This window comes from Protopterus annectens, chromosome 9.part0, assembly GCF_019279795.1.
Source record: "Protopterus annectens isolate FY-2018-M chromosome 9.part0, PAN1.0, whole genome shotgun sequence".
NCBI lineage: Eukaryota > Metazoa > Chordata > Ceratodontiformes > Protopteridae > Protopterus > Protopterus annectens.
The window spans coordinates 351,202,165-351,346,343 of record NC_056743.1 but is presented as its reverse complement, the minus strand read 5'-3'; positions in this window follow the sequence as shown (position 1 = coordinate 351,346,343).

Below are 144,179 nucleotides of genomic sequence, written 5' to 3'. Positions count from 1 at the left end.
AATGAGTACGTGGTGGGTAACCATATCATGAGAATATTAATGAGTAAGTGGTGGGTAACCATGTCGTGAGAATATTAATGAGTAAGTGGTGGGTAACCATATCTTGAGAATATTAATGAGTAAGTGGTGGGTAACCATATCGTGAGAATATTGAGTAAGTGGTGGGTAACCATATCTTGAGAATATTATTGAGTAAGTGGTGGGTAACCATATCGTGAGAATATTGAGTAAGTGGTGGTTAACCATATCATGAGAATATTAATGATAAGTGGTTTGTAACCATATCGTGAGAATATTAATGAGTAAGTGGTGGTTAACCATATAGTGATAATATTAATGAGTAAGTGATGGGTAACCATATTGTGAGAATATTAATGAGTAAGTGGTGGTTAACCATATCATGAGAATACTAATGAGTAAGTGGTGGTTAACCATATCGTGAGAATATTATTGAGTAAGTGGAGGGTAATCATATCATGAGAATATTAATGAGTAAGTGGTGGGTAACCATGTCGCGAGAATATTAATGAGTAAGTGGTGGGTAACCATATCATGAGAATATTAATGAGTAAGTGGTGGGTAACCATATCGAAAGCTTTCAAAAGATCAATAAAGAGGGCTGATGTTAAAGTTTCGTTGTTACGATTCTTATTAATACAGCTTGTGAAAGATAAAAGAGCAGAGGTGGTGCTATGAAATGGTCTAAAACCATGTTGCAGTTGGCTAGTAAGTTGTTTAACAGCTGCTTATGAATGCATTTCTCCATGATCTTTGACAGTGGGGATAATATGGCTATAGGTCTATAATTTGATAATTCGTTGGAGTTACCACCCTTATGCAAGGGGATAATGTGTGATATTTTCCAGATTGATGGGATAGTTCCTTCAGTAATAGTTCTATTAATCAGGATGGAAATTGTGAAGGCTATGGCTTTTACAGCTTTTTGCAGGCATTGTGCAGGTAATAAGTCTGCAGTGAAGGTGGTAGGTTTAAGCTTATGTGAAAGGGTGCAGACAAGTTATGTAGGAAAAGGTTGAAAATGAAATGATGGGGGGGGTACATTACTGATGGAGGTGGCTGATGATGATGTATCAGGGATAGCCGATTGGCAAGAGATTAAATGGTTTCTGTGAAAAAAAGTGTTAAAGGTATTGGCTATTTGCTTGAGATTATCGTGATCAGAGCCTAAAGGGATTGGTGTGACTGAATGACTTGGGTGTAAGAGTTTATTAATGCCTGACCAGATTTTTTGTGGTTTATTTTGGTGGGATTGTTGGAGCTCAAAGTAAAAATTCCTTTTGTCTAACAATATGGCTTTTTTTGTTTCATTTCTTAGCTGTCTAAACTTTAAATGATCTGCAGGGTTTTTAGTAGAATGCCAGTTGGCCCACAGGATTTTTTGTTTGGTAGCTTTTGAGAGCCATGGGGCTGGTTTAGTCCTGGCTCTAATTGTACGTATTGGAGTGTGGTAGTCTAAAATAGCTAGGAATTTTGAATTAAAGTATTTTACTGCTTCCTCTAGAGGTAGGTATTTTAGGGGTGACCAATCACATTGGCCCAGACCCATCTGATCTCTACCCTTTTCTATGCCTCTGCTATATATACAAACTTATCTAAATCCAACCTTACCAAACTATCCACCTGTTACAATAGTATAACTAGATTCATTACTGCTAACCCCTTCAGAACTCATCACTGTCACAACCTCAAGCAACTAGACTGGTTAGAGCTAAATAACCACATACTCTATCAACAGCTACTTATCACTCATAAGTCTCTTTTCTACCCTGATGCTACCCCTAGCCTCAAAAAACTAATTTCACCATATAAAAACCTATCCACACTACGCTCTGCTAATAAACTCCTGGTGGCCTTAAATAAATCATATAATAAAGCTGGGGATGCATTATTCTCTAACTCTGTCGGGAAATTCTGGAATCAACTCCCTTATGAAATAACTAATCTTGACTCTACATCCCACTTCAAAAGACACATCAAAGAATATCTAAAATCCCAGTGGTTATGCCCTTGTGCTAACCCTGACTGAAATGATTTCATTATTTCCCAAGTTCTCCCCTTACGGGTCCTCGAATAATAGGTTTAATTATTGACTGTTTTATCCTTGATACTGACTCTACCTTAGCATTCTAGTTTATTGTCACATATGTTTTTCCGACCTGTGTACTGCGTATCTATCTTTTATTTAATCTAACTTCAGAATATTCGATATCACGTATTTTACTTTTATCTGACTTTTTCTCTACTGACATACTTTTATCAGTGTTAGTTTTTCTATATAAGTCTACACTGGTACTTTTGTATTATGTTTATTTTGGTCTTTTGTAATAATTGTATTACTTCGTGTATTTGGAGCTTTTCTCCCCGGGCCTCTACTGAAAATGGATATATGTCCAGTAAGACTAGCCCGGTCAACAAATGTAAAATAAAATAAATAAATAAAATAAAATGCCAGAAGTTCTTTTTGAAAGCTGCCGGGGTTAAAATTCTTGTTGGTCCTTATTGTCCTGTAGGTCACTGGGTTTGGAATTTCACTCTTATATGTGATTATGAAGGTCATTGAATGGTCGCTTATATCTTTAGGGAGGGCTCCTACTTTGTAAGTTTGGTGGTGATCGTTTATGATAATCCAATCTAAGGTGCTTTCCTTGCCATTAAGTTTATTGGTCCTTGTAGGGGACGTAATGGTTTGGGTAAAACCATATAGGTTAATATGAGTAGGAGGCTGTTCTGAGGAACAGCTCCTCCAGTTGATATTAAAGTCGCCGAGCACTATGGTTTCTTGGGGGCAGATATTAGATAGCCAACTAAGGGTATTACCTGGGGGAAGATAATAAACGTAAATCCAGCTACATCATCTGTGTTTAAGTTGTAATTTTTAAATACGGATTTCAGCCTTATTAGTGGAGGTTGAAAATCTATAGGGGTTACCTGTAAGACAGATTTATATAGAATAGCTACTCCCCCACCCTTCTTAGCTTTACAGTCTAGCCTCAGGATATTCTAACTGGGTGGAATAATCTCATTATCTTGTGCTGCATTTTTGAGCCATGTTTCAGTAAGACATAGGATGTCAAATGAATGTACATCCATGAGTGCATGTAGGTGGGCAACTTTATTATTTATGCTCCGTATATTGAGATGAGCTATCAAGACTGAGTTAGAGGGTCTTGCTAGCAAGTGTGTTAGCAGGAACTGGGGTGTGGGGCAATGAAGTTGTGGAAGAGGTTGGTCCAAGGTTTGGGTGGATATCACCATCTATTAAGGGGTGGAATTGTACTCTCATTGTAAGTTTTAAGAGTCTACGTGTTAGATTATGGAATTTCCTAGTTCTTGGACTATAGAATGTAATGTGAGTCAAGCTATGATACTTAGCTGGTAGGTAGTTTGTTGTGCTAGGTGAATATGTATTGCTAATAGGGACTTCAAGTATTGATGTAGAGGTTTGCCTTACGGAGTAATGAAATCCTAGGCAGTTAAGGTATTCATAGAATGTAAGCAGGTAATTTAATAATTAAATGGATGGCAGTAGATTCTGATAATAAATCTCGACAGCTGATCTAACAAAAAGGAAGGAACTGCATTTCAAAGTAGCAGACATATGTTACATAGTTCTTTAAAGAACCTTACCTTCTCCTCTGTTTCTAACAAGCACATTTATAGAGATTAGCACCATCTCCGAATGAGCAGAATATATGTCAATACAAATAAGTACCAGCATTGGGGTCTGGATGACAAATTAACCAGCTATTTTATGGGTACCATCAGGATTACCAAGTGCTTCCTACCAAAAGGTCAGTTGTTGTCTTTATGGAACAGGAAACCCTGTAATTCCAGTCAGCATCCGTAGGAGATATGAATAATTATGGTCTGATCTTAACTTTGATCAGTAATCACTCACTGCCAATCAAAAGAAATGAGGTATACAACAGAAAGTAACAAAAGACAGGATAAAACCAAAAAAACAGCAGCTATGAAATAAGCTCCTGTATAAATGCAACTGTGCCCTAAAGCCATGAAATGCAGCCAGCCTCTCTTCTGCTCATACACCACTTAAGAACATATTGTAAGAAGTTAAACTATGACAAGATGTTAAAATGTATTAAATGCTCAAAGAAAAATTAAGCCATGTTCTTGCATATCTCAGAAGGTACAAGAAGATAGAAAAATATGATGTTTCCTAAATTATTTATTTTTTTAGGCTCTCTAAACCAGTCACCCCCTGGGTGATCATCACAATCTCGCCACTCATTCCCTATCCAGGTGAGGACTGTTTAGGGATATGGATATCATCCAGGCAGTATTTAAAGGATGGCATCCTTATATACAACCTCCTGCTTTCCTGTCCATGCTTGATTTGTTCCATACTTGGGTAAACACAAGTTTAGCTAACAAAGTTACTAAAAGTGTGTCTAGTGCAACGTGTACTGTATGAATCCATACTAACCTAACTAGTGCTGTCCTGTGATGGTACCTGTATTATATAAAAGTATACTGCCTGATCTTATGAAATCACAATGCTGTCCTGTGATGGTACCTGTATTATATAAAAGTATACTGCCTGATCTTATGAAATTACAACACTGTCCTGTGACTGTACCTGTATGATATAAAAGTATACAGTCTGATCTTATGAAATCACAATGCTGTCCTGTGATGGTACCTGTATTATATAAAAGTATACGGCTTGATTTTATAAAATCAAAACGCTGTCTTGTGACGGTACCTGTATTATATAAAAGTATACTGCCTGATCTTATGAAATTACAACACTGTCCTGTGACTGTACCTGTATGATATAAAAGTATACAGTCTGATCTTATGAAATCACAATGCTGTCCTGTGATGGTACCTGTATTATATAAAAGTATACGGCTTGATTTTATAAAATCAAAACGCTGTCTTGTGACGGTACCTGTATTATATAAAAGTATACTGCCTGATCTTATGAAATCACAATGCTGTCCTGTGATGGTACCTGTATTATATAAAAGTATACGGCTTGATTTTATAAAATCAAAATGTTGTCCTGTGACGGTACCTGTATCAGATAAAAGTATACTGCCTGATCTTATGAAATCACAATGCTGTCCTGTGACGGTACCTGCATTATATAAAACTATACAGCCTGATCTTATGAATTCACAATGCTGTCCTATGATGGTACCTGTATTATATAAAAGTATACGGCCTGATCTTATGAAATCACAATCCTGTCCTGTGACGGTATCTGTATTATATAAAAGTATACTGCCTGATCTCATGAAATCACAAAAAACCTAATTAATTCACTGATTATGTGACAGAGTGAATAATGAAATACTGTATGCCACTAACCCAAACCTTTCCTAGAAACAACTATCTACTATATATCTATATATACTTGCCTGTGTGCATGTTTCAGGCTGGTACATGGGTGCAAGCAATTGTATTTACAGATACATACCAAGAAAAAGAAAATTGATAACACCATAACAGCAGGTGGGAAATCATGCAACCACAATATTGATAAGATTCTTCCATCAAGACTTTATAAACCCTGTGCCATGAGAGCTTCAAGAAACATATACAATGTGTGAAAGCTAACTTATCCTGTCTGATAGGATGGGAGTCCTGGGTATCATGGGGAGCTCAAAACTCCAATTCAATGCTAAGGGGCTGCTAATGACTTTCAGGATGCAACTTGATATTATTGTTTATTTTATTCTTTCCTACATGGTTCTCTTCTCATGGAGTTCACACCTTTGGCAGTTCTAGTGTGCACAGCTTTAAGGGGGGTGGGGTCATTCAAACTCATCTCGTACCTTTAAGATGATGCACTCCACCTTAATTAACCGTGTTTTCATATGACTTTCTATTAATGCCACCTCATCCCACTCTGAACCTTCAGCATTAAACAATCCTCCACTATAAAGCCCCATCACCTTAATTAGTATAACTGTACATAGGACACCACCTTTTTCTGTTCCTTAGTGTGACCATATCTAGGACACCACCTTTTTGTCCTTACTGTGCCCATACATAGGACACCACCTTTTTCTTTTCCTTAGCGTGACCGTACATAGGACACCACCTTCTTTTCCTTAGTGTGACCGTACATAGGACACCACCTTCTATTCCTTAGTGTGACCATACATAGGACACCACCTTCTATTCCTTAGTGCGACCGTACATAGGACACCACCTTTTTTTTCTGTAGTGTGACTGTACATAGGACACCACCTTTTTCTTTTCCTTAGTATGACCATACATAGGACACCACCTTTTTCTTTTCCTTAGCGTGGCCGTACATAAGACATCACCTTTTGTTTATTAGTGTGACTGTACATAGGACACCACCTTTTTCTTTTCCTTAGCATGACTGTACATAGGACATCAACTTTTTCTTTTTCTTAGTGTGATCGTACATAAGACACCACCTTCTTTTCCTTCACGTGCCCGTACATAGGACACCACCTTTTTCTTTTCCTTAGCGTGACTGTACATAGGACACCACCTTCTTTTCCTTAGTGTGACCATACATAGGATACCACCTTTTTTTTTTCCTTAGTGTGACCGTACATAGGATACCACCTTTTTTCTTTTCCTTAGTATGACTGTACATAGGACACCATCTTCTTTTCCTTAGTGTGACCATACTTAGGGCACCACCTTTTTCTTTTCTGTAGTGTGACTGTACATAGGACACCATCTTCTTTTCCTTACTGTGAACATACATAGGACACCACCTTTTTCTTTTCCTAAGCGTGACCGTACATAGGACACCACCTTTTTCTTTTCCTTAGTGTGACCGTACATAGGACACCACCTTTTCCTTAGCGTAACTGTACATAGGACACCACCTTTTTCTTTTCCTAAGCGTGACTGTATATAGGACACCACCTTTTTCTTTTCCTTATTGTGACTGTACATAGGACACCACCTTCTATTCCTTAGTGTGACCGTACATAGGACACCACCTTTTTCTTTTCCTTAGTGTGACCGTACATAGGACACCACCTTCTATTCCTTAGTGTGACCGTACATAGGGCACCACCCTTTTCTTTTTCTTTGTATGACCGTACATTGGACACCACCTTTTTCTTTTCCTTAGCGTGACCATACATAAGACACCACCTTTTTTTATTTTCTTAGTGTGACCGTACATAGGACACCACCTTCTTTTCATTAATGTGACCGTACATAGAACAGCCGCTTTTTCTTTTCCTTAGTGTGACCGTACATAGGACACCACCTTCTATTCCTTAGTGTGACCGTACATAGGACACAACCTTTTTCTTTTCCTTAGTGTGACCATACATAGGACACCACCTTCTATTCCTTAGTGTGACCGTACATAGGACACCACCTTTTTCTTTTCCTTAGTGTGACCGTACATAGGACACCACCTTCTATTCCTTAGTGTGACCGTACATAGGACACCACCTTTTTCTTTTCCTTAGTGTGACCGCATAGGACACCACCTTCTATTCCTTAGTGTGACCGCATAGGACACCACCTTTTTTCTTTTCCTTAGTGTGACCGTACATAGGACACCACCTTCTATTCCTTAGTGTGACCGTACATAGGACACCACCTTTTTCTTTTCCTTAGTGTGACCGTACATAGGACACCACCTTCTATTCCTTAGTGTGACCGTACATAGGACACCACCTTTTTCTTTTCCTTAGTGTGACCGTACATAGGACACCACCTTCTATTCCTTAGTGTGACTGTACATAGGACACCACCTTTTTTTTCCGTAGTGTGACTGTAGCATGACTGTACATAGGACACCACCTTTTTCTTTTCCTTAGTGTGACCGAACATAGGACACCACCTTTTTTTTCCGTAGTGTGACTGTAGCATGACTGTACATAGGACACCACCTTTTTCTTTTCCTTAGTGTGACCATACATAAGACACCACCTTTTTTATTTTCTTAGCGTGACCATACATAGGACACCACCTTCTTTTCTTTAGTGTGACTGTACATAGGACACCACCTTTTTCTTTTCCTTAGCATGACTGTACATAGGACACCACCTTCTTTTCCTTAGTGTGACTGTACATAGGACACCACCTTTTTCTTTTCCTTAGCATGACTGTACATAGGACACCACCTTCTTTTCCTTAGTGTGACTGTACATAGGACACCACCTTTTTCTTTTCCTTAGCGTGACTGTACACAGGACACCACCTTCTTTTCTTTAGTGTGACTGTACATAGAACAACCCCTTTTTCTTTTCCTTAGTGTGACCGTACATAGGACACCACCTTTTTCTTTTCCTTAGCATGACTGTACATAGGACACCACCTTCTTTTCCTTAGTGTGACTGTACATAGGACACCACCTTTTTCTTTTCCTTAGCGTGACTGTACATAGGACACCACCTTCTTTTCTTTAGTGTGACTGTACATAGAACAACCCCTTTTTCTTTTCCTTAGTGTGACTGTACATAGGACACCACCTTTTCTTTAGTGTGACCGTACATAAGACACCACCTTTTTTATTTTCTTAGTGTGACCGTACATAGGATACTACCTTCTTTTCATTAGTGTGGCTGTACATAGGACACCACCTTTTTCTGTTTCTTAGTATGACTGTACATAGGACACCACCTTCTTTTCCTTAGTGTGACCGTACATAGGACACCACCTTTTTCTGTTTCTTAGAGTGACCGTACATAGGACACCACCTTCATTTCCTTAGTGTGACCGTACATAGGACACCACCTTTTTCTGTTTCTTTGTATGACCGTACATAGGACACCACCTTTTACTTTTCCTTAGTGTGACCATACATAAGACACCACCTTTTTTATTTTCTTAGTGTGACCGTACATAGGACACTACCTTCTTTTCATTAGTGTGGCTGTACATAGGACACCACCTTTTTCTTTTCTTTAGTGTGACTGTACATAGGACACCTGCCATATTATTTCCCTAATCCAAAAATTTAAACCATGCTCTCCTTCAGCAGACCAAATACCTGCAGAAATCTGCCAAATTAATTGCTTTCCCCATCTCTATTCTTATCAATAGAACTATTAGTGAAGGCCACATCCCTAGTATCTGGAATGTCTCCCATATTATCCCCCTCCACAAAGGTGGCAACTCAACCAAATTCTCCAATTATTGCCCCATAGTTCTTCATGATCTTTGCCAAAGGGGAAAGAAGAAATGCATACATACACAGTTACTGCACCACATAATCCACAATAACTTGCTCTCTAGCTATCAACATGGTTTCAGACCTTCCCATAGCACTACCACTGCCCTCCTTTCCTTTACAGATTGTATCAACAAAAACTAACTGCAATTTGCTCTCCACAGCACTATTCATCGGTGTCCAAAGCATTCAATATGGTAAATCATCAAATTCTGATAGATATCCTCAAATCCCTGTCCTTACATGCAGTCTCTATCAAATGGTTCCAATCCTAAGTAAATAAAAGACAACAGGCTGTACTTTGGCATAACACTATCTACCCCCCTACCAGTTAACCTTGGTGTACCTCAAGGGTCCATATTAGGACCTCTCCTTTTCTCCATATTCATCAATGACCTTCAAGCAATTCCCCAAGCTACTTCCATACAATATGCTGATGACTCCACACTTATTTGCTCCACTAAAACCTCCTCTGACCTTCACTCCATTACCCAAAATGTCTTTAACACTGTGGAACAATGGTTCACTCATTGTTGCCTACTCTTAAACCCTCAAAAAACTAAACTCCTCCTTTTCAGTTGTAATCTGAAATCCTCCCCCTTAGATTTTTCTGTTTCTTCCACTAATGGCACCATTATATCGCATGACCTAACTACCAAGCTTGGTGTCATCATAGACAACAATCTTTCCATTGACATACACCTCAACAACACTATTAAATCTGTCAACAAAAAACTTGGCTCTCTGTACAGAATAAAACCCTTCCTATCACCCACAGCTAGAACTACTATTGCACATACTCATCTAATCTCTACACTCCTCTATGACTCTTCCATTTTCACCAACTTATCTAAGAACAACCTCAGTAAGATTGAAAACTCTACAATAATATAGCCAGATTTGTTACTGGTAACCCATTTAAAACTCACCACTGTGTTAACTTAAAGCAGCTTGAATGGTTGGAACTACAGAATCTGATCAAGTACCACCAACTAATTAATGCACATAAACCTCTCTACCAACCTTCCAGTGCTCCCAGTCTCTCTACCATCATCACCCCCTATAATAATCTGAAGTCCTTACGTTCATCTCAGAAACTTCTAGTTAAAACATCTAAATCTAACAGGGCTGGGGATTCTCTCTTCTCCAATACTGTGGGAAAATTCTGGAATCTTTCCCCCTGTGACCTTTCCTCGATTTCCTCTATCACTCTTCAAAAAGACTGAAACTTCTCCTCAAAGCACACTGGTCATGCCACTGTACTAAACCTGCCTAAACCTCTCCTCTACCCAATTTATGCTCCATCTCCCCTTTTTACTTTTAATTAATTCTTCTGTCATTTCCTGTTTAACAATATATTCCTTAGTGTGACTGTACACAGGACCCCCACCTTTTTCTTTTCTTTAGTGTAACTGTATATAGGACACTATCTTTTTCATTTCTGTAGTGTGACCGTATATAGGACACCATCTCTTTCTTTTCTTTAGCATGACCGTACAAAGGACATCACCTTTTTCTTTGCCTTAGTGTGACTGTACATCGGACACCACCTTTTTCTTTTCCTTAGCGTGACTGTACATAAGACACTACCTTTTCTTTTCCTTAGTGTAACTGTACATAGGACACCATCTTTTTCATTTCTGTAGTGTGACTGTACATAGGACACCACCATCTTATCCTTAGTGTGACTGTACATAGGACACCACCTTTTTCTTTGCCTTAGTATGACTGTACATCGGACACCACCTTTTTCTTTTCCTTAGCGTGACTGTATATAGGACACCACCTTTTTCTTTTCCGTAGTGTGACTGTACATAGGACACCACCTTTTTCTTTTCCTTAGCATGACTGTACATAGGAAACCACCTTCTTTTCCTTAGTATGATCATACATAGGACACCACCTTTTTCTTTTCCTTAGCGTGACCGTACATAGGACACTACCTTTTTCTTTTGCTTAGTGTGACCGTACATAGGACACCACCTTCTTTTCCTTAGTGTGACCATACATAAGACACCACCTTTTTCTTTTCCGTAGCATGACTGTACATAGGACACCACCTTTTTCTTTTGCTTAGTGTGACCGTACATAGGACACCACCTTTTTCTGTTTCTTAGTATGACCGTACATAGGACACCACCTTTTTCTTTTCCTTAGTGTGACCATACATAGGACACCACCTTTTTCTTTTGCTTAGTATGACCGTACATAGGACACCACCTTTTTCTTGTCCTTAGTGTGACCGTACATAGGACACCACCTTTTTCTTGTCCTTAGTGTGACCATACATAAGACATCACCTTATTTTCCTTAGTATGGCCGTACCTAGGACATCTTCTTTGTTTTCCTTAGTATGATTGTACGTAGGACACCATGTTCTTCTTTTCTACATAGGGTTTCTAGCTTTTATATACTGTTGTGATGTAATAGAATTGCATCTGGTCTACACATATGTGAACTATCTTCTCACTGTAAATACTGAAACATTGGGTACAGCCTTAGTCATTACTCAAGGATTCTACCCATGCATTAGTTGAACTGTTAACATGCTCTTTCCATATTTTCCTAACTGGTTACCTCTTGGTAAATGTGCAGATGGTCATTTATGCCAGTAACAGATATAAATAAATAAATCCATAAATAGAACTTGTTTGCTTTATGCAGTGTCAGTGGCCCAACAGCTAACTCATCCCCCTTTCATGCAGAAGGCAGTGAGTTCTATTCCCTCACCATGTGACTGGAGTTATTTTCAGACTTCTGGCACTGCACTACTGATTATGCCTCCTTTTGGATAACTTGCTAGAGATCCCATCTGCTTGAGTCCATGTGTGCCTAGGTGGATGCTGGCCAAACAGCTAGCTCATCCTCCTTTCATGCAGACGGCTGTGAGTTATGCTCCCTCACCATGTGACTGGAGCCATTTTCAGACTGCTGGCACTGCACTGCTGAGTATGCCTTCTTTTGGATGACATGCTAGAGATCCCATCTGCTTGAGTCCATGTGTGCTCAGGTGGATGCAAAGAAATCTACAGCACTTATCTAAGAGTATGGCAAGTTACCTCTATTCTGGCCAAGGTTCTCCTATTAGTAAAAATACAATCTCTGCTCTCCACTAAACATTGGTCACTAGCCTAGTGAGACTAACGCATTCAACAAAAAGATACATTTAAAAAATACAGCATTCTTCACTCTTAATTTATTCAGCCTGCTCTGGTATTTTTGTTTGTTTATTTTTTAGTTAACTAAGTTTAAAATCACTTATGTTTAAAGGATATGCTTGTTGATAACTTTATTAACACCTTTGAATTTTACTGCTCTGTGTGTTACAAGGAGGAGACAGTCATTTATGTCTGTGTGCTTGTGTTTTTGTGTGTGTTTGTGTGTATGTGCATTAGCTAAGCCAAATTAATGTTAACCATGCTGGACATACATTTTTATTCTGTGTACATTGTCATTTTACTTCTATCCCATATTCTGTATTATCTTTACTGTGTCAAGGCCTGATTAACTAATAGTCTTTGCAGCATTTTGATGCAGGACTGAAGAAAAATGTGAAGTGGAACTCCCTTGCCCTTGGTTTTGTAGCTCCATAATAAATGACTGCTTTGTGAACACCTCGTCTGAATGCAGAATCACCTTCCAGAAATAACAGCATGTTACGCCACCACATATTCCCAACTATCACTTGCATTACTGAACACATTAAAAAAAACGTTGCTAGGAGAAGCAAATTAAACTGCCTTCAAGGTCACTGAACAGGTATAACTTATAATGGCATTTTTCATCTTAATCACTTTATCTTCAGTCAGCGTGATCAATATATTCATTTTAAGCTCCAAGTAAATAGTAAATAGTCAGTGTCAATAATTTCCATAAATGGTATTTAGAGCATGCTAAGAACCTGGATTCCAGATGAAAGTTTCAATAAGAAATAGACATTTCAATGACTTATGGTTGAATCACCCTATAATCTGAAGTAACTGCCTAGAACAAAGCAACAGTGTCCTTTTTTTAATTTTTAAGCTTTATTATGAAAGCCTTTAACAGTGGTATTATTCATAAAGCTTTACCGAGCTTGCTCTTAAGGGCCACAACTGGAATGTTAAACATATAAGAGGAGGTGGCAAATGATTGTCCAACATACTGTTATTGACAAAAATCACGTTTTCAATAACATATTGTTACATTTACTGTAATATTAAAGAAATTTGAACAGTGGAATTTTATTTGACTGGCTGTGGAACTGAAAGTCAAAATGCTAAAGGGTGCATTTTTCATCTCTCTGCCAGAACCCTTAGAAGCACAGGCAGAATTATTATTCTTTGGACAAATGAGCCATGGTGCAGGTCTTCCACTTTTATTGTCCACTATTAAAGTGCAGATCTGATAAACAAAACAAAGAAGCGCAATGGATTTTCTCCTTCCTGTGATTTTTTTCAGATCTGTTAACAAATGTTTTTCACTTCTAGCAAATCTAAGTTGCCAGAAAAGTAAATGTATGCTTCTGAAGACCTTTTGTTGGGAAAAAAAAACTTTGATTTCTCATTAACAAAAATAAATAAATAAATAAATAAATAAAAAGAAAGAAAAAGCTGAATTGCCACATCAGCAATGAAATATTTGGGCAAGTAGTGGTGTTCTAGGTTTGAGAAAGAGAGTTCCCTAATAAAGTAATAATTTTAACTCAGATTTCCCTCTTTTTTCATTCTTATGTCTTCAGAGGTTTATTTTGCTAATGTGCATCACATTAAAATAAATATCACCCTGCAGTTATGTGATATTTAGCAATATCTCCTTGAAGTTAGTGCTGACTTTAACAATATTTTAGGCTGCCATCTGTGTCAAATGGCTAGCTGTAATCCAATGGTTGCCCAAAGAAATGAATGAAAAATTATCCAAGGCCATAAAAACATGGAGATTCAGTTCATTCATATAGGTTCATACATAGGCATACGTCTCAACCTCTTACAACAAGAAATCTGGACACAGCTATAATTATTGGGGGGACAAAGGCCACAAAATAGGGATACTTTTTAAATATCTCTTACAAACTTAGAAAGTTGCTAGAATAATAGGTTTTGCATTAACATGGATTTTCTAAAGGGTATAAAGTCCAAAACCCAAATGTCTGTCATTATTTTCTGACTTAAACCCACAATGATTTGCCAGAAAACCACAGTTCTGTGAGAAGCAGACCAAAATATGAGGCAAAAATCTGGACATTCTGCGAAAATCTGAACAGTTGAGAGGTATGTAGGTAGGTACTAGGCTAGCTGCCCTTGTGGGCCATTTTAAGCCTAGCCAATTTCCTTTTTGAGCTTGAAATAACCTATCTTATCTGGTTAGAGATTGGCCTTGCCCATCCCATGGTTGATAATTACATATTACCCCTAATGAGAATAACTGGGATCATACAACAGACCTTTGCACGGGTTAAAGCATTTAGCTGCTGTGTCTATCTATTATTAGTACAAGGGAAGTCCTTTGGTATATTTTCTGTTTCTAATTCATAGTTCTACCTTGTTCTTGAATATGGACAGGGATGAACTTTGTTTTATGTGGATGAGGAATCTGTTCCAGAGCAGCAGTACCCTCGGTAAGATATACCTGCCCGTCCAAACCATTCTGTTGATGCTGCAGAAGATGTTTAGATCCCTAAGACTGAGTATTTCTGATGCAGTTTGACTTACTGATTTGAAATAAACCCATCAGTAATGTGTCAAAGGATGCCTTGTATGCCAAACCCAGGTCACATCTTAGCAGTCTGTAGGATACAGAGTATAGTGACAGGACCTTGAGTTGGTCCGTGTAAGGCATGTTGCTTAGGACTTGTATCCTTTTAGTAAGTTATCTCTGAGGGCATTCCACTTGTCTGGTGTCTGGACAGTAACATGCCAAAAAGGACATTATATTCCATGACTGGCCTTATGGGGGATGACAGACCCCTTCCCCCACACTACTGCAGAGATGTTAAAACTGTGCTGTCCTGTGACGGTACCTGTATTATATAAAAGAATACAGCCTGATCTTATGAAATCACAATGCTGTCCTGTGACGATACCTGTATTATATAAAATTATACGGCTTGATCTATAAAATCACAAGGCTGTCCTGTGACGATACCTGTATTATATAAAAGTATACTGCCTGATCTTATGAAATCACAATGCTGTCCTGTGACGGTACCTGTATTATTTAAAAGTATACAGCCTGATTTTATGAAATCGCAAGGCTGTCGTGTGATGGTACCTGTATTATATAAAAGTATACTGCCTGATCTTATGAAATCACAATGCTGTCCTGTGACGGTACCTGTATTATATAAAAGCATACGGCTTGATCTTATAAAATCACAATGCTGTCCTGTGACGGTATCTGTATTATATAAAAGTATACTGCCTGATCTCATGAAATCACAATGCTGACCTGTGATGGTACCTGTATGATATAAAAGTATACTGCCTGATCTTATGAAATCACAATGCTGTCCTGTGATGGTACCTGTATTATATAAAAGTATGCTACCTGATCTTATGAAATCACAAAAACCTAATTAATTCACTGATTATGTGACAGTGAATAATGAAATATCATGTGCCAGCAACCCAAACCTTTCCTAGAAACAAGCACAACATTCAAATTACTTATTATTACTAATATACTAACTCATTACAACAAAAATACTAATAGTCTGGTAAACTAAACCAGCTTGTACTGTAACAAACTTGATCTCCCCCCACACTGCTGCAGAGATGTTAAAACTTTCACTGCACTGAGAGACCTTTGTAGTATCAATTCCTCTTGGACTACAAAAGAAAACCCTGAACAAAGGCCTGCAATTTAGTTACTTTTCTGGCTTTAGCTGGATAACGTCTAAGTATAGTGTAAAACAAGGTCTGAGCCAAATATAAATGAGGGTGGTTAGAGACACAAAAGAAGCGGTCCTTTTACAGAGGTAAAGAAGATAACAGTGACTCTCACAAATCCCACTATATGTCAATAGCATGGAAATTCAGCTACTTCCTTTATGTCTGGCATAAATCATGCAAAGCATTATGGGAAAGGGAAAGGGTTGAGGGAGAACAATCACATTGGTACATCAAGCCCCATTGGCAGACATGTTGTTGAAAATAGGCTAAAATTACAAACAAATCACTTAGAGTGATTCTGAGGTGTTAAAATAGGTCAGGAAAAAAGAGTGAAAAACATCACTTTCGTTGTTCTGTAGTGCAGTTTTCCTTTAAGAATATCAGAAGGCAGGAAATACACAGCGAAAAAGACTTCACAGACCACCAGGCTGTAGTAAAAACACAGAACTTTTAATGCAAAATGTAAGCGCTTTCAGGATTAGCCATGTCATGAAAGTGCTTACATTTTGTATCAAAAGTTCTACATTTTTACTACAACCTGGTGTTCCGTGAAGTCTTTTTCGCTGTTCTTTTGTAAGGTTTTGCTTACAAGATCCTTTAGTATCTCTACTTGCAATTTTTGTTTCTTCAGAAGGCAGAAAATGTGAATACTTCAGTGGTGTAAGAAAAATGTAAAATCCAATGGTCTGAGTCCATTTATCCATGGAAAACACAAACTATTTAATCAAAACACAAAATATTTATTTATTTTATGTCTTTTGATTAAAGTGTGTTTTCCATGGATAAACGGACTCAGAACATTGGATTTTGCATTTTTTGTATATTTCTGTAGTATTCACATTTCCTGCCTTCTGGTCTAGTTTTCTTCAGTTTGTAGTTTTCTGGCCTACTGGTCTGGAATTTGTCTTAATGCCATGACTACTCCTGAAATAGCTTGACATACACTTGGGTAAGTAAGGATGAAACTAGGGTTTAATACCAACAGTTAGACCACTTAAACAGCAAAACGCAATGCAACTATGAACTGGAATTACTAATATAGGCTTATTGACCTTAGCTAAATTAAATACAAACTGTTCCAATGAATTAAAAAACAGATCAAGAAATGAAAAGACATCTTTCTTTCTTTCTCTATGTAATATCACAAAACGAATAAAATATAATTTTCTTAACTTTATTGAATATGAAAACACAAGTTTGGTGGATTTAAAATGTCTGCATAAAATAATCTGGTGATGTAAGAGGAAGCTCTTCTAAGCAAACACATCAGCAGCAACACCATTTTTCCCACTTTCTACATGGAGGCAGGACATCTTGTCAACAGTCTCCATCTCTTTTGAGTCAGTGCTACTCTCCTACATTCTTCAACAATCGTGCTTGCTTGTCGCAGGTCTTTTCACATACAAAGCCCACCCAGTTCTTTACTGGATGCCCTCTTTTCCTCTTGCCTACTTTCTGTCTATCTGTCCCAAGTTGTCTTCACCAGATTGCCTTCTGTTTTTCTGCACATGTGCCAAACCCTGTACTCTGTCTTCATTTCATCTGTCCCACAGTGTGCATCCTGTCACCCATCTCAGGCACTTCATCGCCATCACCTCTAGCTTCCTTATCTGCTCTGCCTTACTGCCCAATTTTCTGTACCATACAGGAGTACTGGTCACACCACTGTTTTGTTCACCTTACTTATCAACTTCTTTGGCATTCTTCTATTATACTCTACCCCTGACAATCAGTGACAGGTGGCTGCAGCCCTTCTGATTCCAGCTTTGATCTCCTCATTCAGACGTCTTCTCTTCAAGCACCCCTCCCAGATACTTAATGCTGTTAACCTTTCTGTCTCCGTTCTTCTGATTTCCCCCATTTCCTGGAATTACAACTGTTTTATCTATACTCAGTTTCATTCCACGTGCCTTCAGTTTTACATTCCATTTCCCTGTCCTTTGCTAGCTCTTGCTCAGAGTCTGCCTGTAATACCACATGGTTTGCATACAGCAACTTCTTTGATCTGTTACCTCCAACCTGTTTGCTAATGTAGTCCATCACCAGTATGAATAGCAGTGGGCTCAGCGTTAAACCCTTATGCACACCCACTGCCTTTGGAAACCCCTCTGTAGGACCAAACACTGAGTCACTGGGTCCTTGTACATAACCTGCAATAATTCTACTAATGTTTCTGGGACTTTGAACCACCACAGGACTGGCCAAATCAGCTTTCTTGCGACCTTGTCACGTGCTTTCTCCAAGTCTGGGAATGTTCAGTTGGACTCTCTCATCTCTAGCTTCTTCTCAACCATCTGTCTCACTGCAAACATCAGGATGAATGTGCTGAATCCTGTTCTGAATCTGAACTGCCCACCTCCCATCTTACTTTCCTCTACTCTGTGTATTAATTTATCAATCACCCTCTTCAGAACGTTCATGCATTGTGGCAGGTGTTTGATACCTCTGTACTACCTACAGTTGTGGATGCCCCCTTTGTAATTGAAAACTGCCACTAGTGTGCTTATTCTTCTGCGATATGCCTCTCTCCATACCGTTATCCTCAAGAGCTTTTCCTTCCCTGTCTCACAGCATCCTAATTCGATCTATGACCTCAGCCAAGCCTGCTGCGTTCCCTGACTACATTGTCCTTACTGCTATTCTTACTATTTCTTTGGTGGGCTCCTCTTCATTGTAGACTGTGTGGGGCAGTACAGCTGTGGACTTTGTGTCATTCAGAAGCTGCTGGAAGTGCTCCTTCCATCTGCCTTTGATGTCCTGTGGACTGGTGAGCAGGTTGCTGCTGGCATCCCTTATGAAGGGTGTTTGACTATCTTCTTTATCTTTCTGTCTTTGCCTTGCAGCCTGATATTGTATCTCTGTGGCATCTGCTGAGTAATTTTCCAGAAGCTGGCAGAGTGCTTCTGATGCCTTGTTCTTTGCTGTTGCAACTCCTTTCTTAGCCAGACAGTATTCCTTTTTAGCCTGGTCCATCTTTTTTATGTCCCACTTTTTCCTGCACTTCTTTCTTTTCATGATTTCTTGGACTTATGCTTTTCACCTCCACCTTCCCTTATATACATTGCTTCCATACGTGGTTTGGCCACATATCTGTTCTAAAGCCCTCACACATGCTGTTTTATCATGCTACCATTCTTCTTCAACTTTACCTACTTGGTCTTCTTCCAGAGGTGCTAGTGTCCTGAGTAATCCCTTGAACTCTTATACTTTCACTCGAGTCAGTTTCCAAGTCTTCATTCTTGTGACTGTTACCTTCTCTAACCACCGCTTGTAGGGTTCCTATTAGAAGACCGAGGACGCATTCTTTTCAATGCATCTTGGTTGAACTTAAAACACTGAAAAGCCAAAATAGCGAAGCTGCTTTTAAGCAATTTTTTTTCCGTGGGAAAGAATTTGCTTGGCCGCTTTGTTACTTTGCAGTTTTTGGCACTGTAGTGTGGTCTCAGAGTTGGTGCAGCCCCCCCCCACACACACACATCAGTGGGTATAGGGGGCAAAGCCCCCAACTTAACGTAATGTTTAAAGTGTTTTATTTTGTCTTTTTTTTTTTTTTGTTGGAACAGCGATTTTTTTTTTTCACTTGGAAAAAAATCGCTGTTCTGACAGTTTGACATTGTAAGCTTTCACTTACACAGGGTCGATTAATCACAGTTCACTTTTTTAAGCATTCAGTGATCTAATATAGACCCTGCTTGTAGCTGATTGTGTGGTACAACTGTTTCAATGGGGATGACTTTGCAGTCACTGATTCTACCCCAATGCCCTTTCCTTACCTAAGCTGAATCGTGGCACTCTAATATGTGATCCTGTGACCGTCTCTGCTGAGCCATGTGCTGGACACCATCAAGCCATTTGCCAGAGAGAAGTCTGGAATGGCCTGTCCTCCTCCTTTATTCCTGTTGCCCCACCAATGTGGACCCAGGTAGTCCTCATATCCTGTTCTGTCTGTGGCAATATATGCTTTCAGATTATCCATTATCAACACCAATTTGTGTTATGTTTTGTCTGGTAGGTCCTGCAACTGCTGTCTATATGCTGTGACCAGACAGAATGTGAAACCTCTCGTCCACTACTCCTCTGACTTCTAGATATGTCAGAATTCTTTCTTTCAGCACAAGCTCCATGACTTCATGAATATACGAGGTCAGACTGATAGGCTGAGAGCTGTTAGCCAATAGACTTCTTCCCTATTTGTGAAAAGAAACAACTGTCTAACTACCTCTGATATTCAGCTATACTTATATCAACAAATTCAAGTAAAGTGAAAATTCCAAAATAGGTAAGGATTCTTCTGTAAGAACACATCCCCAGTTATGTATCCTCCATCTACACATTGCTCTCTAAACAAAAGAAATGCACTTTAGATAAATCACATAGTTCTAGTAACAGTGGTGTTATGCAAATGGTACTCATAATTCCCAAATATAACCCTAATCACACTTCACAGTTTTCATGGTTGGTCTATTCTGAAATCATTCATTATCACATACAATTTCTGCCACTGGGACTGGACAACTGTGAATTAGATCAGCTTTTTTTTTAGTTGATCGCAGTAATGTATTTCTCACTGTTATTTTTTACCTTTCTAATACTTCAGTATCTGTTACATGCATCCATCCATCCACAACCCCTTTCTCCCATTTTTGCACATGGGGTCAGGGTGTCACCAACAGTGGCCATCATCTAGAGCCAAGGTTTACACCACTGGCTGGCCAGCCATTTTACCTTTATGCTTATTCCCCTAGAGGTGATGCAGAGCAACACCTGACTGATGAATAACATTTTTTTAGAGTACCTTAACAAATCCACTCTGGCTGTGGCTGGAAAGTCCTATACAAAAACAAAATGTATTTATTTCATTTATTTATTCATTGACATTTGATTACCAGGAAAGTTCAATGGGGTAGAACTCCATTTTCATCAGAGGCCTGGGGGAAAGCTCCAAATTATTACAAATCATTCTAAGAACAATATTTTTACAATCTTCAAAAATAAAACAAGAACATCTGCAGCTTAAATAATTATAACAAACTGAACATAATATAAAAACATTGGTTAAGACTCTATATAAGTTATATGACAATCATTTAATATTTAGTGAAAGTTTAGATAGTTTGTACAGACATTACCGACAGCCATTTTTGTCTTTTGCACAGAGTTGTAGTGATGAGGAAGAAGCAGACCTAGGCAAATATTGTAAAACCAAAATAAGTGGAGTCTTATGCCATTATAACCAGCTAAGGAACAGGTACATATGCACGGTCATTAGAAGCAAACAAAACTACTTTTAGTTATGCAGAAGCACCTAGGAGCCTAGTATAAGTTATAAAATTGAGCTAGCAATTAGTGAAGTAACTATTACCTCTTGCTGCAATCGGGGTGTCAGCTGTTTGGCACTACCAATGTTTGGCTAGTATTTAGACTCTCCCTTTTACCACAAAAAACACAAAACACCATAAAACTATAATAGTATTACCCCAAGCTATCTGTAATTTTCCCCTCTCCCCTATCTACTTCTACAAATTCCCTCTTTTATTTTGAATAGTCACTCTGCATTACCCTCGTAATATATTCCTTACCTAAAAACTAGTTTGCTGATTGTTTCTTGAGAAACAAGTTCCTTCCCACTCCGTTCTGCAGTCGCTTTGCTCGGGCTCCACTCTGCTCCCCTACCACACCCCCTTTCCCATCCAACCCTGCTTTCTCTAGGTTTTTACCCAAAACCCATAAATTTCCTCCAATCACACCTACCTTCCTATACAACCCCACCCACTCCACCTTACAGCTCCTCCCATACCACCACCTCAACTACCACAAATATTCTACCATAATACCTCCCCCCACTCCAACAAATATTCTACCATAATAAATAATTCCTACTCCTTGAGCTATGGACTGATGAACTTCCTTCTCTGTATCAAAACTATCTTACTATCACATCCATACTACTCCATTTACTAAAAGTAACAGTCCCACATTCTATTTTAAATGGACACCCCCAAACACCACTCTAAATCAGGCAAATCCATGCCTCACCTAGTACACAGTAAATCATTGTACCATTTACTCTTCCTAATGGCCGCACTAAATCTACTAATAATGACACTATAATTACTTCTTATCACTCGATAATTCCCAAACTCCTTTCCTTTCCATTCTGCACTTACTATACATTCTATCACCTTCATGCCAGCTAACATCTGTATTAGTAGCTCCATCTTTAATGATACAACCCTTATCCAAGCTAAATTGCCACAACCCCATTATTCAAACTTACCCACCATCTCCTTAAAATATGACAAAAACTTTACCAAATATCTTAAACATATTGTCCAAACAGCATCCAAATTAATCCTGTGTGGAGACATACATCCAAACCCTGGTCCAACCAGTAATCTCCCAACCTCAACCCCCCCCCCCCCAGCCAGCAAATAAACAGCTATCTGACAACAAGCATTACCAGTAGAGACAAAACAGACATTGTTATACTGAATATGAACATCAGAAGTATAAATAGCAAAATTCATGCGCTCCATGCTGACTTTGCCCTCTACTCACCAGGCATTGCTCTATTAACAGAAACCTGGTTAAATCACAACACCAATAGTAATGACATACTACCCCAGGATATAATATTATGTGTTCTGATAGAATAAATAAAAGTGGAGGCGGAGTAGCCCTACTCTACAAAAATCACCTCACCATAGAAACAGTATCTGAAACAACCTTAAAACTCAACAGTGCAGAAATATTGTACGCAAAACTAAAAATCAACCCCAATACAAATATATACATAATAGGTCTTTACATGCCACCAGGAGATAATATTCCAATGCTAGAAAAGTTATTATAGTGGTATTACAATAACCTACCTCAGAAAACACTTATAATAGGGGACATTAATATAGACTGGGCAGATTGCAATTCCACTCACCCCAAAAAACATATTAACCTAAATGGTTTCTCTCACCTCATCCAGGGGATCCACTAGAATGAATAAAACTTCAGACAAACACTCCACTCTAGACTGGATGTTAACTAATAGTCCAGCACTATACCCCCTTTCAGGCTGTCATCTTCCCACTTACTTGGTCAAAAAAGAAAACAATGCAATCTAAACAACCTATTTTACTACAATTAAGAAAGAAAAAGCAACTAAACCACTGTAAATGTATAGAAATACTCAAGCATTGTAACTGGGCACCTTTAAAACATTTGCCCCTACAAGGTGCAGTAAGGTATTTTAACACTACTTTCCTTTCCAGTCTAGACACACAGGTACCAACTAGATATGTACGTATAAAATCTAACTATGCCCCATGGTTAAAGAAGGAAACACTAAACCTCCTCAGGCTTAGAGATAAAGTTTGGACTTCCTGGAAAACAAATAAGTCCCAACTCACATATCAAACCTATCAGGAACTTAGAAATAAAGCTAAGAAACAAAAAAAAACCAGATAAAGTTAACTATACTGAAATACAAAACAAACAATACAATAACCCACAAAAATTCTGGACCACACTAAATAATATCCTACACCCGGGTAAAACAGGAACCCCTCCCCCCAACCTCCACCAATAACTCAGACAGCATAGCCACTCAGTTTAAAATATATTTCACAGAAACCATCCTAGAGCTAGCTAAAATCAAACCCCATCTACAAACATGCCCTCCTCCCCAAAACTCAACAACAAATCTACCTTGTCACTGCAATCAGTACCAGCTGACACCAGCAAAAGACTCCTAAAAAAACTAAAGCCCACTACGCTAGCAGCCAACAATTCAGCTGCAGAATACCAAAAGCGTACAGCTGACAGCTAGCCTACCCTATATCAATACTAATCAACAGATCAATAGCTGAACATCAGATCCTTTCCATCTAGAAAACTGCATACATCATTCCCCTTCATATGAGTGGCTTCATCTACAGATCTCAACAACTATAGACCAATAGCAATGCTGTCACCACTTTCTAAAATCCTAGAAAGAGTAATTCATAAGCAGGTCACAGACTACCTACTTACTAACAGACTTCTAACCAATACCCAACATGGTTTTAGGCCATTCAACAGTACAACTGCACTATTATCATTTACTAACATCAGTCTTCACAGAAGCAACAATCACTTTGCCTCCTCTATCTTCTTGGACCTGTCAGAAGTATTTGATATGGTTTCCCATACAACCTTCTTAGCACACTCTCATACCTTCACTTTTCTAATTCCACTCTTGCATGGTTCAAAGATTACCTCAATGGATGCCAACAAGCAGTCCCATGGCAACAGACCCTATCACCCCCCTACCAGTTGAACATGGAGTGACCCGAGGCTCTATTTTAGGCCCACTCCTATTCACTATATTTGCTAATAACCTCCATCTCTGCATCGCTCATTCAATATGCAGACGACTCAACTGTAATTTGCTCTGCACACTCCATACCTGAACTTCAGGCACTAACTCAGAAAGTCTTTCAAGAACTTGAATCCTGGCTAACAAATGCCAATCTAATCTTAAATCCCCCAAAAAACAAAGTACTAATATTCTCTCCTAATACAATTGCTCCCTCTCCTAACTCTTTCTACATTACCTCACATAACGAGACCTGCATAACCCCCTCACAGCACACTAAACTACTTTAAGTAGAAACTGACCACAAACTTAAATCTGATATTCATATTTCTCAAACAGTAAAAAAAGCACACAAAAAAATTGGTACCCTATATTGAACTAAACACTATTTTATAACAAACACCAAAATAGCCATTACACAAACCCTTCTATTCTCCACCTTACTATATGCAGCCCCCATTCTAACTAACCTTAAGAAATCTGAATTACAAAAACTTGAAACTTGCTACAATAAAATAACAAGATTTGCCACAAATTTACCAGCTAGAGCTCATTACTGCCTACCGCTCAAGCAACTCAACTGGTTAGAACTTCCCCTGCTCCTACATTACATTCAACTCTCAATGGCCTACAGAATCCTTTCACAGCCTGAAAAAGTACCCGCCCTACAAAATCTTCTCAAACCCTATACTACTGCTAGACCACTCTGATCCATCAACAGAAACCACATACAAACCCATATAGCTAAAAATCAAGCAGGAGATGGCCTCTTTTCAAACTACATTGGTAAACCCTGGAATGTCTTGCCAACAGATCTCACCTCCATATCATACCTAAATATATTTAAACGTGCCCTGAAAAACTATCTCCATAGTAAATGGATTTGTCCTTGCACCACACCCAGCTGATAACCAAGCTATTTTTTTACCACAACCAGCTTCCATTCTTATCTACCACACTCTTTCACTCAAATCACCTTCTACTGATAAAACATCACCTTGAGTATCTTTTACACTATTGCTGCTTGCCTTAATGATTTGTACATACTACATCTAAGTAATGGTATAGAATATTACTACCTACTACTTCCTGACTTGTATTATAATAATTTTTAACATTTATATACATTTGTTCTATTCTTCTTGTATACTATTGTAACTGGAGCTTTTCTCCCCGAGCCTCCACTGAAAAAGGACATGTGTCCAGTCAGACATTCCTGGTCAACAAATGTAAAATAAAATAAATAAATAAAATAAACTGTGGAACACAGCATACCCTGATAAACAGCATCCAACAAAGCAATGGGGCAGCAAAAAAGAAAATACAAGTTTTCTATTTTTGGCACTGAAGCTTGAAATACATTTTTTTGGAGATGTTCACCTCAGCCCTGCCCACTCAGAATGTCCTGATTAAGAAATGAAAATAAATGCATGAAGCAGAGTGTTGCCTTATTAGCTTGTTAATGAATAATGCAGCCCTGACAATATCAACATGGTGTACGTAGTGTTCATTTTTTGATCCAAACTAGGTCTCGTATATTCATGTCAATCAGACAATTTAATGAAAAACAGACTCTTACATAGCAAAGGAAAGAAAAAAAAGATAGTAAAATTGTTTCAGTGGCCTAGCTGATAAAGAACCAGAGTTGTATTCAGAATATATTATCAATACACTGCCAAATAATGACAACATAAATAAATACACCAAAGAACATTCAGCCGTCAGAAAGCCTTTACTTTACAAGTTAATATCCAGTACGTCAGCCATTCACCTTGAATGGATATATACAGTTCAGTCAGGCTCACAGTTTATACCCAGTGAGCATTCACACCCCCAATTACACATTAAGTTTCTTAAAGTGCACTGTGCAATAACTATTTTATCTAAATTTTACACAATTAAACTTAATAAATTAAATAAATAACAACACAACATTCACTACCTGTAATCATTCAAGAGCAAAAACAGAACAAAATGTCCCTGACATGCTGACATTTTAAACATTTAGCTTAAATTAACCTCTAGGTTGAAGTGTCCTAAAATTAAAAATCATTTCTCTATGTAACTCATTTAGTCTCTTCCTAAAATCCCCATCTACACAACATTGGTTGTGATAATACACTAAAAAAGAAAGTTTTTTCAGAACCTAAATGTACAGAGTTAAAATGTTCATTCACGTGACTTTTTTATGTTTACTTCTATCTTCTAGCTGTTTTAATATTTTAACTTTAACTGCCCTTTATGTCTGCCCTATGTGCCACCTAGCATCATTACATCCACACCCCACAACTTAAATCACCCCACATGATCTACAATTAAATTTTCCTCTAGATACAAACCTATCACCATTAAAAGAATTGCCAGCAATAGTTCTCATTCAGTTGCATACTTATGGCCACATGGGAATGATCCAATCACCCCCTGAGATACATTAGACAATGTGACATTCAATAATTCTTTTAAATTTAAATATCTACCATAAGAAAAAGTAACATATTTTAGAAATAAATGTCCCACAGTCTCACCCATAGAAATAATATGCCAAAACTCCAAAATCAAGTTTTTCTTATCACAGAGAAGGGAGAATATTTCATCACAAAACAAAGCTTTCCCACTACTCTCATTTGTCCATCCTCATTCCTTCTTTCCTTACTTCCACTCTCAACCACTTTTCTTCTTAAGCACCTCCTATTTTCCTAAACATTATCCAGGGCAAGATTTATTATTCCTCATCATAACTCCTCTCTCTCTCTCAATCTATTATTAACTTCCAATAAACATTTGTTCTTAAATATTCCTTCAGAAGTATTTCTGGAAATCAATTTGAACTCCCCGTATGGCAGTGATTTCAATACGTGGGGAGGGGGGTGCATACCATCAGCATGTAAAAAGTTATTAACTGGCTCACGAATGAGGATGGAAAGGTCAAATCTAAGTTACTATTCTGGACCATTATAAAACACTAAGGTCAAGTCTGAATTGCTACTGAAGACCTATATGTAACAATAGGGCAAAGTCCCAAGTTTCAGGGTATGACAGCAGGGTCTTGGCTCTCAGTGGCCTGTTATAAGCAGAGAAACCTGCTGCCTCGTTGGCCACTACGGAATGGCTAAGGTCATGGGCACCATTTTCTCCTCCATGCCTGCTCAAGACCTGCAAAATAATGAGTAGGAGAGGTAAGATATTTTAGAGACCAAAATATTGTGTAAAGGTATCAGTAGCCAGAAGTACTGAGATGTAATATATAGGGGATGATTTGAATCATCATGCTAGCTGGAGGAGCCCTCAGTCCAAGTGATTTATAGATGAAAGCACTTAACGGTTTCTCATTAAACCTTTTGTATGTATTTTACCATTTAGCAGTTGTGCAAATTTTTTCTAAGAAGATATTATGGTCAGTCTTTATCCTGGTGAGGAACAGTGCTGACCCTGCATTTGTTAGTTATTGGTTCTTCTATGTGTGACTATACTTCTATACTTGATTGGTTGCTGTGTTTAATGGGACAAAGGATCCCATATTGTTGCACAGGACCTGAACAGGTAGGTCCCAACAGTAATTCCCATCCCAAAAGAAATGTGCCTCTGACAAGGAAGAATTCTCATGGTCTGTTCATTGGAGTGAGAGAAAACAACAGTGCAGTTCTGCCGGAGGGTGTCCTGCTGACGTCCAACAATATGGAAGTGAGAATCAGTTCATTGCTGACATGCACTGGATGTCACACCCCCCAAGGCACTACTGAGCATGCAGAGGAGTGGGAGAAATAAGAAAAACATTCCCTTGGCAGCAGCATGATGGTGTATCAGAGTGCTGCAATGTTCTCACCTGCCCTTGGCAGCAGCACAATGCTGTGTCAAAATGCTGCAATGTTCTCACCTGCTCTTGGCAGCAGCGTGATGTGTGTCAGAATGCTACAAAGTTCTCCCGTGCCCTCAGCAGCAGTGTGATGCTGTGTCAGAGTGCTGCAATGTTTTCGCCTGCCCTTGACAGCAGCATGTTGTGTCAGAATGCTGCAATGTTCTCACCTGCCCTGGGTAGCAGCGTGATGCTGTGTCAGAGTGCTGCAATGTTCTCACCTGCCGTTGGCAACAGCATGTTGTGTCAGAATGCTGCAATGTTCTCACCTGCCCTTGGCAGCAGCAGGATGCTGTGTCAGAATGCTGCAATGTTCTCACCTGCCACTGGCAACAGCATGATGCTGTGTCAAAATGCTGCAATGTTCTTGCCTGCCCTTGACAGCAGCCTGACACTGTGTCAAAGTGCTGCAATGTTCTCACCGGCCTTGGCAGCAGCATGATGCAGAGTCAGAATGCTGCAATGTTCTCGCCTGCCATTGGCAGCAGCATAACTCTGTGTCAGAATGCTGCAATGTTCGTACCTGACACTGGCAACAGCATGATGCTGTGTCAGAATGCTGGAATGTTCTCACCTGCCCTGGGTAGCAGTGTAATGCTGTGTCAGAGTGCTACAATGTTCATGCCTCCCATTACCAGCAACATGATTCTGTGTCAGAGTGCTGCAATGTTCTTGCCTGCCCTTGGCAGCAGCACAATGCTGTGTCAGAATATTGCAATGTTCTCACCTGCCCTGGGCAGCAGCATGATGCTGTGTCAGAGTGCTGCAGTGTTCTCACCTGCCCTCAGCAGCAACATGATGCTGTGTCAGAGTGCTGCAGTTTTCTCACCTGCCCTCGGCAGCAACATGATGCTGTGTCAGAATGCTGCAATGTTCTCAACCTGGCCTTGGTAGCAGCAGGATGCTGTGTCAGAGTGCTGCAATGTTCTCACCTGCTTGTGTCAGCAGCACAATGCTGTATCAGAGTGTTGCAATGTTCTCACCTGCCCTTGGCAGCAGGGCAATGTGTCAGAATGATGCAATGTTCCCACCTGCCCTTGGCAGCAGCAGGATGCTGTGTCAGAGTGCTGCAATGTTCTGATCTGCCCATAGCAGCAGCATGACACTGGGTCAGAATGCTGTAATGTTCTTGGCTGCATTGGCAGCAGTGTGATGTTTTGTTTGAGTGCTGTAATGTTCATGCCTGCCATTGACAGCAGCCTGATGCTGTGTCAGAGCACGGCAATGTTCTTGCCTGCTCTCGGCAGCAGCATGATGCTGTCAGAATTCTGCAATGCTCTTGCCTGCCATTGGCAGCATCAGGATGCTGTGTCAGAGTGCTGCAATTTTTCACCTGCCCTCAGCAGCAGCATTATGCTGTTTCAGAATGCTGCAATGTTTTTACCTGCCCTCAGCAGCAGCACAATGCTGTGTCAGAATGCTGCAATGTACTTGCCTGCCCTTGGCAGAAGTATGATGCTGTGTCAGAATACTGAAATGTTCTCACCTGCCCTTGGCAGCAGCATGTTGTTGTGTCAGAGTGCTGCAATGTTCTTGCCTGCCCTTAGCAGCAGCGTGATGCTGTGTCAGAGAGCTGCAATGTTCACAACCTGTCCTTGACAGCAGCATGATGATGTATCAGAATGCTGCAATGTGCTCACCTACCCTACACAGCAGCACAATGTTGTGTCAGAATGCTGCAATGTTCTCACCTGCCCTCGCCAGCAGTATGACACTGTGTCAGAAAGCTACAATGTTCTCACATGCCCTTGGCAACAGTATGATGGTGTGTCAGAATGCTGCAATGTTCTCGCATGCCCTTGGCAAAAGTATGATGGTGTGTCAGAATGCTGGAATGTTCTCACCTTCCCCTGGTAGCATCATGATGCTGTGTGAGAATGCTATAATTTTTCACCTACCTTTGGCAGCAGCGTGATGCTATGTCAGAATTCTGCAATGTTCTCATCTGCTCCTGGCAGCAGCGTGATGCTATGTCAGAATTCTGCAATGTTCTCATCTGCGCCTGGCAGCAGCATGATGCTATGTCAGAATTCTGCAATGTTCTCACCTGCCCCTGGCAGCAGCATGATGCTGGGTCAGAATGCTGCAATGTTCTCATTTGCCCTCGGCAGCTACATGATGCTGTTTCTGAGTGCTGCATGTTCATGCCTGCCCTTGGCAGCAGAATGATGCTGTGTCAGAGTCCTGCAATGTTCTTGTCTGTCTTTTGCAGCAGCATGATGCTGTGTCAGAGTGCTGCAATGTTCTCGCCTGCCCTTGGCAGCAGTGATGCTGTGCCAGAGTGCTGCAATGTTCACAACCTGCCCTTGACAGCAGCATGATGCTGTATCAGAATGCTGCAATGTGCTCACCTACCCTTCACAGCAGCACAATGCTGTGTCAGAATGCAGCAATGTTCTCACCTGCCATCAGCAGCAGTATGATGCTGTGTCAGAATGCTACAATCTTCTCGCATGTCCTTGGCAAAAGTATGATGGTGTGTCAGAATGCAGCAATGTTCTCATCTGCCCCTAGCAGCATCATGATGCTGTGTGAGAATGCTGCAATGTTCTATCCTGTCCTTGGCAGTTGCACAATGTTGTTTCAGAGTACTGCAATGTTCTCACCTGCCATTGGTAAAAGTACAATTCTATGTCAGAATGCTGCAATGTTCTTGCCTGTCCTCGGCAGCAGCGTGATGCTATGTCAGAATGCTGCAATGTTCTTGCCTGTTCTATGTAGCAGCATGATGCTGTGTCAGAGTGCTGCAATTTTTCACCTGCCTTTGGCAGCAGCATGATGCCGTGTAAAAAGGCTGCAGTGTTCTTGCCTGCCCTTCGCAGCAGCATGATGCTTTGTCAGAATAATGCAATGCTCTCACTGGCCTTTGGCAGCAGCATGATGCTATGTCAGAATGCTGTGATGTTCTTTGCTGGCCCTGGCAGCAGCTTGATGCTGTGTCAGAGCACTGCAATGTTATCACCTGCCTTTGGCAGCAGCGTGATGCTGTGTGAGAATGCCGCAACGTTCTTGCTGCCCTTGGCAGTAATGTGATATTGTGTCAGAGTGCTGCAGTGTTCTTGCCTTCCCTTGGCAGCAGCATGATGCTATATCAAAATGCTGTGATGTTCTCGCCTACTTCTGGCAGCAGCACAATGCTGTGTCAGAGTGCTGCAAATGTTCTCACCTGCCCTTGGAAACAGCTTGATGCTGTGTCAGAGTGCTGCAATGTTCTCACCTGCCCTTGGAAACAGCTTGATGCTGTGTCAGAGTGCTGCAATGTTCTCACCTGCCCTTGGAAACAGCTTGATGCTGTGTCAGAGTGCTGCAATGTTCTCTCCTGCCCTTAGCTGCACAATGATGTTTTAGAGTGCTGCAATGTTCTTGCCTGCCCTTCGCAGCAGCATGATGCTGTGTCAGAATGTTGCAAAGTTCTCTTTTGCCCTCAGCAGCAGCATGATGATGCGTCAGAATACTGCAATGTTCTCTCCTGCCCTTAGCAGCCGCACAAGGCTGTTTCGGAGTTCAGCAATGTTCTCGCCTGCTCTTGGCACAGTTTGATGGTGTCAGAGTGCTGCAATGTTCTCACGTTGCATTGGCAGCAGTTTGATCCTTTGTCAGAATGCTGCAATGTTCTCGCCTGTAGTTTTTTTTAAATAATGATTATGGGAGAGGACGACTATAGTAAATTATTAATAAATACTCAGAAGAGTAATTTTCGAGTAGTTGTCCCCAACTCTGACTCAGGAGGGCCCAGTTTGGAATGTTTGATTACATGAAGAGTTATTATAGAGATAACAGTAAAGGTTCTGTCAACAAGTGATGAAAAAACATTTTAAGACTTGGGTCCTTCAAATTATTTTGATAATAGCACTGAAGTTTGTTGCGACTGAGATTCATAATTTTATGTCAATGAAGAGATCATTATCAAAGCGGACATCCTCAATGGCTCCCTAGAGTTATGTGATGAAAACATAGGTGTAAACGTATTATAACCAAGTGTGAAGCCAGGTTTATGCTGATGGATAAATAAATAAACTATGAAGGTGGTGATACTTTTTGAAATATTCCATAAACTGAGCAGGAGGCTGTTTTCATATGAATTCTCTAGCAGAGGATGCAGACTGATGGGTTTGAAGTCAAGGAGAGGTTTACAGTGTGTGACTTTTTGCTATGGATATAATGAATGCATGTTTCCAGTTACAGTGTCAAGCAAATGTTAAAGATAAATTACAATGTGTTTACGCAATTAAGCTATTAGAAGAGCATCCAGCCTAAGGCACTTAGGGTGCAAACAATGAGGGAATGGGCTTCTAGCTTTATCTAGATGTTCAAAACCTTTTCTTACCTATTTTCTGATGAGAGATTCGACAGATACAGTATATAGATGGGATGCCAAGAATAAAACTATTAATATCCTATTATAGAGTGAGAGATTTAACAGTGAGCATGGGTATTGGGTGGTATTCATAATGGGATTACTGATATTGTAGGTTGTAAACCAGGGCCTATATAGATTACCAGAATGTTTTAGGGTTTCCTGTTTGAGGATTCTTCTGATTTTAATGCAACTGTCTTTAGCTATGATATGTCAGTAGTTTCAGTTAAACAATATTTGCTTTTCTTTGGATTTTATTTTATTATTTATTTTATTTATTTAAATTTGTTGACCGGGAGTGTCCGACTGGACGTAGGTCCATTTTCAGCGGAGGCCCGGAGAGAAAAGCTCCACATTTAAAATAAACAGACAGTATCTACATTGGATTACATAGTGATTAACAATTTACATAGCAATTACTTACAACATATTTACAGATGAAAAACATAGTACATCAGTAGACAACTAGAATCTTTATCTGTGAAGTGCATACCAGACATTGACAAATGTTACAAGAAGAAGAAGTTCGTGCTGTATAATAAGTACTGGCTTATGAGCATCTGAGCTTGCTATAATCAAGGTAGTTAGTGGGGTGGAAAGAAAGGTAGTGGTTGGATGGGGTGGATGATATTAGAGTGGGAGTTGCAAGGGCATAGCCAGCATGTTTTTAGGTGTGCTTTTAGTAAAGTTTTGAAGTGGGTGCATGATGGTATGGAGGTAATTGTGGGTGGGAGTGAGTTCCATAATTTGGCTATGGTGCAAGAGAATAGTGCTTCACCAGCAGAGTTATTGGCTTTAGTGATCTGCAAGTGATTTTTGCTGCTGGATCTTAGTGGTCTGGTGGTGCGATAGGGTTGGAGTAGATTCTGGAGGTATGGGACATTTAGTGGATGGTTTACTAGTTTGTGGGTGAGTGAGAGTTGAAACCATTGAAGGAGGTGAGGGAGTTCAAGCCAGCCCAGTTCAGCAAGTGAGAGACAGTGGTGACTACAGTAGGATGCCCCTGTGGCGAATTTGGTGATTTTGTTGTAGCAGGTCTCTAGCTTGTTTAGATCACATTGCCTTAGGTTGGTATATATTGGAGAGGCATAAAGTAGGGTGGAGATAAGGTGGGAATTTGCTATTGAAATCTTTGCTGCTTTGGTGAGAAATTGCTTATTTCTGTATAACGCTCCTAGTTTTTTGTGGACTTTTTTATAGTCATGGATATGTGAATGTCAAATTTTAGTTTATTGTCTATTTCCACTCCTAGCAATTTGGTATGTTCAGTTGGGTATATAGTGGTGTTGTCTTTTGCCGTGATGTTAAAGTGAGAGTTGTTTTGAGTATGTTTGGTGGTTGGAAGAGGAGTAGTTTAGTTTTGTTTGGGTTGAGTATTAATCGGGCATTGGATAACCATGTTTCAACAGAGGAAAAGGCTTCCTGTGTGACTTTTTGCAGTTTTGGTAGGGACTGGGCTGAGCAGATGATGGTTGAGTCATCTGCGTATTGTATGAGTGTGCCATGTTCGGTGGCAGAGGCTAGATTATTGGTGTAATCCGAGAAGAGTAGGGTTCCAAGGATGGATCCTTGGGGAACCCCTATGGAGACAGGTAGTTGGGGAGATATGTCATTCTGCCATACAACGGATTGTTGGCAGTCAGACAGGTAACTCTGAAAGCAGTTGGTGACCGATTGTAGAACGGATAGGTTATTGAGGACAGAGATAAGTTGTTTGTGTGGGACCATGTCAAATGCTTTAGATAGGTCTAGGAAAGTAGCAGAAGAGAGATAGCCATTGTTTTTATGCTGAAGGATAGTGTTAGTAAAGGAGAGTAAGGCAGTGGTGGTGCTATGGTTTGGTCGGAAACCATGCTGAGTACTGGAAAAGAGGTTGTTAGTAAGGAGGTAGTATGAGACCTGAGAGTGTATGCATCTCTCTAGTATTTCGGAGAGTGGAGAGAGAATAGCTATGGGGCGGTAATTGGTTAGTTCTGTGGAGGGTCCGCCTTTGTGCAGGGGAATTATATGTGAAACTTTCCACAGTGTGGTAACGTAACTTTCTGACAGAGATCGGTTAATCAAGATGGATACTGGGTAGGCCAGAGCATCAGCTGCAATTTGTAGGTATTCACTTGGGAGGTTGTCTGCTGATAATTTGGTGGGTTTAAGTTTAGTTAAGAGTTTTTTTTATGTTGGAGGTAGGTACAGGAGAAAAAGAGAAGGCAGTGGGGAGATTACTAGTTGAAGGTGTGGGTTGGAGGGGAGGTGGGTTGTGTTGTTTAGCTAGTGATAGTATGGTTTGGGTGAAGTGTGTGCTGAATGAGGAAGCCATATTTTCTGAGGAGTGAGGGATGTTAGGAGGAGGGGTACTGACTTTACCTGGGTGGAGGATGGAGTTTATGGAGGACCAGAATTGTTTGGGGCTGTGTTGTGAGGAGTCTTGGGCAGACTGGTAGTACTGGGATTTGTCCTGTTTTATCAGCTTTTTGACTGTATTGCGTAGTTCTAGGAATTTCTGTCTAGCTGAGGGGGTTTTGGATTCATTGAAGGTACAGGCTTTCCAAACATTCCAGCATATTCATTTTGTTTGAATATATTTTTCTTATTTCTTTGGTAATCCAAGGACAGAAGCTCCCTTCTAGTCTACGCAACTTAAAGTTATAGAATGCAGCAAAGGTGGCTATGCAGTTGTCACTGTATATATATATATATATATATATATATATATATATATATATATATATATATATATATATATATCTATTATGAAAAGAAATGCTGTTACCCAGTAGTAGTCCAAAAGATATACACAAAAAAACCCAAATCGACAGTATGGAAGTATGGAAGGTACACTGAGTCACAGAAAAATCCAAATAAGAGTCCAAATATTTATTCAAGTTAAAGAGTGTGAGCACTTTCGCGGACTACAGATCCACTTCTTCAGACATAGTTCTTTTTCTTGAATAAATATTTGGACTCTTATTTGGATTTTTCTGTGATTCATTGTACCTTCCATACTGTCGATTTGGGGTTTTTTTGTGTGTGTGTGTGTGTATATATATATATATATATGTGTGTGCGTGTGTTAAAAATTAATATTTCCAGTCCTATATAAGGGTCAGTTTCTTGTAATTCATGGACAGATTGCATGGGTTTTAAAATGGAAGATGGGACCAATCAGAGGGAGTACTACAGTGGTCACTTAGATTATTAAAGGAAAAGTTCATATTAGAATTTATAAAAATCTATTTTTCACTCTCTCCCTTTTTCTGAGTTATTTTAACACCTCAAAATCACTCTGACTCCTTCATATGGAACTTTAATATTTTCTGCAAAATGGCTGTCAATGGGGCTCGACATATCAACATGGCCTTATTTTTCTTCAAGACTTTCTCTTTCCCATAATACATTTCAGTTCAGTTTCATATAAGTCATGTTAGACATAAGGAAGTAGTGGTGTATTCCCATTACATTAACACATAATGGAATTAATGTCAGTCATTGTCATCTTACACATCTTCGGTAACAGGACTGCTTCTTTTATTTCTTGAATGGCCCTCATTTGTATGTCTCAAGCCTTGTTTTATAGTATACTAAGGAATTATGCAGCTGCATCTAAAACAGTTGCTAAATTGCAGGCCTTTGAAGTATCTTTTTGTAGTCCAAGATGAGTTGAGAGCCCCTTCCCCTACAGTTTGGTAAATGTGCCAATACTTTACAAGAATTACAAGAAAAATATTTTCTGACTTTTTCTCACAGACACCTTTGATGTTGCTCGTCTTAAAATGTAAAGTAGTATAAACAGACATTTAAAGTTTAAAGCTTAGTGTTTCAAAACTATGATGCTGCTTATGTAAATTTGTCAGAAGAGGTGATAGCTGTCTTTGAACCACTGACTGATCTAATTGTTCCGTTTTGCTATTAAAGGCATGCTGACAGTAGAAGCAGGTGTGAATTAATCTAAGTTCTCTTTCTCTCTGCTATAAACACAGTGGAAAACAGTTTTACACATCTCTGTCTTGATTACAGCAGCCTGAGCTCCAGACTACAGATTTCTCTGTGTCAGTGGTATGTTATGCAAGTGTAGACAAATTCCTCGATAACATATGTGAGAAGTTAAGCTTTAAAAAAAGTGGGTAGTCTTTACCCTCCTTTGATACTAAATTGAGGACATAAATGTTTTATAAAGTACAAACAGGCTTAGTCACCTAAACAGTACTGAAATCATATTATGGGAAAAAGGCAACCTAAGAGTTGAGTTAAAATTGAACAAGAAGGTGGAGTTTTCCATTAATTAGCATTTTGGGGAAATACAGTTTTTTTGTAGAATTAGTAATATGTCAAAAATGATGGATGGACAGGTTATTGCAAGAATGGAAACTAGCTGCTGTAATTTTTTTTTCAAAATGTTTTAAAGTTTTCCGTGAAAAGTAAAAGACAACAAATGACAAACAGTATTCCCATTTTAAGACAAATTATTAACAAACAAGGTAAAAACTATTTACAATATATACATAGGCCTGAAGCAAAACTGCAGATCAGTTAAAATACACAAGTTCTTTAATATAAGTAGTAATTCAGAAAGAGTTGTGGTTGCTTTAAATGTGTGTATCAAAGTATGCTATTTACGTGTATTTTGAGGTTCTTAGTTAATTTTCAGTTTATCCAGTATAGTCGTCCACTATATGAAACAGATCAGTTTAAAAAGAAATGGCCACATCATATCTAAAGTATTCAAAAGCACAGAATTCATTTTTAAGGCACGTCTTACCTAATGCCAGGATAGAGGGCTAGCACGTACAACCCATGTATCATTTATCATCATCATCATGCATCAGTGTCGGTGCTTTTATTCGTAATACTAATAATGCTGATACATGCTATACTAACATGTCTACAATTATGTGGTTATAACCATGAATCAGTGGTAGTGCTTTTATTAATAATATTACTAAGGCTGATGCATGCTATACTAACATGTCTACAATTATGTGGTTAAAACCATGAATCAGTGGTAGTGCTTTTATTATTAATATTACTAAGGCTGATACATGCTATACTAACATGTCTACAACTACGTGGTTAGGGACCATGAATCAGTGGTAGTGCTTTTATTAATATTACTAAGGCTGATGCATGCTACACTAACATGTCTACAATTATGTGGTTATAACCATGAATCAGTGGTAGTGCTTTTATTATTAATATTACTAAGGCTGATGCATGCTATACTAACATGTCTACAATTATGTGGTTATAACCATGAATCAGTGGTAGTGCTTTTATTATTAATATTACTAAGGCTGATGCATGCTATACTAACATGTCTACAATTACATGGTTAGGGACCATGTATCAGTGGTAGTGCTTTTATTAATAATATTACTAAGGCTGATGCATGCTATACTAACATGTCTACAATTATGTGGTTATAACCATGAATCAGTGGTAGTGCTTTTATTATTAATATTACTAAGGCTGATGCATGCTATACTAACATGTCTACAATTACATGGTTAGGGACCATGTATCAGTGGTAGTGCTTTTATTATTAATATTACTAAGGCTGATGCATGCTATATTAACATTTCTACAGTTACGTGGTTAGGGACCATGTATCAGTGGTAGTGCTTTTATTATTATTATTACAAAGGCTGATGCATGCTATACTAACATGTCTACAATTATGTGGTTATAACCATGAATCAGTGGTAGTGCTTTTATTATTAATATTACTAAAGCTGATGCACGCTATACTAACATGTTTACAATTACGTGGTTAGGACCCATGTATCAGTGGTATTCATGTGGTTATAACCATGAATCAGTGGTAGTGCTTTTATTATTAATATTACTAAGGCTGATGCATGCTATACTAACATGTCTACAATTATGCGGTTATAACCATGAATCAGTGGTAGTGCTTTTATTATTAATATTACTAAGGCTGATGCATGCTATACTAACATGTCTACAATTACGTGGTTAGGGACCATGTATCAGTGTTGGTGCTTTTATTATTAATATTACTAAGGCTGATACATGCTATACTAACATGTCTACAATTATGTGGTTATAACCATGAATCAGTGGTAGTGCTTTTATTATTAATATTACTAAGGCTGACGCATGCTATACTAACATGTCTACAATTATGTGGTTATAACCATGAATCAGTGGTAGTGCTTTTATTATTAATATTACTAAGGCTGATGTATGCTATACTAACATGTCTACAATTACGTGGTTAGGGACCATGTATCAGTGGTAGTGCTTTTATTATTAATATTACTAAGGCTGATGCACGCTGTACTAACATGTCTACAATTATGTGGTTATAACCATGAATCAGTGGTAGTGCTTTTATTATTAATATTACTAAGGCTGATGCATGCTATACTAACATGTCTACAATTATGTGGTTAGGGACCATGTATCAGTGGAAGTGCTTTTATTATTAATATTACTAAGGCTGATGCGCTCTATACTAACATGTCTACAACTATGTGGTTAGGGACCATGTATCAGTGGTAGTGCTTTTATTATTAATATTACTAAGGCTGATGCAGGATATACTAACATGTCTACAATTATGTGGTTATAACCATGAATCAGTGGTAGTGCTTTTATTATTAATATTACTAAGGCTGATGCATGCTATACTAACATGTCTACAACTACGTGGTTAGGGACCATGTATCAGTGGAAGTGCTTTTATTATTAATATTACTAAGGCTGATGCGCTCTATACTAACATGTCTACAACTATGTGGTTAGGGACCATGTATCAGTGGTAGTGCTTTTATTATTAATATTACTAAGGCTGATGCATGCTATACTAACATGTCTACAATTACGTTGTTAGGGACCATGTATCAGTGTTGATGCTTTTATTATTAATATTACTAAGGCTGATGCATGCTATACTAACATGTCTACAATTATGTGGTTATAACCATGAATCAGTGGTAGTGCTTTTATTATTAATATTACTAAGGCTGATGCATGCTATACTAACATGTCTACAATTACGTGGTTAGGCCCATGTATCAGTGGTATTCATGTGGTTATAACCATGAATCAGTGGTAGTGCTTTTATTAATATTACTAAGGCTGCTACATGCTATACTAACATGTCTACAATTATGTGGTTATAACCATGAATCAGTGGTAGTGCTTTTATTTTTAATATTACTAAGGCTGATGCATGCTATAATAACATGTCTACAATTATGTGGTTATAACCATGAATCAGTGGTAGTGCTTTTATTATTAATATTACTAAGGCTGATGCATGCTATACTAACATGTCTACAATTATGTGGTTATAACCATGAATCAGTGGTAGTGCTTTTAATATTAATATTACTAAGGCTGATGCACGCTATTCTAACATGTCTACAATTATGTGGTTATAACCATGAATCAGTGGTAGTGCTTTTATTATTAATATTACTAAGGCTGATGCATGCTATACTAACATGTCTACAATTACGTGGTTAGGGACCATGTATCAGTGATAGTGCTTTTATTATTAATATTACTAAGGCTGATGCATGCTATACTAACATGTCTACAATTATGTGGTTAAAACCATGAATCAGTGGTAGTGCTTTTATTATTAATATTACTAAGGCTGATGCATGCTATACTAACATGTCTACAATTATTTGGTTATAACCATGAATCAGTGGTAGTGCTTTTATTGTTAATATTGCTAAGGCTGATGCGTGCTATACTAACATGTCTACAACTACGTGGTTAGGGACCATGTATCAGTGGTAGTGCTTTTATTATTAATATTACTAAGGCTGATGCATGCTATACTAACATGTCTACAACTATGTGGTTAGGGACCATGTATCAGTGGTAGTGCTTTTATTATTAATATTACTAAGGCTGATGCATGCTATACTAACATGTCTACAATTATGTGGTTATAACCATGAATCAGTGGTAGTGCTTTTATTATTAATATTACGAAGGCTGATGCATGCTATACTAACATGTCTACAATTATGTGGTTATAACCATGAATCAGTGGTAGTGCTTTTATTATTAATATTGCTAAGGCTGATGCATGCTATACTAACATGTCTACAATTACGTGGTTAGGGACCATGTATCAGTGGTAGTGCTTTTATTATTAATATTACTAAGGCTGATGCATGCTATACTAACATGTCTACAATTACATGGTTAGGGACCATGTATCAGTGGTAGTGCTTTTATTATTAATATTACTAAGGCTGATGCATGCTATACTAACATGTCTACAATTATGTGGTTATAACCATGAATCAGTGGTAGTGCTTTTATTATTAATATTACTAAGGCTGATGCACGCTATACTAACATGTCTACAACTACGTGGTTAGGGACCATGTATCAGTGGTAGTGCTTTTATTATTAATATTACTAAGGCTGATGCATGCTATACTAACATGTCTACAATTACGTGGTTATAACCATGAATCAGTGGTAGTGCTTTTATTATTAATATTACTAAGGCTGCTACATGCTATACTAACATGTCTACAATTATGTGGTTATAACCATGAATCAGTGGTAGTGCTTTTATTATTAATATTACTAAGGTTGATGCATGCTATACTAACATGTCTACAATTACATGGTTAGGGACCATGCATCAGTGTTGGTGCTTTTATTATTAATATTACTAAGGCTGATGCATGCTATACTAACATGTCTACAACTACGTAGTGTGGTGCTTTTAGTAATCCTATTACTAAGGCTGATACATGCGATACTAATATGTCTACAATTACATGGTTAGGACCCATGTATCAGTGGTGGTGCTTTTATTAATATTACTAAGGCTGCTACATGCTATACTAACATGTCTACAATTATGTGGTTATAACCATGAATCAGTGGTAGTGCTTTTATTATTAATATTACTAAGGCTGATGCATGCTATACTAACATGTCTACAATTACGTGGTTAGGGACCATGTATCAGTGGTAGTGCTTTTATTATTAATATTACTAAGGCTGATGCATGCTATACTAACATGTCTACAACTACGTGGTTAGGGACCATGTATCAGTGGTAGTGCTTTTATTATTAATATTACTAAGGCTGATACATGCTATACTAACATGTCTACAATTATGTGGTTATAACCATGAATCAGTGGTAGTGCTTTTATTATTAATATTACTAAGGCTGATGCATGCTATACGAACATGTCTACAATTACGTGGTTAGGGAAAATGTATCAGTGGTAGTGCTTTTATTATTAATATTACTAAGGCTGATGCACGCTATACTAACATGTCTACAATTATGTGGTTATAACCATGAATCAGTGGTAGTGCTTTTATTATTAATATTACTAAGGCTGTTGCATGCTATACTAACATGTCTACAATTATGTGGTTATAACCATGAATCAGTGGTAGTGCTTTTATTATTAATATTACTAAGGCTGATGCATGCTATACTAACATGTCTACAACTACGTGGTTAGGGACCATGAATCAGTGGTAGTGCTTTTATTATTAATATTACTAAGGCTGATGCATGCTATGCTAACATGTCTACAATTATGTGGTTATAACCATGCATCAGTGGTAGTGCTTTTATTATTAATATTATTAAGGCTGATGCATGCTATACTAACATGTCTACAATTATGTGGTTATAACCATGAATCAGTGGTAGTGCTTTTATTATTAATATTTCTAAGGCTGATGCATGCTATACTAACATGTCTGCAATTACGTGGTTAGGGACCATGTATCAGTGGTAGTGCTTTTATTATTAATATTACTAAGGCTGATGCATGCTATACTAACATGTCTACAATTATGTGGTTATAACCATGAATCAGTGGTAGTGCTTTTATTATTAATATTACTAAGGCTGATGCATGCTATACTAACATGCCTACAACTACGTGGTTAGGGACCATGTATCAGTGTTGGTGCTTTTATTAATAATATTACTAAGGCTGATGCATGCTATACTAACATGTCTACAATTATGTGGTTATAACCATGAATCAGTGGTAGTGCTTTTATTAATAATATTACTAAGGCTGACGCATGCTATACTAACATGTCTACAATTATGTGGTTATAACCATGAATCAGTGGTAGTGCTTTTATTATTAATATTACTAAGGCTGATGCATGTTATACTAACATGTCTACAACTACGTGGTTAGGGACCATGAATCAGTGGTAGTGCTTTTATTATTAATATTACTAAGGCTGATGCATGCTATACTAACATGTCTACAATTATGTGGTTATAACCATGAATCAGTGGTAGTGCTTTTATTATTAATATTACTAAGGCTGATGCATGCTATACTAACATGTCTACAATTACGTGGTTAGGGACCATGTATCAGTGGTAGTCCTTTTATTATTAATATTACTAAGGCTGATGTATGTCTACAATTATGTGGTTATAACCATGAATGAGTGGTAGTGCTTTTATTATTAATATTACTAAGGCTGATGTATGCTCTACTAACATGTCTACAATTATGTGGTTATAACCATGAATCAGTGGTAGTGCTTTTATTATTAATATTACTAAGGCTGATGCATGTTATACTAACATGTCTACAATTATGTGGTTATAACCATGAATCAGTGGTAGTGCTTTTATTATTAATATTACTAAGGCTGATGCATGCTATACTAACATGTCTACAATTATGTGGTTATAACCATGAATCAGTGGTAGTGCTTTTATTATTAATATTACTAAGGCTGATGCATGCTATACTAACATGTCTACAATTATGTGGTTATAACCATGAATCAGTGGTAGTGCTTTTATTATTAATATTACTAAGGCTGATGCATGCTATACTAACATGTCTACAATTATATGGTTAGGGACCATGTATCAGTGGTAGTGCTTTTATTATTAATATTACTAAGGCTGATGCATGCTATACTAACATGTCTACAATTATGTGGTTATAACCATGTATCAGTGGTAGTGCTTTTATTATTAATATTACTAAGGCTGATGCATGCTATACTAACATGTCTACAATTATGTGGTTATAACCATGAATCAGTGGTAGTGCTTTTATTATTAATATTACTAAGGCTGATGCATGCTATACTAACATGTCTACAACTACGTGGTTAGGGACCATGTATCAGTGGTAGTGCTTTTATTATTAATATTACTAAGGCTGATGCATGCTATACTAACATGTCTACAATTATGTGGTTATAACCATGTATCAGTGGTAGTGCTTTTATTATTAATGTTACTAAGGCTGATGCATGCTATACTAACATGTCTACAATTATGTGGTTATAACCATGAATCAATGGTAGTGCTTTTATTATTAATATTACTAAGGCTGATGCATGCTATACTAACATGTCTACAATTATGTGGTTATAACCATGAATCAATGGTAGTGCTTTTATTATTAATATTACTAAGGCTGATGCATGCTATACTCACATGTCTACAATTACGTGGTTAGGGACCATGTATTAGTGGTAGTGCTTTTATTATTAATATTACTAAGGCTGATGCATGCTATACTCACATGTCTACAATTACGTGGTTAGGGACCATGTATTAGTGGTAGTGCTTTTATTATTAATATTACTAAGGCTGATGCATGCTATACTAACATGTCTACAATTATGTGGTTATAACCATGAATCAGTGGTAGTGCTTTTATTATTAATATTACTAAGGCTGATGCATGCTATACTAACATGTCTACAACTACGTGGTTAGGACCATGACCATGAATCAGTGGTAGTGCTTTTATTATTAATATTACTAAGGCTGATGCATGCTATACTAACATGTCTACAATTATGTGGTTATAACCATGAATCAGTGGTAGTGCTTTTATTATTAATATTACTAAGGCTGATGCATGCTATACTAACATGTCTACAATTATGTGGTTATAATCATGAATCAGTGGTAGTGCTTTTATTATTAATATTACTAAGGCTGATGCATGCTATACTTACATGTCTACAATTACGTGGTTAGGGACCATGTATCAGTGGTAGTGCTTTTATTATTAATATTACTAAGGCTGATGCATGCTATACTAACATGTCTACAATTATGTGGTTATAACCATGAATCAGTGGTAGTGCTTTTATTATTAATATTACTAAGGCTGATGCATGCTATACTAACATGTCTACAATTATGTGGTTATAACCATGAATCAGTGGTAGTGCTTTTATTATTAATATTACTAAGGCTGATGCATGCTATACTAACATGTCTACAACTACGTGGTTAGGGACCATGTATCAGTGGTAGTGCTTTTATTATTAATATTACTAAGGCTGATGCATGCTATACTAACATGTCTACAATTATGTGGTTATAACCATGAATCAGTGGTAGTGCTTTTATTATTAATATTACTAAGGCTGATGCATGCTATACTAACATGTCTACAATTATGTGGTTATAACCATGAATCAGTGGTAGTGCTTTTATTATTAATATTACTAAGGCTGATGCATGCTATACTAACATGTCTACAACTACGTGGTTAGGGACCATGAATCAGTGGTAGTGCTTTTATTATTAATATTACTAAGGCTGATGCATGCTATACTAACATGTCTACAATTATGTGGTTATAACCATGAATCAGTGGTAGTGCTTTTATTATTAATATTACTAAGGCTGATGCATGCTATACTAACATGTCTACAATTATGTGGTTATAACCATGAATCAGTGGTAGTGCTTTTATTATTAATATTACTAAGGCTGATGCATGCTATACTAACATGTCTACAATTACGTGGTTAGGGACCATGTATCAGTGGTAGTGCTTTTATTATTAATATTACTAAGGCTGATGCATGCTATACTAACATGTCTACAATTATGTGGTTATAACCATGAATCAGTGGTAGTGCTTTTATTATTAATATTACTAAGGCTGATGCATGCTATACTAACATGTCTACAATTATGTGGTTATAACCATGAATCAGTGGTAGTGCTTTTATTATTAATATTACTAAGGCTGATGCATGCTATACTAACATGTCTACAATTATGTGGTTATAACCATGAATCAGTGGTAGTGCTTTTATTATTAATATTACTAAGGCTGATGCATGCTATACTAACATGTCTACAATTATGTGGTTATAACCATGAATCAGTGGTAGTGCTTTTATTATTAATATTACTAAGGCTGATGCATGCTATACTAACATGTCTACAATTACGTGGTTAGGGACCATGTATCAGTGGTAGTGCTTTTATTATTAATATTACTAAGGCTGATGCATGCTATACTAACATGTCTACAATTATGTGGTTATAACCATGAATCAGTGGTAGTGCTTTTATTATTAATATTACTAAGGCTGATGCATGCTATACTAACATGTCTACAATTATGTGGTTATAACCATGAATCAGTGGTAGTGCTTTTATTATTAATATTACTAAGGCTGATGCATGCTATACTAACATGTCTACAATTATGTGGTTAGGGACCATGAATCAGTGGTAGTGCTTTTATTATTAATATTACTAAGGCTGATGCATGCTATACTAACATGTCTACAATTATGTGGTTATAACCATGAATCAGTGGTAGTGCTTTTATTATTAATATTACTAAGGCTGATGCATGCTATACTAACATGTCTACAATTATGTGGTTATAACCATGAATCAGTGGTAGTGCTTTTATTATTAATATTACTAAGGCTGATGCATGCTATACTAACATGTCTACAATTATGTGGTTATAACCATGAATCAGTGGTAGTGCTTTTATTATTAATATTACTAAGGCTGATGCATGCTATACTAACATGTCTACAATTATGTGGTTATAACCATGAATCAGTGGTAGTGCTTTTATTATTAATATTACTAAGGCTGATGCATGCTATACTAACATGTCTACAATTATGTGGTTATAACCATGAATCAGTGGTAGTGCTTTTATTATTAATATTACTAAGGCTGATGCATGCTATACTAACATGTCTACAATTATGTGGTTATAACCATGAATCAGTGGTAGTGCTTTTATTATTAATATTACTAAGGCTGATGCATGCTATACTAACATGTCTACAATTATGTGGTTATAACCATGAATCAGTGGTAGTGCTTTTATTATTAATATTACTAAGGCTGATGCATGCTATACTAACATGTCTACAATTATGTGGTTATAACCATGAATCAGTGGTAGTGCTTTTATTATTAATATTACTAAGGCTGATGCATGCTATACTAACATGTCTACAATTATGTGGTTATAACCATGAATCAGTGGTAGTGCTTTTATTATTAATATTACTAAGGCTGATGCATGCTATACTAACATGTCTACAATTATGTGGTTATAACCATGAATCAGTGGTAGTGCTTTTATTATTAATATTACTAAGGCTGATGCATGCTATACTAACATGTCTACAATTATGTGGTTATAACCATGAATCAGTGGTAGTGCTTTTATTATTAATATTACTAAGGCTGATGCACGCTATACTAACATGTCTACAATTATGTGGTTATAACCATGAATCAGTGGTAGTGCTTTTATTATTAATATTACTAAGGCTGATGCATGCTATACTAACATGTCTACAATTATGTGGTTATAACCATGAATCAGTGGTAGTGCTTTTATTATTAATATTACTAAGGCTGATGCATGCTATACTAACATGTCTACAATTATGTGGTTAGGGACCATGTATCAGTGGTAGTGCTTTTATTATTAATATTACTAAGGCTGATGCATGCTATACTAACATGTCTACAATTATGTGGTTATAACCATGTATCAGTGGTAGTGCTTTTATTATTAATATTACTAAGGCTGATGCATGCTATACTAACATGTCTACAATTATGTGGTTATAACCATGAATCAGTGGTAGTGCTTTTATTATTAATATTACTAAGGCTGATGCATGCTATACTAACATGTCTACAATTATGTGGTTATAACCATGTATCAGTGGTAGTGCTTTTATTATTAATATTACTAAGGCTGATGCATGCTATACTAACATGTCTACAATTATGTGGTTATAACCATGAATCAGTGGTAGTGCTTTTATTATTAATATTACTAAGGCTGATGCATGCTATACTAACATGTCTACAATTATGTGGTTATAAACCTGAATCAGTGGTAGTGCTTTTATTATTAATATTACTAAGGCTGATGCATGCTATACTAACATGTCTACAATTATGTGGTTATAACCATGAATCAGTGGTAGTGCTTTTATTATTAATATTACTAAGGCTGATGCATGCTATACTAACATGTCTACAATTATGTGGTTATAACCATGAATCAGTGGTAGTGCTTTTATTATTAATATTACTAAGGCTGATGCATGCTATACTAACATGTCTACAACTACGTGGTTAGGGACCATGAATCAGTGTTAGTGCTTTTATTATTAATATTACTAAGGCTGATGCATGCTATACTAACATGTCTACAATTATGTGGTTATAACCATGAATCAGTGGTAGTGCTTTTATTAGTAATATTACTAAGGCTGATGCATGCTATACTAACATGTCTACAATTATGTGGTTATAACCATGAATCAGTGGTAGTGCTTTTATTATTAATATTACTAAGGCTGATGCATGCTATACTAACATGTCTACAATTATGTGGTTATAACCATGAATCAGTGGTAGTGCTTTTATTATTAATATTACTAAGGCTGATGCATGCTATACTAACATGTCTACAATTATGTGGTTATAACCATGAATCAGTGGTAGTGCTTTTATTATTAATATTGCTAAGGCTGATGCATGCTATACTTACATGTCTACAACTACGTGGTTAGGGACCATGTATCAGTGGTAGTGCTTTTATTATTAATATTACTAAGGCTGATGCATGCTATACTAACATGTCTACAATTATGTGGTTATAACCATGAATCAGTGGTAGTGCTTTTATTAGTAATATTACTAAGGCTGATGCATGCTATACTAACATGTCTACAATTATGTGGTTATAACCATGAATCAGTGGTAGTGCTTTTATTATTAATATTACTAAGGCTGATGCATGCTATACTAACATGTCTACAATTACGTGGTTAGGGACCATGTATCAGTGGTAGTGCTTTTATTATTAATATTACTAAGGCTGATGTATGCTATACTAACATGTCTACAATTATGTGGTTATAACCATGAATCAGTGGTAGTGCTTTTATTATTAATATTACTAAGGCTGATGCATGCTATACTAACATGTCTACAATTATGTGGTTATAACCATGAATCAGTGGTAGTGCTTTTATTATTAATATTACTAAGGCTGATGCATGCTATACTAACATGTCTACAATTATGTGGTTATAACCATGAATCAGTGGTAGTGCTTTTATTATTAATATTACTAAGGCTGATGCATGCTATACTAACATGTCTACAATTATGTGGTTATAACCATGAATCAGTGGTAGTGCTTTTATTATTAATATTACTAAGGCTGATGCATGCTATACTAACATGTCTACAATTATGTGGTTATAACCATGAATCAGAGGTACTGCTTTTATTATTAATATTACTAAGGCTGATGCATGCTATACTAACATGTCTACAATTACGTGGTTAGGGACCATGTATCAGTGGTAGTGCTTTTATTATTAATATTACTAAGGCTGATGCATGCTATACTAACATGTCTACAATTATGTGGTTATAACCAGGAATCAGTGGTAGTGCTTTTATTATTAATATTACTAAGGCTGATGCATGCTAAACTCACATGTCTACAATTACGTGGTTAGGGACCATGTATTAGTGGTAGTGCTTTTATTATTAATATTACTAAGGCTGATGCATGCTATACTAACATGTCTACAATTATGTGGTTATAACCATGAATCAGTGGTAGTGCTTTTATTATTAATATTACTAAGGCTGATGCATGCTATACTAACATGTCTACAATTACATGGTTAGGGACCATGCATCAGTGTTGGTGCTTTTATTATTAATATTACTAAGGCTGATGCATGCTATACTAACATGTCTACAATTATGTGGTTAAAACCATGAATCAGTGGTAGTGCTTTTATTATTAATATTACTAAGGCTGATGCATGCTATACTAACATGTCTAAGATTATGTGGTTATAACCATAAATCAGTGGTAGTGCTTTTATTATTAATATTACTAAGGGTGATGCATGCTATACTAACATGTCTACAATTATGTGGTTAATACCATGAATCAGTGGTAGTGCTTTTATTATTAATATTACTAAGGCTGATGCATGCTATACTAACATGTCTACAATTATGTGGTTATAACCATGAATCAGTGGTAGTGCTTTTATTATTAATATTACTAAGGCTGATACATGCTATACTAACATGTCTACAACAACGTGGTTAGGGACCATGAATCAGTGGTAGTGCTTTTATTATTAATATTACTAAGGCTGATGCATGCTATACTAACATGTCTACAATTATGTGGTTATAACCATGAATCAGTGGTAGTGCTTTTATTATTAATATTACTAAGGAAGATACATGCTACACTAACATGTCTACAATTACGTGGTTAGGGACCATGTATCAGTGGTAGTGCTTTTATTATTAATATTACTAAGGCTGATGCATGCTATACTAACATGTCTACAACTACGTAGTTAGGGACCATGTGTCAGTGGTGGTGCTTTTAGTAATCCTATTACTAAGGCTGATACATGCGATACTAATATGTCTAAAATTACATGGTTAGGACCCATGTATCAGTGGTGGTGCTTTTATTAATAATATTACTAAGGCTGCTACATGCTATACTCACATGTCTACAATTACGTGGTTAGGGACCATGTATTAGTGGTAGTGCTTTTATTATTAATATTACTAAGGCTGATGCATGCTATACTAACATGTCTACAATTATGTGGTTATAACCATGAATCAGTTGTAGTGCTTTTATTATTAATATTACTAAGGCTGATGCATGCTATACTAACATGTCTACAATTATGTGGTTATAACCATGAATCAGTGGTAGTGCTTTTATTATTAATATTACTAAGGCTGATGCATGCTATACTTACATGCCTACAACTACGTGGTTAGGGACCATGTATCAGTGTTGGTGCTTTTATTAATAATATTACTAAGGCTGATGCATGCTATACTAACATTTCTACAATTATGTGGTTATAACCATGAATCAGTGGTAGTGCTTTTATTATTAATATTACTAAGGCTGACGCATGCTATACTAACATGTCTACAATTATGTGGTTATAACCATGAATCAGTGGTAGTGCTTTTATTATTAATATTACTAAGGCTGATGCATGCTATAGTAACATGTCTACAACTACGTGGTTAGGGACCATGAATCAGTGGTAGTGCTTTTATTATTAATATTACTAAGTCTGATGCATGCTATACTAACATGTCTACAATTATGTGGTTAGGGACCATGTATCAGTGGTAGTGCTTTTATTATTAATATTACTAAGGCTGATGCATGCTATACTAACATGTCTACAATTATGTGGTTATAACCATGAATCAGTGGTAGTGCTTTTATTATTAATATTACTAAGGCTGATGCATGCTATACTAACATGTCTGCAATTATGTGGTTATAACCATGAATCAGTGGTAGTGCTTTTATTATTAACATTACTAAGGGTGATGCATGCTATACTAACATGTCTACAACTACGTGGTTAGGGACCATGTATTAGTGGTAGTGCTTTTATTATTAATATTACTAAGGCTGATGCATGCTATACTAACATGTCTACAATTATCTGGTTATAACCATGTATCAGTGGTAGTGCTTTTATTATTAATATTACTAAGGCTGATGCATGCTATACTAACATGTCTACAATTATGTGGTTATAACCATGAATCAGTGGTAGTGCTTTTATTATTAATATTACTAAGGCTGATGCATGCTATACTAACATGTCTACAACTACGTGGTTAGGGACCATGTATCAGTGGTAGTGCTTTTATTATTAATATTATTAAGGCTGATGCATGCTATACTAACATGTCTACAATTATGTGGTTATAACCATGTATCAGTGGTAGTGCTTTTATTATTAATATTACTAAGGCTGATGCATGCTATACTAACATGTCTACAATTATGTGGTTATAACCATGAATCAGTGGTAGTGCTTTTATTATTAATATTACTAAGGCTGATGCATGCTATACTCACATGTCTACAATTACGTGGTTAGGGACCATGTATTAGTGGTAGTGCTTTTATTATTAATATTACTAAGGCTGATGCATGCTATACTAACATGTCTACAATTATGTGGTTATAACCATGAATCAGTTGTAGTGCTTTTATTATTAATATTACTAAGGCTGATGCATGCTATACTAACATGTCTACAATTACGTGGTTAGGGACCATGTATCAGTGGTAGTGCTTTTATTATTAATATTACTAAGGCTGATGTATGCTATACTAACATGTCTACAATTATGTGGTTATAACCATGAATGAGTGGTAGTGCTTTTATTATTAATATTACTAAGGCTGATGTATGCTATACTAACATGTCTACAATTATGTGGCTATAACCATGAATCAGTGGTAGTGCTTTTATTATTAATATTACTAAGGCTGATGCATGCTATACTTACAAGTCTACAACTCTGTGGTTAGGGACCGTGTATCAGTGGTAGTGCTTTTATTATTAATATTACTAAGGCTGATGCATGTTATACAAACATGTCTACAATTATGTGGTTATAACCATGAATCAGTGGTAGTGCTTTTATTATTAATATTACTAAGACTGATGCATGCTATACTAACATGTCTACAATTATGTGGTTATAACCATGAATCAGTGGTACTGCTTTTATTATTAATATTACTAAGGCTGATGCATGCTATACTAACATGTCTACAATTACGTGGTTAGGGACCATGTATCAGTGGTAGTGCTTTTATTATTAATATTACTAAGGCTGATGCATGCTATACTAACATGTCTACAACTACGTGGTTAGGGACCATGAATCAGTGGTAGTGCTTTTATTATTAATATTACTAAGGCTGATGCATGCTATACTAACATGTCTACAATTACGTGGTTAGGGACCATGTATCAGTGGTAGTGCTTTTATTATTAATATTACTAAGGCTGATGCATGCTATACTAACATGTCTACAATTATGTGGTTATAACCATGAATCAGTGGTAGTGCTTTTATTATTAATATTACTAAGGCTGATGCATGCTATACTAACATGTCTACAATTATGTGGTTATAACCATGAATCAGTGGTAGTGCTTTTATTATTAACATTACTAAGGGTGATGCATGCTATACTAACATGTCTACAACTACGTGGTTAGTGAGCATGTATTAGTGGTAGTGCTTTTATTATTAATATTACTAAGACTGATGCATGCTATACTAACATGTCTACAATTATCTGGTTATAACCATGTATCAGTGGTAGTGCTTTTATTATTAATATTACTAAGGCTGATGCATGCTATACTAACATGTCTACAATTATGTGGTTATAACCATGAACTAATGGTAGTGCTTTTATTATTAATATTACTAAGGCTGATGCATGCTATACTTACATGCCTACAACTACGTGGTTAGGGACCATGTATCAGTGTTGGTGCTTTTATTAATAATATTACTAAGGCTGATGCATGCTATACTAACATGTCTACAATTATGTGGTTATAACCATGAATCAGTGGTAGTGCTTTTATTAGTAATATTACTAAGGCTGATGCATGCTATACTAACATGTCTACAATTATGTGGTTATAACCATGAATCAGTGGTAGTGCTTTTATTATTAATATTACTAAGGCTGATGAATGCTATACTAACATGTCTACAATTACGTGGTTAGGGACCATGTATCAGTGGTAGTGCTTGTATTATTAATATTACTAAGGCTGATGTATGCTATACTAACATGTCTACAATTATGTGGTTATAACCATGAATGAGTGGTCATGCTTTTATTATTAATATTACTAAGGCTGATGTATGCTATACTAACGTGTCTACAATTATGTGGTTATAATCATGAATCAGTGGTAGTGCTTTTATTATTAATATTACTAAGGCTGATGCATGCTATACTTACATGTCTACAACTACGTGGTTAGGGACCATGTATCAGTGGTAGAGCTTTTAATATTAATATTACTAAGGCTGATGCATGCTATACTAACATGTCTACAATTATGTGGTTATAACCATGAATCAGTGGTAGTGCTTTTATTATTAATATTACTAAGGCTGATGCATGCTATACTCACATGTCTACAATTACGTGGTTAGGGACCATGTATTAGTGGTAGTGCTTTTATTATTAATATTACTAAGGCTGATGCATGCTATACTAACATGTCTACAATTATGTGGTTATAACCATGAATCAGTTGTAGTGCTTTTATTATTAATATTATTAAGGCTGATGCATGCTATACTAACATGTCTACAATTATGTGGTTATAACCATGAATCAGTGGTAGTGCTTTTATTATTAATATTACTAAGGCTGATGCATGCTATACTTACATGCCTACAACTTCGTGGTTAGAGACCATGTATCAGTGTTGGTGCTTTTATTAATAATATTACTAAGGCTGATGCATGCTATACTAACATGTCTACAATTATGTGGTTATAACCATGAATCAGTGGTAGTGCTTTTATTAATAATATTACTAAGGCTGACGCATGCTATACTAACATTTCTACAATTATGTGGTTATAACCATGAATCAGTGGTAGTGCTTTTATTATTAATATTACTAAGGCTGATGCATGCTATACTAACATGTCTACAACTAAGTGGTTAGGGAAAATGAATCAGTGGTAGTGCTTTTATTATTAATATTACTAAGGCTGATGCATGCTATACTAACGTCTACAATTATGTGGTTATAACCATGAATCAGTGGTAGTGCTTTTATTAGTAGTATTACTAAGGCTGATGCATGCTATACTAACATGTCTACAATTATGTGGTTATAACCATGAATCAGTGGTAGTGCTTTTATTATTAATATTACTAAGGCTGATGCATGCTATACTTACATGTCTACAACTACGTGGTTAGGGACCATGTATCAGTGGTAGTGCTTTTATTATTAATATTACTAAGGCTGATGCATGTTATACTAACATGTCTACAATTATGTGGTTATAACCATGAATCAGTGGTAGTGCTTTTATTATTAATATTACTAAGGCTGATGCATGCTATACTAACATGTCTACAATTATGTGGTTATAACCATGAATCAGTGGAAGTGCTTTTATTATTAATATTACTAAGGCTGATGCATGCTATACTAACATGTCTACAATTACGTGGTTAGGGACCATGTATCAGTGGTAGTGCTTTTATTATTAATATTACTAAGGCTGATGCATGCTATACTAACATGTCTACAACTACGTGGTTAGGGACCATGAATCAGTGGTAGTGCTTTTATTATTAATATTACTAAGGCTGATGCATGCTATACTAACATGTCTACAATTATGTGGTTATAACCATGAATAAGTGGTAGTGCTTTTATTAGTAATATTACTAAGGCTGATGCATGCTATACTAACATGTCTACAATTATGTGGTTATAACCATGAATCAGTGGTAGTGCTTTTATTATTAATATTACTAAGGCTGATGCATGCTATACTAACATGTCTACAATTACGTGGTTAGGGGCCATGTATCAGTGGTAGTGCTTTTATTATTAATATTACTAAGGCTGATGTATGCTATACTAACATGTCTACAATTATGTGGTTATAACCATGAATGAGTGGTCATGCTTTTGTTATTAATATTACTAAGGCTGATGTATGCTATACTAACATGTCTACAATTATGTGGTTATAACCATGAATCAGTGGTAGTACTTTTATTATTAATATTACTAAGGCTGATGCATGCTATACTTACATGTCTACAACTACGTGGTTAGGGACCATGTATCAGTGGTAGTGCTTTTATTATTAATATTACTAAGGCTGATGCATGCTATACTAACATGTCTACAATTATGTGGTTATAACCATGAATCAGTGGTAGTGCTTTTATTATTAATATTACTAAGGCTGATGCATGCTATACTAACATGTCTACAATTATGTGGTTATAACCATGAATCAGTGGTAGTGCTTTTATTATTAATATTACTAAGGCTGATGCATGCTATACTAACATGTCTACAATTACATGGTTAGGGACCATGTATCAGTGGTAGTGCTTTTATTATTAATCTTACTAAGGCTGATGCATGCCATACTAACATGTCTACAATTACATGGTTAGGGACCATGTATCAGTGGTAGTGCTTTTATTAATATTACTAAGGCTGATGCATGCTATACTAACATGTCTACAATTATGTGGTTATAACCATGAATCAGTGGTAGTGCTTTTATTATTAATATTACTAAGGCTGATGCATGCTATACTAACATGTCTACAATTACATGGTTAGGGACCATGTATCAGTGGTAGTGCTTTTATTAATAATATTACTAAGGCTGATGCATGCTATACTAACATGTCTACAATTATGTGGTTATAACCATTATTCAGTGGTAGTGCTTTTATTATTAATATTACTAAGGCTGATGCATACTATACTAACATGTCTACAATTATGTGGTTATAACCATGAATCAGTGGTAGTGCTTTTATTATTAATATTACTAAGGCTAATGCATGCTATACTAACATGTCTACAATTATGTGGTCATAACCATGAATCAGTGGTAGTGCTTTTATTATTAATATTACTAAGGCTGATGCATGCTATACTAACATGTCTACAATTACGTGGTTAGGGACCATGTATCAGTGTTGGTGCTTTTATTATTAATATTACTAAGGCTGATGCATGCTATACTAACATGTCTACAATTATGTGGTTATAACCATGAATCAGTGGTAGTGCTTTTATTATTAATATTACTGAGGCTGATGCATGCTATACTAACATGTCTACAATTACATGGTTAGGGACCATGTATCCGTGGTAGTGTTTTTATTATTAATATTACTAAGGCTGATGCACACTATACTAACATGTCTACAATTATGTGGTTATAACCATGAATCAGTGGTAGTGCTTTTATTATTAATATTACTAAGACTGATGCATGCTATCCTAACATGTCTACAATTACGTGGTTAGGGACCATGTATCAGTGATAGTGCTTTTATTATTAATATTACTAAGGCTGATGCATGCTATACTAACATGTCTACAATTATGTGGTTATAACCATGAATCAGTGGTAGTGCTTTTATTATTAATATTACTAAGGCTGATGCATGCTATACTAACATGTCTACAATTATGTGGTTATAACCATGAATCAGTGGTAGTGCTTTTTTTATTAATATTACTAAGGCTGATGCATGCTATACTAACATGTCTACAACTACGTGGTTAGGGACCATGTATCAGTGGTAGTGCTTTTATTATTAATATTACTAAGGCTGATGCATGCTATACTAACATGTCTACAACTATGTGGTTAGGGACCATGTATCAGTGGTAGTGCTTTTATTATTAATATTACTAAGGCTGATGCATGCTATACTAACATGTCTACAATTATGTGGTTATAACCATGAATCAGTGGTAGTGCTTGTATTATTAGTATTACGAAGGCTGATGCATGCTATACTAACATGTCTACAATTATGTGGTTATAACCATGAATCAGTGGTAGTGCTTTTATTATTAATATTACTAAGGCTGATGCATGCTATACTAACATGTCTACAATTACGTGGTTAGGGACTATGTATCAGTGGTAGTGCTTTTATTATTAATATTACTAAGGCTGATGCATGCTATACTAACATGTCTACAATTACATGGTTAGGGACCATGTATCAGTGGTAGTGCTTTTATTATTAATATTACTAAGGCTGATGCATGCTATACTAACATGTCTACAATTATGTGGTTATAACCATGAATCAGTGGTAGTGCTTTTATTATTAATATTATTAAGGCTGATGCACGCTATACTAACATGTCTACAACTACGTGGTTAGGGACCATGTATCAGTGGTAGTGCTTTTATTATTAATATTACTAAGGCTGATGCATGCTATACTAACATGTCTACAATTACGTGGTTATAACCATGAATCAGTGGTAGTGCTTTTATTATTAATATTACTAAGCTGCTACATGCTATACTAACATTTCTACAATTATGTGGTTATAACCATGAATCAGTGGTAGTGCTTTTATTATTAATATTACAAAGGCTGATGCATGCTATACTAACATGTCTACAATTACATGGTTAGGGACCATGTATCAGGTGTTGGTGCTTTTATTATTAATATTACTAAGGCTGATTCATGCTATACTAACATGTCTACAATTATGTGGTTATAACCATGAATCAGTGGTAGTGCTTTTATTATTAATATTACTAAGGCTGATGCATGCTATACTAACATGTCTACAATTATGTGGTTATAACCATGAATCAGTGGTAGGGCTTTTATTATTAATATTACTAAGGCTGATGCATGCTATACTAACATGTCTACAATTATGTGGTTATAACCATGAATCAGTGGTAGTGCTTTTATTATTAATATTACTAAGGCTGATGCATGCTATACTAACATGTCTACAATTATGTGTTTATAACCATGAATCAGTGGTAGTGCTTTTATTATTCATATTACTAAGGCTGATACATGCTATACTAACATGTCTACAACTACGTGGTTAGGGACCATGAATCAGTTGTAGTGCTTTTATTGTTAATATTACTAAGGCTGATGCATGCTATACTAACATGTCTACAATTATGTGGTTATAACCAAGAATCAGTGGTAGTGCTTTTATTATTAATATTACTAAGGCTGATACATGCTACACTAACATGTCTACAATTACGTGGTTAGGGACCATGTACCAGTGGTAGTGCTTTTATTATTAATATTACTAAGGCTGATGCATGCTATACTAACATGTCTACAACTACGTGGTTAGGGACCATGTATCAGTGGTGGTGCTTTTAGTAATCCTATTACTAAGGCTGATACATGCGATACTAATATGTCTACAATTACATGGTTAGGACCCATGTATCAGTGGTGGTGCTTTTATTAATAATATTACTAAGGCTGCTACATGCTATACTAACATGTCTACAATTATGTGGTTATAACCATGAATCAGTGGTAGTGCTTTTATTATTAATATTACTAAGGCTGATGCATTCCCTACTAACATGTCTACAATTACATGGTTAGGGACCATGTATCAGTGGTAGTGCTTTTATTATTAATATTACTAAGGCTGATGCATGCTATACTAACATGTCTACAATTATGTGGTTATAACCATGACTCAGTGGTAGTGCTTTTATTATTAATATTACTAAGGCTGATGCATGCTATACTAACATGTCTACAATTATGTGGTTATAACCATGAATCAGTGGTAGTGCTTTTATTATTAATATTACTAAGGCTGATGCATGCTATACTAGCATGTCTACAATTATGTGGTTATAACCATGAATCAGTGGTAGTGCTTTTATTATTAATATTACTAAGGCTGATGCATGCTATACTAACATGTCTACAATTATGTGGTTAGGGACCATGTATCAGTGGTAGTGCTTTTATTATTAATATTACGAAGGCTGATGCATGCTATACTAACATGTCTACAATTATATGGTTATAACCATGAATCAGTGGTAGTGCTTTTATTATTAATATTACTAAGGCTGATGCATGCTATACTTACATGTCTACAACTACGTGGTTAGGGACCATGTATCAGTGGTGGTGCTTTTATTAATAATATTACTAAGGCTGATGCATGCTATACTAACATGTCTACAATTATGTGGTTATAACCATGAATCAGTGGTAGTGCTTTTCTTATTAATGTTACTAAGGCTGATGCATGCTATACTAGCATGTCTACAATTATGTGGTTATAACCATGAATCAGTGGTAGTGCTTTTATTATTAATATTACTAAGGCTGATGCATGCTATATGGTTAGCTGGATATATTTCCATTTTCAGTAGAAGCCCAGGGAGAAAAACTCCACATATAAACAACCACCACACAAAAAAAGTTTACATTTTTAAAAACAAGAAAGGTATTACAGTTTACATTAAGGGAAGACTATGCGACACACTACAATACATCATATATCTACAGATCATTTTACAGTATGAATATCTAGGGCAGCCCCAAGACATTATTAGAATACATTTAAATTCTTGATTATTCTAGTTTACTCCAGACAGTTACTATTTCCAAAGGGTTAGACAGTAACAGTAGAAAAAGGAAGAGGTATAAAGAAAATGTCAGGAACACTACCTTCAGGATACATTCATTGCCAAGTAGAAAAGATATGTAATTGGTGCCTAAGTAGTAGAGATAACTTATAGGTGCTACTAATTCAGAGGAGTAGACAGGAAAGAGTGTATTAAAGTAGGAAGTCAAGATGACAAAGAGAAATCCAGAGGGTCAGTCTGGGTAACAACAGGAGCATAGCCAGTGAGTTTTAATGTGCTTTTTAAGACTTTGTTTAAAGAGAGGATGGGATGGAAGTGAGGTTAGGTCAGATGGCAGGAGGTTCCATTGTTTTCCAACGGTATTTGAGAACAGAGAGTCCCCAGCTAAGTTGTTAGTCTTGGTGGTACTGGCTAGAAGTTTATTGGAGGCGCATAAGGAATCAGGATTCCTATAGGGTGCTATAAGGTTGTTGAGTACTGGTGTGTTGTTGGGTTGGTAAAAAAATCTTATGAACAATGGTAAGTTGGGAAAGTATCAGAAGGTTTTTAGTTCAAGCCAGTCTAGCTGGTGAAGGTTAAGACATTGGTGAGTTCTATATGGGTTTCCAGTGGCAAATCTAGCAGTACTATTACAGAAGTTGGCTAGTTTGGTAAAATTATTTTTTTTAGATTAGTGTATATGGGTGCTGCATACAGAAGAGTTGAAATTAGATGGGAGTGGGCAATAGTCATTCTGGCAGTTGGAGTTAAGAAAGGTTTTATCCTCTATAGGGAGCCCAGTTTTTTATTAACAGTTTTAATGGTGTTATTAATGTGATTGTCAAAGGTGAGGTTATTATCAATTGTAATTCCTAATAGTTTGGTGGAAGAGTTGGGGGATATAAGGGTGCCATTATTGGATTGAATGGAGAAATCTATGTGGGAGGACTTACTGTTTGTTGTAAACAGTAGTAGCTTGGTCTTTTTGGTGTTCAAAAGAAGGCATCGTTTCGACAACCATGCCTCCATTGTGTTGAAAGCTGTCTGGGTTAAAGATTGAAGTTCAGATAGAGTTGGCAAGGCATATGATAGTAGAATCATCAGCATATTGTATACAGGTGGTTTGAGGAATAGCTATTTAAAGGTCATTGATGAATAATGAGAAAAGAAGAGGACCAAGAATGGAGCCCTGAGGGACTCCCACGGAGATAGGAAGGTGAGATGATAGTTGATTCTCCCATAAGAACGGCTTGCTGTCTATTACTAAGGTAAGACTTGAACCAGAGAATTGCTTTGGTGTCAAGAGAGAGGGATGACAGAGTGTTTAGGAGTAAGAGATGGTTAACCATATCAAAGGCTTTAGATAGGTCGATGAAGAGTGCTGATGAGAGGGTGCTGTTATTACAGTTATTATTAATGGTGTTGGTGAAGGATAGGAGAGCTGAGGTGGTACTATGAAAAGGCCTGAAGCCATGTTGACAGTTTGCTAGAATGTTATGTTGAAGTAAGTAGTCCATTAGCTGATGGTGAATGCATTTTCCATAATCTTGGCTAATGGAGAAAGGAGAGCTATAGGCCTATAGTTAGAATAGTCATTAGTGTTACCTCCTTTGTGTAAGGGAATAATGTGGGAGATTTTCCAGAGATCTGGAATGGTTGCTCAGTTATGGTGTGGTTTATCAGGATGGATATAGGATAGGCGACTACTTTAGCTGCTTGCTGTAGGTATTCAGATGGTAACTTATCAGCAGAGGGAGTACAAGGCTTACGTTTGTGGACAAGTTTTTGGATTTAAGAGGTAGAGATGGGTTGTAGTTGGAATTTTGGGTGAGTATGAGGTGAGGAGCTAGGTAGCTCTGAGTTGTCTGTAGCTAGTTGACTGGCTAGAGTTTGTATGGTGTCTGTGAAGAAAGTATTAAAGGCATTGGCAGTTTGATGGGAGGTATTGTTTTCTGACCCTAGAGGGGAAGGAGTGCTAGAGTGGTCTGGACGAAGGAGGTTATTCAAGCTTGCCCAGAATTTTTGTGGATTATTGTGGTGCATTTGCTGCAGCTTGCAATAGTAGCTTTTTTTTGTCAGAGAGAATAGCTTTTTTTTGCAGCATTTCTCAACTGTCTAAAGATTTGTTGATCTGAGGTATTTCTGGTTGCTCTCCACTTAGCCCAGGATTTATTTCTAAGTAATATTTTTTGTCTGGTATCTTTTGAGAGCCAGGAGGCTGATTTGGATTTTGTTCTAATAGATCGTTTAGGTGCATGCCTGTTGAGGATTGTTAAGAATTTGTTATTGAAATATATAACAGCTTCTTCAAGAGGGAGAGTTTTTAGAGGGTTCAAGTCACAGGCACTAAGTTCCATTTGAACTAATACAGGCTGAAAGTTTTTCTTGGTTCGAGAAGTCCTATAGTTGGGGGCATTGGTAATGTCATTCTTTTGTCTTATGATGTAAGTAAGCATGGGATCACTTACATCATCAGGCAAGGTCCCTACTTTATAATTATGTTCTTGTTTATTGATTAGTATCCAGTCTAGTATAGTTTCTTTATTATTTGGTTTGTTAATTCTAGTGGTGGTGGTAATAGTTTGGTTAAAGCCATGCAGATTAATATGAGAAGAATTATCTGTATTGATACTATTCCATTCAGTATTGAAATCTCCTAGAATAATAGTTTCTTGTGGGAAAGTAGTAGATATCCAGCATAGGGTATCCTCTATTGTAGTAATGCTATTACCTGGGGGTAGGTAGATACAGATTATGTAAAGTGCTTTGGTGGGATTGAGTTGAAATCTAGTGATTAAGAGTTCAACTTTACTATTTTCAGGTGGGCTATAAGGTATAGAGGAGATGTGTAGTTCACTTCTAAACAGTAAGGCTACTCCTCCTCCTTTGCATTTTACTCTGTCGTGTCTCAGTATATTATACCCTGGGGGGATTATTTCATTATCCTTAGGTGTGGGTTTTAACCAGGTTTCTGTAAGACAGAGGATATCAAAGGAGTGAATATCCAGAAGGGCATGGAGATGGGCAAATTTGTTAATACTGCGGACATTGAGATGACCTATTAGTAAGAAGTTAGAGAGACTTGTCTGGGTAGTAAGGGTGTTGGGAGAGGTACTAAGAATAGGTGAGGTAGAGAGATTAGAATGGCCTGGGTTAGGGTGGATGCCACCATCTTTTAAGGTGGGAGATTTTAGTGCAGAAAGAGGGTTAGAATTAAGGCTAGGTAGATATTTCAATTTTTTATTGTGGGGTGGTTTAATTTCATGGATGTAAGTCAATGCTATTTAGGTAGCAAGTAGCCAGAAGTGGAGGCGATATTTATTTGGGGATGGGTAAGGGCATTGTTATATATAGATGTTTGTTTAGGAGAGTAGTTGAGGTAGTAGTAATTAACCTTTTCAAAAGAGGTGAGGAGATAGGTTGTGGTGAAGATAGGTATAAGAGTGGCTAAGAGTATTACCAAGGATATGATAGTTTTAGTTGTTGTAGACATATTACTTAGTAAATGTGAACTGTTTCTGCCAGGTAGGGCTAGGATGCAGTAGTATCAGATAAGAAGTTAAGATAGGGTAGTCGAGAAGAGTAAGTAGAGCATGTAGAGTTTACATTACGTAGTATATAGATAGGGTAGGGTATTAACGAAAGAGAAATGGGAAGGCTAAAGAAGTTGTATAATGCTAAGGTAGGGTAGAAGTTGTGAAGAGCTTGTATGGGTAAAGAAGTTGTTTAGGTAGTGAAGAGTTAACGTAGGGTAGTAAAGAAGAAAAATGCTAAGGATGGAGAGGCTGATGAAAGTAGTATAGGTAGGGGTAGTATGAGACAGAGTACTGGAAAACTATAAAAGGATGTGTGTGGCTTAGGTAAACTGACTTGAGTCAAGGATAGGTTGGATAGGAGAGAGGGTGTGGTTTAGGCAGTATAAGGCTAGGACCACTGGGGGTGTGTGGGAATTGGGGGTAGGGTAGGGGAGCGGAGTGAGCCCGTAGGCCAAATGGAGCAGGTAGAACCAAGTGGTTCTGAGAGGTAATCAGTTTTACAGTGAGACTGTAATTTACAAAACTTTAGTAGGTATGTGGCACTTCTTAGAGACACTAATTCCTGTGAAATACTGGTGGAGTCCTTTTTGTCTACTTATTATGGAAGAAGGAATAAGAAGCAGTAATATAGCAGCAATCTTTAAATAAGGTAAGTTTCTAGAGCTTCTGTCTTACTGCCTAACTGACTTGTAGGTTAAAGTCTGCAATTTCCTTTCAGGGGGTTAGCTATGTAAAAAGTTAAACTTGGATAGCTGAAAATAGGTTCATACAGCAGCTCTAGAGAAGTTTAGTATACAGTTAAGATACAGGGATTGCAAGCTGTGTACTTTTCTGCCCTCTAGTGGCAGAACAAAGGAAACTACACTTAGTCTCAGAACAAGTTTGTGAAAAAAGGGGGGGGGGCTGATGCATGCTATACTAAGATGTCTACAATGATCTGGTTAGGAACTTTTGGTGGTGGTGCTTTTATTAATTATATTACTAAGACTGATACATGCTATACTAACATGTCTACAATTATGTGGTTAGGACATGTATCAGTGGTAGTGCTTTTATTGATAATACTACTAAGGCTGATACATACTATACTAACATGTCTACAATTAGGTGGTTAGCACCCATGTATTAGTGGCAGTGCTTTTATTAATACTAATAATGCTGATACATGCTACACTAACATGTCTACAATTATGTGGTTAGGACCCATGTATCTGCGGTGGTGCTTTTATTAATAATATTAATAAGGCTGATACATGCTATACTAACATGTCTAAAATTACGTGGGTAGGAACCATGTAACAGTGTCGGTGCTTTACTTAATAATATTACTAAGGCTGATACATGCTACACTAACATGTCTACAATTACATGGTTAGGACACACGTATTAGTGGTAGTGCTTTTATTAATAATATTACTAAGGCTGCTACATGCTATACTAACATGTTTACAATTACGTAGTTAAGGACCATGTATCAGTGGTAGTGCTTTTATTATTAATATTACTAAAGCTGATGCATGCTATACTAACATGTCTACAATTACATGGTTAGGGACCATGTATCAGTGTTGGTGCTTTTATTATTAATATTACTAAGGCTGATGCATGCTATACTAACATGTCTAGAATTATGTGGTTATAACCATGAGTCAGTGGTAGTGCTTTTATTATTAATATTACTAAGGCTGATGCATGCTATACTAACATGTCTACAATTATGTGGTTATAACCATGAATCAGTGGTAGTGCTTTTATTATTAATATTACTAAGGCTGATGCATGCTATACTAACATGTCTACAATTATGTGGTTAGGGACCATGAATCAGTGGTAGTGCTTTTATTATTAATATTACTAAGGCTGATGCATGCTATACTAACATGTCTACAATTATGTGGTTATAACCATGAATCAGTGGTAGTGCTTTTATTATTAATATTACTAAGGCTGATGCATGCTATACTAACATGTCTACAACTACGTGGTTAGGGACCATGTATCAGTGGTAGTGCTTTTATTATTAATATTACTAAGGCTGATACATACTATGCTAACATGTCTACAACTACGTGGTTAGGGACCATGTATCAGAGGTAGTGCTTTTATTATTAATATTACTAAGGCTGATGCATGCTATACTAACATGTCTACAATTATGTGGTTATAACCAAGAATCAGTGGTAGTGCTTTTATTATTAATATTACCAAGGCTGATACATACTATACTAACATGTCTACAACTATGTGGTTAGGGACCATGTATCAGTGGTAGTGCTTTTATTATTAATATTACTAAGGCTGATGCATGCTATACTAACTTGACTACAGTTACGTGGTTAGGAACCATGTATCAGTGGTAGTGCTTTTATTATTATTACTAAGGTTGATGCATGCGATACTAACATGTCTACAATTACATGGTTAGGACACATGTATCAGTGGTAGTGCTTTTATTGATGATATTAAGACCGATACATACTATACTAACATGTCTACAATTAAGTGGTTAGCAGCCATGTATTAGTGGAAGTGCTTTTATTAATAATACTAATAACGCTGATACATGCTTTACTAAAATGTCATCATTATGTGGTTAAGACCCATGTATCAGCATTGGTGCTTTTATTAATAATATTACTAAGGCTTATGCATGCTTTACTAACATGTCTACAATTACATCATCAGGATCCATGTATCAGTGGCGATGCTTTTATTAATAATATTACTAATGCTGAAACGTGCTATACTAACATGTCTACAATTACTTGGTTAGGAACCATGCATCAGTGGTAGTGCTTTTATTAATAATACTAATGCTGATAGATGCTATACTAACATGTTTACAACTGCATGGATAGGACCCATGTATCAGTGGCAGTGCTTTTATTAATAATATTATTAAGGCTATTACATGCTATACTAACATGTCTACAATTATGTGGTTAGGACCCATGCATCAGAAGTAGTGCCTTTATTAATAATATTATTAAGGCTGATACATACTATACTAACATGTCTACAATTATGTGGTTATGTCCCATGTATCAGTGGCTGTGCTTTAATTAATACTACTAATAATGCTGGTACATGCTATACTAACATGTCTACAAGTACATGCTTAGGAGCCATGTATTCGTGTCAGTGCTTTTATTAATAATATTACTAAGTCTACAATTACATGGTGTGGACCCATGTATCTGTGGTTGAACTTTTATTAATACTAATAATGCTTATACATACAATACTAACATGCCTACAATTACATGGTTAGGGACCATGTATGAGTGACAGTGCATTTGTTAATAATATCACTAAGTCTGATACATTCAATACTAACATGTGTACAATTGCATGGTTGAATCCATGTATCAATGGTTGTGCTTTTATTAATAATATTACTAAGTCTGATACATACTATACTAATGTGTACAATTGCATGGTTAGACCCATGTATCAGTGTTGGTGCTTTTATTAAAGACATTACTAAGGCTGATACATACTATACTAACATGTCTACAATTACGTGGTTAGGACGCATGTATCAGTGTTGGTGGTTTTATTAATAATATTACCAAGGCCGATATATGCTATACTAATTTGTCTACAATTATGTGGTTAGGATCCATGTATCAGTGTTGGTGGTTTTATTAATAATATTACCAAAGCCGATACATGCTATACTAATTTGTCTACAATTATGTGGTTAGGATCCATGTATCAGTGTTGGTGGTTTTATTAATAATATTACTATGGCCGATACATGCTATACTAACATGTCTACAATTACGTGGTTAGGACCCATGCGTTAGTGGCAGTGCTTTTATTAATACTAAAAGGCTGATCCATACAATACTAACATGTTTACCATTATGTGGTTAGGTCCCATGTATCAGTGGCTGTGCTTTAATTCATAATACTAATAACGCTGAAGCATGCTATACTAACATGTCTACAACTGTGTGGATAGGACCCACGTATCAGTAGCAGTGCTTTTATTAACAATACTAATAAGGTTTATACATGCTATACAAACACGTCAACATTATGTGGTTAGGACCCTTGTATCAGTGGTGGTGTTTTTATTAATAATATTACTAAGGATGATACATGCTATACTACCATGTCTACAATTGCATGGTTAGGTCCCATGTAGCATTGTCGGTGCTTTTATTAATAATATTACTAAGGCTGATACATACTATACAAACATGTCTACAATTATGTGGTTAAGACCCATGTATCAGTATCAGTGTTTTAATTAATAATATTACTAAGGCAGATACATGATATACTAACCTGTCTACAATTGCATGGTTAGGATCCATGTATCAGTGGCAATGCTTTTATTAATAATATTATTAAGTCTGATACATACTATACTAACATGTCTACAATTACATGGTTAGGACCCATGTGTCAGTGTTGGTGCTTTTTTTAATAATATTACTTAGTCTGATACATTCTATACTAACATGTCTACAATTGCGTGGTTAGGACCCATGTATCAGTGTTGGTGCTTTTATTAACAATATTACTAAGTCTGATACATGTTATTCTAACATGTCTACAATTACGTGGTTAGGACCCATGTATCAGTGGATGTGCTTTTATTAATAATATTACCAAGGCTGATATATGCTATACTAAATTCTACAATTACGAGGTTAGAAATCATCTATCAGTGGTGGTGCTTTTGTTTTACTAAGGCTAATACATACTATAACATGTCTACAATTACGTGGTTAGGACCCATGAATCAGTGTTGCTGCTTTTATTAATAATATTACTAAGGCCGATACATGCTATACCAACATGTCTACAATTACGTGGTTAGGACCCATGAATCAGTGTTGCTGCTTTTATTAATAATATTACTAAGGCCGATACATGCTATACCAACATGTCTACAATTACGTGGTTAGGACCCATGAATCAGTGTTGCTGCTTTTATTAATAATATTACTAAGGCCGATACATGCTATACCAACATGTCTACAATTACGTGGTTAGGACCCATGAATCAGTGTTGCTGCTTTTATTAATAATATTACTAAGGCCGATACATGCTATACTAACATGTCTACAATTACGTGGTTAGGAGTCATGTACCAGTATCAGTGTTTTAATTAATAATATTACTTAGTCTGATACATTCTATAGTAACATGTCTACAATTGCGTGGTTAGGACCCATGTATCAGTGTTGGTGCTTTTATTAACAATATTACTAAGTCTGATACATGCTACACTAACATGTCTACAATTACATGGTTTGCACACATGCATCAGTGGTTGTGCTTTTATCTGATGCATACTATACTGACATGTCTACATTAGCATGGTTAGGATCCATGTATCAGTGTCGGTGCTTTTATTAATAATATTACTAAGGCCGATACATACTAAACTTACATCTCTACAATTACATGGCTAGGAACCATGTATCAGTGGTGGTGATAATAGTATTACTGAGGCTGATACATACTATACTAACATGTCAACAATTATGTGGTTAGGACCCATGTATCAGTGGTAGTGCTTTTATTAATAATACTAATAACGCTGATACATGCTATACTAACATGTCTATTATTACATGGTTAGGACTCATGTATAAGTGTCGGTGGTTTTATTAATAATATTACTAAGGCTGATACATGCTATACTAACATGTCTACAATTACATGGTTAGGACCCATGTATCATTGGAGGTGCTTTTATTAATAATATTACTAAGGGTGATACATGCTGTACTAACATGTCTACCATTAAATGGTTAGGACCTATGTATCAGTGCCGGTGCTTTTATAAATAATATTACTAAGACTGATACATACTATACTAACATGTCTACATTGACCTGGTTAGGGCCCATGTATTAGGGGTGGTGATTTTATTAATAATATCACCAAGGCTGATAAATGCTATACTAACAGCTCGACAATTATGTGGTTAGGTATCATGTATCAGTGGTGGTGCTTTTATTAATAATATTACTTAGTCTGATACATTCTATACTAACATGTCTACAATTGCGTGGTTAGGACCCATGTATCAGTGTTGGTGCTTTTATTAACAACATTACTAAGTCTGATACATGTTATTCTAACATGTCTACAATTACGTGGTTAGGACCCATGTATCAGTGGATGTGCTTTTATTAATAATATTACCAAGGCTGATATATGCTATACTAAATTCTACAATTATGAGGTTAGAAATCATCTATCAGTGGTGGTGCTTTTATTAATAATATTACTAAGGCCGATACATGCTATACCAACATGTCTACAATTACGTGGTTAGGACCCATGAATCAGTGTTGCTGCTTTTATTAATAATATTACTAAGGCCGATACATGCTATACCAACATGTCTACAATTACGTGGTTAGGACCCATGAATCAGTGTTGCTGCTTTTATTAATAGTATTACTAAGTCTGATAGATGGTATACTAACATGTCTACAAATACATGATTAGGACACATGTATCATTGTCGGTGCTTTTATTAATATTACTAAGGGCCAATACATGCTATACTAACATGTCTACAATTATGTGGTTAGGAACCATGAATCAGTGGTAATGCTTTTATTAATAATATTACTAAGTCTGATACATTCTATACTAACATGTCTACAATTACATGGTTAGAACCCATGAATCAGTGTTGCTGCTTTTATTAATAATATTACTAAGTCTGATAGATGCTATACTAACCTGTCTACAAATACATGATTAGGACACATGTATCAGTGTCGGTGCTTTTATTAATATTACTAAGGCCAATACATGCTATACTAACATGTCTACAATTATGTGGTTAGGAACCATGAATCAGTGGTAATGCTTTTATTAATAATATTACTAAGTCTGATACATTCTATACTAACATGTCTACAATTACATGGTTAGAACCCATGTATTAGTGGCAGTGCCTTTATTAATAATATTTCCAAGGCTGATACATGCTATACTAACACAGTTAGGAAACATGTATCAGTGTCGGTGCTTTTATTAATTATATTACTAAGGCAGATACATACTAAACTAAAATCTCTACAATTACGCGGTTAGGAATCACGTGACAGTGTTTTTATTAATACTATTACTAAGTCTGATGCATGCTATACTAACATGTCTACAATTACATAGTTAGGACCCATGTATCAGTGTCGCTGGTTTTATAAATAATATTACTAAGGCTGATACATGCTCTACTAACATGTCTACCATAACAAGGTTTGGACCCATGTATCAGTGTTTTTGCTTTTATAAATAATATTAGAAAGGTTGATACATGCTATACTAACATGTCTCAATTAAATGGTTCGAAACCATATATCAGTGGTGATGCTTTTATTAATAATATTACGGAGGCTGATATATGCTATACTAACAATTCTACAATTACGTGGTTAGGAACCATGTACCAGTGGTGGTGCTTTTATTAACATTACTACTAAGGCTGATGCATGTTATTTTAACATGTCTACAATTACGTGGTTTGGACCCATGTATCAGTGATTGGGCTTTTATTAATCAATATGCTATACTAATAATTCTACAATTACATGGTTAGGAACCATGTACCAGTGGTGGCGCTTTTATTAATAATATTACTAAGGCTGATACATGCTATACTATCATGTCTACAATTACATGGTTAGGACCCATGTATCAGTGTTGGTGCTTTTAGTTTAATGTTATTTTAACTCTTTAGTTTAGTGTTATTTTAAATGTCAGTAGTTCCAGTATATGTAGGTTTATTATTTCCAGCTACACTCTTGAGTGTTATTTAACCCTTAGTATGTCTTCTGTACCCTTTGTCTCCTGTTTTTAAATTTATATCTGCACCATTTCCGTCTCTGGCTTGCTCTCTTTTTACCTCTTCAGCTCTTATTTTCACAGTTGCTTCCTTTCTGATTGCTAGTTTCAGTGCTGTTATACACTGCTGACCTGACCCTGTCAGTAATGGTTCCAACCAGCTAGGCCATTTTGATATCCATCTCCACACTCTCTCCAACCCCTTCCACAGTTTCGTTCCCTTTTTTTCTTTCCAACTCCTCCCCCAGACTTTTTAACTTTGCCTTCCTTCCTGTGGTGCCATCTTTACCTCTCTGAACTACTCTAATCCTTTCCCTATACCACTGTTAGAATGTCCCTTACCCCTTGCATACTTTCCTCTAAACTTACGTTCCACTCCTCTGATTGTTTTTTTTTACCTTTGATTATTCCTTCCGTTGGCTCTACCAGATCTGTTCACTGTGTGCTCACTCCGCTCCCCTACTGTACCCCCGAATCTCACCCACCCCAATACCCCTACATTTATACTTACCTAGCCACTCCCACCAGTAGCCCTCTTGTATAATGTTTTTTTTTTCCTGCTCTCATTGGTCTTGTATTATTTTTTCACCTCTGCCCATCCATGCACTTTTTCTGCTCCATTTCACCATATCTTTAAACATTGCTTCTCTCTATTTCCCATTATACCAATTTCATGCATGGGATCTGCTTTCACTTCAGCTTTCATTGTAACCACTTCATTCTAACTTTTTCCCCTCTTCCATCTCCTCCCAGCTGAAGCGCTAACTATTCACATGTTTATATTTCCCCTTATTTCTCTGTCTGGTGTTGTGTTTCATTGACTCTAGCTCTTGTTAGTTTCCTTCTTCATTTAACTATCCTTCTCATCTTTTCTGGTGTTTATTATGTCCCTTCTTCTTTACTTCTCTGCCCCACCTTGATTAGATTTTTCAGCAATCTTTCTACCTCCTCCCCTCTTGATCTTTCCTTTTTCTTCATTTTTTTTTACTTTCTTCCCCATCACCTTTATACCTTTCTCATATCCTAGCAGCAATTACCTCTTTGTTAGTTGCCTGTGTCTCCTATTCCACCCTTACTTGGCTTGTCTTTCTTCATCTTGATGCTCCCTCAGTTCCTCCCAGTCCAAAACAATGATGACTTCACATTTTTCCTATTTCAAAAGTCTATCCCACAGTCCCAAACAATGACGATGTCATGTCCCTCCTATTCCACAACTCTGTCCTCACAGTCAGAGAGATGGGGTCTGAATGGAGAGATAAGTCAATAAGCAAAGGAGACTAGTACTGCTAAAACTGAATTCATCCTCAAGTCTTGGTAAGTACCTTCATGAGGTGGACCTTGTTTTTCACAAAAATTCACCATGACAACACTGATATATAGAGTGTATTTTATATAGCATATATCATGGACAGAAGTAGCTCAAAAATTAAAAGAGATAGCTAGGTGAACAACACCCAGGATAAAAAAGTCCCCAATCCTGGTAGGCGCACTGTTGCCAGGACTGGAAAAAAATGACAGAATCCTCAAAGTACGGAACCATTCCTACAATGGGGCCAGGCCAGGCCCAGGGGCAGGATGGCCCCCCTGTTGTAGAAGGAAGTAGCAGTCCACAGAAATCACAAAAACTGATAGGCCAAAGAAGAGCCATAAAGACGACAGAGTGGACTATTAAGGATAAAAAGAAATTATGTATTGTTACTATTATGTTTTGTTACTATTATGTATTGTTACTATTATGCAAAAAGCCCAGAATTGAGAAATTAGAGGAAAGAAAAATACTTCACAAGAAAAACTGTCAGCAGCCTCAAATAAAAAAAAATGTGTTCTTTAATACAACAGATTTGTCAAAAACAGTATATAGATCAAGAAACGTTGACCTGTTTGGAAAAAAGCAGCATCTGAGGAAGTAAAAAGATATAAACAACAAAACCTAAAGATTTTTGAAAAATATAAAAAAACATGGACATGGGAAGAAAGAGAGATTTGCTATGGTGCAATATTTATGCAAAATCAAAAGCTTAATTAATTAATACAAAAAGGCAGCCCTAAAGAAGATATTCAAAGAGAAATACAAAAAAGGCATCCAGGTATGGAACATTTCACAATAAAAACAAATATCACAGAGGAAATGTAGAAAAGAATATTACTAAAGTAGAAGTTTAAAAAATAGGAGCTGAAGTTATGGAATGCCTTTAAAGTGAAGTATTTGGTGTAAAAGCTCTAACTCAGGTTACATCACAGCATGATGGAATGAGTCCCCAAAGTAGGAAAAGACAGGAAGATCAGGAAACATTTGAAGAAGAACGGTGCAGTGGTGCAGCAGTAGCATTGTGCTCACAGCAAGAGGTTCTCTGTTTCAATTCTCGGCTGGAGTGCCTTCTGCGCAGAGTCTGCATGTCCTCCCTGCATTTGTGTGGGTTTTCTCTGGGTGCTTCGGTTTCCTTCCACGTTTCAAAGACATGAGTCTGGAACATTTCTCCCTGGGCCTCAGATGAAAATTGGCTTTGTTCCAAGTCGGACTTTCTCAGTAAACAAATGTTACATAAATAAAGAAATATGGACGTGAAAAAAGACATTTAATATGGTGTAATATTTATGCAAAGGGAAAGCAAAATTAAGCAATAAAAAAAGTGCAGCACCAAAGATAATTGGAGAAATGCAAATGAATCTGGACATGGAAAGCTTTACAATTCAAAAAATAAGAAGACAGAGGAAAAGTAGAAAAAAAGATTAGAAATGGAGAAGTCAAAGAAATGGAAACTGAGGTTATGGAGTAGCTGTGAAGTGAAGGATTCAGTGAACTCAAAAATCACCACAGCAGGATAGGGCAATAGACATCCAAATTAAGGAGAAACCAGTGGAACAGGAAGCAACTATGCAGTTGCCACAAGAAGATATTTTGGAGCCTTCCACAGGAAACCAGTATTCACATTCATTTGAAGCTGGACAGCAAGGGAAGGAACAGGAAACTGTGGCAACTCTGACACAATGTTGAGTGATAGACCTGTGAGTTCCCATATGACAGAGCACTGGATGACACAGGATGAAATTAAAGTGAATGTGCCACAGGAAGATGCTATGAAATTCCCTATAGAATGCCGGCAGGAAATGGAAAACAAAAAATGTGACCTCAGTTTAGAAGAAAATGAGCTAAGAGAAGAGTTGCTTGATTTAATAGACATAATAGATAAGTTCAATGAAAGAAAGAGATTGCAGAAGGTCAATAAAACCCAACAAGTCAGAAGATTGATAAAACAACTGACTACAGTAATTAAGAATGTCCATAGAAATCCATGTGATGTAACAGAAGTAAACAGGATATATTACTGTGCAGCAAAATTAATAACAGATAAAATTCTACCACACAAATACAGGGAAGTAAGGGAAAGGAAGGGGATAAATCGAATACCATCATGGAAATATCGAACAGAGAAAACTGTAAGGCAATCAAGACAAGAAATGTCATTGTTAGAAGAGTATAGAAGAGGGAACAGATCAACAAAAATACTCAGAAAGATAGACCCCCGGATTTACTAATCTTCTGTGTAAGACTAGATTAGTCTTACACGGAAGTGCCAGTGTAAGAGTATGATGGCAGCATGCAATGCATATTAATGAGGGTGCGCTGCCTCAACTCTAAAACTTACACAGAGCATGGACGAGTGTAGGGGGGCATGTCAGACTGCAGAGCAGTCCAAAAATCCATGCCCCTGCAATGAAGAAATGCCACAATTTCAAGTTACATGAGCGAGTCCGCTCACTTATTCACTATGTAACACCACACTTCCTCATATATTAAACAACTGACAAAACTAAAAATAAAAATAATTTTTTTTCTTCCGATATAGCTGCCCATATTTGCACGGGTTTGCGTAGGTTTGCCCATTGCTTAGCTACAGTTAGCAGCTTAGACACCAGGAGAGGATAATATGAAAAATATATGCAAATTAAGCAAAATAGCGATAGCATAGTGGTTAGAGCCTTCGCATAAAGAAGAGGCATTCCCGGTTCGAGTCCCACTACTGCACATTCCATTTTCTGTGGGAAATCTGTATACAAAAATATTTTCTGACATTTTTTATGTATACGTTTTGTAAAAAGCATTGAAATGTTAAATGTGGTAGTGAACAAATTTTATATATATATATATATGAAAGTGAAATGGTTATGCATTCTGAGGCATGAGTATCCTATTTTAAGCAATATAAAGCACTGCTAAATCACATTTTACCATTACTGAGCATATTTAAATACAGTTGCGTGTAGCTGCGCACCACGCTAATCAGCACAACTGCAACGTATTTGCTTGTAGCTGCGCACAGCACTAACCAGATCTACGTTGGGCAACGTCGAGCAACATTGAGCAAAGTTGGTTAAACTTGCTCACAACTCATTTACTGTACCTTAACCAGTCAGGTCTGCCCAACAGGAAAATAAAAAGCAGTGTCAGGGCTCAAACTCAGGATACTGTGCACTATAGTCAATACTTAACCACTAAGCCATGACAGCATTTCACAAACATGCACTTTCAACAGACACATATATCCAAGGAATTTTAAACATTGCTGACATCAGCTAAGCAGGCGTGCCTACAGCTGAGTTTTTCCAAAACTGGCCAATCACATAAGTGTGGGGAATGAGGCATATTTAAGCTCCACAGGCAGGAATACTTTGCTATAACTGGTTGTAGCTTCCTTCTGCAGTCAGCATGGCTGGTGTTGGAGAAGGCACTTGATTTAGAGGGCAATGCTGGGGCATTCAGAAGTCCAATGTAATGGTTTGGCTCCTTGTCCACAATCATGAGGAATGACTCCTGTGGGGCCAGTACAAGGGTACCCAATATAAAATGGAGGCCTGAAACAGTCTTGCCCATGATCTCACCAGTGCCACTGGTGTTCCTCGGACTGGTTAGCAGGTCAGGCACCATTATTCTGACCTGAAGCGACGTAGGGAGGATCAACTGGAACAGTGGATCCAGGAATCCCATACGATGCCTAATGCCCCAGTACTGAGTAAGTAGCCATTGTATTAAGTAGTTAAGCATTGCTATGCTTGTCTATACTATGGATAGGTATGTCTCAATATCACTGCATTTACATCACAGATGCAGGTGTCTGGGCCATCAACCAGCAAGCCCATGAAGATAGGCTGCAAAGGCTGTGTCATGAGGTAGGTTAGTAATAATTCTTCATGTACTGTTACATAAAATAACTGAGAGAGCCTTCAAAAAGTCTTTTAACCCAATAAATAAAGGTGTAATAATCCTGTATTAAATGTATGATTTATGGAGTGTGTCTGTGTCATTTTCTTTGATATGTTGTTGTACTGTTGCATTCTACAAATGGTAGTGTTGTATTAAGCAGTGTCAGCCCACACTTGGGTAGGCCCATATAACGTGGATGAAGGGAGTGCCAGTAGCTTGTATGCATATGTGCAGCCCTCAACTGTTGGTTCAAGGCCAGCATGTACAGGTTAATCTGACATATGAGTAGCTTGGTATTGTGTTCCCCAGAAATGTCAGTGTGCTGCCAGAAATGTAAGGAGCTGTTAACATATAATGGATACTTTCACCTGAACATATCTAGATAATTATATGAAAGTAGATCTGTCAGTGTACCATCTTAGCAGTAGTGTGTGTGAGCAACTCTCAAAATATGTTGCAGTAACATCTGCACCTTGGACAGTTTGTATGTAAGATACAGCTCATGTATATAATGATCTAGCAAAATCCAATTGCACAATATAAGGATATTGGGTAGTGTAATAATACATGTAAGGGACATATAACTGAAGTTAATAGGAATGTAGTGAAAACTAGAAGGATATATAAGTTAATTGAGCTATCTTTTCCCACCCTACTGTATGTGCATAAAAAATGCAATTCCACACCTCAGTCGGTATGTCTAATCTCAAAACATTTGTTGGGACATATGTCCTATTGGTTTATAAATATTTGCATTTATTTCTATGCATGTGGCCTGTTGCCATCAATTCAACCTGCATGCTGTTGTAATATTCACTAATGTTCTAGATATGCATGTGTTATGCTTGCTTTTCAACTGTTGAAAATCTGGTGTGTTGGTTTAATGGGAATACTTCTGCATGCTGTTATAACTAATTGGGAATGCTGTTGACTGTTACTAACCCATATCTTTATTAAACTCCCCAAAACATAGTTCATATGGGAAGGCCCGTCCCAGTGGACCCACCTGTCCCACCTCAGCTGGCCATGGCACCTGGCACTAGCAGATCTGGTGCCCAGACTGGGACCTCCTCCTCCATTGGCCCTGTGCCACCTTTGGCTGTAAGCATTGAAAGGGATGGGACTCAGGGGCCCCCCTGTGCAAGTGTGGGTGGAGGAGCACCTATCACCCTTTGAACGGTCCGGGCTGTGGTGCGTAGAGAGATTGAACGTTCTGTTGCAGAACCTCTACACCAGCTTGAGGCCTGAGTGGCACAACTCCCGGGTCAGTCTGCCCTCCTACACAGCCCCCAGCACAGCCACCCTCTGAGCCGTGAAGGTGCAGTGGTGGCTGCCCATGGGTGGGGACCTCAGTCACACTGTTTCCATCTGGGGGCTCATGGGCTTGCAACTTCCAAACATCCCTCCCCGTCAAAGGTGTTCACCCACCACGTGTCATATACCACCCCTGTATCCGTCTTGTTTGTCTTGTCTGTTTACCTCCCCAACCTACCTCCCTAAATATACCTACTTCCCCTACCCCACATTCTACTCTCACCTGAAAAAAAAATAAAAAAAGGGCAATCTGTTCCCAAAAAAAAAAAAAAAATGACGCCCCATACATAGCTGCCCATTTTGCACACATGTCCACTGGACACATGACATGTTATTTAATTAGCATTACAACATACTTTGTTGTCCTCACCCCTCTCTCAGGGGTTGAAGGGTTCATAACTACCTCCAAATTTATTGCATATGCACAGCTGTTGCTGTTGAAGAAATGGGCAGCTATGGACCTTCCTTACACCCATCCTGTACATCCTGAGCTATTTTCCACACTCTCTTTCCCTCTTTGTGCCCCTTTTTCACCACTTTCCTATCTCCACATTTTTCTTTTCTTTCAAAGAAATTAGCGTGGGAGTGAGCGGGAGTAAGCACTATTAAGCAGTAGTTAGTGGGTTTGCGCTTGGCTAAGCAATGTACAGCAATGCACAAACTCTCTTACAACTGCTTAAAAGTGCCTTAGTTACTCTGTATGTGAGAGCCCTTGTTCTGCTCAGGAGCAAAATAAAACACCTCTAAGTCTCGAACCCTGGACCTTGCACACACTACACAACATGAAGTACCACTAAGCCACAGTAGATATACATCAAGTTGGTGCTTAAATAATTATATCATGCATCAGAGTGAGTGAATGTAAAGGAAAATTAGGAATACCATACCACACAACTTGTTCTGTGGATGTTGACCAACAGTTGTTGTAGGATTACATTACATGACCGTGATAAGAGAAGCAGCCATTCTAGCAGGAAATAATGTTACACCATCACTTTACAACCCCACACAGTATCACAGCAGGACAAACACTGGCATATTTGTTTAGGGCAGAGGCAATACCTCCCAACTGTCCCTAATTTTCAGGGATGTCCCTGATTTTGACACAAATTTTAGCTCTGTCCCTCTGAATCCCTCCTAAAACTACTGACTTTGGCCAGAGAGATGGTGAATTACACTTAATGAATAATGACAATAATTGAGAGTTCGACACTTCTTTTACTTCAGAAAAGGTGTATTAATTCATATACTCTGATTCTCTCAATGTTTCAACTTAATGGCTCTAATATTTTAAAGATGTCCCTGATTGTCCCTGAGTTTTTCTTGACTTTTTCCTGATTCTGTTCAAATATGTACCTGAGTATTTGAGAGGTTTGGCAGAGGCAGAAACAGAGAGACATATCAGCCTTTCTGCTGTTACACACTGTGCAAATAGCTTTGGAAGGAGTTCTGGAAGCATACCCTTATGTAGGAATACAACACTGAAATACAAATGGATATAGCCATGTACTGGAAGCAACCAATTGTAGCAATTTTTTTTAATTTTATTTATTATTTTATTTCAGTTTGATTACCGGGGAAGTCCACTGGGCCAGAACGTGCCCATTTTCAGTGGAGGCCCGGGGAGAAATGCTCCACAAGCAAATACAATACAATTCAATACTGGTTACAAACTGTTAAAGGTAAAAATATAAGTATAAAATCAAATAGTTGGAAAATGCATTGCATAAATTTTACATTTAAAAAAACTTAGTAAACAGATAATAGCAAGACAGGTTACAGGTATTTCCATTCTGCACAGTATGATCAACTGAGAAGTGGAAGGATTTAAGGTTTCAGTTGTTATTTTACATTAGAAGGTGGGCATATGTTATAGTTAAAAAGGTAAATAAAGAAAGCAGTTGTGCTGACAAAAGAGATACTGTAATATTTACAATATTTACATACTTGAAGTTATATGAGTGAAGTTGTTTGAGTGAAGTAGCTTACTCAGAGGTCATCAGAAAGAGACTATTTTCAGAGAGTGGACATAACAGTTCGAGGGTAGAGAGGAGCAAGGAGAATGGATAGTAATAGGGGAATTTTGCCAGGATTTAGGTAGGGTGTAAGCAGGAACATTTCCATTTGGATGACAGGTATGAGAAGAGTTGGGTCTTGAAGGTTTCAGAGTAAGGAATGGTCCTAAGTGAAGGAAGGATTCAGAGTAAGGAATGGTCCTAAGTGAAGGAAGGTTTCAGAGTAAGGAATGGTCCTAAGTGAAGGAAGATTTCAGAGTAAGGAATGGTCCTAAGTGAAGGAAGATTTCAGAGTAAGGAATGGTCCTAAGTGAAGGAAGGTTTCAGAGTAAGGAATGGTCCTAAGTGAAGGAAGGTTTCAAAGTAAGGAATGGTCCTAAGTGAAGGAAGGTTTCAGAGTAAGGAATGGTCCTAAGTGAAGGAAGGTTTCAGAGTAAGGAATGGTCCTAAGTGAAGGAGGGAGAGAGTTCCATTTCTTGGCTAGAGAGAAAGAGAGAAGAAGCTGGCCAGCAGGACGTTTGGGTTTGTGGATAGAGATTACATTTTGGTGCTCTGATCTCAGAGGTCTGTTTGGGATGTATGGGGGAAGGGAGTTTGTTAAGGCTGGGCATTTATCAGGGTAGAATATTAATTTGTGAGTGGTGGTAAGTTGAAGATAGTCTAGGTGGTTAGATAGTTCTAGCCAATTGAGTGATTGTAGGGTAAGGCAACAGTGAGTAGAGGTTTTGGATTTAGTTGCAAATTTGGAGATCTTGTTATAGCAAGTTTCAAGTTTAGAGATGTTAGAGGAAGACAGATTTGTTAGAAGAGGGGCTCCGTAAAGTAGAGAAGGTAGAAGGTAGGAAATTGCCAAGGTATGCCTAGAGGAGTTGGAGAGAAAGAGGTTATTCCTGTAGAGCATGCCCAACTTTTGGTGGGTTCTCTTGATATTTTGTTGTATGTGGGTGTCAAATTTAAGGTGTTCATCTATGGTAATGCCAAGAAGTTTTGCTGAAGAGACTACTTCTATAGCAGTGTTAGATTGGCTTAGGACTTTGAAGTTTTGTCATAGGAGAAAGACCTGGTAGGGGGAAAAAGTAGTATTTTAGATGTATTTGAGTTGAGAGAGAGAGATGGTTTTGGTGCATCCAGTGTTCAGTAGTAGAAAATACTATTTGCGTTTTACTCAGGAGTTTGGGAAGGTTAGGGGCAGCACAAACTAATGTGGAGTCGTCGGCATATTGGATAACAGTTGAGTCTGGTAATACAGTGTGAAGGTTATTGATGAAGATGTTGAAAAGCATGGGTCCGAGGATGGACCCTAGAGGAACGCCAGTGGGAGTTGACAAGAAAGAAGAGGTAGAGTTCTTCCATCTGACAGCTTGAGATCTGTCAGATAGGTAGCTATAGAACCAGGAAAGAATATTAGGGGAGAGATTAAGGTTGGCGAGATGACAGTGGAGGTGATTATGGGAAATGGTGTCAAATGCTTTAGAGAGGTCAAGCAGTACAGTGGAAACTAGTAGTCCAGAATCTCGAGCTCGATTGACTGTTTCAAGGAAGGAGAGTAAGGCAGTTATGGTGCTGTGGCCGGGGCAGAAGCCATGTTGGGTGGGTGTTAGGAGTTGATTTTGGGTTAAGAAAGGCAAAAGTTGATGGTGGACACATTTTTCTAGTATTTTTGAAATAGGAGAGAGTAGGGCAATGGGGCGGAAATTGGAAATGTTTGTGTTTTTGCCTCCTTTGTGAAGGGGAAGAATGTAGGCTGAGCGCCAGAGTTTGGGTACATATGACTCTTTTAAGGATCTGTTTATTAGGATACTGAATGGGACAGCAATACCATCGGCAGCACATTTGAGGAAGGAAGAGGGTATGTTGTCAGGGGCATTAGAGCATGGTTTTAATTTGGATAAGAGCCTTTTTGTAGTAATGGTAGAAACTGGTTTGAGCTGGAAATTAAGGGGACAGTTGTTGGGGGTGTTGTTTATTGAAGAGTGAGAGTTGAGAGGATTGTTGTTGGGAAAGTTTTGGTTAGGTTAGCTATGGATTCAGTAAAAAATGAGTTGAAAAGAGAGCTCAGCTCAGTGTCAGTTATACTTGGGTCACGGCAGGGATTGTTTTTGGACCCTGGATGTAGAAGAGAATTTACTGATTTCCAGAACTGATTTGGGTTCTTATTGTTGTTGGACTGGAGTTTGTTATAATAGTTTTTTTTTTTATCCAAGGTAACTAGTTTTTTTACTTGGTTACGTAGTTGAGTGTATTTGAGTAAGGTAGTGGGCATTTTATTTTTCTGGTAAAGCTTCCAGGATTTGTCCCTATGGTACATGATTTGTTTTGTTTCTTTAGTCAGCCATGGGGCTGGATTAGCTTAGACTCTTGTTTCTTAGAGGGGCCTGGGAGTTGAGAGTATTTAGGAAGACAGAATTGAAATGTTCTACAGCTTTGTCGAGGGGGAGAGTATTTAGGATTTGCCAATTAATTTGTTTAAAAATGTTTGAGAAAGTTGTGGGGTTAAAGTTGTTGAGGTTGGGGGTGGGTAAGTAAAGGTGTTGATATTGGGTGGAATTTGCTGAATGGTAAATGAAAGCAGGGAGATGGTCACTAAAGGATTCTGGGATGGTGCCAGAGAGAGTTATTTTGTTTGGATGGGAGACTAGGATCCAGTCTATCGTGGATCCAGGGGATGGGTTTTATTAGGTCGGGTGATTGAGGAGATTACTTGGGTGAAGTTGTAGAGGTTGATTGAAAGGGAGGAAGTAGGTGTATTAATCTTGTTCCAATCAATGTTAACGTCACCTAGAATATAGGTTTCATATTTTATTTCAGCTGAGGCACAATAAAGAATATTTTCGAGGGTAGAGATATTGTCGCCTGGGGAGATGTAAAGAGAAATAATGCAGATATTCTTATGTTTATTCAAATGAAGGAGACTAGCTGTTAGTTCAGTATTTTTGAATTGTGGAGTTAAGGTTTGAAGAGGGATACGGGAAAGAAGGTTAGTGTAAATTAGAGCAGAGCCTCAACCTTTTTTAATTAATCGATCACTTCTGTGCATATGGAAGCCAGGAGGTATTATTTCAGAGTCTGCACTATGGGGCTTTAGCCAAGTTTCGGAGATGGCCAAGATGTCGGGTTGGTTATGGTTAATCCAAGCATGTATTTGGTGTGCTTTGTTCTTAAGGCTCTGGGCATTGATAGTAAAGAATTTAAGAATATTAGGAGAGAAGGCAGAGGAGGTAGGGGAAGAGGGGAAATGGTTTAGTGTAATTGGGGAGGTTGGGGGAGGGGGAAGGGATTATTTGTGGTGAGAGTAGGGCCAGGGTTGGGATGGCTATCTCCAGATAAGGCTAGGAGATTGCAGGAAGTAACTTTTAGCCTTTTATGATTGTAGAGAAGGAAGTTGTTTGGGGCTAACATGAGTTTAAGACTAAAGAAGTTTGTTGTGATGGAGAAGTGTTTGGGATGGAATAGGTGCAGTAGGATTAGTGGGATAAGAGAGGGGGATATGGAGTGGTAATGAGTGCATAGAAGTGCTTGCAGGTGAGTGTATGGGATAGTTTGAGAAGGAGAATGGTAAGGGGGTGCTTTGGAGGAGTAAGAAGTAGCATAGTACAGATGAATTAGTAGTATAAGAAGAAAGCATGGGAGCCGGGCAATATAGAGGAATTGGGAGGGCATGTTTGGGAAGGGGGGTGTTGAAGGGAGTATTGTAGAGGGAGTGAACTGGCTTAATAGAGGAGAAGATGTAAAGAAGTAAATAAGGTTATATATATTTACAGAAGGAGAGGAGGAGGTTAAGAGAAGGGAGGGGTATGGGGTAATGGAGTGGGATGAGTAGGTGTGGGAGGGGGTAATAGGAAGTGGTGTATGATTTGTTGATTGATTTGGGTGAGAGGGGTAAGTGAGGTATAAAGGTAGAGGTGCTGGGGGTGGGTGGGAATTGAGGGCAGGGTAGGGGAGCGGAGTGAGTTCGCAGGGCAAACGGAGCGGGCAGAAACAGAGAGAGGTAAGGAACAGAGGAAACGCAATCAGTTGGTGTACAGACGGTTGGAGCAGGCTTCAGTAGGTAGGTAACCCTGAAAAAGGAGTGAAGGTAATGAGAGAAGATTAGACTTCTTGTTGAGTGTGGAGGTTCACCCCAAATAGGCAAGAAGTAGTGGTCTTTACCTTAAGAGGAAGCCAAAGGTCTAGGATACATATAACAGAGTAGGGGTGAAATTAGGCCTTGCAGAAGGCTTTGAAGGACAAGACTGCCACCTAAAGGGCAAGGATATTATTGTAAATTGGGGAAAAGTGGGTGTTTGTGGACAGAGACAGAGAAAGAATAGTTGTTCAGGAGACTATATGGGAAGGAAATATGAATATATGGGTTACAGAGTGGTGGTAGGGGGGGTGGTGCTGCTGTCTTTCCTGGCTAGTGCTCTTAGATTCAACAAAAAGAAAAGCAACAATAGAATATTAACTTAAAGGCTATGCTAGCAGTGTTAATTGTAGACACGTACTTTCTTGCTCCCCTGCTTGAGGTAACACAGGGAAAGGGTGGCTCAAAGAGTGAGGCTGGAGGGAGATTAAGACTGGGTCCTTGTTCTTTGGAGAGTTAAACTCTGCTTCTTAGCACAAGTGTAATGGCACAATGCCATTGCTCTATTGCTGAAAAGACCTGTGTGGTGCACAGACAAAAATAACAGGCTATTCTCTGGCTATCATGTGGATAGGTCCACAGTTGGGAGTTACACAGACTACTTGCCTTGATAAACTAACATGTACACAGCAACCCTGTAAGTCCAGCAAGATAAAATCCACACAATACTACTTACGCTCTCTGTACTTCTGCAACCCTACCCAAATGTAGAATATACCTGTGTGTGCAGGGTCTACCAAGGATGTATGTAAGCATACTCACAGTACTGACATGTGTAGGTAAGTATACTCACAGTACTGACATGTGTAGGTAAGTATACTCACACTACTGACATGTGTAGGTAAGTATACTCACACTACTGACATGTGTAGGTAAGCATACTCACAGTACTGACATGTGTAGGTAAGCATACTCACACTACTGACATGTGCAGGTAAGCATACTCACACTACTGACATGTGTAGGTAAGTATACTCACACTACTGACATGTGTAGGTAAGTATACTCACACTACTGACATGTGTAGGTAAGTATACTCACAGCACTGACATGTGTAGGTAAGTATACTCACACTACTGACATGTGTAGGTAAGTATACTCACACTACTGACATGTGTAGGTAAGTATACTCACACTACTGACATGTGTAGGTAAGTATACTCACAGTACTGACATGTGTAGGTAAGCATACTCACACTACTGACATGTGTAGGTAAGCATACTCACACTACTGACATGTGTAGGTAAGTATACTCACACTACTGACATGTGTAGGTAAGTATACTCACACTACTGACATGTGTAGGTAAGTATACTCACACTACTGACATGTGTAGGTAAGTATACTCACAGCACTGAAATGTGTAGGTAAGTATACTCACAGTACTGACATGTGTAGGTAAGCATACTCACACTACTGACATGTGTAGGTAAGTATACTCACACTACTGACATGTGTAGGTAAGTATACTCACAGTACTGACATGTGTAGGTAAGTATACTCACACTACTGACATGTGTAGGTAAGTATACTCACACTACTGACATGTGTAGGTAAGTATACTCACAGTACTGAAATGTGTCCAGTTTTTCTGAGCAGCTTGTGCTAATGTCAACACTAAAAAAGCACAAACTGTTTAGAACCGAGTAATTGAATATTCACAGTATAGCAGTTCACAAAATTCTTGTGCCAAAGGAATACATCTCTATAACTAGCTTTGTATGGCAGTTAATTGTAACAGTTGAAAAGAAAGTACATCTTTCCATGTATCTTGGGGTAGCATTTTGATGGGTGAGTACATTTCTACACTGACAAGTGGGTACTGGGAGCAGCAACATTAGGTCTGAGTACAAAATGTAAATCTCTGGCTACACCCCTGGCTTCTGATTTAACAACTATACCAAGAGTCTGTCTTAAACAATGATGTCCACACCAAACAAGGATGATCTCCATCTTGGAAAGCTGAAAGGGCCACGCCTACATGAGTCAGCAATTTATAGTACTGGGTTGCTATGACAGTGATTACTGCAATTACTACACAGCAGGCTGCATGCAATTAGCAAATGGTGGCCACTAATTGGTGCAGAGGCCATCACATGCTCATGTGCAAATTCCTACAAAAGCAGGCTGCAATCTCTGGTAACAAACTCAATCACTCTATTGCAGAGACTGACAGAGAGAGAGAGAGAGACAGAGAAAAGGAAAAAGAATTATTACCAAATTATACAAAGGAAAGGTATGTGTGTATGTATTAAAGAATAGTCTACATAATGTGAAACATTCATATGTGGCAGCAGTACTTCTTTATGCACAGATGTTCTGCTTAACTACTGCTATGGACAATACTGTGTGTACCTGTGGGCAGTGGGGCATACCTGTGAAATGTATAGCTCAGCATTAAATGTCAAAGATCTGATCCATGTTATCTGTGTTCTGTACATGAGTGTGGCCAATGGCTGTTGGGGGGATTAGCGCTGACATTATATAAACATGGATGTGACAGAACACATGCATGATAGTCATATTAAAGTGTAGCTTAGAATTGTCAACTGCTGTAGCAGTCTAGTATGCTTATCTAGCATCTGTTGCCATATATACCCCCCTAATGTTAGTCTGTGTTCATATGTGACACCTGTTTGTGTTGCAGCAAGGCCCAACAGTTCAGCTGTGAGGTCCAGGGACTTACAACAGTGTGGATCATGTGTGTGTATGCCACACATATACGGAGAATATATATATGTGTCATATATATTCACATCTATATATGTGCATAGAGCAGGGGACATATTGCAACTGTTTGCAAAGGGGGGAGATGTATATGTTGGTGAAGGTTAGTAGGCGGATATTTGTATGTAGGTTTTAGTGTCTGATAAACAAGACATCATACAGTACTGGTATATGACATGTGGTGGTTAAACACTGTGGGTGGTTTGTTCAGTTTGCAATGTTGAAGCCAGTAAGGCCTGCTAAAGCTACCTAGGCTGTGAACACCTTCAATGCATTTATCCCAAGACTGTGCAAATGTATTACATTACTGTACACCTTACATCCTTTGTATAATTGATATTCTCACTATGAAAGTTGAAATATATATATGCCTATATGTATATGTAGACAAATGGATGTGTATATGTATATACATTATATATATAAATATATATATATATATATATATATATATATATATATATATACACACATACATACACACACACACATATATATATATATATATATATTTATAAATACTGATACACACCTACATCTACTTGTTGCAATAGATTCTCTGTACTGTTGACTGACTGTGATGGTCAGTATGTTTGTGAATACATCAAAGATATGTATCTGTGGGATAGCTTAGTAGGAAACTGTTTAGGTTATGGTATTATGGGTCCTTGTTTTGATCCTAGCAAAAGCTGTGTATTCTGTTGCTAGGCAGAACAAGTGCCATTGCATACAGTGTGATTACATCCCTTGGTTTTAACTAGGGTGTGTCATTGGAGGCTAAAGCATTACATCTATGATTATTGATTGGTACCGATGTTGAATGCAAATCCTGTGTGTACTGTAGTACTAATTGAAGCTCTGGGCCTGTACAGCAAAGTATGGTGTATGTCCACATTGCTTGCATCCACTGTTTTGTGTGGTCCCTGTATTCATCACAGATTACATTTCTCAAGATTAAGGTTGTCTAAGTACTGACACACAGTACTGTATAGTACACACTGAAAGCTTATCTGGGTTGTCATACCTTTGTGTCCTGTAATTATGTCTGATGTGTGTGGTTATGTCTGTAACATGTCCTTTGTCATGTGTGTGGTAATACATATAATTGCGTATCTAGCAACATTCATAGTGTACTACAGCAGTATGTGACCTATATTCCCAATTGTGCACATATTTTGGCCACGGGTTTGGCATTAACAATTTGTGAGGTATAATAGTCATACATTTACTGGACCTTACACTGATTGTGATGGATGATATATTTCTTTACACATCAGCTTGATGTATATCTGCTGTGGCTAGGTGGTGCATCGTGTTGCATACAGTGTGCCAGGTGCTCTTGTATAGTCTTATATAGTGATTTTATTTTGTTGCTGTGCAGAACATGGTACATTAGATAGACAGTGAGCAAGGCACTTTCAAACAGTTGTGGGGTGAGCAGTGATAAGTGGCAGTTACGGTGTTTCACTCTTGGTTAGCATATAGGTAGCTATATATGGCAATTCAGTGATATCTGTACTTTATAATGTTAAATGTGCCATATGACTTGCTCAGAAATATTTTTGTATTTATGTCTTCCAGGGATCATGGCCCACCACAGGAACCCAAGTTACAGTAGTGCTGAAGATGATATCATTACTAGCAGTATGATTCAGCACTACAGTCTCATGTTCTCACGAACCAGCCAGGACCAGCAGGAGCGCACTGCAATGTGGCAAGATGTTGTCTTCAGGGACAATGAGGTAGGCCTGCATAACCAGACATATGAGCAGGTAAGCCACCACTGCAGTGATCTTCTCAGACATGCCCGTCAGTGTGCTGCTGATGTGCGTAGACAACAGCTTGCAACAGGAGGTGTTGTTAATATCCACCCCCCCCCTCACCAAAGTGGAGGAGCTGCTCATGAGCCTGGTGGCACCTGCTCAACAACAGCAGCAGCAGACATACACCATGATGGAGGTTGGAGCCACTCAGCAAACACACATGGAGCATGCAAGTAATATGGCATATATGTAGACTACTGTTATCTGTATTGGTAGATCATGCATATGTGAGATGTGGAGTGTGTTGTTCAAAGATGTGGAGCCTGTTGTTGTGCAATACTGATCATTTGGAACATAATCTGTAGCCCTGTGAATGTAAACTGTTGTTGTACTGTAAGATTGCAAACACACAGTAGCAATGCCACAGTTGTGCCCAGTGACAAATTGTCTCATCTCTATGTAGGTCCCTCTGGGATGACATCAAGGCAGTGGACAGATGCTGGTAAGTGTGTTTCACATTTATTATTGTAAATAAAAAGTGCATGTCATAGTTAAGGTGTAGGCTATGTACACATTAACACACCTATCCATAATGCATGCTGTGCATGTTTGGTGTAAGAGCACGCACATCTGACTAATGTGATTAGCTGCCTCAGACACATGCAATGCCCAGACCATCTCAAACAAATGTGGCTAGACTGTAGTGACCATTGGATAGGCACAGTTGATACTCAGCATGCACATAACCTACACGTCTATGTCATACACAGAGCATTTTAACATGCTACACAAAGGATTCCCAAACCCTCTGTAAAGATGCACTCCAGTATCCAAAATCACATCCACACATTACACATAATATACCTGAGGGGTAGAAGCCTATCCTCGGGCATTTAAACACTCTGCAACACACTACACATTCATGTCAGGGAATGCTCCTTATTGGCCTCCTTACAAACTCACGTAACAACTGGTTGTGAAATGGTGAATATAGCCAAGGTAGTACAGTTCTGGCACAGCATGATTAGTGCTGGTTTGTGAAACATTTGTGGCCTTGAGTGACCACCTGATGCTTCATGATGATGGCCTATGGTACTATACCCCATCCAGTTATTGTAACCACAGTACTACACATAGCTGTCATTGCTACACACCATAATGATGCATGTGTGCACACATATGCACCTCTAAAGAGTATGCATACCAATCACCATTTGCACAACTGACACATATATGTCTTGTGATGCTATTGAGTGGCTAGGTCATATGACACATATTGGGCATGTGTAGTGTTTAAATATGCAGTTGTGTTTTAGCATGCCATGTCATGTATGAGACTGGCATGTCCACAATATGACCTACACTCACCATAAGTACCTTACATTGGGTATGTGACTGAATGGTATTCCATCAGTTATCCATGCACCACTGATGATGCTGTGTGAATACTCATCATGCATGTGCTAAAAATGTGTCCACAATTATTTGCTAAAGACACAGAGGCTGTAATCAGCTTTGGATACCTATCTGACACACAGCTACACATCCAGCAATGGTATGTACACCTGTGAGTTATGATGCACAGTACAGCACAGGGTTATGAATACATGCACAGCAATGTTGTGTCCATGTATGCATTGTGTTCCAGGGGGAGGGCCATCACCTAATAACAAAACACATGCATCAAAGCCATGTATACTGTTAGTAACAAGGACTGACTACACTTTCACTACATGCTGTTGAGCAACACATGTCCGGCATGCTGATGTGTGATGTGACTGCTTTGCTTGTGATACTGTACCCCACCATCACCTCCTATTGTGTATGTTTTGTGATTGCTGGTGTTGTGTGTGTCTGCTTTCGGTAGGAGTGTAGTTTTGTTGAGCAACAGCATGCTGTTGAGCAACACATGTCCTGCATGCTGATGTGTGATGCGACTGCTTTGCTTGTGATACTGTACCCCACCATCACCTCCTATTGTGTATGTTTTGTGATTGCTGGTGTTGTGTCTGCTTTCAGTAGGAGTGTAGTTTTGTGTGTGTGCATGTGTGCATGTACGCATGTGCACATGTGCGCATGTGGTCTGAAGTCATGTTCAGGTCTTAAAGTGCGTTTTCTGTTTTCCTCTTACAGGTGGTGAGGTGGGGCTGGTTCAGTACAGCAGGGAACCTTGATGTCACTGAGACAGACAGTGATTATGAGGATAGGTGTATTGTGGCACAGGCAGGTTTGTCAGGGTCTGTTGTTGGGCCACCCCATCCATGCACACAGTCATACTGCCTGTACATCCATCATCACCATTGCCCTTAGCTGAGGGACAGTGCATGGTTGGCACTGGCCAGGGCAGTGTGGTATCTATGGCACATGTATCAGGACACAGCAGCCATAGCCAGATGTCTGGAACGGTACCACATAGGCAGATGCCCAGGAGTTTTCATCAGAGCACTGCTGGTCATCATGCCCCTGGCAGATGTGCCACACCTCTTTCTACCACACAGATGTTCCAGGTTGTCATGGAGGCACAGACATGAATGGAGCAGTACACCAGACAGGGACTAAGGGCACAGAGGACTCATTACACCTCTGTAAATGACAGTATCCATGACCTAGCAGGTGCCATACATAACTACATTGAGGTCATTGATAGACGTTGGGGTGAGACATTGGATGTCCTCCACAATGTCAAGTCCATGTGTCAGGACAATGAGTGATGGTTGAGACGTCAATATGGACGTATGCCAGCAACATCACCAGCTGAAGGTCGCTGTGGATGTCCAGCAAGTCACAGCTGCTCCTGTAGTGCCAGTACCAGCCCCAGCAATGTTGGGGGGGGGGCTGTCCATAGACTGTCCTAGCAGACCACGTGCACGTGGCTCTGGCCAGTCCCAGCAGAGTCCTGGATCCAGTGGACATATGTCAACCTCTTCGGATAGTACCCAATCTGGATTAGTACCTGATACTGTCTGTAGCACCCCTGCCAGGCACAGGTTCCGTATCTGTGGCCAGAGACTGTGATCTGTAAAGCCTGCCAGGTACCGTCTGTAGCTGTCTCACAAATCCCCATATATGGCAGCCACATGGTGGAACTGTGTGCATGCAGACACACACACATAAACCAGAAACCTAGGGCAAACACATACCCGCACATATGACATCAACATTGGCCCATAACAGTACTCATGGCCCTCACACACATGTCGATTGTATGGCTCTGTGTAGACATCTGGCAAACCAACAACACACGCTGTGCATATGATGAAACCTGTGCCACCTCCTGTCATTTGTAACATTGATGCAGGAACAGGCTAACATGGTGCTGATGCACAGGGTGACTTTAACGAAGTATAGTAATGGTTGGATGGGTAGCATGTTGTCAGCAGTAAAGTTTAATGATATTCTTGAAGGTGTAGCTGAACAGGCATGATGCATTAAAGCTGTAATTAGCAATGTTGTATTGTTTTCACCAGTGTTTATTCCAATTGTGTTTTGTTTGCCAATGTGCCACTTGGCTGATGTGTGTAGTTGTGTCAGCATGCATTATACAGTGGACAGTAAGTGTGGGGTGTATGCAACACACATTTGCAGGTGTCCATTTGTGAACATGGTGGAGGTGCACTGTCTGCATGTACATGCATATTGGACACATGGGCAGGGTGACATGCCCTGTATTGGCCAGTGTTAACACTCCATAGTTTCTATTGGTGGCCAGTATGCATTGTACTACACACATTTTGGAACTTGAGTATGCATGTGTGTGTGTGTGTGTGTGTGTGTGTGTGTGTGTGTGTGTATGACATGGGTTGACACTGTGCTGTGGGTGATGCTGTTGTTGCTATCTGTCATTGGTTTGCATTACTAAGGTTAACACTGTCCCAGCTGCATAATCCTTTAGTAATGCACACTGTTCACCTACTGGGTTGCATGGACCATGCTATCACCAACACAAGAAATTCTCACTTATACAGTAAAAGTGCATTAGTCTCATGGACCCCTGCCATAAACTAAATATATAATAGAAGGTGTGAAGTTGTATCAAAAAAGAGTTACATACCAAGAAGGGATAACCTCTCTGGTCAGTATCATTGGGAAAATACAAGCCCTCATTAAACATACAAGGCAAGCTTCAAAATACAAAATGGCATTGATTGCAAAGATAATACTAAAGCTTTCTTTAGTGTTGTTTATAATCTACAGGGGAAATCTCAGATCAGGTCACAGTTAATGTAAATGGTCACAAAGTACACTTATCTGACTGACATTACCAATTTCTTGTCAGACAGTTTGAATGTGGATTTCACCACCCTGTCGTTACACAAGGGCCACATATCCAGACCTGAAGAATGTAAACCCTGATGATTCACAGACACTCTAGTTAAAACATCTCTTTACCAAAGTCCAAACCACAGTGGCAATGGTACTGGACAGTGTCCCTGTCTGTGTCATACACAAGCTGACATATGAAGTCACCACTCACCTAAACACTCTGTCAAGATGCAGCCTCTATACAGGTTACATACTTGTGGAATGACACACTGTAATGGTGTTCACAGTCCACAAGGGTTGAGCTACGTCTTCTTCTCTTTTCAGATGCTCCCATTAGGGGTCGCCACAGTAGATCATCTGTTTCCATTTCTTCCTGCCCTCTGCATCTTGCGCTGTCACACCATCCACCTGCATGTCCTCTCTCACCACAGCCATAAACCTCATCTTAGGCATTCCTCTTTTCCGGTTACCTGGCGGCTTCATCCTTAGTATCTATTTCACAATATACTCTGCATCCCTCCTCAGCACATGTACAAACCAACATAATCCTGCCTATCTGGCTTGGTCTACTAACCTTCAAACCTGGGCTGACCCTCTAATATACTTATTCCTAATCCTGTCCACCCTCGTCACACCCAGTAAAAATGTTAACATAAATTAATTAAGGGTAGAACTACAACAGATCCTAGAAACTCTCACCCTATAAGCCCGACAAATGTTATCTGGAAGGCTATGGAGCACAGCATTATGGAACTTATTAACAGAGACATTATGAACCTGTAAACACTGCACCATACCCACTTAGATTCTCTAAAGGCCAGATCATGGCTCCTACACCTAGTAGACTTCAAGCCAGTTAACAAGGCTGTAGGTGAGGGAGGGGAGGTTCACACAGCCAAGCTATAGCTCACCAGCAATTCATACCCATCCCACATTCTGGTATTATATATAACCTCAACAGACTAACCATAAATGATTGTTAGATGGTGGATTAACAACTGAAGCACAGATGTAGGACAAACAGTAACATTTGCAGCCTCCATGTACAATTCTATGCCAGCAACAAGTGGTATTCACCTGCACTCAGTCATGCAACCACTCCTGTTTGGCATATAGCTTTCTGAGGTACAAGCAAACACAGTAGGGATATTTCTGCCCACATTTGATGAAAATGCATACTGTGGGCTATACGTTATTCTCCAGATGACACACACATCCTCCAAAAGGGTATCATAGAGACAGATACCTGGTGTCAAACTCATGCTGTAAAGCTATAAGCCAAAGAAAGCATAGTTATCCACTTTTAGAAAACAAAGTATTCCCAGAGTACCACATAGGTAGTAACCCCCAAAATATGAAACAGGTACTAATGTATACATAGAGCCATGTGTTGTTATCTCTCCTTTGATAATCACATTACCAAAGGGTTTTGGAAATCCCTCTGTGGAGCACATAAGCAATAAAGGGTTTGCATGCAGATCCACAGAGGTTGTTGCACACCTATAATGATTAGTCATCTTTGCCAGACTTTGCTTGCTTTGGAACAGGATTCAAATATACCTCAAGCATAAACCCTCACTCACACTCCAATAGAAACCGTGATGAGTGGATGTGAAACAGAAGACGTAGCCCAGGGATCACTGCAGTGGCTAAGCTTGTCACGAGCATACAGAAGTGACCTATGGTCTGGAAAGCACCAGCACACTCTGGCAAAGATAACGGATGCTTTCATGGAGAAAGCAGAGTACCCACCTATGAAATAATTTAGGTCACATGTATGTATATGGCTTTGCCCCACAGCTTACTTACATGTGTAATGCACATACAGTTGTCATTGTAATATGTCATACACTAGAAAAATCAAAACCCACTCCACATTGACCAACGGTGTCACACACTCACACACCTGGAACACACACACACAGACAGCAAATGTGAGATTCAAACTCCTTCCTAACTACATTATGGTACTACAGCAGTACGCATTTACACGACTCGCTATACACATTACTGGGATTTCACCTTTCCACAGATATATTTGTAGGATGGTGACATCATCAGGCTTGACAAAGATAAGTATACCGCTTTTAAGGGGTGTGAGTAGTCTCCAAAATGGTTGCCCCTCCCCAGGGAGACACACACACTCATACAGTTGGCAAGTGCAGGAATCAAACCCCTACTTAACTACATTATGATACTACAGCAGTATGCATTTACATGACGTGCTATACACATTACTGGGATTTCACCTTTCCACAGGTATATTTTAAGGGGTGTGAATAGTCTCCAAAAAGGTTGCTCCTCCCCTGGGAGAGACACAGTTGGCAAGTGCAGGAATCAAACCCATACCTAACTACATTATGATACTACAGCAATACGCATTTACACAACCTGCTATACACATTACTGCGATTTCACCTTTCCACAGGTATATTTGTAGGATGGTGACATCATCAGACTTGACAAAGATGAGTATACCACTTTTAAGGGGTGTGAGTAGTCTCCAAAAACATTGCTCTCTCCCCAGGGAGAGACAGACACATACACAGTTGGCAAGTGTGGGGTTCTTAATCCAAACTAAGTACATCTTTACATTTCAGCAAGCAATATGGAGTTACAGGGTGCAATACAGACATTACTTGCTGACAGTTTGCCCAAAGGTTTTTTCACATTTACTAACCTCAGCAGGCTTATCATACTAGGTGTATTGTGAGTGTATTGTATGCATAGACCATGACCATATCATATATGGGTTGATGTACCACATGCTGGCATACACAGGGTCAAACCGGTGGCTAAGCTCTGTCAACCCAATACTGGACAATACAGTCAAGAGGAGTAGGGTCATACAACCACAACACCAGCAGTCTCACATAGACCTACAATATAAGCACCAGCAAAACACACACATAAATACACATTACCATACTCGGAGAATACAAATATTAATCTGAAAAAGAGAGTGTGTCCTCCTAAGCAGACAAGCAAGCAACATGCACCTCCAAGCACACGCCAGAAAATACATAATACACCAAAGCAGTGTGCCTCACAGCAGGCCCTAAGGCAAAACAACATACCCAACCCACTAGTAATAGGTGACTACATAGTCAGGCACACAAATGTTCAACTCACTCAGCTGGACGAGGGGAAGGTTACTGTCAGTTGCCTGTCAGGTGCTAAGATCTGCCACATAAAACAAGCACTTACATCACTCCAGAACAGATACATATATGACGTGTTCTTTGTACATGTCAGTGTGAATGATCTGAGACATACCTCCCAGGACAACATGACAAGAGATATATATTTGCTCTGTGATCATGTAGCCCATGCTGGTATGACCCTGACCTTGAGTAGCATCTTACCTTCACCTACACAATACTGCAATATAACAGAAAGACGATAAACTTGAACAATTGGCTGAGCTTCTGGTGTCATTAAAAGGGGATCCAGTCTCTGTCTGCCTGTGATGACATGATAGACAAACCTCATTGCTTCACTACAGATGGTTTGCACCTGTCGCCCCTAGGCTTCTGAATACTGGCCAAGGCTCTTGCTGTCCCCATATTACCTTTTTTAGGCAAGGCTCAAATGTTCATAGGTTCATAGGCAGGTACTAGGCTATCTGCCCTGGGGCCTATACAAGCCCAGCCAAAAAGGTACCCTGGCTTTTGCCACCCAAGAAATTTATTTTCCTGTGCCACTGTCGAGCAGAGACACAAAAGTGATCCCCAGGGTGAATTTCCTATTTCCCATCCAATCATCAAGATTTTTCTTGAAGAGTGCTAATGAGGAGCTTTGTTTAATATAGATAGGTAGTTTATTCTGGAGTATGGGAAGTCTCTGGGACAGGAATATATCCCTCCGGCATGTTCTGTTTATTGTGGTGACAAGGTTTAGGTCCATAGAGCGTGTAGCTCAGAGGGATTGGGATTTCTTTAAGTGGAGCATGTCCAACAGCTCTGGGTTTGACATAGCTTTGTATGTTAGGCAGAGATCACCTCTGAGTAGGCGATATGCGATGGAGTAAAGCTAGAGTTCTTTGAGACGGTCTGTATAGGGCATGTGTTTGAGGCCGGTAATCCTCTTTGTGAGGTATTTCTGCGGCCTTTCCAGTTGTTGTAGATGTCTTGTGAGGTGCATATCAAAAGGGGCGTTCTACTCTATAATAGATCTAATGAGTGATGAGTAGAGGGGAACAATGACCTCTTTTTTCTGCATAAGAAACCTTTTGTGATGAGGTGTGCCACATAGAAGGATTTTCTGACTACTGTGGCAATTTGATTATCAAAGGAGAGACTACTGTCCACCTGTGTCCCAAGGTCTCATCACACTTTCGATGTTAAGTATACTACCGCCTATGTTGTAGTTCATGGGTACAGAGTTTTTACCAAAGGCGATGACAATGCACTTTTTGGTACTGAGCTTGAGGCCATGGCTTTGACACCAGGCATCTATCTCAGTGAGGCCCTTTTGTAGGATGTCCACATCGTTAGTAGTTTCGATTATGGCTCCTAGTTTGCAGTCATCTGTGAACTTCATTAGCCAAAGACCTTCTGTGTTTGGTATCTACTTCCCCGAAGTACAGGCTAACAGGACAGGATCCAGGACTGAACCCTGTGGTACTCCATTTATCACTGGTCTGAGGTCGGATTTGGAGTCTGCTACTTTCACAGTGTGGGTTTGGTCAGTGAGCCAGTTGGCAACACATCTTGTGACTGCTTCAAAGAAGTCTATCAGGTTTAGGAGACATGATCTCCCTTTTACAAACTCGAACTGGTTGGGGTCCAGAGTTTGGAGATTACAAATGTCTTTGTTTATAAGTTTCATGATGATACGTTCCATGGCCTTACAGACCAGGCTCATCAGGCTAATGGGGCGCTAGTTCCTGGGGTCCGTGGTGGCTCCCCCCTTGTGTAGTGGGATAACAGTCGCTGTGAGCCATTCAGCAGGCACAAAGCCTGAGGTGAGGCTATGACTGAACATGGTACCTAGGTGTGGTGCCAGTTCATTTTGTATTTCATGTAGAATGCAGCCTGGGATGTTGTCTGGTCCCATGGATGCTGTGTTCCTGGCTTTGGAGAGAGTGGTTTTTACCTGTTCAGCCATGATTACAGGAACTTTGCATTCTTCTATATATAAATATAGGCTCTTTCATGGGTGAGAGGGGGTAAAGTTAACACTGTACCTATCTGCCAGGATGTTGGCAATATCAGTTGGGTCTGTATATTTAGTGTCATTGTGCTGTAACTCAGAACAGATCTGAGTGTTGCCATTGATATTCTTGACATAGCTATAGAATGCTTTGTGGTTGTCTTTAGAATCAGTGGTGATTTTGTTTTCGTAACTAGCTTTGGAGGATTTTATCAGGGATCGCAGCTTCTTATTGAGGCTGACCAGGGAGCTCCTCCACTCATGGAATTTTACTCTCTTTTGCAACAATTTCTTCCTTCTGTTGTACAGTTCGTTTATGGCAGGGGACCACCAGATTGGCTTCCTTTTTTTGGAGGATAGCGTCTTGGTTCTGTTTGGGAAAGCACGATCCATGCACTCATGTAAGTGCTTATAAATTGTAATTGTGTAGGATTCAGTAGTCATAACTGTATTGTCCATCTGCATGGGTGTCATGAAGTTCACCACTTCTGTCTTAAGAAGCATGAAGTTGGCCTTGGAGAAATTTTTTTAACATTATTTCCTTAATGGGGGGGGGGGGGCAGAATGTGGATATGTAGGGTAATTAGCTTATGGTTGGTTCGGACCAATGAGGCGTTGATTTCAGGTGTGGAACACCAGTCACTCAGGACAAACCAAACCCCGCAAACAACACAAATAACCACAATGTGAGCTAAATGCTACTCATTGCCAGAAGTCTCAGCCTCCAAATGCACACACTTGAGGTACTTCTCAGTATGGAGAATATTGCTATCTGTGCAGTAACAGAAACCTAGTTCAAGGCTCCAGAGAGCACACCAGCACTACCAGGATACTACTCATTCCATACCTTCCAGCATCAGAACCTGGATCATAGCACATAGGGTGAGGATGTATCCATATTCATCAAGGATACCTACACCTCTCTCTACATCCTCTGTACAGGATATGTACCCATAGAATGTTGAACAGCAATGTTCTTCATACTCCACAGGGGTGGGGCCACGAAAGACCCTTGGCATTCACACTCTATGAGCCTGATGAGTCTGATCTGCAAGGCAATGGAGCCAACCATAATGGAATTCAACAATAAAGACATTGGGAACCTTCACACAGTTGAGCACACCCAGTTTGACTTCATCAAATGCAGATCACACCTCCTGAACTGGGTGGATTTCTTTGAGACAGTTACCCAGGCTACAGATGATTGAAAGGAGCTCCACACAGCCTACCTATACCTCGCTAAGGCCTTTGAGGCCATTCCCCAGTCAGGTATCATAGATGAACTCACCAGCCTGGGCATAAATCCATACATCACAAGATGGAGTGCAAACTGGCTCACAGATAGATCCCACAAATTAAGAGTTGCTGGCTACATGTCAGACTCTAAACCAGTAACAACTGGTGTCTTCCAGGGTTCAGTTCTGGGGCCCCTCCTGTTTAGAATAGACTTCTCAAAAGTACATGACAACACAGGAGGGTTGTGGTTGACTAAGTTTGCTGGGAACTGTAAAGTGTTTGCCTTAATAGATTCCCCGGATGACACAAATATTCTCCAGAAGGGACTGTATGAGACAGATGTGTGGTGCAGAATCATGGCCTCAAGCTCAATGTGAAAGAATGCATAGTAATCCTCTTTGGGGAAAACAAAGTACCCACAAACTACTACATAGGTGTTACCCCCTAAAAACTGACAAGGTAATAAGGGATCTGGGGACACAAGTAGATAGTCATCTTTCCTTTGACAACCATGTTGCCAAAGTGATTAGGAAATCCTATGTGGCACACCTAATCAAAAAAGGGTTTGCATCAGGATCAAAAGAGGTAGTGGTGGCCCTCTACTCTTAAGTCATCAGACCCATCATAGAGTACAATGCACCATTTTGGATGTACTCGACTAAGCATATCCAGCAGCTGGAGAGACCACAGAGGTACCTCACCAAGAGGATTACTGGCCTCAAACAGTTGTGTTGTGCAACACAAGTGGTAAAACTAAATCTGTTCTCCGTTGTGTACCGCCTACTCAGAGGCACACTCTGCCTAACATACAGAGCCATGTCCAACCATAACTGTTGCACATGCTCCATCTACGGATAACAAAATTGAGTCATGCTACACACTCCAGGTATATGAACCTCATCACAACAATGAATACAACATGCTGGTGGGATAGAGTACCATCCCAGACACTTGCCTTACTGTGGAACAGAGTCCCAATGTACATCAGACAGAGCCCCTTGCTGACGCTCTTCAATAGGAACCTTGATGAGTACATGGGAAACAGAAAATTCATGTCAGGCATCACATCAGCAGCCCCACTAGAAAGGGGGTTAGGGTACTAACTATTAGAACTAGGGCTTAGGAGACTAACCAATGGGGTGGTGAAAGCTGCACAACTTGCCTAGGCTAATATATGCCTTCATGAAGATAGGTTCATAGGTATGTAGTAGACTATGTGACAGGTACATGTCTACAGATAATAGATGTGTACTTCATTGTACAGTCATGTTGTATAGCAGGCACATGTACCACATACACTGTAATGCTTACAGATACTGGTGGCTATTATGTACAGTGGGTGAAATGTGCACCTCATGTCTTTTGTGCCATTAGGATAAGTGTTGGGTGGGACAATCCTGAATGGCTCCCTGTCATGGTCACCCTCTTACACACATCTCTGCCCATCCATTTTTGGCTTATTATACTGTGTTCCCCCTACATATATATAGGTACATAGGTAAGTAATAGGCTATCTGCCTGAAGGCATATATTAGTATGGCCAGAGTGTGCAGCTATCACCACACATGGGGTTAGTTCCCTATGCCTCTGTGTAGTAGAGCTGATGAAGTGATCCACGGTGTGACATTTAAGTTTCACATACATTCATCAGGGCTCCTCTGGAAGAGTGTCAGTGAGGGACTCAGCTTAATGTATGTTGAGAGCCTGTTCCAAAGCAAGGGAAGTATGTCAGTTAGTAATGTATCCCTCCAACATGTTCTGTTTATCGTTGTGATGGTTATATCCCTAGAGCATGTGGCACAGTGAGCTTGGGTTTACTTCAGATACAGCATGTACATCAGTTATGCATTGAACATGGACCTGTCTGTTGGGCAGAGATTGCCTGAGTAGACAGTATGCAACAGAGTACAGATTGAGTTACTTCAGTCTTGTTGCATGGGGCAACTGTTTGAGGCCAGTAATCCTCTTGTTGAGGTACTTCCGTCGTCTTTCCAGCTGCTGAAGGTGCCTAGTCAGATTCATCACAAGTGTGCCATGATGCTCTCTGATGGGTCTGATGACTGATGAGTAGAGGGAACCTCCTTTGACCTACATGCATAGACCTTAGCAATTTGTGGGAACACAACATTATTTTCTAACCACTTTGTGAATGTTTCTGGAAGTAGAGATGACTATCCACATGTGTCCATAGATCCCTTATTATTACCTCCATATTTAGGGTGTTGGCACCCATGTGGTATTTGTATGACTGTAGCTCGAGGCCATAATTTTGACACCACATCTGTCTGACTGAGACCCATTTTAAGGATGCCTCTGTTTTCCCAAACATCGATTATGACAATCTTTTTGCAGTCATCCACAAACTTTGCTATCCATAGCCCTCATGTGTTTGACTGTATTTCTGAAAAGTATACACCAGACAGGAGGGGTCTCAGGACTGAGTCATGGGGGACAGCAGTTGCTACCAGCTTACAGTCCAACAGGGAGACCACAATCCTTACCTTGTGGGATCTATCTATGCCCCAGTTGGCAATCCATCAGATGACGTACGTGTTTATGCACAGGTTGTTGATTTTGTGGATAAGACATGTGTGGGATGTTGGAAAAGGGCTTTTCAAGTTCTATGTAGGCCATGTGGAGCTCATTTCATTGATGTATGTCCTGGGTAACTGCCTTGAAAACTGTTTAGCAGGTTTAGTGACCATGATCTGCCCCTGACCAAATCAAAATGGGTAGGGTTGGGTGTTTGTAGGCTCCCAATAGCTCTGTTTATGAGTTCCATAATGATGAACTCCATGGCCTTGCAGATCAGGCTTATTAGGCTTATAAGACAATAGTTCCCATGGTCTGTTGTGCACCAACAATTGTGGAGTGTGCCAAATGTTGCTGTAACACATTCAACAGTTTCATATCCTGTACAGAGGGTGAGTCTCAACAGACTGTTCAGGTGCAGGGTCTGTTTGTTTTGGAGGTCACATATGACACAGCCAGGGACACCATGTCATCCCATAGACACCGTGTTTTTAGGTTTGGATAGAGCTGTTTAACCATTGTATGTATGATTTCTGGCTTTTCACAATCTCCAGGTATGGTAATGGGCCCTGTTGTCAGTGAGGGGGGGGGGGTAAATATTTATGAACCTGTCTGACAAGATGTTGGCAGTGTCAGTCATGTACACTTTGCACCGACTCAGAACATATATGAATTTACATTGATATTTATGATATAGCTAAAGAAAGCTTCATGGTTCTCTATGGACTCTTTGGCAATATTTTTGCCAGAACATGGCTTGGATAATGTTAGGAGTGCTCATTGTTTCTTGATGATACTGATCAGAGATCTTCGTTGGATTTTCACTTTCTTTGAACAACTTAAGTACTTGTATTACATAGCTTGATTATGACAGGGGTTCAATATATTATATGGGTCTGTTTTCATATCACTGTGTGCGCAAGGCAGGATTGGTGAATAGTGACATGTGTCTGGAGTAAGAACTGCAACTGCCAGATATGCGTCGCCCACTGCTGTACTCAGACATGACCTAAGTGTGTGAGCATGCTCAGTATGACCTTTCAGTATGTTGTTGACTGACATTTGCTAAATTTGTTTAAGTGTGTGAGCATGCCCACTATGGGCATATTATATATATATATATATATATATATATATATATATATATATATATATACATACTATTTTTTACTTCAGGGCTCACCTTTGTGTTGTATATTGACAGGAAGCACACTGTGCCTGCAGGGCTTCCATGAGTCAATTTGCATAGACTTACAAACATTTCTACATACAGGGGGGACCAGCTATTATTTGTACATTTCTACCCAGGGGGCACACCTGATTGTTACTGTGGATGTACATAGGATGAGGGGTACACCTGACACATACACATTTGCTAGGCCTGCACTGCTGTGTCAGGTACTCCATTTCTGTCTGTACTGTTGCCAATCATACTGGCTTGAGGCATATCACTGTACTACAGACCATAGCTTCCAATTGCATGCATATTAGTTTGTGACTTCATAGCCTACCCAACCCACATCACACTGCCTGGCCTGCTGTTATCTATCTGCATAGGCCTGGGGGGAGGTTACTCATATGCCTCTTCAGAGGGCATGATACAGCATTTGTTTGTGTTTGCATTTATCTACAATTGTCCAGTCCCAACTGGTATGTGTGATGACTTAAGTTGTGTCTGTGCCAGTGAAATGCTGTCATGGCTTAGTGGATCAGTACTGTGACTATAGTGCACAGTATCCTGAGTTTGAGCCCTGTCACTGCTTTTTATTTTCCTGCTGGGCAGACCTGACTGGTTAAGGAACAATAAAGCAGGTGTGACCGTGTTTACCTGACTTTGCTCGACTTTACCCAACATTGCCCGACGTTGTGCTGGTTAGCGCAGTGTGCAGCTATGCACAATTGTATTTAAATATGCACAATACTGGTAAAATGTGCTTAGCAGTGCTTTATATTGCTTAAAATAGGACACTCATGCCTCAGGTGGTGCTGCAGGGCTGCCTATGTCGGATGCACATAGTACACTCCCTATACATGTTTGAAAACAGGTAGTGTCAAGTTAGGCATCCCTTTCACTGTATGTGCGAGTCAGAGAGAGGTGTCATTTCCAGGGTTCCTACTGGGTCAGTGTATGTGCTATGCATTACCTCTTTGCCAAGGCCAGGGAATACTGGGCATGCCTCCTTCTGCCTACTGGGGCAGGCTCAGGTTGTTCCTCCTCCGAGTCACGCTGTGTCTTTGCAGGCCTTGGCAATGGTGGAGGGCTGTTTGGCCCTGCCCCATGCTGTTCCTGCTGCAGCTGTTTCTGCAGGATCATATTGTGTAGCATGGCACATACCATAACAATTTTGGTACATGTAGTTGGTGAATATTGCAAGGCTCCACCAGATATGTCCAGGCACCGGAACCGTGACTTGAGCATCCCAAACACATGCTCAGTTATGTTTCTTGTTTGTGCGTGTGCCTCGTTATGGAGCTCTTCTTCAGGTGTGTGTGCATTTCTGATGGGTGTCATCAGCCACGGCTCCAGTACGTATCCAGCATCCCCCACTAGGTGACCGTCAGGGATGTCCCCATTGGCAAATCTCTGGTACAGCTGTGTCAGATGCCAGATGTGGGAATCGTGATAGCTTCCAGGGCAGCCAGCACACACATTCATTATTATGCCCTGGGCATCCCACACATCCTGGCAGTAGATGGAGGGGAAGCCCTTGCAGTTGATGTAGACCCTACCCCACTCACCGGGTGGTGCTTTGATGCATATGTGTGTGCAGTCTATTACACCCACTACCTCAGGGTATTCTGCCATTTGGTGGAAATGATGCATATTGCTGGCCAATGCTTCATGGGAATTGGGGAAATATACGTGGTCACTGACATGTGCTGACATGGCATCCAGGAACTGGTGGAGTACCCTGGATGCTGATGCCTGTGAAATCCCCATCATATCACCAGTTGGTCTTTGGAAGGTACCTGTAGCTAGCATTCTTAGGCCAACACATACTTTGGTATCCACTGGGATGGGTTCCCCTCTGCTGGTTCTGTGTGTGAGGCTTGGCTGGCACAGCTCAACAATTTGCTGTAGGAGATCTCTGTCCACCCTATAGCACTCCACTATCTCCAGCTCATGTAGCCACTGGTAAGTTACCCTGGGTCTGTACACTCTTCTCCGTCTCCTCACTGTGGGTTGCTCAGCAGCATTCACAACATCACCACCCTCAGCACCTTGCACACGTTGGTTTATGATAGCAAAAGCAGCCCCTAACAGTTTGTCTGACGTAAGCTTTTTAAGCTTTCCCTCTTTGTATACTGCAGTGTTGCACAGTTCTTGAGAAAAAACAGGGGGGAATGGTGTTTGCAGAGTTTAATGTGCTGGGCTGTACTGGGCTAGTCTGCTGCCTGTGTAATTGGCTGATTCTGATATATTTCACCTGGCAACTCTGCTAGTTCTCCTTGGTTAACTTCCTACTACTTCTTTTCCTTCCTTTTACCTTTCTGTTTCTGCCCAGGGGGAAGCGCCGTGCAAATGCGCGCACACACTGGGTGCATGTTTGCAAGGAGTTTCCTATCTTTTAACAGTGTGCACCTTTGGTTTCAGCTTTTCAAATAGGACAACTGTAGGCACGCCTCTTGCAATCCTGAGCAACTCAGGGCAAACATAAACCACTGTGCTCCAATTAGCTTACAGCCTTTCTGACATACCCCCTCATGATGTCACCTATATTTTAGTCTTCTACTCACCCACTCCTACTTTTACACTCATGCTGGGGAAAATTAGAATTCACTATCCTTATCCTCATTTGCATAGGATTGCCTAGTAATGCATGGTTACATCTCTCACATTGAGCTTCCCCCCCTTAGCAACCACTACTCAGTGGCCATGGTATCTTCAGCCTGCCATTCACCTGCATGGCAGAATAAGCTTTTAGTGAAAATGTCTATGTTTGGCTTTTTTAAATTATTTTCTTGTTTTTATAAGTGCCGCATGTTTGCCCGGTGCTGAGCTATGTTTAAACATCGGAGATCGGGTAAAAAAAAAAAAGTTACATTTTTATATTTTTAAACATTTAGAAATGCCAGTAGCCTTATATATGGCCACTGGCATGCTTCCTCAACTGTATGCATCCTTTATTTGGAGCTGCCATAGCTCCATTTAACTATTTGCAGAATGGTACTCCGTTAAAAACGGAGTACATTTCTGCAGCTAACACTAATTTTTCATGAACAGGTTAGTGTTTCCTGGATCGCAAATTTACCTAATTTGCATGGGTTTCACCAGCAAATCAGGTAATTTGCATGCCATGATGCTGTCCGTGCAAGAGTAGCTTTAGCAGCTCTCGTGCACTCCCCTGCCGGCTGTACCTGGATCACACGGCAGACATATTGCCGGCGTGAGCGCCTACACTCTTCTTGCACTCTGTGCAAGCTTTTGTAAATCCGGCCCAGACATGATAAAATCAATGTGCAGTATTATAACATCAGGATTTGTCATGCACTATCACAAATAATAAACTAAAAATATCAGCACAGGCAGAACAACTTAGAAGATACACAGATAAATATAAAGGAAAAGTACAAAATAAGTAATTTATTGATGACCCAAAAATGTTTTATAAAGAATTAGGAAACAAGGCAAATGGGAATGAAAGACCACTAAAAAATGAAGAAATAAATACATTTTAGATAAGTATTTATGAAGATCCTGTGGAACATAAAGATGCTAAATGGATAGAAGAAGTAAAAGAAAGAAGAAGTTTAAAGGTGCAGGATATGAAATGGGATAAAGTAACAGCCAGAGGGATTGAAACAAAGTTAAGAAAAGCCTCTAATTAGAAAACCCCAGACCCAGATACAGTACCTAACTTTTGGCTAAAAGTATTAACATCTTTCCATGAAGATTTAGCCATGAGTAAGAACTAGTTATATGCACACCCCAAACAGACACCAGTCTGGTTAACAACAGGAAAAACAATGCTCCTACATAAGAGTAAACCTGCAAGTTATCTTAAAAATTATAGACCAATAACTTGCTTTCCACCGACGTATAAACTATACACTGTAATTGATGCCAACAGACTTAGAAGAAAATTCAATCATGGCCACAGAACAAAAGGGTAATAAAAGAAAGTCATATGGTACAAAGGATCATTTGTTGCTAAATAAAGTCATAATGGAGAACTATAAAATGGGGAAGAATTGGCATGGATTGACTACAAAAAAGCATTTGATAGTATCCCACATTCATGGATAAAAGAGTGCTTAAACTGTATAGGATAGACCCTACACTGATAAACTACATCACAGTGACCATGAAACAGTGGCAAACCACTTTGCAATGAAGCCATGACAATAGACAAATTATTATTCCAGGGATAAAAATTCAAAGCAGGATATTCCAGGGTGACTCCCTGTCGCCGCTGCTCTTCTGTCTTACCCTTAACCCATTAAACTATCTACTTAACAGACTTTGCCATGGCTATAATTCGGCCCCCAGAAATCAACAAAGTGCAAAGATTTTTCATCTTCTCTTTGTAGATTATTTGAAACTGGATAGCTCATCAGATGAGGAACTGAAAGCACAACTGCAAGTAGTCAAAACTTTTTCAGATGATATAAGAATTTCGTTTGGTCTTGATAAATGTGCAAAAGCAACCTTTAAAGCAGGAAAACTGCAGCATCAGGAAAACGTCAGTTTGGGACAGGAATGTGATATAAAACAACTTGAGCAAGAGGGAGTGTATAAATATTTGGGAACTGATGAAGGATCAACAATAAAACATGAACAAATGTGAATAATACCCAGTAAGGAATATTTTAAGAGACATGTATTAATTCTGAAAACAGCATTGACATCTAGGAACAAAATTCAGGCTATAAACCAATTTGCTCTTCTTGTCCAAACTTTCAGTTTTGGAGTGACTGACTGGCCCCAAATGTGTTGGACAGGTTAAACAGGAAGACAAGAAGGATGCTTCATGCTCACCAAATGGTTTATAAAAATCAGTGCCTACCAAGATTATATATTTCCTGTTCTGAAAGAGGTATGGGTGAGACTGCATACATATCTGTTGACTTCACCAGACACAAACGTAGTGAAAGTTTTGAAACACGAGGAAAATAAATCTAAGATGACTTCCCTTCTTAGTTTAGCAGAAGCATATTGGTGTCAAGTGGGAATGGAAATCAAATCAGAAGTAGATAAAAATCAGGCAGCAACTGAATGTGCCAAAAAAACAGAAGAAAGAATATAAAGTGAAAGATCAGATAAGAAGGCAAGAAATTTGGAAAATGCATAAATATAGTTGCAAGTATAGAACATTCCTGGAAGAACCTCATGTTGATCAGGATCGAATGCAGGAATGGTTAAGGACAGGCAAATTCAAACCAAAAGATGGAAGGTTAATATTGGCTGCCCAAGATAGTGGGCTACATACACGGTTTACAAAGTCCACTGAGCATGTCAGAGAAACAGACAAATGTAGGTTTTGTAAAACAGAATTGGAAATGATCACACACCTTGTTGCTGGTTGTGACATATTAATGGAAGAAGGACTGTATACTGAAGGCATAATAATGTGGCAAGACTGTTGCACTGGGGATTGTGCAAACATTATAGTACTGAAGTGACTGAAAAACACTGGGAATATGAGCAACAAGGCATCATAGAAAATTATGAAGTCTACATCACATGAGATCACCCATTGCCAACAGTTTAAAAGATAGGTGCGAGAAATCCTGATATAGTGGTCCATGAAAAGAAGACAAAAGTAGCACTGATCATTAAAATTGCTACACCCACTAACTACAGCGTCTTGCATACAGAAAGACACAATGTCAGAAAATATCAGAATTTGTAGGTAGAATCGAGGGCAGTGTGGAAGAAGGATACCTGGTCAGTTCACGTAGTAATAGAGGCAAAAGGTCTTATCAAAAAGAATTTACAATCATACTTGGATATGTTACCAATACATGTAACCCTGTAACCCTGTATAAATTGCAGGAGGAGTCATTACTGGGCACATTGAGGGTGCTGCGAAGAGCACTTCTGGCTGACGTCAAATATTGAAACAATACTAATTTCATGAACTTTAATCATACTTTGACTTAGGAATGGGGTCCATTCCCATCATGGTATTAGAAATCCAAAAGTATTGGAGAAATTAAAAAATATATCAAAAACAATGATGACATCATGCTCCTCCTATTCCACGATTCCATCCTTACAGTTTCATTTTGTTTTTGCTTGATCTGTCTCTGTTTTGAGCCGTGCATTTGCTCAACGTGCAGGAGTTTCCTTTTTGACTTTATCCTTACAGTCCCAAACAATGACAACATCATGCTCCTCCTATTCCACGACTCCATCCTTACATTCCCAAACAATGACGACATCATGTTCCTCCTATTCCAGGACTCTATCCTTGCAGTCCCAATCAATGAGAACATCATTCTCCTCCTATTCCATGACTCCATCCTTACAGTCCCAAACACAGATGACATCATGCTCCTCCTATTCCACAACTCCATTCTTACAGTCCCAAACAATGATGACATGTTCCTCCTATTCCATGACTCCATTCTTACAGTCCCAAACAATGATGACATCATGCTTCTCCTATTCCACGACTCCATCCTTAAAGTCCCAAACAATGACATCATGTTCCTCCTATTCCACAACTCCATCCTTACAGTCCCAAACAATGATGACATCATGTTCCTCCTATTCCACAACTCCATTCTCACAGTCCCAAACAATGATGACATCATGTTCCTCCTATTCCACAACTTCATTCTCACAGTCCCAAACAATGATGACATCATGTTCTTCCTATTCCACAACTCCATTCTCACAGTTCCAAACAATGATGACATCATGCTCCTCATGTTCCACAGTTCCATCCTTACAGTCCCAAACAATGACATCATGTTCCTCCTATATTCCATAACTCCATTCTTACAGTCCCAAACAATAATGATTTTATGTTTCTCCTGTTCCACGACGCCATTCTTAAAGTCCCAAACAATGATGGCATCATGCTCCTCCTATTCCACAACTCCATCCTTACAGTCCCAAACAATGACATCACATTCCTCCTATTCCACAACTCCATCCTTACAGTCCCAAACAATGATGACATCATGTTCCTCCTATTCCACAACTCCATTCTCACAGTCCCAAACAATGATGACATCATGTTCCTCCTATTCCACAACTCCATTCTCACAGTCCCAAACAATGATGACATCATGTTCCTCCTATTCCATGACTCCATCCTTACAGTCCCAAACAATGACAACATCATGTTCCTCCTATTCCACGACTCCATTCTTACAGTCTCAAACAATGATGACATTGCGTTCCTCCTATTCCACAACTCCATTCTTACAGTCCTAAAGAATGATGATTTTATGTTCCTCCTGTTCCACAACTCAGTCTTCACACCTTGCCTACCTCTTTGTATCTCTGTTAGCTCTTTTATTAACTTTTCACTTTTTTGCTTAGCTTACTTCCAAACTTATTTCCTGATGATTTATTTTATTTTATCCAATTTCTCTGCTGTATCCTGCATATAACTTACTAGTGTTGTCTTTATTACCCCTGCCAATTTCCCTGTATCTTTTTCATGTTCCATTAAATTTATTTATTTTATTTTACATTTGTTTACTGGGATAGTCCATCTGGATACATGTCCATCTTCAGCAGAGGCCCAGGGAGAAAAGCTCCAAATAGACAAACTTACATAGATTACACAATAAGTTAGATAACATTAGAAAATATAAAACAAAGTGATTATGTACAATGGTTTAGTAGTGTTCACTAGTAGGCACTCAAAATTCTCATGGACAGACTCAATTAAAAGCAAGAGACGCCAGATTGGATATAGAGCTTGGTGACATAGTTGCATGTTATGATATTTACAGATTATGCTTTCAGTTTATAACTTAATCAGGGTTGGTACATGGGCAAAGCCAGTTCACTTTGAGATACTGTTTGAGTTTTTTTTAAGAGACTTTTGGAGGATTGTAAGGTTATATAGTTTGGCAACAAATTCCAGGTTTTGCCAACAAAGCTGGAAAACAGGGATTCACCAGCAGAGTTATTAGCTTTGTGGGTTTGGACCAGTAGTTTGCTGGCTGACCGTAGGGATCTCAGGTTGCTATATGGCTTAATAATATTTATAAGTGAGGGGGTATCCTCAGGGTGATACAGAATGTTGTGTGCTATTAAAAGCTGATTGAATTGAATTAAGCTAGGCAGTTCTAGCCACTCTAGTTGTTTCAGGTACTGGCAGTGGTGGGCTCAATAGGTGGAGCCAGTGGTGAATCTGGCAATATGGTTGTAGCTATGGGACAGCCTACCTTGTTTGGATTTGTTGAGGTTTGAGAATAAAGGCGAGGCATATAAAAAAGTAGACAGTAGGTGTAACTGGGCGATTGCAGTCCTAGCCAGTGGGGTTAAAAATGACTTGTTTCTATACAGTGATCCAAGCTTCTTATTGATGGTCTGTATGGTTTTGTTGACCTGTAGGTCAAATTTGAGATTATTGCCTATGACAACCCCTAGACGTTTGGTGTGTTGATCTGGGGAGATAGTGGTACCACTGTTAGATGTGACAGAGAATGAAAGTTTGGCAGATCTACTAGTGGGTGTGAAGAGCAGAAGTTTAGTTTTATTGGGGTTCAGCAGTAGGTGTTGGTTGACGAGTCAGTTCTCAATAGTGTTAAATATATTTTGGGTTAGGATTTGCAGTTTTGATGGGGAGGTGGCTGAGCAGATCAGAGTGGAGTCATCTGCATATTGAATACAGGTAGAGTTAGGGATAGCAGTGTGAAGGTTGTTGATAAACAGTATCTTTCTAACTCCCTTTCCTTTGCCCTCATCTGTGGAGGCAGCTGTAAAGTTAGATTCTTTGTACAACAAATCCCCGGACAATATCAGGAAAATTTTTACCCTCCCACTTCACAGACTCAACAGTTTGGGCATTAACCCCCATTTTAATTGTGGTCAGAATGGACATTGCAATAAATGTCCATTCTGTCAAAAAAGTTTCATCTTTTCAGTCAAACATTCTGCCAAATGTCCAAGCAGAGAGACATCCTCCTTAGTGTACAGCTTGGCAGCCACCGATGCAGCAACAAGATCATTAGGACAGCCATGAGAAGGAACCATGGCTATTTCCTTTATTACCAGTCGACCAACATCTTCCCTTTGTTTGGGAATTGATTTTATATGAACTACAGAAAGACAATTCATCATCCATGTTTGTGACTAGCTCATTATTCATATGGACTTATTATTGGAATGACTGTTGTGGTTATCATTTTACTTCATTTCCTCCTGTCATCTGGAGCCATTGGAACTGCAAATACTGAACTTTTTTTTTATCAGAGATAAGCTTTTAACAAAAAACAAACTGGAGTTCTATGTTTAACACTTCCTCTGCTGACCTACATACCTATACAAAATCCATGAGCATTAGTGACTGTTGGGTGTGTACACATATACTCACTGCACATTAAACCCAATACCAGCAAATGACAGAAAATAGGCCAGCATTTTGCATAATTTTCTTAATCAGAAATTGGGAAGCTAAACATAATTCTACTCCTTTTTCAGTACTTCCGCTTCAACAGTCAGTGACTATAAAGCGCATACTTATGTCAAAAATGGGACACTATGTCAAAGAGAATATCTGCAATTCCACCCAAAAAAGTATACAATGGGGCTGGAATGTTGTTAATAGTGTTATTTCAAGAGCAGGGATTGTACCTGCTTATGGGGCAGTCAAATCAATATGGGAATGGAGAAAACTGTCTAATTTATTAGAAATATTAAGTAGCACTACTTTTGAATCAATAAATCAGATTAAGATGGAGATGGTCTGCCATATGCAGTGTCGTGCTGCAGAAAATAATCTTACTTGACTTCACCCTTGCTTCTAAGGGTGGTACATGCACACTTATCAAAACAGACTGCTGCTTATTCATTCCAGATAATTCATAGGCCATTTGTAGTCACCTGGAAATTATACAGAAAATGGCAAAACTCTCATCCTAAAGAAGCTGACAGTTTCCAGTGGGCATAGTTAACTAGCTTCCTTTCTGGTCGGGGAGGCGGCACTATTCAATTCTTTATGTCAATTAAATAATCATTATTCTTTCCGGAATTATTTTACTCATGTAAAATATAGATAACGTAACGTTTAGAATCCAGAAAAAGCATCAGATTACAAAGTGTGCATAATAAAATAGATCAGAAACAATGCAACTGACCACAATTGTGAAAAGCTATGATGACAAAATAGCAAAGAAAGTGGTATGAAGGATTTTAGAAGGCTGTATGAAAATGTGTTTGAGGGATACCGTGTAACAGAAAAAATAGTCAAATTGTATTTTTATTCACATCAACACGGAGACATGTTTTCATAGCTTGAAAGACTATACTTGTAAAATGTTGGCATAAGCATTGTACATGTCAGTGACAGATGGAAAATGCTTGTGATGAATGTCTGATTACATGTGAAAAAGTGTTCACCCATTGGAGAACTTGTTGCCATTGTTCATCCAAGTATGTGACTAGAATGATGCTTCATAGTATCAAATGAGGGAATGTAAAGGCCAACTGTTTGAGGAATACCTTATTTTGGAATCAATTTTTATTCAAAATATTTTCTGATAGTTTTAGTCTGTTTTTGATGATCCATTTCTTGACAACATGAATAGTGCCAGCAACGAAATTTACAATGTGGAAACTTGGGAATTCTGCCTAATACTGAAATGCAGAGATAAGGGATTAACATATCCTTAGTTAGCAAAAATAATGCAAAGGTATTGAATTTTGTCAGTGGATATAGTTTAATAGGTATGATACATTTTGCGTAGAAGTAAAAATAATATAAAAGAATCACATTTTTGTGCTCTGGGAGTCAAGAAATTGATTGCTTAATGTCCCATACACGTGTTCTCTGCCATAAATGAGATTATTCACTCCTGCTGGACTGTTCTGCCTTAAGTTATTTTGTATCATAACATTTCCACAGAGTTTCATCTGTTTGATTGGTTTGGCTCCTGATCTGACCCTGTATATCTTCATAACTATGACATTGCTTTCTCACTTAAGGTCCTTTGTTTACTCTGTACTAAGCCTATGTTTTCCCTTTTTCTTTGTACTTTTCCCACTTGTGCTTTCCTCCTTTAAGCCTCCTTCTCTTTTTATCTCCTGGCATCTTTTTCTTAGGTGACTTGTGATACTTCATTGATAATGGTGTTCATAGGTGTGTACTAGGCTAATGGCCCTGGAGCCTTTACAAGCCTAGCCCATAGGATTACCTTGGCATCGTTAATAGTTAACTTATCTTATTCAACCTACAACCCTCTATTTCGCGTTAATACTCTCCCCCATTTATGCTTTTTTGATATTTCTATGTTTGATTACTTTCTGGTAGTTATATTGGCTGTTGTTCCCATATGCTTATACTTTGGTCTCCAGGATGTTTCTATTTCAGCTATTTCCTCTTATGTGTGCCCATTATTGAATAGCAGGCACGAATACATTTTCACCTTATTTAATCATTATTTACCTCCATTTTCAGTTCCTTGTCCTTATCTTTCATCCTGCTCTCCTCCTTCCCCCAACACAATTGTGTAAGCCTGTACTTACATATTGCTACCTACATTATTTTCGTAAGATACACTGCCGCTTGTATTTTTACCTTCTCCTCGTGTTTGACTTTATCTATCTCATACTGTTCTTATCTTCCTTTCCTGTCACCTCATAGCTCAGTTCCTTTCCCATGCTTTTATTTGTTGGTGCTTCTCTGCATACCCTGTTCGTAGTCTTCTTCCGCATAACAATCTGACCTCCTGGTGCTGTGTTACCAAGACCTTTGCTCCTGTTTGCCAGTCACTCTCCTTATCATTCTTACTCTTTGTCCTTTGTCAGTGGGTGATTCGTATTCCTTTCCCTCACTGCTTCATCTCCCCTCATCTCTAAAGGACCCCTGTCCCAATGTATGTGACTTTGTATGGTTAATATTTGAATCTCCTTAGTTATTTTTCTAGTGTTGTTTTCCTTCCCTTCCTTAGCCCTCCCTTTCCTATAGTGTTTGACTTGTTGCTCTCTGCCTGACTATTGCTGATCTCTGCATTTCATTTTAGATTGAAGCTATTCATTTAAGGTTTGATTACTTCTATTTTTTTTATCTTTTTCTTATATTACATTTTGTTTTAGATCAAACGTTTTTGTTGACTATGGTCAGCTAAAAAAAAATATTTTGCAGACAGTGAACAGCATCCGGTTAATTAGTAGGAAGAGCTGAGAAATAGCATTCCTCATTTAACTACAAAAATTTAGTGGCATCTTTACTTAGCTGTAGTGCTTATTGATTTGCTATTCTCTACCTGACTAAAGCTGATGTCTGTCTGCATTTGATTTTTCCTACCCACCCACCCTTCATTCTGCTGTTTTGGCTTTTGAGTTGCCTGCCCCTACTATACTTTTGATTTTGGAAACTCCTCCCAGTCCCGTCTCATCAGCTCATTCTACTGAGCACTGAGACATCATCTGGGAAGGTCCTCCCCTTAGGCTCTTATACCTGAATTATCTGTTTTTTCCTTTCTCACTTACTAAAAAAAAAAAAAAAAAAAAAAAATCACACTTTATTCATCTGCTTTTATATTTGTGTTTATTCCTACTTTGTTTGGCTTTTAGCTACACATTCTTAAAGTGTTCAGTTGCATTTAATCTGCTGCATTTATTACTGCTTGTTAGTAGCCTGATTACATTGTTACTGTTATTCTAAGCTTCTTAGTTTTGATTTAAGCACTTGGGCTCCAAACCAGTCATTTTACATTTGGAAGATTTGTAGTCTGCAGACTTGTGGCAAGCGATGATAGACTCCACCCTTCTGAGCTAGGAATTACTGGTGAAGGCTTATTATGCTTGTTATTCTAAAAATGTCTTAGATCTGGTTTAAGCACTTGGGATCTAAACCAGTTATTTTACATTAAAGGTTTGTGGTCTACACTCTTGTGGGAGGGGTGGCTAGACTCCACCCTCTTGAACCCGGAATTGCTGATGAAGGCTTATTATGCCTGTTATTCTGTCTTTGTTCTGGTTTATGCAGCTGGGCTCCAAACCAGTTACTTTACATTATGAAGGTTTGTGGTCTATACTCTTGTGGCATTACTGTCTAGACAGATTGTTGTAAGTATGAGACCATCTAGTTTGCACATAACTGAGCAGTGCTTATCAGTCTCCTTTTCTTATTGACCTATTCACTATTTCAGTTCCCCTCACTCCTCCCTAATGAATCAGCAGCCATGGATATGCACTTCCTGACTCTGTCTGTTGCCTGAGTTTGATAGGCATTCTGGGGCATTGTAACAATTGCCTCATGTAAACTGACAACTCCCTAATTCTCAATAAAACAGAGAAAATATGCAAGCGGTGTAAATAGACTTTAATGCTGCAAGCATAATTCTCTCATACAATCAAAACTAATCCCATAGAGGTTGTCAGTGACACTAACCCAAACATAAAACTACTTATACTGAGGCACACATAGGTAACTTTCCTAAAACACTAAGACCTCCAATCAATCAAAGGAAAGGTCCTTAGCCATCACATAACCACTCTGTTAAAACACCTTCCACAGCTACACATAGTAACAATGTATCCAATGCCTCACATAAACACTCTGTTAAAACACCACCAACAGATACACATAGCAACACTATATCCTATGGTTCTACTGTTAAGCCCTAAAGGCAAACCGGTGCAAAGCCAAATTTCTTGGTTATTGGTGATGCTTTAGTGATGCTTTAGTTCCCATCACCAGACTGAGTAAGGAGTCACATTTAGCTGCCTTTCTGGGGCTAGGATCTGTCAAGTCTCACAGGCACGCAGGTCATTGAGCCACAGGCACCAGTATGACTCTGTCCATGTGGGTGTTAATGACCTGAGATGTACCTCCCTGGACTATATGAAGTAAGACATGTTCAAGCTCGCTGATTGTGTCTCAGGCAGGTATGAGCCTATCACTGAACAGTATACTACCTTCTCCAAGAATGATACCACATTATCAACAGAAAATTATTGATTCTAACAATTGGCTTAGCTTCTGGTGTCAGTCCAGGGGGTACAGTATTTGATGGCCTGGTAGGACGTGGTTGACAGACCACATTGCTTTGCCAGGGATGGCCTGCACTTATCCCCTCTAGGCTTTTGGATATTGGCAAAGACCTTTTCCACCCCCATAGTGCCTTTTTTAGGCAAAGCCAACCTGCTAATGACTTAAGTGAACCTATGAAGGAATATTTAAAGGTGAAACTGCTCAATGTTAGAAGACTTAACAATAAACGCCACTACCTCCAAGCCTTCCCCTCCCTGGAGAGTGTAAACATCTGTGTAGTAACAGAGACATGGTTTAAAGTCACAGAGAGTACAACAGCAATTCAAGGCCAAGGTTATAATGCATTTCTTACCTTTAGACTGACTACTGCACAGGAGAGAAATAAAGGTGGAAGAGTTTCAGTTTATATTAAAAACAACCTCACATGCAGACTAGTTAAAGTGTATGCCCCACTGGAACTCATACATGTACAACTCACCATAAACAGGGTGTCTTACCATATCCTTGCAACCTACAGATCCCTCTCCATGTCCCAGGAAACCCATATTATCTATGTCAGTGTAATAGTGACTCTCGCTGTTCAACCCAATACAACACTCATGGGAGATCTCAACTACCCCTCTACAGAATGGGAATCCTACACCACTTCTAATGCACAAGCCCAGTGATTCCTAAGCTTTGAAGCTTTAATACCAACATCCTGTGACAGTCAGTCCATTCTCCTACCAGCAGTACAAGAGTCCTTGTCCTTGTACTCACAAGCAAGCAAGGCTGATGTTCCTCACCCAATTCAATGTCTTCACTCAGATCTCACCATAAGGCAGTATTGCTTAAAATAAAAATTAAATCCAGGATCCAACAAAACCAAAAACCTTTAGGAACTATTGCAAAGCTAAAATGTTTTTACTAAGCAAGTTCCAAGCACCCCAAACACAGGAAATAGGATAGCATATGCTGAGCTATTTACAGAATCTCTGGACAGTCATATTGACAGCTGTATAGAGTGAGCTGTGCCCACTCGAGTTAAGAGGAAGACAAACTCGAAAGGCAAGCCATCTTGGTGGAATCACAATATCAAACAGTTATACAATAAAAGAAAAAAAATATTGGTCATGTATAATAAAAGTCCCCTGAACAATCTTAACAGGCAGATAAGAAGGTTAATTAATATTTAAATGCTAAATCTGAAGAAAAACTAGCTTCTCAGGCAAAGGACAACCACAAAGCATTATAAGCCTATGTCTGTAACATCAGGTGAAATACACAACAATATCAACACTTATTGTAAGTGGCATCACATTAAACCAGAGGCCATTGTCAACCTTTTAGATGACAGGTTCATCTCAAGTTTCTCCCTCCACCCCTCCCACCCCCCAAGTTGTCCAAAGGAAATACAGCATACGACAATCTCCCCAACTATTACTTGGGATCGGGTCATCAATGCATTTTCCAAGGACAAAAAGTCTGCATCATTGCATCCCAAAAGCATCATAGGATGTTTAATAAATAGCATGAAACATGACCTCAGTGGTCTACTTGAATCACTTCTCAGCTGGAGCCTTTAGTCAGGCTTTGTGCCCATGGAATGGAAGATGGCTACAGTCATTCCCCTACACAAAGGAGATCCAACCACTGATCTGGGTAACTTCAGGCCCATAAGTCTGACCAGCCTCATATGTAAGGACATGGAAAAAAACATTATAGACATGATAAATGAGGATACATGTAATCTGAAAACACTGGACTCATCACAATTTGGCTTTGTTAAAGGAAGGTTGTGCCTATTAAATCTGGTGGACATTTTTGAGATGTTCATCAAAGCATTGGATGAAGGTAAGACTATCCCACACAGGCATTACAGACAAGCTTACTGATTTAGGTATAAACTCTTTTAGCACCCACTGGATAGCCAACTGGCTCACCTGTAGGACCCAGGAGGTTAATATAGGTGAGGTCACCTGCACCAAGAGGCCAGTCACTAGCAGAGTTCCCCAGGGCTCCATACTGGGCCCCCTCCTTTTTGGCATCTATTTCTTTGAAATGGAAGCAAATGCTGAAGGTTTATGGCTGACTAAGTTTGCAGATGATTGCAAATTGTGGATTATGATTGGCTCCCCTGCAGATGCTACCATTTTTCAAGGAGGTCTATCTGTGACTAACAAATGGTGCCAAAGCCATGGTCTTAAACTCAGTGTGAAGAAATGCATAACTGTACCCTTTGGGAAATCGACCATCCCAGCTAATTATTATGCTGATAATATGCTGCTAAGAGTCAAAGGAGTGGTCAGGGATCTGGGTAAGCACATAGGCTGTAGCTTTACCTTTGACCACCATATGGCCACAGTGGTGAAGAACTCCTTTTACGCTGCACACCATATAAGTAAGGGCATGGCATCTAGGTCCAAAGAGGTCACTCTCCCACTGTACTCTACCCTATCAAACCACTCAGAGTATAATGCTCCCTTTGGTATGTACCTGACCAGGCATATGGAGCAACTTGAGTGACCTCAGACATTCTTTACATAAAGGATACAAGGCACAACAAACTTGCCTTATGCAGAGCAACTTAAAGACCTTTCCCTCTCCTATAGATTGCTGAGGAGTGATCTACGCCTGTCTTAGAAGTCATCTGCAAACCCCCCATTTATGAATCTCCTATATATTCGTAAGTCAAAGAGTACCAGAAATACATGGTCTAGGGGACCTGAATTTTGTCTGTGACATAACTATAGCATGCTGAAGAGACAGTTATGTGTCCATGCGACTGTCCCCCTGTGAAATAGACTTCCCATCCCCGTGAAGCTGAGTTCATCTGTAACCAAATTTAAGCACAACCTAGACCAGTGGACAGGGAATAGGAAATTTACACCAGAATCTCTCTATATTTTACATAAGAATAAAAGTACTTAAGAAACGATAAGGGATTTATTTCTCATAGTTCAGCCAATTCATTGGTGTTTCTTTTTATAAATGTCTTTACATTATAGTCCATAAATCTTTTGAGTTGTTTCATGTGTGTGTGTGTGTGTGTGTGTGTGTGTGTGTGTGTGTGTGTGTGTGTGTGTGTGTGTGTGTGTGTGTATGTGTGTGTGTGTGTGTGTGTGTGTGTGTGTGTGTGTGTGTGTATATATAACTGAAAGATCTACTTTCAGTATCTTGAGACCATGGAACCGAATCCATATAACACCGAAACAACAAAACCCCAAACTCAAAACCGCAAAACTCAAAACACCGAACAAACCACACACACTACACCATACATAGGTTCATACTACTCTATCTGCCCTAGGGCATTTATAAGCCTAGCCAGAATGTGTTTGGCTTTCGCCACCCATTTTAAATTTATTTTGCTATGCCCTTTTTCAAGGTTAGTATACTGTGCCTCTGTCTAACTGTGACACAGAAGTGATACCCGGGGTAAACCTACGATCTCCCATCCACTCATCAAGATTCCTCTTGAAGAGAGTCAATGAGGGACTCTGCCAAACCTGGACTGGGATTTTATTCCAGAGTGAAGGGAGCCTCTGGGTTATGAATCTGTCCCTCCAGCATGTCCTATTTATTTCAGTGCTGAGGTTCAAGTCTCTCGAGCGCGTAGCTCGATGGGATTTGGATTTTCTGAGGTGCAGCATGTCCATTAATTCCGGGTTGGACAAGGCTTTATACGTCAGGCACAGATCGCCTCTGAACAGGTGGTATGCCACTGAGTAGAGCTGGAGTTTCTTTAACCGGGCAGCATATGGCATCTGTTTGAGCCCTTTGATCCTCTTGGTGAGGTACTTTTGGGGTCTTTCCAGTTGCTGCAGGTGTCTGGTAAGGTACATCCCAAAAGGGGCATTGTACTCAATTATGGGCCTGATGAGGGATGAGTAAAGAGGCACGATGACCTCCCCTGATCTAGATGTGAATCCCTTCATGATTAGGTGGGCTATATAAAATGTTTTTCTAACCACTTTGGCTACGTGGTTGTCAAATGAGAGATTGCTATCAACTTGGGTCCCCAGGTCCCTAATTACTTCTTCTGTACTTAATGGATTACCACCTATGTGGTAATTTGTGGGCACTTTGTTTTTGCCAAAGGGGATGACTATACACTTTTTGGCATTTAGCTTGAGGCCATGGCTCTGGCACCAGTTGTCTGTTTCTATGAGGCCCTTTTGGAGGATGCTGGTGTCGGCTGGAGAGTCAATTATGGCGCCCAGTTTGCTGTCATCTGTGAAATTGGTCAGCCACAGTCCTTCCATGTTGGCCTGTACCTCCGAGAAATATATACCGAACAAGAGAGGTCCCAGGACTGAGCCTTGTGGGACACCACTTGTAACTGGTTTGGAGTCTGACATGGCTCCAGCAATTCTAACCATGTGGGTTCTGTCCTTGAGCCAGTTTGCAACCCATCTAGTGACATAGGGGTTTATATTTAAGCTGGTGTGCTTATCTATAATGCCCGAGTGGGGTATTGTATCGAAGTATTTTGCGAGGTCCAGGTAGGCTGTGTGGACCACCTTCCCCTCATCAATGGCCTTGGTGGCTGTTTCAAAGAAATCAACCAGGTTTAAGAGGCAGGATCTGCCCTTAACAAAGCCAAACTGGGTAGGATCCAGTGTCTGTAGGTCCCCAATATCTTTATTTATTAGGTCCATGATGATCCTTTCCATAGCTTTGCAGGCCAAGATAGTCAGGCTTATGGGGCGATAGTTTCCAGGATCCGTTGAGGCACCACCTTTATGGAGAGGGACCACTGTTGCTGTACGCCACTCTTTGGGCACATATCCTGTAGTAAGGCTGAGATTGAACAGTAGTTTTATGTTTGGGTTTAGCTCTTCTTGGAGTTCATGCTACACAGCCCGGGACACCGTCTGGTCCCATTGATGCTGTGTTTTTTGCTTTGGAGAGGGCGGTTTTTACCTGAGCATCTGAGATTTCAGGGGGGCATCACTCTGCTGGGATAGATATTTGCCCTTTTGGTGGCGGGGGGGGAGTTTGCGCTGAACCTGTCAGCTAGGATGTTGGCAATGTCTGTGGGTTCAGTGTATTTTTTGTCATTTTCGACTAATTCTGAGCATATCTGGGAATTACCACCCAGGTTCTTAACATAACTAATGAAAGCCTTGTGATTATCCTTAGTGTCCTGTGCAATTTTTCTTTCGAAGCTGGCCTTAGACAATTTTATGAGTGCCCGTAGTTTTTTGCTAATACTGATCAGTGATGCCTTCCCTTTTTGGGATTTTGCTCTATCATTTAGTAGCTTCCTCCTTCTATTGTATAGTTTGTTTATGGCTGGGGTCCACCAGACAGGACGTCTGCCTTTGGAGGATTGGGTCTTGGTTTTATTTGGGATCGCATGATCCATGCATTCCTGAAGGTGTTCATAGAATGCATTTATAAAGGATTCTGTGGTCTGGGCCGTATTTGCCACAGGCCCGGGGGCTTTGAAGGATTCCACCTCGGTTTTCAGGAGTGTGAAATTTGCTTTAGAGAAGTTTTTCACTGTGGTTTTCTGGGCAGGGGGTGGGGTCGGGATGTGAATATCCAGTGAAATTAGTTTATGGTCTGATCTTACCAGTGAGGGATACACTTCTGGTCTGGAGCATAGAGTCCCCATGTTGGTGATGATCAGGTCCAGTATGTTTTCTCCTCTTGTGGGAGTGGTAACAAGTTGTTCCATAGCATTTGAGTTTATAAATTCTAGGAACCTTTGGGCTAGAGTGTTGGAGCTAGAGTAATGCACCCAGTCTATGTTTGGGTAGTTGAAGTCGCAGACATATACCACAGTACCCACTTCACAACATAAACAAACAAAACTACACACATACACAATTCATATACACATAAGCATGGGGGCAAGCCCCCAAGCACCCCCCCACAACCCCCTACTTATATATACTAACTCCGAAATCGCACAAACAGGAAATAAAAGCAAACTCACACACGCACATTCTCCGGTCCCTCATACACACATCAAACATATCAGCACATACACTAACTCCCACTCAAAACCCTTTCAAAACACTCACTTACCTGACATAACATCTAGATCCACACACGGCACCACGCACCATCAACACACAATCCCTGACATTACGTACATAAGGCCATAACCACGAGTTTGAGATATTCAAATTTGCAATTATGAACTTTCACTATTGTAAACATTCGGCTTTACAGTCTTAAGATACTGAAATTTGAGATTTCAGTATTTTGAGATTGTAAAGTGCTTATACATATATATATATATATATATATATATATATATATATATATATATCTATATATACATACACACACACACACACACACACACACACACACACACACACACACACGGGTCCACTTCTAAATCTCAAAAGCTCAAAATCTCTAATCTCAAAATACTGAACCCAAAATCTCAAAAATTCAAAATACTGAAAACTCATAATACTGAATCTCATATCATCGAAAAACATACAGGACACCAACACTTACTATATTGCAGCACAATTCCCGCGGGTATTTTCACAGTCAGCACCCGCATGCTGCTCTAGTACATTTATGAAACAATTGTCTAATTGGTTTTTCACAGTCACTAAATTTATATTTCATTTACAAAACAAATCTCTATAATGTTTTTTTTTCAAAGTCAGTTCCTCATCCTGTTCTGGTAATTTTACACAGTTCCCTAATGGCTCTTTCACAGTCAGTACCGTGTCCTGTTATGGTACATTTACACAATTCACAAATGGCTTTTTCACAGTAGTTCTTCGTCCTGTTCAGGTACATTAAGGGAAGAATTCCCTAATGGTTTTTTCACAGTTAGTACTCGCATACTTCTCTGATACATTTACACAACAATTGCCTAGTGACTTTTTCACAGACATTACCCTAATGCTGCATTGGAACATTTACACAATTGCATAATATGTTTTTCACAGTCAGTACTCTCATCCTTATCTCATACATTTATCTATCTGTTTGATGGGCTTTTTCACAGTGAGTACACTCATACTGCCCTGTTACATTTACACAGCAATTCTCTAATGGCTGTTTCACAGTCTGTACCTTGTCCTGTTCTGGTACATTTACGCAACATATACCTAATGACTGTTTCACAGTCAGTAGCCTCATACTTTACTAGTACATTTGCACAACAATCGCCAAATGACTTTTTCAAAGTCAGTGCCTCATCATGTTCTGGTACATATACACAACAAATGCCTGATAGATTTTTATAGTCAGTACCCTCATACTGGTCTGGTACATTTACACAATTCCTATGGCTTTTTCGGTGTCAGTACCCTGATACTTCTTTGGTACATGTACAAGGGCGGCCATGATGGTGCAGCGGTTAGCATTGTTGCCTCACAGCAAGAGGTTCTCCAGTTTGATTCTTGGCTGGGGTGCCTCCTGTGTGGAGTCTGCATGTCCTCCCTGTGGTCACGTGGGATTCCTCCGGGTGTTACGGTTTCCTCCCACATCCCTAAGACATGCAGTAGGTGGATTGGACACTCTAAATTGGCCCTAGGTGTGAGTGTGTGCATGTGTGTGCCTTCTGTGGAAGGTTGGGCGCCAGGCTGGTAACTCGACACTGTAAAACTCTACTGCCAATCATGAGTGGACAGATCTGCTGTGGTGACCCCTAACCGGGAAAAAGCCAGAAGAAGAAGACGACGACACTAATGGCTTTTTGTAGTCAGCACCCCCATACTGCTCTGGTACATTTCCACAATTCTCCAATGTTTTTTTCACAGTCAGTACCCTGATAATTCCCTGGTACATTTATACATCAATTCCCTAATGACATTTTAACAATCAGTACCCCCATACTGCTCTGGTACATTTACACAATTCTCCAGTGTTCTTTTCACAGTCAGTACCCTGATAATTCCCTGGTACATTTATACATCAATTCCCTAATGACATTTTAACAATTAGTACCCCCATACTGCTCTGGTACATTTACACAATTCTCCAGTGTTCTTTTCACAGTCAGTACCCTGATAATTCCCTGGTACATGTATACATCAATTCCCTACAGCACCCCCATACTGCTCTGGTACATTTACACAATTCTCCAATGTTTTTTTTCACAGTCCGTACCCTGATAATTCCCTGGTACATTGATACATCAATTCCCTAATGACTTTTTAACAATCAGTAGTCTCATACTTTTCTGGTATATTTGCACAACGATTGCCTAACAACTTTTTAACAGTCAGTACCCTCATACTGCTGTGGTACAGTTATACAACTGTCATATGGCTTTTTCAATTTTTCGGAACAGAACAGAATAACCAAAACTTTCTGGGAGTGTATACAAGGAATTTTCCACAGTGCCTACTAATAATGCCTATCCCATGGATAACAGTGATGACATTCCAGGCTCTGACATACCTTTAAAAGTGATTCCAGCAAGGAGATCAGAGAGGTTGGCCAAAAAATAACCGACAAATGTGTACACCTTCGGGAACAACAAATTCCATGGCAGAGTGAGGAGGTGGAAGAACAAGAATGGACAAATGAACCAGTCCCAGAGGTAGTGACTTTTAGCTTATATACCCAATATTTCATTGGCTCCCTTCCTTTAGGTACTGTAAGCATTACTTCCTTTTTTAGATTTAATGTCTACAGTTATACAGACATGATGATTGGCCCTGAGCACAACAATCAATTTTTGAGGGGTTTTAACTTCATCTCCCCATTCAGGGCCAACATGGAGGATGCCCTTTTCAATTTAAAGCTTTTTACATGCAAATTGAATTTTCAAGTTTTATTTGGGGACATAGATGAATCTAGTTTGAATTTCCCCAATAGGTAAAAGGGGAAAAGCATGGCCAATCCACCATTTGCATCTTGTGGTTAATATGTACAAAAAAGCATGTGAAAAAGAAATTTGTGAATTACTTGGTGGCAAGAGCAATAAAAAAAATAAATAATTTGTCTGTGGAGGACAGACAGACTCTCAATAATATCACACAAAATAGAAATCTCCAGTGCATGAAACCCAACAAGGGTGGGGGCTGGGTCATCATAGACTGGCTTGACTATGCAAGCTGTATGGGTAACCTCCTTTATAACGATGAGGAATATAGCATCATTTCAATTAATGAGATCATTTTCTACAGAGCCATCAAATTGGCCCTTGATGAATTATTACTTTTTGATACCATCTACCAAGGCTTTTATGATTACCTTAGAGTTGGACATCCCATTATTTCAAAGATTTTTGGTATTCCTAAAATTCATTCTAACACAGCTGACCCTTTATGTTCCATAGTGGCTGCCAGGGGATCAGTTCCAGAACCTGTGGCAAAATTTGATGATCAGAAGCTCAAAAATGTGTTCATTTTATTCCCACATATTATTTGTGACGCTTGAAACCTTCTGAACAAATTGAAGGAGACTGAAGTGGGCCTAAATTGTATGCTGGTTACCTGTGACATACAATGCCTTTTCACCACCATGCCACATGACCTGGGTCTAGAATGGTTCAGTGAAATTGTGCTCAAACACAGCTTAGTCACGGACGTTGACACCTGTTTGGTTTGTGAGTTCATGGACATAGTTTTGAATAACAAGTTTTTGTCCTTTGATGGACATTATTATAAACAGCAGCTCAGAGTAGCTACGGGGGCTGCATATGCCCAGTATTTGCTAACACAGTGCTACTAAGATGGGAGCACGAAATATTGTTCACCTCCCTTTATTCACTAAGTGTGTTGGTGATTTTTGGTACCTTGATGATTTGTTGATTATATGGGAACGTACAGTAAATGACTTAGAGGAATTTATTAATCAACTGCAAAACAGTACTTCATTATTTAAATTTACAGTTCAAACAAGGAATGTATTAATTAGATCGATATTGAGAATAGGAAGTGACCTGGTGGGGAATTTGCAATACAGATATACAGAAAACCTACATTCTGCAATAGATTCCTTTCTTTCACAAACTGTCACCCTTTTCATCAAAAGAAGGGGGTCGTAAAAAACAGTATATTAGAACCTCCCATCTGATCTTGGATGATTCTATTTGTTTACAACGATTAAATACGTTGCGATCAATGTTTTTGGATCATGGCTACCCAGCTTCCCTTCTTGACATGATACATGAAGAGGTTTGGGCAGAGAGAAGTAACAAATATGCACCTCTTATCCATAATTGGCTCCAACAGTTGAACAACAAGGAGGAGGATGCACAAAATCACACGGTTTTTAACAGGCATACAAACATGGTTCTACACTGTACACTTGATGTAAAAGAAAGAGAAAATTTTGCAGAAAAATTAGTTTCTTTTGGAATGTGATGATGAAATCAAATTACATTTTACAGAATCCCCCTAATATTAGATGCATGCTTGAGAAGCCTGTTTGTTCTAACAAGGGGGTTGTGTCCATGAGGAAATATGGCCACTGTCATCAGTGCCCATACACTGACCTATGCTATAATGACCCCTTGCTGAATAAAATAAAGGCAATTAACACCAGTGGTGCATACAACTGTTAATCCAAAAGGGTGTATACCTGGCAACATGCACATCCTGTTATGCCTTTTACACAGGAAAGACTAAAATTGCCTTAAATAAAAGAACATACCAACATGTTTATAGTATTCAGTGTAAAGATAACAGTGCATTAGCCAGGCATTCCAGTGTCTCTAAGGGGTTTAACAAATTCTTGTTTTTTTGTTGAAACAGGTGCAAGTAACTGCATTTGCAGGTGACTGGCAAAATAAACTTTTAAACTGTGAAATATTTTGGCAATTTAGGTGAAATTTCCTGGCCTTAATGACAATATTTCTATTTCCAACAAATTTAATAGAAGGGCTAGCAAACTGTGATTTGTTGGTTCTTTAAAGAAGACACTTGGTCTACACTTGTTTTTTCCCTTTATGTTTTTAGTCAGCATGGAAACAGTAGGCTCTGTATACTTTTTATGTTATGTATGCTTTTAAGGCTGCGCCTAATTTTTATCCTGGTGTTAGCAATCTTTAAACTGGATTGGTTGCTACCTGGGGTGTGTTCTTTTCATTCATTTTAAAAGTACAGTACTAGGTTTTACTCATGGTTCTGATGATGTCTTAAATGTAAGAGAAAAGTGCTTAACCATGTTGTCTGGTCTATTAAAGTGTTATTTTGCTTGGAGTTTAAGGCTCCTGACATAATAGTTGTTTTTTATTTTATTTTAATTCATTTCTACCTCCAGTTCCAGATCTTACTTGGTTTTCTTGTTTGGATTACTGGTCTTTACCGAGTGGTTCTGGTTATATCAGCTTCCAACTGCTAGGGATTATTGCAGGACGCCTCCACTTTCTACACACTGCAACTAAGAAATATGACTGTGCTAATCCAGCAACTTACACAGGCTCTTTCACAGTCAGTACCCCCTCATACTTCTCTGCTACATTTACACAAAAGTTCCCAATACTCTTTTTCATAGTCAGTACGTCGTACTGTTCTGATACATTTACATAATTCCCTAATGGCTTTTTAATAGTCAGTACCTTGCACTGTTCTTGTACATTTATAAAACAATTGTCTAATGGCGTTTTCACTGTCACTACCCTCGTATGTTTCAGTACATATATTGAACAATGCCCTAATGGCCCTTTCACAGTCAGTACTTTGTCCTGTTATGGTACATTTAAACTCCCCCCACACGGCTTTTTCACAGTCAGTACCCTGATACTTCTCTGGTACATTTATACAGTAATTCTCTAATGGCTTTTTCACAGTCCATTCCTCATCATGTTCTGGCACACTTACAAAAAAATTCCCTAATGGATTTTTTACAGTCAGTATCATCGTATTTCTCTGGTACGTTTACACAATTCCATAATGGCTTTTTCACAGTCAGTAATTTAAACAGTTCTCATAAATTTACAAAACAATTGTCTAATGGATTTTTTACAGTCAGTACCCAGGTCTATATCACATAGTCTAAGTTCCATAACTACGAACACCTAATGGTGGAACCATTATGTTCGAAGTTACAAAACTTCGACTACGGAAAAAAAAAAAAAACAACGGACAGCAAAATAAATTGTTGTAAGCAGGGTGGCAAGCCTCCCTGCCCCCCCCCCCACTACTTAAATATATCAACCCTGAGATCGCACCACATTGAACAAAATAGAAACCTCCGCTTATGGAGATTTCCATTCAAATGCTCAAACTTTTATAAATTCGAACTTATGGTCTCGACCATATCTGGTTCGAACTTGTAAACGTTCGACTATGTGATTGGAACCCTCAGTACCCTCATACTTCTTTGGTACATTTACACAGCATTTCCTTATTGGCTTTTTCACAGTCAGTTCTTCATCCTTTTCTGGTAGATTTACACAATCATTGCCTAATGGCTTTTTCACAGTCAGTACCCTCATGCTAATCATTGCCTAATGGCTTTTTCACAGTCAGTACCCTCATGCTAATCATTGCCTAATGGCTTTTTCACAGTCAGTACCCTCATGCTAATCATTGCCTAATGGCTTTTTCACAGTCAGTACCCTCATGCTAATCATTGCCTAATGGCTTTTTCACAGTCAGTACCCTCATGCTAATCATTGCCTAATGGCTTTTTCACAGTCAGTACCCTCATGCTAATCATTGCCTAATGGCTTTTTCACAGTCAGTACCCTCATGCTAATCATTGCCTAATGGCTTTTTCGCAGTCAGTACCCCCATACTTCTCTGGTACATTTACATTACTATTCCCTAAAGGCTTTTTAACAGTCAGTACCCTCAGACTTCTTTGATACATTTACAGAACAATTCTGTAATGTTTTTTCGCAGACAGTTCCTGGTCTTTTTTTAGTAAATTTACACAATTTCTTAATGCCTCTTTCGCAGTCAGTAATTTGTCCTGTTATGGTGTATTTACACAATTCCCAAATAGCTTTTTCACAGTCAGTACCCTGATACTTTTCTGGTACATTTATATAGCAATTCCGTAATGGCTTTTTCACAGTCAGTAAACTCATACTTTTCTGGTACATTTGCACAGCAATTGTTCAATGTCTTTTTCACATTCAGTATCTTTATACTTCTCCGAGTCATTTATACAGCATTTTCCTAATGACTTTTTTACAAACAGTGTTCATTCTGCTCTTGTACATTAACACAATTCCCTAATGGGTTTTGCACAGTCAGTACCCTCATACTTCTATGATACATTTACACAACGATCGCCTAAAGGCTTTCTCACACTGGGTACCTCGCCACATTCTGGTACATTTATACAATTGCCTACTGCCTTTTTCACAGTCAGTACATGTATACTTCTCTCGTACATTCACATAAAAATTCCTTAATGGCTTTTTCACAGTGAGTACCTGCATACTGCTCTTTTACATTTACACAATTCTCTAATGGTGTTTTCATGGTCAGTACCCCCGTACTGGTCTGGTGCACTTACACAACAATTGCATAATGAGTTTTTATTTGTTTATTTATTTAGTTATTTACTTTTTTTATAACCAGGATAGTCTGACTGGGTGTTAGCTCATTTTCAGTGGAGTCCTAGGGGCAAAAGCCCGTTTGAAAAAGGAACAAAATACAATATATAAAAGTAAGCACAATATATACACCAAGGTAAATTCAATTTTACAGAGGAAAAATGCATAGCATACATAATAAATGAAAAAAGTATGAGTACACTAGTAAAATATTCATTAAATGAGTCAAGGTGTAACAGAGAAAATAGACAGCAAAGGAAGAAGACAATTTTGACAAAATTAAAAGTATTACAGATGAAAACGTTACAAAAAGATGTGTATGCAGCAGTTAAGTATAGAGCATAGAGGACTGGGGAGGAGTCAGTAATGAAAGAAAGGAGAGAAGGAGAAACAGAAAATAGAAATGGAAAAAGAAAAGTTTCCCAACAGAATATTGAGATCCAACAATCAAAATCTATTAGAAATTCATAAACCCACTCGTCCCCCAGGGAAAAACCTTCTTTCCTTTGTCATTGCCCGCCTCTGGAACTCACTACCCTCATCTATCCGTACCATGCCCAACCAATTCATTTTCAAAAGATCTCTTCATGCCCACCTATATTCCAAGTGGGAATGCTCCTGCACCCACCCTACATAGCTATCTAATCCTAAATGATATCTTCATTCTTTTGCATTCTTCCAAACATTCTCCCATCCCTCATACTCAATATTCACATCTTGTTTTGGGAAATCTTCACAAGGCCTTCTCTTAAATGTCTCCTTTATATTTGTCTGTTATCTCTCAGAAAATTGCTTTTCATTAATACAGATCATCCTATAAACTCAAACACTTTCCTACAATATTCTCTACCATCTATAAACTATGTTCTTTCATAATGACTTTTCTCTGAACTCAGCTGAACTGTGCATAATTTTTTGATTATTATTATATATTTGTATTCTTTTTATAATTTTGTATAACCAGTGTGTATCATGTTCTTGTATCTGGAGCTTTTCTCCCCAGGACTCCATTGAAAATGGGTTATTTGGCCCAATGGACTATCCTGGTAAACCAACTGCAAATAAATAAATAAGTTAAATATAATAAAAGTAAAAACAGTAAAGCAAAAGAGAAGGCACTACCTAGGAGAAGAACATGAATAGGGCCAATTACAATACAAGCAATCTTTTAGCAGCATTTTGAATTGAGGTAAGTTGGGATTGGATATAATGACCTGACGGAGAGTATTCCATATTTTGGAGATATAGCTAGAGAGTCAACAGCTTTATTGTTGGACTTACAGACTTGTAGCAAGAATTTGTTGGAAGATCAGCGAGGACAATTGTTAGTGTAGGGTTGAAGCACTAATTGAAGGCAAGGGATATATTCAAGTTGATGGACTAGTCGGTGAGCTGTTGTAAGCTGAGTGTAAGTTTAGAGATGGGGAAGTTGAAGACAGCAAAACCGAAGTAAAGCTGAGCAATGATGCGATCTATGTGTGGTGTTAGTAGCAAATTTTGCAATTTTGTTATAGTAGGTTTCAAGCTTAGCTAGATCGGTTTTCCTAAGGTTTGGGAAGACAGAAGAGGTATACAGTAAGGTGGAAAGAAGGTGAGTTTTGGCTAAATCTTGTCTAGTTTTGTTTGTAAGAAAAGGCTTTTGTAGAGTGAGCCGAGTTTATTATGATTTTTTTTTTTTTTATGGACAGTACTAGATAAAGGTCAGATTTCAGGTTATTTAGGACGCCTAGTAATTTTGTATGGGGTATTGCAGAAATTATGGTGTTATTACATGACTATTTGAAATGTAGTAGTGGATCACATGATTTACTAGGGTGAAAGAGCATAAGTTTGGTCTTAGAAGGATTGGGGTGTACATATGAATATAAGTATATTTTGAACTTGGTGAGCTTAGAAAGGAGGTAGGAATAACCAAGAGGAGAATGAGATTTGGGATAGAGATGTATACATTTTTATGACAAGAATCATAGAACAGTGGTGCTATAGAGATTAGGGGTGATTTTAAAGATAGAGGAAAGTGTTTGATGGGGTAGAGAAGAGGTTATGGTATGGGAGGAAAAGAAGTTATATGGCAGGTGTTAAAGAGATGTAATATAGCTGAAAATTATAAGAAGATAAATGGTCATTGTGTGTAATATCATCATTTTAGGGTGGATGATTTTGATGGAGGAAGGCATTTTCAGAGAAAAAAATAGATAAAAGCTTGTGAAGGGTGGTAAGATAAAAATGAAGGTAGAAGAAGATGGATACAAAGTGGTAAAGGATCTAGAATATATGAGTGTTGGAAGTAGGAGATGGAATAAGTATGTGATTGGTGGAGAGAGAGAGGGAGTGGCTAGTAGAGATACATGTAAAAGTAGTAGGGGTGGGTGTGGAATGGGGCAGGGTAGGTGAGCGGAGTGAGCCTGAGTGTAGAGAAGAGCGAATGGAGAAGGATGGACCAGATCTCGAGAAACTAAGAAAACAATCATCAGAGATGGAAGTACTTGCAAATGGAAATTACAGCTACCCTTAAAGTGCTAACAGCTAGACAGAGAAAAAATAGATTTACAGCGAGGATGTGATAAATTACAAAAGGAGGCAAGGAAAGAAGACAAAGAAATAGATGGTCTATGACAACGGTGCAATAAAACATTGATAGAGGAAATGTAAAAGACCAAGTAGGGTGGTAATAATAGCAGGGAGAAAGAGTTAGCGGTGTGCTAAGTGACGTTCTCAAAAGACTTTTAAAAGGAATGAGTATGGCATAAAGTACTTCAAAAAAACCTTAGTGCAGGACTGTAAGGCAGTAGTGATTAGCCATGAAAAACATTCAGTTATAGGTAAAGATCTGTACTGTGTACAAAACCAGCAAACAACCTAGAAGAAGAAAAGAAAGAAAAACGTTAGTCAGGAAAAACATTTGTGAAAATGGCAAACAAAAGATAACAAATAGAAACAAAAGGAATAGAAATAAGGAACTAGAGTGAGGAACAAAGTTATACAATAGAAAGAGAACATGACACCTATAAATAGTATAAGGAGGAAGGTTAAGGAATAAAGTGAGAATTAGTGAAAAAGGTAAAGGGGGTGATAGGAGGAGTGAGATAAAGTAAAGGTAAACCGATAAAGTTAGAAGAATAAACACCATGTAAAATATAACAATATAGCAATTAAATAAAAACAATCAGAGAAATTTGAGCTCAGCATATGGTAAAACACTTATGGCAGATATTACATACAGCAAGAATATTGCCTACAAGATTCTAGCATAACAAACACAAGTATCAGCACTCAACAACAAGCTAGGTATTATCGAAGCAGGAGTGTTGTCAAAATATAGCAATGGTAACTACAGATTTAAATGATAAATAATATATATAAAGTTTTTTTTAATTATAAGACAGTTAAAGCTCACTATGACAGTAATACAAAAATAAATGCTAAAAGCATGATTAATGACACACACTAGGATAATGGCAGTGTTGAGCAATAATGTTCATTCTGAACAGTCAGCATTAATTAACAAAAGTTCTGTGTTGTACTCACTCCTACAGTGCACAACACAATTCCAGGCAGAAACAAATTACAACACCAGCACATCACCAGGACCATAACTGGTAGGGAATTTAGCAAGTTAAACTGAAATATGGTGCACAACACCAGTAGAGAGTTTAAATGCCACATGGCATGCTGGGAATGAAACGTGAACATTAACTGTCAAAAAAGCAAACAAACAGAACATACAACAGTAATTCTACACCACCGCAATGGGACCAGATCTTAAGAAACCAAGAAAACAATCACCAAAGCCGTAAGTACTAGCAAATGGAAACTATAGCTGCCCTTAGGGTGCTAACAGCTAGAAAGAGAAAAATAGATTTACAGTGAGGAGGTCATAGGTTACAAAAGCAAACAAGGAGACAAGAGAAAGAAAAAGATGGTCTGTGATAACGGTGGGATAAAATACCAAGAAGGGTGGAAATATAGCAGGGAGAAAGAGTTAGTGGTGTGTTATGTGCTGGTCACAAAAGAGTTTTAAAATGAATGAGTATGGCATAATATACTTTACAAAAAACCCTAGTGCAGAACTGTAAGGCAGTAATGATGAGCCATGAAAAACACTGGATTATAGGTAGGAATCTGCACTGTGTACAAAACCTGCGAACAGCTCCCATAGCCCACACACCATTCCAGATGGAAACCAGTTACAGCATTAACATACAACCAGGACCATAAGTAGTAAAGGAATTCTCACAGTCATACTGTTTTAGTACATTTAAATAACAATTCCCTAAGGTCTTTTACACAGTCAGAACTACCACACTGCTCTACTACATTTACACAAAATTTGCCTAATGTTTTTTTCACAGTCAGTACCCTTATACTTCTCTGGTACATTTATTTATTTATTTATTTCCAGTTTGATTACCGGGGAAGTCCACTGGGCCAGAACGTACCCATTTTCAGTGGAGGCCCGGGGAGAAAAGCTCCAAAAGCAAAGCAAATACAATCTAAGTTACATAGTGTAAAAGACGGTAATAAAATATATACATTTGGAATAACATTACATTGAATACAGTTAGTAAAAAAGCAAATACACGCAGTATACTTCAAAAAACATCATTCAGGAAGGTAGATACAATAGATTTAGTAGTTTCCTTCAAGTAGCAGGTTTGACTGTATGAAAAGAAGGTGTAAGGTTACATGCTATTTACAATATTTACATATGAGGAGTAGAGAGGGAGAAAGTACATAAACTGAGAGTAGAATACAGTTTGATCAAGCAGTGATCGAGAGAGAAAAAGAGAAGAAAAGAACATAGTATTAGGGTAGAGTAAAGAGAAAGGATGTAGAGGGTTCAAGGGGAATTTATGTAGATTTATGTAGGATGTAAGCAGGTGCACTTATCTTTAGAGGATAAGTAAGAGAAAAGTTGGATTTTGAAGGCTTCAGTGTTAGATGCTGTTCTAAGAGAAGAAGGGAGAGAGTTCCATTTCCTGCCACGAGAGTAGGAGAGAAGGAGCAATTCTCCAATAGCTCTTTCACAGTCAGTACCTTATCCTGTCATGGTACATTTACACAATTCCTAAATGGATTTTTCACAGTCTGTGCCCCAATACTTCTCTGGTACATTTATACATCAATTCCCTAATGGCTTTTTCACAGTTTGTGGTCCTGTTCTGGTACATTTACACAAAAATTCCCTAATCGATTTTTCAGTCAGTACCACCGTATTTCTCTGGTACGTTTAAACAATTCCTTCATAGACTTTTCCCAGTCAGTACCTACAGACTTTTCTGGTACATTTGTCCAACAATTGCCTAATAGCTTTTTCACAGTTAGTACCTTGCAATGTTCTGGTATAATTACACAATTCCCTTCGGTAGTTTTCACAGTCAGTACCCTCACACGCTCTGGTACATTTACACAATTGCCTAATGACTTTTTCATAGTCAGTATCTTCATACACAACTGCCTAATGGCCTTTTCACAGTCAGTACCCACAAACTTCTCTGGCAAATGTACACAGCAATTACTTAATGGCTTTTTCACAGTCAGTTCCTTGTCCTGTTCTGGTATATTTAGACAACAAATCCCTAATGACTTTTTCTCAGTTAGTACCCTCATAGATTTTTCGTACATTTACACAATAATTACCTAATGGCTTTTTCACAGTCAGTACCTTGTCCTGTTCTGGTACATTTAGACAACAATTGCCTAATTACGTTTTCACAGTCAGTACCCTCATATTGCTTTAGTACATTTATACAGCAATTCCCTAATGGCTTGTTAACATTCAGTGCCCTCTTTCTTCATGTTTCCTAAAGATTTTTTCAGGGTCTATATTAGAACATTGAGGTTTAAAACCTTCGAATGTTCTAATATCGAACCCTACTTAAAATATCTTAAAAAAAAAGCTTAAAATATCGAAGCAACAAAAACCCAAATTCTTTCCTAGGGAAAGGTTTTGGTTGTCCGTTTCTGTTGCTTCAGTATTTTCAGTGCTGTGGTGGAAAGTTGCGGGTCAGGTTCAGGTAAGTGTGCGATTGTGTGGATGTAAGTGTTAGGGCGGGTTAGGTGAGTTAGGGTTAGGACGCGGGTTAGGTATGTGTGCGATTGTGTGGACATGAGGGTTAGGGCGGGTTAGGGAGCAGGTGAGGTGAGTGAGCGATAGTGACGGACCTTAGGGTTAGGGTTTGGGTTAAGGTAAGTGGATAGTTAGTGGTGTGTGTATAGTTTAGTGTAGAGTTAGCTGTAAGATTTTAGGTGTATGTGTGTGGATTGCTGTTTGTTTGGTCTGCTTGTGTTGTGTGTGTGTGTTTTGGAACAGCGATTTTTTTTCCCTAGGAAACAAAATCGCTGTTCTGACAGTTTGAGATTGTAAGCTTTCACTTACATAGGGTCGATTAATCACCATTCGCTTCTTTAAGCAGTCGGTGATTGTTACATTTACACGGTAGTTCCATTATGGCTTTTTCACTGCCAGTACCCTCATATGGCTCTGGTACATTTAAACCACTCCCCTAGGGGTCTTTTACACAGTCAGTACCGTCACACTTCTCTGGTGCATTTACACAATTGACTAATACCTTTTTCACAGTACACTCAGTACACTCATACTTGTCTGTTACATTTATACAACAATGCCTTAATGGCTTTTTCACTGTCAGTACCCTCATATCTTTTTGGTACATTTGCACAACTGCCTAATGGCTTTTTCACAGTCAGTACCTTGTCCTGTTCTCATATATTTACACAACAATATGGTATATTTAGAAAGAAATTCAGGAAAGAGAATTTCATAGAAGTAAGGAATTAAGTGAAGAAGGGAGAGTAATGGAGTATAATGAATGAAAAGGGAGTTTTTTCATTTTTAGCGATATAATTTATGCTGGGTTTAAACAAGAACAGTGACATATTTTAGCTAGGAAGTCTTTTAAAGTGGTTTTGAAGATGGGATGGAGGGCATTGGCTTGATAATTACAGGTAAGGGGTTGTAGGCCTTAGCAATCTTGTAGGAGTACAGACAATGCCCAGCAGATTTGATAGATTTGTAGACAGACAGTAGTTTTTGGTCATTGGCTCACAATGACTGACTGGGAACAAAGTTGTGTAGATTGTCCTTTAGTGATGGACAGGCAGATGGATGCTGGATAATTTTATAGGTGGTAAGAAGCTGTGTATTTCTTAGTTGATGAGGCAGTTCTGACCAATTTATGTGTTTTAGTGCTATACAATGATGAGTTCTAAAAGGGGTATTTATTATTTATTTATTTATTGACGCTTGTTAACTGGGTTTGTCCAACTGAGCTTGTGGCCCATTTTCAGTAGAGACCCGAGGAGAAAAGCTCCAGTAGTACATTTTTAAACAAGTACAATTTTAAACAATATTGATATAATAGCAGTTATAGCAAAAAGATTCACATATGTTGGGTTACATGCATAAAGTTAAAGTTGCATTAAAAAGAAGCTTAGTAACATAATTTTACATCGATATAGTTCAATAGGTAAACAAGCTGCGGTGGTGCAGCGGTAGCATTGTTGCCTCACAGCAAGATGTTCTCCTTTTCGATTCTCGGCTGGAGTGCCTTCTGTGCGGAGTCTGCATGTCCTCCCCGTGGTCGCGTGGCATTCGAAAGACATGTGTGAACGGTCGTGCCTTTGTTGACAGGTTGGGCATCAGGCTGGCAACTCGGCACCATAAAAATCTACTGCCAATCATTAGTGGACTGGAGTTCCACTGTGGTGAGCCCTAACTGGGAAAAGCCGAAAAGACAAACATAGTTCAACAGGTCAACAATATATTTTTTGTTTGTATAAAATTATGCAAATGCATAGTAGACATGTTGGAGAGAGAGGTGCAATGAGGTACTAAGTTTGGTCCTTTTGAGGGTACATAAAGGGAAGGAAGACTAGGTAGGGTCATGGCAAGGGCAGGTCCTGGAATTGAGAAAATAAGCTTTTAGTTCATTTTTAAAGTGTGAGGTGTGGGAGATTGAACGTAAGTCAAGGGGAAGTTTGTTCCAAGCATGGGCAAGGGAGTGTGGAGTTGTTTGCCTACTGACCTTTTTAGGTGGTAGATATCAAGTAATTGTTGGTTAGAAGTATGGAGGGTCCGGGGTGGGATGTAGATGGAGACTAAGGAAGATAGAGATGGACAGAAGGAGGGTTTATAAAGAATAGAGTGTAGCATATGAAATTGATTAGATAGCAGAAATTGGGGAAGTTCAAGCCATTGAAGAGAGTTTAAAGAAATGCAGTGGTGTGAGTTGCATGGGGAGTTAGTAATGAATCTGGCTATTTTATGGTAAGTCTGTTGCAGTTTGTTTAGAGTGGAAGCCTGAATATTGGTAAGAACTGGGGTGGCATACAAGAGGGAGGGGAGGAGGAGTGCCTGGCCCAGGGCAAGTCTAGATTCAGGGGTTATGAATTTTTTGTTCCGATATAGCAGACCTAGTTTCTGATTTTTTTTTTTTTATATATACACTGGAGTATGTGTAGGTTGAACTTTAGTTCATCATCGATAATGACCCCTAGGAGTTTTGTGTGGGTGTCTGGTTGGATAGTTGTATTGTTAGAAATTTTAATAAAAAAGGATGTTTTGTGATGAGAATGAGAATGGGGAAGGAAGAGTAGGAGTTTGGTCTTTTTGGGATTTAGGATCAGTAGGTTGTGAGAGAGCAATTGTTCAGTGGATAGTAGGGCCTGTTGGGTCAGGGGGTGTAGTTCAGGAATGTTATTTGAGATGGATATAAGTGTGGAGTCGTCGGCATACTGAATAAGGGAGGAATTTTTGCATGAGGTGTAAAGATCATTGGTGAAGATGTTAAACAAAAGGGGTCCCAAGATGGAGCCTTGGGGAACACCAGTGGAGATGGGAAGGAAAGGTGAGGAGGATGAGAGCCATTTGATAGAGTGTTCCCTGACAGATAGGTAACTATTAAATCAGGCAAGTGCAGAGGGGGATAGGTGGAGATTTGTTAGTTTGGATAGTAGTAGAGGATGAGAGACAGTATCGAAGGCTTTGGAGAGATCTAGGAAGAGACAGGAAATGAGTTTATTGTTGTCTAGGGCCTTTGCAATGATATGAGTGAAGGAGAGGAGGGCAGTGGTGGTGTTGTGGTGAGGACAAAATCTATGTTGGGCAGGGGTAAGTAAGTGGTATGTGAGGAGCACCTTGGTCAAGATTTAAGTCAGAGAAACAATCAGAAAAAGATAGTGAAAAACTAGCTTGAGAGACAAGGATATAAAGTTTCTTAAGGTATAGTCACCAGAAATAAATAAAAAAGAAATTAAATATGAGCAGAAGTATGCTTACAAAAGGACACTGGCCACAAGCTACACAAGTAGATTTACTTGAAGCAAACCCAGTGCTGTATTGTTAAAATAAGCTACAATAGAGAGGGGCTGGGGGGGGGGTGGTCTTACTTGCAGCTAAAAGCAGGGCAACCAATAAAAAGAAATAATATGTAAGAGTCTGAAGACAGTAAAATAGGGCAGGTGCAGTAACAAAGGCAGTTATGAGTGAGGCTAGAAATGAATTCAGGGAAGGGTAAAGTACAGAACAGGAGAATATACACAGAAACAGTATGAGGATAGTGAGTAACCAAAGAGAAAGGATAGGAGCTGCTGGCGTCTGCTTTTCATGGTGACTAGCAAAAAAAAAACACTGTCAATTCTTGTTGTGCTTATAAATTCTAGCATTAATTAGCTTATGTAGTAGTTATTCACTGGGACACATACTTTAGTGGTATTATTTTAAGCTTAAAATGGTGGCTTCCAGACCAATGGTTAGAGTTGTAGGGTATCTGTGAAGGTCCTCAAACCTGTGTTGCCTGTACTGTGGCCAGGAGAAAACCACAGGGAAAAATCCACTAGGGCTATAAAAACAGAGGGGAGGGGGATTAGTTATGAGCAAGTAATTCAGGAAAAGAGTGAGACAAAAATACCATGGGTAGAGAGAAAAAAAGTAATACAGGTAGGCAGAGACAGTATACCTAGCATTAATTTCCATTTTATGAGTGTCTTACACACATAGCTAGCTAAGAACACAGTAGTGTTTACGCCTATGCATAAAGTAATGCAGAACAACAGTAATTAACAACAGCACAGTGTAGACATACACAAGGCAATAATTCACAAAGCAGGAAAACAGAAATCCAGGATACTGAGGACAACAACAATTGGTACACTTTCAGGCAATAGTTCTTCCTTTTACTTTAGTGCTACACCAAGAAATTACAGTGAAAATACTATAGATACATCTAAATATGAAGTTAAGGTGCTGGTGCTCCTTTTAACAAGAAAATTAGGCAGTAAATATTCATATTTACAGTTTTCTTTCATTAAAAAACAAGAAATAATATGAGTACAATTCAAAAGCTAAGCTACCTGTGATCATAAGGTGCTGGAGTTCTTTGCGACAGGGAAAATAGACTTTAAATATTCACAAAACTAGAGTTGCAAGAAAAAGTAGACCAGCGACTGCATATGCAAGCAATATTCATCTCAATATAATCACAAAACACTGTATGACCTAAAGCAGATAAAGCGACAGAATAATTACCAAATATTGTAAGATTTAAAGCAGTTAAGGCAACAGAAAAGACATCACAAAACAGTTAATGCCAAAGAATCAAAATTTTACCTTACACAGAGCAGCAGATGCTCAGCAGCATGAAGGGGAAAGAAGGTTTCAAAATGGCTCCTGCTGTTGTGAGGCACCTATGAAGACTAGGAAGAGGAAGTGAGGTAAGGGGGAGGGGTAATGACTAATACTGGGCTGGGCTAGCACCCTGGTCAAGATGAAGTCAGAGAAACAATCAGAAAAAGATAGTGAAAAACTAGCTTGAGAGACAAGGATATAAAGTTTCTAAAGGTATAGCCACCAGAAATAAATAAAAAAGAAATAAAATATGAGCAGAAGAATGCTTACAAAAGGACACTGGCCAATACACAAGTAGGTTTACCTGAAACAAAACCCAGTGCTGTATGTTTAAAATAAGCTACAATAGAGAGGGGCTTTGGGGGGGGGGGGTCTTACTAGCAGCTAAAAGCAAGGCAAAAAATAAAAAAACATTAATATGTAAGAGTCTGAATTTAGCAGCTTTGTTATAGTATTGCTCAAGTTTTAATTTTTGTGAAGCCTGAAAGTTTAAGTGTGGGGAGGAGATAAGTATTGGAAAGTGTACTTTTGGTTGCATCAGTGAGAATATTTTGGCTCTGTAAAGCATCCCTAGTTTTTGATGAGTTTATCTTATGCAATTTTGTTTAAGGTCAAATGTTTGATCATCCACTATCGTGCCTAATAGTTTGTTATGAGAAGTGACTTCAATGGTTGTATCATCAAGAGAGAAGAATTTAAATGTGTTTTTCTTTTTCATGAGAAAGGGATTTGGGGGGAAACTAGTAGTTTAGTCATTTTTGGGTTGAGCATGAGTTGTGAGTTACTTGGTCATGTACCAATGGCTGTAAAAGCTTCCTGAGTAATTTTTTGTAGGTGCACCATATTGTCAGATGTGCAAATGAGAGTGCAATAATCTGTGCATTGTATTAGGGTAGTCTGTTGTCTAGCTGTATAAAGTGTTGCTGAAAATGTTAAAGAGGAGGTACCAAGGATAGAGCCATGTGATACACCGGTGGTGATTGGGAGGTAAGGAAAGAGCATGGAGCACCATTTCAGTGAATGATACCCACTGGACAGGTATTTTTTAAACCACAGAAGGGTGGGCTGAAAGAGACCCAGTGAGGACATTTGAAATAGAAGTTTGTTGTGACAAACTGTGAGTTTAGACAAGTCTAGAAATAAGGAGGAGACTCGTTTGCTGTTATCTCTAGCTTTATTGACAGTATCAATATAGGTTAGAAGTGCAGCATTAGTACTATGGGAAGGATGGAAGGCATGTTGCATAGAGGATATGAGTGCTTCCTCCAGGAGATAGTTTAGCAATTGTTTTTGAATACATTTTTCAAGTATTTTGCTGAGGGATGACAAGACTGCTAATGGTCTACAGTTATTAGTGTCTGTTTAAATTCCTGCTTTGTGCCGAAGAATAATGTGTGACTTTTTCCAGAGCAAGAGGGAATGTTGGATTCCTGGATTGACCTATTCATAACTATTGAGACAAGAAAGGTAATGCTATTCACTGCTCTTTTTAGGTACTCACTTGGAAGGTCATCAGCTGAAGAAAAGCACAATATAAGTTTGTTTAAGAGTAGTTTTGTATTGGATGTGGGCACAGGTTTGAAGGTGAAAGTGGATGTGGTACTATGCGGCTGTTGGGAGGACTGGAATTAGATATTGAGGAGTCCTTGCTTAGAGATGATATAGTGTCGATAAAATAAGAGTTGAAGTGTATTGCATTTCCGAGTGGCGAGTTACTGGGAGATGGGCTGAATTTTTGGCCAGGATGTAAGATTTCTTTAATGGATTGTGTTTAGTATTTTTCTTAAAGTTGTTATAGTGTAGTTTTCTGTCTTCATTTATTTTCTTTTTAGTACAATTGTGAAGCATTCTAAAGTTTTCAAGATATTGAGGGGTTTATATTTTTACCATTCATTCCATGCTTTTTCTGTATCCTGCGTTAGCATTCTAGTTGTTTTGGATCACCAGTTTGTATTATTTGTTTCATTCTCTTCCTTCTAGTAGGTGCAAGGCTATTTAGGAGATTTAGAAAAGTTGTGCTGAAGTCATTTACAGAGTCGTCTAAGGGAAGGATTTTTGGACATTCCAGTTAATAGATGATAGTATAGTAGTGAATATTTCTGGCTTAAACTTAGTAAGATTGTGTGCTATTTTATAAATATGCTGTTTAACTGGATGGGTGAGATGTCGTGTAATGTAGACTGGGAGATAATCAGTGAGAAAGCCTGACATTGTACCTGTGGTGCAGTATTTGCTAGGGTCTGATACAAAGATCCAGTCTAATAGTGAATTTGATGTGGGGCTACTAGTTATGTGAAACCATATAAGTTCATGTTAGATGTAGTGGAGTTGGAGTTTATGTCCAACCAATTGACATTCATATAACCTAGTATTATCTTTTTCTTGTGGAAATATTAAGGATATTCAAGGTAGGATATCTTCAAGCATAGCTGTATTGTCACCAGGGGGATGTAAAGGACATAATACATAATTGTTTAGAATTGTTTATGCTGAGGAAAGCAATAAGAACCTCTGCTGAACTCAATTTTGCTGTTGGTTTGCTGTGAGGGGAAATGTGGTAGGTGTTGGGAAATACTAAAGCAATACCAACACCTTACCTTTTATATGGTCATTAAGGATGATATTGTAGCCATGAGGTTTAACTTTGGAGTTGTTTATGCTGGGTTTAAGCCAGATTTCAGTTACAGCAAGAATGTCAGGCTTATGCTGAGTAATCCTGCCATGTAGCTCAGCAATTGTATTTCTTATAGTTCTGGTATATTGGGTACTTATCCATACTTGCTTTTAGAGAGGATTCTTGCTTTTAATTTTATTTTGGTTTGAGTTGAAGTGCAGTTAATCAGTCGGTACTTGGAATAAAGATGAGGAGCAATATTAAATAGGTTTGGGATGAGGGGTAATATCAAATAGGTTTGGGATGAGGGTTAATATTAAATAGGTTTAGGATGAGGGGTAATATCAAATAGGATTGAGATGAGGGGTAATATTAAATAGGTTTGGGATGAGGGTTAATATTAAATAGGTTTGGGATGAGGGTTAATATTAAATAAGTTTGGGATGAGGGGTAATATTAAATAGGTTTGGGATGAGGGGTAATATTAAATAGGTTTGGGATGAGGGGCAATATTAAATAGGTTTGGTATGAGGGGTAATATTAAATAGGTTGGGGATGATGGGTAATATTAAATAGGTTGGGGATGAGGGGTAATATTAAATAGGTTTGGGATGAGTGGCAATATTAAATTGCTTTGGGATGAGGGGTAATATTAAATAGGTTTGGGATGAGGGTTAATATTAAATAGGTTTGGGGCAATGTGTGGAGAGTGTAAACAGGGAGTATGGATAGGTGGTTGGGACAGAGTTGGAGAGATGGTGAT